General features: G+C 43.1%; 4 protein-coding genes and 1 non-coding gene across 8 annotated transcripts; 2 read left to right on the forward strand and 3 right to left on the reverse strand.

Annotated features, from left to right (window-relative positions):
- Positions 1-7,764: 7,764 nt before the first annotated feature.
- Positions 7,765-79,398, forward strand: URB1 (URB1 ribosome biogenesis homolog). Its single transcript, XM_074970766.1, has 38 exons — positions 7,765-7,947; positions 9,732-9,883; positions 13,101-13,233; positions 15,394-15,490; positions 16,660-16,745; positions 18,681-18,806; positions 20,710-20,840; positions 22,291-22,486; positions 23,923-24,060; positions 24,481-24,654; positions 25,336-25,480; positions 30,196-30,318; positions 34,009-34,121; positions 35,390-35,509; positions 38,234-38,350; positions 38,848-38,986; positions 40,243-40,413; positions 42,339-42,535; positions 43,957-44,181; positions 44,740-44,919; positions 47,109-47,964; positions 51,457-51,661; positions 52,584-52,767; positions 55,678-55,736; positions 56,476-56,669; positions 58,274-58,384; positions 58,466-58,529; positions 60,254-60,425; positions 61,046-61,148; positions 65,138-65,298; positions 65,851-65,962; positions 68,008-68,114; positions 68,695-68,838; positions 70,635-70,744; positions 73,152-73,349; positions 75,044-75,285; positions 76,963-77,568; positions 78,217-79,398. The coding sequence occupies exons 1-38, from the start codon at positions 7,768-7,770 to the stop codon at positions 78,420-78,422; spliced, it is 6,777 nt and encodes a 2,258-aa protein (XP_074826867.1). The 5' UTR covers positions 7,765-7,767; the 3' UTR covers positions 78,423-79,398.
- A 5,187-nt stretch (positions 79,399-84,585) lies between these two features.
- Positions 84,586-99,361, reverse strand: MRAP (melanocortin 2 receptor accessory protein). Its single transcript, XM_074946727.1, has 3 exons — positions 99,256-99,361; positions 94,119-94,218; positions 84,586-85,203 (listed from the first exon to the last, which is right to left on the reverse strand). Exons 1-3 carry the CDS (start codon positions 99,359-99,361, stop codon positions 85,026-85,028), a joined length of 384 nt encoding a protein of 127 aa, XP_074802828.1. The 3' UTR covers positions 84,586-85,025.
- On the reverse strand, positions 91,024-91,096 carry TRNAF-GAA (transfer RNA phenylalanine (anticodon GAA)). The gene has a single exon. It is a non-coding gene; the product is annotated as a tRNA-Phe (tRNA).
- A 1,006-nt stretch (positions 99,362-100,367) lies between the features above and the next one.
- Positions 100,368-106,499, reverse strand: LOC141983677 (endogenous retrovirus group K member 6 Gag polyprotein-like). Of its 4 annotated transcripts, XR_012638478.1 has the most exons (3): positions 105,672-106,499; positions 102,862-102,928; positions 100,368-102,099 (listed from the first exon to the last, which is right to left on the reverse strand). XR_012638478.1 is itself a non-coding variant. In XM_074946728.1 (2 exons), the coding sequence occupies exons 1-2, from the start codon at positions 104,737-104,739 to the stop codon at positions 101,939-101,941; spliced, it is 651 nt and encodes a 216-aa protein (XP_074802829.1). In that variant the 5' UTR covers positions 104,740-105,045; the 3' UTR covers positions 100,368-101,938. The 4 variants fall into 4 exon arrangements, 1 of the variants encoding a protein (XP_074802829.1); XR_012638477.1 differs by lacking the exon at positions 105,672-106,499 and having other exon boundaries at positions 102,862-105,045; XM_074946728.1 differs by lacking the exons at positions 102,862-102,928; positions 105,672-106,499 and adding an exon at positions 104,250-105,045.
- Positions 106,500-114,378: 7,879 nt separating this feature from the next.
- MIS18A (MIS18 kinetochore protein A) lies at positions 114,379-123,775 on the forward strand. The gene is made up of 5 exons (XM_074946732.1): positions 114,379-114,644; positions 114,755-114,821; positions 115,561-115,683; positions 121,841-121,934; positions 122,678-123,775. The coding sequence occupies exons 1-5, from the start codon at positions 114,428-114,430 to the stop codon at positions 122,753-122,755; spliced, it is 579 nt and encodes a 192-aa protein (XP_074802833.1). The 5' UTR covers positions 114,379-114,427; the 3' UTR covers positions 122,756-123,775.
- The last annotated feature ends 19,916 nt before the right edge of the window (positions 123,776-143,691 follow it).

Genomic DNA, 143,691 nt, shown 5'->3' on the forward strand with positions numbered 1-143,691 from the left:
TAAATTTCACTTAAGTAGCTGTTGACATTGCTCTCTTTGTGACCAAATATTTATTTTTATGGGATTATCTAAGGATGACACGACTGGCACAGAAATAAAAAAATATTAGTGCTTTTGTTTTTTATTAGTTACTTTTAAATATAAATCCCCCCATTTTGGACAGAAATGTAACTTAATTTTTGTTTTCGCTACAATCATAATGCAACATCACGTCTTCTATATATCTCACCCTTAGTTTAGCTCCCTATGTTTTATATCGACAGTATATTGAACCAGATCTTTCTGTAAAATGGGAGAGCAAAAGCAATAGCTCTCTCAGCAGAAGAAGTGAGAGCAACTGAGAGGGAGCGTCAATGTAAGAGAAATAGAAATATATCCCTACAAGTGGTATGATCAAAAATAATAAATGCCTAGAACTAGAAAATTAAAAATTACCTAAGAACAAATGTCTTATAAAAAAAGACCAAAGCCATATAGTTATAGTCTAGCATGAATTATGTCACTTATCCCATGCACCAAACTCTCACAATTTTCACCTTCTTTAAGACTGAAGACATAGGAAGCTCTTTCTTTTTTTTTTTTTTTATTGTTTCAATGAAGGGATAATTTTTTTCCCCTACACTGCATCCCAGTATCTATAATAAACCCTTTAGGCCTACTCCTGCAGTCCTTGGACAGTCATAACTCCTACTAAGCCACAGAATCTTCAAACAAAAATATGCTTAACTTTAAGCACTAGAAGTGAGTGAGATTTACTGACATGACTGGAGTTAACCACAAGCCTAAGTATTTGCAGGGTTGGGGCCTTAAACAGGAGTTTTGACTACCTCAGCACTACAAGATCTGGCTCTTAATCGTCACTCAAAAGCCAGAACACTGGAAGAAGGTTACAATTATTTTAGTCAAAATCTTGGCACGTCAAACAGTCATGTGTAACTTGGCACATCAAACAAACAGTCTCTACTTGTGTAAAATGTTGTTTTATCGAAGCCAATGGAGTTATGGCAATTTACACCCATTGAGGATCTCCGTTGCAGTCCTGTACCCATTGAAGACAATGGGACTTCAATCAACCTCAGTGGGAGCAAGGTTGGGATCTATCTGGAACAGAGGAATAAAAATACTGTCATTTTGCTTGAGGTATTCCTGAAGCAAATATATATGGATAACCGAGTCAGCATGGGGAGGGGAAACAGAGTAGAGAAGCAAAGAGTGAGTTGACTCTTATTTATAGATAAGTCCATGGTCTATATTTCTACATTCTAATGTATTGTGGCCATAGTAGGAATTTACAAAGCCTCCCTTTGAAGTAATTTTGTGTTCTGAACACCATGCAGGCATGATAATTTAACCTTTTCAACCTTAATAAATTTCAAAGAAACAGGTTTGCCATTAAAGAGATTAAAATTTGTGCCAAAATGGCAAAAGGCCCTCCTAGATGTATTTCTTAGAGTAATCCATTGCTTTTAATTGTATTTTAGTCCTGCTGATGTACTGTGGAGGGAACTATAAGGGCATGTATTGTGTATATAGCCATGTGTTCTTTACACATGTTAAAATTCTTAATAGAATACTTTAATAATAAAGTTTATCAGAGCATTTCTACCAAGCACACATAACCCATTTTTTAGATTAACTGTAGAAGAAGGAATGTTGAAAGGGGTATTACTAATTGATTCACAATATGAATGAACCAAATAGTCCTTCACAGACTTTTCAGGATTATAAAATCATACCTTTTAGCACAGGTTTCTAAAGTTGGGTGCAATAGCCCAAGTTTTTAATGTGATATGGTGGCTATTTTTAAGCAATGAGCACTTATGGCCTTGCAGTGTTATATTCTGGGAACTGTGTAGTTCTGCCACAGTCTCTGCTTTTATAAAATGCCTAGGACACATGCTGTAAAAATGTTTCTTTGTTTTCTGAGTGGATGTGGATTATTTTAAAAAATTAACATTCCAATTATTACCGTAGTGTCCAGGAGCCCCAGTCATAGGCCAGCACCCCATAGTGTTTGGTGCTGGACAAATATAGAACAAAAAAGTGATCCCTGTCCCAAAGAGTTTACAGTCTCAGTATAAGACCATAGATAACAGATTGATACAGACTGATAGGGGAGTACAAGGAAACAATGAGACGATATTAGTCAACATGATCAGAAGCGGTATCTGAATCTAGAAGACGTCCTGAAATTGTAACAATGTTTTAAGGGAGTATCCTCACCTGTATTTCTTCATAAACAGACAATAGTACATTTTTTGCCATCAGATCTTGTATGTTTCTTGATCCTGGACATATGCTGATGACTCACTGGCATTTTTGTTCTCTCCCCTGCAGAGGTCCCAACCCTAGCAGCTCAAAAATAATCTTTGGGTGATAACCCAGCACTGGAAATTTCAGGTGCTGCCCTTGCACCCCTCCACCCCCTCAAAAAAAGTAGAGCGTAAGGGGAAAGAGGTGGTGTATTGGAATAGAAATAGATCATCCATTTTAATAGGTTGCTCAGTAGCTTTTATATTCCTTAAAGCAGTGGTTCTCAAACTTTTTTTTCCCCCACAGACCACTTGAAATTTGCTGAGGGTCTCAGCAGACCCCTCAATGATCTTTCCAAATGTTGTTTGTACCATTAGCTAACTATTGTAAAGTGCTTTGGATAAAAGCGCTATATAAAAAAAACTTAATAATAAACATTTTTTTGTTCTACAAAAAAAAAAAAAAGCACACAACTCATATTTTAATATCAGTAGTCTTACCTTTCTAATGCGATGGATGTGCCCTCTCTCCCCCACCACAGCAGCCCCTGAGCTGGGACTGGGAAGGAGGAGGGTCTCTCCCCTGCCACAGCAGCCCCTGAGCTGGGACTGGGAAGGAGGAGGGTCTCTCCCTGGCAGCCGCAGCCCTAGAGCTGGGGAAAGTTGCCTCTTTCTCTGGCCAGTGCAGCCCTGCACATCCAAAATTTCTTCTCATCCCACTGCCCCCTCCCACCTACCCTCTATTCCCCTCAAGGCCACCACCTCACCTTACATGTGTGTCTTCTCCAGTGTCCAGGCACCTAATTAGTGGAGCCACGCCTGCACAGCTCCACTAATTAAGTGGGTGGCTCTTCAGTCTCTCATGTGCGGCCTCCCAGGTGCATATCTTAGAGGGAACTATCCATGGATCACCTGAATGGAGCTCGTTGAGAACCTCTGCCTTAAAGTAACAGTTGGTGTATGTATGGATGCAGTGTGTATACGAACAGGTTGTATGAACAGAGCCTGAACAAAAGTTATCTGCAGACAAAAGTGAAGCCCTTACTTATGAGTCAGAAGTCTTTTTTTTTTTTTTTGCCAAGGGCAGCATGCTACCATATACTCTTGTATAGTGTATAACCCTGGGGGGAAATCATTGTTTGGAAGAATCTAATTTGTGCTGCTAATGTTGTTTAACTTAATTATCCTGTAAAGAAGAGAAATGTAAGTATTCTACATTTATCTTGCAAAATTATTATTCCAGACTCACATTCCTTCAGACTGCTCTGATTCATGATGGCATAACCTGTAGTCCCATGTTCTTGATCAGGGGTTCTCAAACTGGGGGTTGGGACCCCTTGGGGGTCATGAGTTTATTACATGGGGGGGGTCGTGAGCTGTCAGCCTCCACCCCAAACCCCACTTTACATCCAACATTTATAATGTTGTTAAATATATTAAAAAGTGTTTTTAATTTATAAGGGGGGGTCACACTCAGAGGCTTGCTAAGTGAAAGGGATCACCAACACAAAAGTTTGAGAACTACCGTTCTTGATGAAACCAAGAAAAACCCTGGTTTCAGTATAATTCTGGGAAACAACGAAATTAAGTCATTCTAATTATGGTGTTTCCCATGTTTGACAGGTTCTAAGAACACAACTGATATAACTGACTTATTATTAGAATAACATCTTACATTTGTAATCATTTTCATTTTTATAATGGCTTCTACGCAGAAAGATCTTAAAGTGTGTTACAGACATTAACAAACTGATATGCATACTATGCAAAGAGATCACTGCAAGCAGCACTGATATGGTTGATCTCTGGGATTGAACGTGGTGACTGACTGACACCAAGCAGTAACTATATACAATAGTCCATGACAGGAAGTAAACAGTATATCTAACTGAGCTGCAGGGGGAATGTTAGTAACAGCAGCAGCATCACCAGTGGTGGACACCTAACTGGGAGGTGGGAGAACGACTCTGAGATGGGGGAATTCCAGGGTGGGGGGAATCCTCAAAAGATAGGAAAGGGGGTTGGAGATCCAGGGATATGGGAAATACAAGGAGAGAGAAGACCAAAGGGATAGAGAATTTGGGAGGAAAGGGAAGTGAGAGTGGCGTTTACAGTGGTTCTCATCCAGTAGTGCGTATCCCTGGGGGTACGCAGAGGTCTTCCAGAGGGTACATCAACTCATCTAGATATTTGCCTAGTTTTACAACAGGCTACTCAAAAAGCACTAGCAAAGTTAGTACAAACTAAAATTTCATACAGACAATGACTTGTTTATACTACTCTATATGCAAATGTACTTACTGAAATGGAAGTACAATATTCATATGCCAGTTGATGTATTATATAATTATATGGTAAAAACAAGAGTAAGCAACTTTTCAGTAACAGTGGGCAGTGACACTTTTGCATTTTTATGTCTGACTTTGTAAGCAAGTAGTTTTTAAGTGAGTGAAACTTGGGGTACATAAGACAAATCAGATTCCTTAAAGGAGTACAGTAGTCTGGAAAGGTTAAGAGCTACTGGTTTAGGAGATCACAGGGAAGAGGGATAATGAAGATGGAGAACCAAAGGTTAGGGGAGACAAGTCCCAGAGAAACAACAGTATAAAAGAGGGAAATCCCAGGAGGGAGGGAGACTAGTAAAGATGCAGATATGTACAATAAATTGGGATGGGGAAAACAGGAGTAGAAGTGCCTACATCCTTCAGGTTTCTTTAGAGGCTCACATACTACAGTGATGAGGGTTATTAAAACAGATAGATATTTACATGCCAGTGAAGTAGTGATGACTGATGGAATATGTCCCCCCCACCCCCCCTCATATGGTTGTACTTAAGAGAAAGAGATGTTCCATCTCCCTGATTTAGGGCCCAATTCTGCTGCCCTTCTCTTGCTGAGCTGTCCAATTGAAATTAGCAGGATTCCTTGAGGAATAAGGCAGTACTCAGTATCAACCCTGCCTTTAGGGATTAAGATTAAAGCAGCCTGTACAAGATGTCTCTCTGATGAAATACCAGACACACATTTTTGTGATAACCTTTCCTGCAAGGATGGCCCTGCACGTCTCACTGAAGAGGAATGAAACAAACAGACACCCACTGGATTCCACTGATATTTTGCTGCTGTTGTTGGATTAGCCAATACCCAGAAAGCAGGATCTTTAGGGGAATTATCCTTGTGTTCTCAGAGGCTTGTGGGGAACGTTTTCTAAAACTTCCTGCAATTGCTTACCCTGGTGGGAGGTGAGCCCTGGCGGGGCCAGCCCGCTGGTGTTTTAACATCATACCAGAGCTGCTCTGACTGCGAGCACGCGTTGGGCTCCTGCTGGAATCATAGAATATCAGGGCTGGAAGGGACCTCAGGAGATCATCTAGTCCAACCCCCTGCTCAAAGCAGGACCGATCCCCAATTTTTGCCCCCATCTCTAAATGGCCCCCTCAAGGATTGAGCTCAGCAACCCTGGGTTTAGCAGGCCAATGCTCAAACCACTGAGCTATCCCTCCCCCCTGTCAGGGGCCTAGGCACTGAAGGCCTAACGCTGCAGTGGGGGCCTAATTCCCTGCCTCCTCCCGGGCCTAGGTAGCTGTGCTTGGACGGGAGGTGGGTGGCCTAGAGGGGGTTTGGGCCTGCAGCAGGGGCATGGGGCTGGATGTCCAAGGGGTGTAGGGAGGGCAGGGGCGCGGGCCCCCCTGGGGCTGGGAGACAGCCTGGGGCTTCGTCAGCCAGCGCTGGGCGGCTCGGGGCCCGGGCGCTGCCGGGCTGCAGTTTCCAGAGGACCGAGCAGGGAAGCGGACGCGGGCCGCTTCCGGGAGAGCACAGGCCGGGCCAGCCCGCCGCGTGTAGCCGCCGTGCGCAGCCTGGAGGCGGCCGCGATGGGCGCCCCCAAGCGAAAGAGCCCCGCGCCCGGCCCGGCCGAGGCCAAGCGAGCCCGCGGCGCGCAGGGGGAATTCACGGGCACCCACTTCAAATCGCTGCTGCGGGACCCCGAGACCGCGATCCAGGGTGAGCCGGGGCGGGAGCGGGGCTTGGGCTTGCACGTGCTTCCCCAGGGGGAGCCTGCCACCGCCGCCGCCCTTGAACTAGCACTGGCTGGGCTCCAGCGTGGGGCGCCCCCAGGCTGCTCTTTGAGTTGTCCCCGGCCATCGCCCCCTCGTGCTGCTGCCTTGGCACTCTGTGCTGAGGTCCTGCTGCGCTCGCCCCCTGCCCCGCGTTATTTCCGGGGCATCGCTACTGTGTCCGCGTACCCTACCCTGCTCCCCGTGCTGCTCCAAGCGCCTTACTGTTCCCATTCATGTTGCTTTTATGCATGATGGCCCATCCCTGCGGGGAGGGGGGATTGAGACCCACACCTAGGAGCTTGTTTAGTGCAGGTGCACCAGTGATACATGAATTATTGTTGTATTTGTACTGTGGATCGCTCGCTGTTATTGTTCACAAAGATTTTGCATTTTCTCTCATATATATTACTTTTTCACTAGGCAGTCTTGGATGTAATTGGGTGCATTATGTGTATTTTCTTTAGTATACAAGTATTCCTGTACTTTATGCAAAAAAAAAAAAAAAAGGAAAAAAAAGGGGGGGCCTTTATTACTCTCTAAAACTATTTTGCAGTTTTTGCATGTTTAAATGAGCTTGAAATGATATGAAGTAATTCAGTGTTCAGGGTAGAAATATTCTTGGATAAATTCTGTCCTTTGTGGGGATTTATTCAGTGAAGTGTAGTTGGTTGCATTGTCTGTTTGTAACTTTCCCATTCTATATTAGTGGATGTATCTTTGGATTGGCAATAATATGCCTAGCACTCAGGTGAATATACAGCAAGAAAGAAAACGTTAACAAGTAGATGATATTGGTCTAAGTTTATTCCCACACTGAATGTCACATACTCCGTATCAGGTTTCAGAGTAACAGCCGTGTTAGTCTGTATTCGCAAAAAGAAAAGGAGTACTTGTGGCACCTTAGAGACTAACCAATTTATTTGAGCATAAGCTTTCGTGAGCTACAGCTCACTTCATCGGATCCATACTGTGGGAAGTGTAGAAGATCTTTTTATACACATAAAGCATGAAAAAATACCTCCCCCCACCCCACTATCCTGCTGGTAATAGCTTATCCAAAGTGATCGCTCTCCTTACAATGTATATGATAATCAAGTTGGGCCATTTCCAGCATAAATCCAGCAGGAGAGTGGGTTTGTGTGTGTGGGGGGGTGAGAAAACCTGGATTTGTGCTGGAAATTGCTCAACTTGATTATCATACACATTGTAAGGAGGTATTTTTTTATGCTTTATGTGTATAAAAAGATCTTCTACACTTTCCACAGTATGCATCCGATGAAGTGAGCTGTAGCTCACGAAAGCTTATGCTCAAATAAATTGGTTAGTCTCTAAGGTGCCACAAGTACTCCTTTTCTTACTCCGTATCAGACACTTCTCCCATGAACCTGGGCAAATTATAATGCAATGTGCAGAGTTTGTGAAGCTGGAATAAAGGTTATATCTGTCATTTGAAAAGCATGCTTTTGATTACAGATGTAAATGCTTATTTTCTTTCAGGTTTAGAAAACTTCATCTCCACAGCTAAGACATTATCATCTACTGAACTATATGATGTAGTAGAGGGATATATAAAAATTTCTGTGGAGTGTGCTGAAATTTTCAGACTTTTGGATGGTGAAAGAAGGCCTGAAAGTGAAGTAAGTTGTCCACATGCATTGCATTTGTAATGGACAGCAGAGTGTGCATTGAATAGAACATTTAATAATTGTAGTATAAACACAGAATAAAAGCATTTATTTGGAGATCTGAGGAGCAGAAAAATCGGTTGTTAAGTTGGCAGTGGCGTTATAACTTTGTCATAAAACGTAAAGGCGTCCTGCAAAGCCTCTTACATGTGCTAAACCTAATGTATTCTGAATAGTCCCATTGAAGTCAAGCTCTGTAGTATTGGGGCCTTTGAATTTTGTTAAGAAAATCTTTTATAAAACTCAAGACCAACAGAAAAGTTTATGCACACTTGCGCACACACAAATCTAATAAAAGTGTTTGGTTTTTAGATAAATAAGCTTTCCTTTGTAGAGTTTGATATCCAGCTATTGCAGCATTAAGAACCAGAAGGTAAAACTTATTGTCTGAGCTGAGAGAAATGCAAAACATAAACAAGAGTGTAAATAGTGACCAATAAACTGGATTTATAGAACTCTCTTTCCACTAATTATCTGAGGCATTATTAGTAATTTAGGTAAAGAAGTGTTTGTTTACAACTGATTAAAGTTGATAGAGCCCCTTTTAACTTTCAATAAACAATCTCTTTAATAAAGTATCCTCTCTGTCTGCATAACAGCAAAACTATGTATACGTCGTATCTTGCTTTGTTAGCTGTTTGCTGTGTAGATATTCTTCCACTTACTAATAAAACACAGAGTTTGAGATTTGTAAGGCCCTGATGCAGCAGTAGGGTTGTGTGTGTGTGTATGTAGGGTTTCACTGTGAGCAGCTCAGTGCAGTATTGGGCTTAGGTATAGTTTTTGAGCTCTGTATATAATGGCATTACAGTAGTACCTCAGAGTTATGAACACCTCGGGAGTCGAGGTTGTTTGTAACTGAACAAAACGTTATGGTTGTTCTTTCAAAAGTTTACAGCTGACCATTGACTTAATATAGCTTTGAAACTTTACTATGTAGAAGAAAAATGCTGCTTGTAACCATCTTAATTTAAATGAAACAAGCCCAGAAAGAGTTTCCTTCCCTTGTCAAATTTTTTTTTTAAACTTTCCCTTTAGTTTTTAGTAGTTTACATTTAACATAGTACTGTGTTGTATGGTATTTGCCTTTTTTTTTGGTCTCTGCTGCCTGATCGTGTACTTCCGATTTCAAATAAGGTGTGTGGTTGACTAGTGAGTTTGTAACTCTGGTGTTCGTAACTCTGAGGTTCTACTGTATATTTGAGTATTATTTTCCATTCTGTCCACGTGTGCATCCTAGTATCTTGTTTCCTTTATTGAATGCTGCTGCACTATGAGCAGATGTTTTAATTGTGCTGTCCATATTGAGGCCTAGGTCTTAATCTTTACTGGTTACAACTACTTTAGAATACAGTAAGTGTGTGAGTAGTTCAAATGATTCTCTCTGATGTACTTTGTCTTGCTGTTGTCAACACTGAATTTCATGACTTTTGCAGCTGGAAACAAGGAGAAGAGTTGGTACCAAGTGACCAGCCACGTCTCTGCTGCTCAGTAGTGAGCCATACACCATAGTATGGAAGCCTCTGTCCAAGCATATTATTTCAGTGTTAACCATCTGGAAGAGAATCAGTGTGTATTACCTTGAGTTTCACATTTGGAAGCATTTCCTCTTGTTGCACAGTTACTTATTATTTATTATGTTTACTGTTCTAATTTTCTAATTTATATTTGCTTGTATAGGGATATTTGAGGAAAGTAATGGCAACAATATTTTAAAATATCTCTGAACTTTGCAGATGCTGTTAATTTTTCAAGCTTTGGAAGCCATCTTGTTGAGAACAGCAAGTGACCTGTCCCATTTTTCTGTTGTGGGGATGAACATAGTAAAGAAGTTGATGAATAGCTACATGAGATTAATCTATGCTGCTTTGTATTCTGAAAGTCACCGGTAAGCCTACTGCATACCAGAGGGAGAACCTGTGTTGGTTGCTCTGACACAGTCGCAATATGCTGCCTTGGGCCACCATCCTGCAAAAAGACCTAAGCATGTGCTGAACTGTTTGTAATGTGCAGAGTCCCACTGACTTTAGGAGGACTGCTCACAGTGTATAAACTTAGGCACATACATATAAGTGTTCGCAGGAATGCTGCAGGGAGTAGTGCTGCACTTGACTTTAGCTGAGTCTGTAATTTTCCATTCTCTTCCTCTGCTTGCTTTGTTTACCCTAACTACGTCATTTGTGGTATGAAACTGCTTTAGGTGCCAGGGAGGCGCAGAGAGAGGTTTCCTTTTCTATTGCTCACCGAAGCTGAGCAGAATACTGTAACTCCTCGCTTAACATTGTAGTTATGTTCCTGAAAAATGCGACTTTAAGCAAAACAATGTTAAGCGAATCCAATTTCCCCATAAGAATTAATGTAAATGGGGGGGTTAGGTTCCAGGGAAATTTTTTTCACCAGACAGAAGGCCTACACACACACACACACACACTATAAGTTTTAAACAAACAATTTAATACTGTATGCAGCAATGATGATTGTGAAGCTTGGTTGAGGTGGTGAAGTCAGAATGTGGAAGAGGGTGGGATATTTCCGAGGGAATGTCTTACTGCTAAATGATGAACTAGAACAGCTGAGCCCTCAAGGGTTAACACATTGTTAATGTAGCCTCACACTCTGCAAGGCAGCACAAATGGAGGGAGGGGAGCCAGCATGGCAGATAGAGACACACACCCTGTTTGTGTGAGAGAGAGATGCACATTGCCCCTTTAAGTACGCTGACTCCACTCTAAGTACATTGCCTTTTTAAGTAGATCAGCAAGTGACCCTGACCCTAACCCTAACCCACAGCCCCTGCTGCCAGCATGCTCCCTCCATCCTGAGCCCTGTCGTGTCCCCCCCCCTCCCCTCCCCTCCCTATGGAAGATGGGGTAAGCGAGGGGCAGGAACGGGGGAGTGGAACACCCTGACATTAGCTCCCCTCTTCCCCAGCCTCTGCACAGCAAGCAGGAGGCTCCTGGGAGCAGCACATGGCAGTGGGGGAGGGACAGCTGAACTGCCAGCAATTGATAGCCTGCTGGGTGGCTGCCGCACAGGGAACTTAGGGGAGCGGGGAGATAATAGGGGGGCTGCCGGTCCACCCTGATTCCAAGCCCCCACCAGCTAGCTCCAACGGGCTGCTCTTTCTGCAAGCAGTGGACAAAGCAGGCAGCTGCCAAACAACATTATAAGGGAGCATTGGGCAACTTTAAACGAGCATGTTCTCTAATTGATCAGCAACATAACAATGAAACAACGTTAACCGGGATGACTTTAAGTGAGGAGTTACTGTACCATGCTGATGGCAAGAAATGTTGAGTTTGATTGTTGCTTCTTTTTCCTAGTCTTTTCACAAAATATTGTCACATTTGTAATAGAATTTCTCCATCAGCCCAACTTTTCTTAGATACCTTTTCCTGTCTCTTAAATGTGACAACTAATTTTTTTGATTGAATTTATTTCTTAATTTATTTATAACCTAAGTCCACAGGAGGTACTTCAACAACCATTTCTTCTGCCTTGTCCCTCCATGGCAGTTGAGGTTTGGAGGGTGGTTCTTGCTTTACATCCCAGTATGTCATTTGGATGAGGGAAGGTGCTTATTGGTTCAGGGACCCTGTCTGTGGCATTCAGAGCTCTTTGTCAGCTCTGTGTAAGCACGAAAGCTTGTCTCTCTCACCAACCCAAGTTGATCCAATAAAAGATATTACCTCACCCTCCTTGTCTCGCTAATATCCTGGGATCAACATGGCTCCAATAACAGTACCAACAAAATAACGTACCCTCATAGTAATGACCCCAAAATACAGCTATTGGAGAAATCCTTCCAGAGCTTGCCTAAGGGAAACTGCTCTGTTGAATTTCAGATAGGGTGTTTTGACTTTTAGTAGCTACATTGGCCAAATGGAAAGGCCCAGGGGTTTGGCAGTCACAAAACAATTATTTTCATGTGCCAGTTGCACCAAACGGGCATAGAATATAATGATTAGAATAATTTGCTGAGAACATGTGTTGTCCAGCTGAAGCATAAAGAGGTCATGTTGTTGTGGCATATGAAGGCAGGATCTCTGCTTCGTATGCATCTCCTCCTCAAAATTTTTTATGAATGATAACGTTTCAATATTGGAACTTTAGGGCTTGATCCTGCAGCCATTAATAATGGCATGTCTTTGCACATCAGTAAGGTCTGCAGAATCAGGCCCTTGTGGCCCCAGTTTTGAAGTTAACAGCAAAATCCCGTTGACATCAGTGGATGCAGGGATTGGAGCCTTCATTTCTTGCGCTCTCCCCCTTGTTCTGGAAAATCAACATCCAGCCTCCCGGTATATTTGTGTGTGTAAGCTGAGTAGATAGGAACAATGTAGATGTAAATTCCTTTGTGCCTACTCCCTCTACATCAGTACCTCTGACTTTTTCCTTTCGTTACTCAGATAGACTTCCACTCAAGTGAGTGAGTAAGGACTGAATATAAAATTTAAATGAAAACTGAGTAAGGACCTCAGGGTTTGATCCAGTGACAGGAACACAGCTCTTTTTCTGTATTCTTTAACAGAAAATAATAATACAAACAATTCTGTAGGAATGAATTAAGGCCCTGATCTTATAAACAGTTACGTTGGTGCTTAACTTTCCTGCCAGGGGTAGTTCCAGTGACATTGCTCCCCAGACTAAAGTTAAGCACATGCATAAGAATTTGCAGGCTCAGGGCCTTGATCTGAGAAACACACATTTTAAAACAGGCAATATGAAAATAAGATTGGCCAGAATTCTGTGTGAATTAGGAAAAAGTCACGTGCATTTTGCCTAAATTAATAACAGTGGTTGCTTTGTAAAGATGCTGGATCCTGCATTCCTTATTGAGCCGCAGCTCCCATGGACTGTGAGAGCTTTGCATGCAGCAGGAATACAGGATCAGGTTCAGTGTGGTTAGAGCTTAGCTTTCCCCACTGTGTTTGCTTATTCACATTGGGACAGACTCAGAGTGCTGCTCTGTGCCTGCATTTCCCACTGACTTTGGTGGAAGTTGTGGCTGGATGATTTGAGAGGTATAAATTCTCACATTATAATGTCTATGTAACCATCATTCCTTCAATAACATGCATTTTCCCCCCTATTTATTCATGTAGGATGACTCGAGTATGCCTCACCTTGCTGTCGGCCATGGTGGCACAGGGGCCAGACTCTGCAAGGGATGTCTATAGCCATTTTGATTTTAATAATAAATTCCTGCCTGGATTAGTGAAGAAAAGAGATAAGAAGGTAAAGTGAGCAAAGTTTCTGCAGGGGTCAGATGATCTGGCATGGAGGTATCTTCGGTTTACTTTTGCGAATTTTTAAAATAAACTTGCAAATGCGACTCCACTGTATTTTCATGCACTACTGCTTCTCCACCTCTTCCTTCCCCTTTTCTGTCTGATTGTTTATAATAGGTACTAGCGCTGATCTCTGAAGAGTTTCCCATTCACTTAAATGGGAAACACCCAGGGCTCATGGATGTTTATAAGTGTCTGTCATTATGGGAGATCTTGTATAACATAGTCCTGGCACCTGGGAGTTGCTCATTTCATTTCCATGCCTGCTTGATCTCTGCTACCCTGATGAAGTGGAGTGCCTGAAGATTATAATGCCATGGGGAAAACAGGTTGAGTTTTGCTGCCATAGTATTGGGTGGCCTAGTTTGTTATGAAACTGCATCATGGCTTATTATGTGGTTTGGTGGCCATAGGACAGAACTGCCATTAGACAAGACCTTTTAAGGCTAGAATGGAATGAAGGCAAAGGCAATGTTTTAATGCTTTTAATTTATGTTTCAGAGGGGTGGAAATTGTCCAGTTCTAAAATTAGCAGGTTAAATCCTGGCTCTGTAGAAGTCAGTGGGAGTTTTGCCATCAGTTTCAGTGGGGCCAGGATTTCACCCAGTATTTATGAAAAAACTACACTATGCTTTGGAAATTGTAACTAATGGTTTTAGGGGAAAATAGGTTGGGTTTTTTTTATGTTAAATTATCAGGAGTGTCAAGTCTGGCGTTCCCTGGTTTTGCTGCCTTTGTGAACTCTCACATCTTAATTGAAGGACTTGGGTGTTAAATCTTTATCCAGGATATTCATTTAACAATGTGTTCATTAGTCATGGGAGTAAATTAGATATTATTAACCAAAACAGAGTTTCAGACATGCCTGAAAATTCCTCCTCGTCTCAGTTGTTCAGATTTCACTCCATTGTGATGTCATCATTTCACTAGTTCTCTAGTTGTAATAGTGTCTCAGCGTAGACCAGACCTGAATTTCTAATGTAAAAATCAGGCAGAAAACCAACAAACTCCCAAAATCTTTCATGTCCCCACTGCTATTTCTTTTCTTTCCCCCTTTTTGCAAATTACTTTTAAAGGGGAAGTTCTTTCACATTGTACTCCAGTAATTATATTTTATTTGGGGATTTTTACATATAGTTTAAATGACATACACTAACGCAGTGGCTCTCAACCTTTCCAGACTACTGTACCCCTCTCAAGTGTCTGATTTGTCTTGTGTACCCCCAAGTTTCACCTCACTTAAAAGCTTACAAAATCAGACATCAAAATACAAAAATGTCACAGCACACTGTTACAGAAAAATTGCTTACTTTCTCCTTTTTTACCATTTAATTATGAAATAAATCAATTGGAATATAAATTTTGTACTTATATTTCAGTGTATAGTATACAGAGCAGTATAAACAAATCATTGTCTATGAAATTTTAGTTTGTACTGACTTCATTAGTGCTTTTTATTTAGCCTGCTGTAAAATTAGGCAAATATCTAGATGAGTTGATGTACCCCCTGGAAGACCTCTGAGTACCCACAGGGGTACACGTACCCCTGGTTGAGAAACACTGCACTAACGGGCTAGGGATTTCATTTTCTAGGTGGAAGTTAAATAATTAATCCTTAAAAACAATCATAATTTACAATCAGATCCTGTGGCCTTTATGGAGACAGATCTCTTGTCGGTTTCAGTAGCATTGCCAATACAAATTGGTCCTGAGCAACAACACCCTATTAGTCTGGTCCTTGGCTTGTCTTATGAGACAGCCAGTTGTCTTGAATAGCGCAACAATCTATGGTGGTTTGGTGATATGCGCAAATGGGGATTAGGGTCTGACCACCAAACCACTTATCATTTGTGACCTAGCTCAGGTATTCAAAATTGAAAAATTAGTGAATCAACCAGCCTTTCTAACTAGATGCTAAGATATGAAAGGTTAATAGACTGTGATTGACAAACTCATGTCGTTTTTCAGATTAATGTACTGCGGATGTGTTTATATAAAACATATCTATACAACTTATTACATATTTTATGATAACCAACTGCTGCTGTAATAATTTTGCAATTGTGTACAAGCTATATGCTAAAAGTGTTTTTTAATTTTCTTTTAGGGGAAACCAGATGTCCGTATGGCATATATTCAGTTTGCTCTCTCCTTTTTAATTGCTGGTGACAACACAATCCTAGTACAAGTGCTAGAGTTAAAAGGTACTTCACAGTTACTGCTTTTGTTAAAGGAGTATCTTTTAAAGGTGATGTTTAAAAATATGAACCAATTACATAGCATTGACAAGACAAAGGAAATTCATTTTTAAAAATTGACTTTAAATAAGCTTATGCTTTCCAAAACACTTGGCTGTACTGGCTGAAAATAATGGTGATGGTATTGCTTATGCTGACTGCAAAGAGACTGCAGGATAAATAGGAAGGCCTAGATGACCCAGTTAATGATAAATAAACTTATACTACCTTCAGAACCACAAAGATCAGAAGACAGAGGAGACTTTATGGCTTTAAAAGTTGTTCATAATGTAATAACATTGGATGTGCTGCCTTCTTTTAAGGTTAAATATTTAAAAATTAGGCAAGATCTAGTTTTTGAACACAGTGAAATTAATTTCTGTGTAGACAGCCTGTGCAAGGCCCATGTAAGCGCTCTGAATGGATTGTTCTTGGGTCAAATGGCCACTGCCGCTGGACCCCTGAAGCCCTTCATTTGGCTTCTGCAGGGAAGTGCCATCAGAGGGTGTTTGTACAACCCCCAGATGTTGAGGAAGGGGTGGTTGTACTAGCCCCACATAGAATAGCTCACAGAACTGCAATAGAGACGGAATCAGGGTTTTTAGCTAATTTAGGGTCTACGTCTGAAAAGACTTATCTATGCACTTGACTTAACATACTAAGAACTTGATCCAATGCTCATTGAAGCTAAAGGGAATACTCCTGTTGATTTCAGTGGGCCTTGGATCAGATCCTATAATTAATCCCATTGACTTCAATGATTGTAGGTCCTTCAGGGCTGGGGCTGTCATTAGCTATATATTTACACAGAGCCTAGCACAGTGGGGCTGTGACCTGGTTGAGGTCTCTAGGCGCTAGCTCAATATAAATATTGAATAATAATAACTGAGCTAACTGGCTAATAATTCTTACAATAAGTATTTCATAAAAGGCAATGTCACAGCAGTTTGTTTATCACTGTATTATCTATTCACCATGCATTCTAATACTGGTATTTTTGTTCATCTTTAAATACAACACAGAGATGAGTGACATGACATTGTAGACAAACAAGTACAAATCCCCTGAAATTAATTTCATATTCAAATGCTGCTTGTCTTCAGATCACGACTCTAACATTTGAAATATGTTCTTAGATTTCATTCCAGATATTCTTAGGACTGGATTAAAGGAAGATAAAGTTTCTGCTATCAATCTTCTGCTTTCCACGCTGGGAACAAAGGTCTGATATGCCCTTGAAATGGCTTTGTCACTTGCTTTCTGTTTCTCTTGCTACTGAAGACAGCTTTACAATGCAATCCCAAAGAATATACACCTATTTATTACTCTGGCACTGTGCTGCAAAGGATCATCAGCATTTCTGTTGCTGAGCTTGTTCATCGGGGGTTTATATGTTGGCCATAAAATTGTCTCAGGGCTAAAGCTTGTAATGTGATATTTTTTAAGTAGAATTTTAAATGAAATAACCAAGCTGCTGGATTTAAAAGCTAATTACTGCTTGTATGTAACGTTTCTCACACATCCCATCTCATTTACCTCCTGGAGAATTGGGGTGGCATATCCACAATAAGTTATTACTCTTACTTTGAAAATCTAGCTATTGAACACACTGCCTCACTTCCAGAAGGAGTAGAGATTTTATGTTGCTTTCATATTGGGAGCTGTTGGGGCAAATGGGGTGCAGAGAATTGTCCTTGTTTGGTGGGTGAAGCACCTTTACCATAGGTTCCAATTAAAGACATAGTCTTGATAGGGTTCTGTAGCATCCCTCATCCTGACCTCCTGACTAGAGATAACTGTTGTGGTCTGGATCTGCTTGCTGTTGACACTGGGAGTCTCCTGATTTGGGGCTAGTGATGTTGTCTGCCAGGCAAAGCTGTTTTTTGATGGAAAGAGGAAAATGGTGGTTTTTATAATGAAGGTTTCCAGTAAAAACCCAGGGCTGCATCCAGGAAAGCTGCTGCAGGGAGGACTACTTTCCATGTGCAACGTAAACCCATTGAAAGAGAAGGGAGAAGTTGGTTCTGTGATGGGGTGTCATGTTGTCTGGTTCTATCATGGGGTGGGGAAAGCAGATTTAAGTTACATCAAGGCTGCTATGGAAGCCTGATAACAGAAGTAATTGAGAATTGCTGTAGAATCAGTTGTCTTCAGCTGCTTTGGCCACATCCCCTTGTGTATCAGCAGTTTCCACGTTTTGAGCTCTGTTGCCCCTTCTGTCCCTTTTCCATATGGAAGAAACCTAACAGGAAAGGGTAACTGACCATATAAATGAAAACTGTGCTTTTGCTTACATTAAATTAAACTTTAAAAAAGCTAGCATCATGATTGCAAAATCAGGACCTTAGAAATCAGGGAGTTCCAGAAATGAATTTTTCTCCTGCGTTGTTAGCTTATCTGTGTTGCATATCTTATTCTGGTATGTATCATGGTTGTGTTAATAACATCATACATGAGGTTTACAATTTAACAAGGAAAACAGGAATAAAAAAATGAAGCTACAAACAAGCCTCAGCTATCCAAATCTTGCTTAATCAAAACTCTTGGTTCTCCAAAAGTCAGACGTGTCCCTGAAGGTGTGATTGAAGCTCAGGTCCTGTAGAGCTGCAGAAGAGTCTGATTCTGCAAAGCTTATGTCTTAGCCTGGAACAAACCAGTCGCCATTGCTAACATCTGCTTGGTGCATTCATTGGATTACTCTGGTAACAACTCTTGCCAGCTTCCCCCAGTGGATTTTGTCAGGTCCTGTATTCAGAGTAGAGCTTCCAACATACACAAACTCCATGTATAGCTAACACTCCCTCCTCTTCAGGTTCCATAGCTAGCAAGCTCTGCCAGTTTTTCTAACAGCTTTCCAGTTCCTTGTCTGGAGCTAATGGGGTTTTGGCATTCCAGAGGTGCAGGCAGCTCCTTAATATGCTCTGTGCTTAAAGTAGATTGTAATAGGAGAGGCTGCTCGCGGTACACTAGCCAAGAAGGAAGAGGAGCAGTGGGAGAGGGCTGCTTCCCCAAGCCAAGGAGAAAAGGGGAAACACTTTTGCTCTAGTAGAGGAGAGGGAGCTGTGCAAAAGCAATACGAGTACAAGGTGTGATGGAGATGATTATTTTCCATTTTGTTGTAATTTGCAATACACGACTTGCTTTTTATTGTTTTCAGGTGGTTCAAAATAAAAGTATCAGTAAGACGCAGAAGGTGCGCTTTTTTACTGTGGAAGTGTTAAGTCACATTGCGTCTCTTTACCGTTGGAATGGGATTACCGATGTCAGGACTGAGGATGTCAAGGTCTGGTAATTTCTTTTGTGAGATGTTTCTCCTAACTCCCTTTCCTGTACCTCTTTCCTCACTCTCCTTGCACGAATCTGTGCAGCTTACAAACAGGAGAAATAGACAGGTGGGGCTAGGGCTCCCCCTATTTATGATCCCAAGAAGAGGAGAGAACCAGGTTATACGCTGCTTTAAAGAAACCAACAAGTGACTTCCCTGGGCTGGAGTACTAGTGCTTCAGTCCTAGGATGAGTGGCAGTAGGGCTGCCCCTTTTTTCTGATTACCTTCATGCTGCTGTGGGGGGGCTCTCTTTTCTGTCTCCCAGTTTCTGGAGCTCCAGAGCAGAAGTGCTGCCTTTGGGGCATGTTGATACTTCAGCATTCCTCTCTGCTTGGCTGTCAGGAAGAATTTGCTCCCTGCATTAGGGCAAGATGGAGTAGGAGAGAGCAAAGGCTAGAATGTGCAGTGCCTCTCTCAATACCCTTTCCATGTACCCAGTCTCCATACATCAGACTGGGCTGACTCTGAAATAATGCCCCAGAATAAAGAGCAGTCTCGTCTCTCGGCCTGACTCTGCTCTTGCTTCCATCAGCAAATGAAGTCACACTTGTATAAAACTGTCTTTAATGAGTTAAGAGTCATTCTTCTCAAACCTAATAGCTGCTAGCACTGCATTGCTGCTGCGTACGTCACTTTGTTTTTACTTTGCATAACAAGAATTGCACGTGTTGTTATCTTTTAGTTCCACTTTTGTGTAATGGAAATATCTGAGATGTGGGGTATCTAAATTGTCTTAGTGCCTTATGGGAAGCTTATGGAATGGAATGAACGACTCCCATTGCTTTTGATGGACTTTGTATCAGGCCTTTAGATCAGTATCCATAGATTTTAAAAGACCAACTCTCTCCATGAAAACTTCTACCATTAATGGGCTGTCGCTTTGTCAGCTCTTATCCTGGTACCTACTGTATATTTAATTCAGGTTATAAGAAGCCTGTAAACTCCTGGCAAGGACCTGTTTCCATTAAGTGTTTAGTACAGAGCCATGCACACATATGACTCTACATGCGTTTCAGCTGTGAATTATTCACACTGTTGCTGTGTGGATCAAACTGCTGCTTTGTCAGTGATTTCCCAACAATAACTTGACAATGAATTTTGCATTTGCAGAAGTCTTAAACTCTGCCATATCAAAAGAGTTACAGTAATCAGTCATTGACCTGGTCTGGTCTCTCATTTTTTTGCTGTATCTGTAATGGAATTCATGCTTTTTTCATCCCTGGAGAGTTAGCATGTGCAGGACATTGGTAGCTATCCATCTTTCATGTGCCGTATTAAAATTGTTCTTGGTGTGGCCAACATCTTGACCCAGAATTGGTCCAAGGAACATGTTGTTTGTTTTGTATGCTTCATGCTGATAGCGTCTGTGATTTCTATGACAGCTTTCTTGCACTGATTCTTAGTAGTAAGGCTGAAAGTAGTCATTTCAAATTAATTTTGAAATCTTAATTTTTATGGTGCCAGCACATTGTTTGGCCATAATCCCTTTATAAAAGTGAGATACTTACATCTCTATTTAGCTTCATTTTTCTCTTTGTTCATCTAGCCTGGTTCTTTTTACTGTCCCTATTTCTTGCCAGAAAGCCCAAGAAATGCCCTGTAATTAATAAAAACATTCCCAAGGTATGCAATTTGAGTCCTATGAATAGAAGGAATCCTATATTATTGAATGTGTTTAATACACGGGTTAAAACTTGCCTTGTTAACTTAACCAAAAAATAAAAAGAATGAAGTAGGAGTTGTCTGTGTATAAATCAAGCTGTATAAAATACAGATAAAAGTAAATTTGTTGTAAGATTTTCTTTTCATTAAACTAACAATTAAAATGTTTGTTTTTCACAATTCTCGTGTACTTTGTAGGTTACTCAAGATCCTGAAGAGGCAGGAAAGGTCGTGGTAAGAGAACTGGTTCATAACTTCTTAATGGACCTGTGTTGTTCTCTGAAACATGGCATTAATTTCTATGATCGAAGCCTTGGCACGTCTGGCAGGTGAATTACCAGTGCTTTTTTCTCTCTATATATATTTGGGGGGTGTGGGTATTGGGTTTCCAGTCTGTATTTCATAGATTTTTAAGGCCAGAAGGGTACCATTCTAGTCATCTAGTCTGACCACATGATAACACAGGCCATAGATTTTCAGTAATTCCTGGATTGAGCTCAATAACGGGGTGGAACTAAGGCATATGTTTTAGAATGACATCCAATTTCAATTAAAAGATTTCAAGTAATGGAGAATCCACCACATCCCTTAGGCATCTGTTCTAATAATTACCCTCCCTGTTTAAAAATGTTTTCCGCTGGAATTTTTTAAGCTTCAATTTCCAGCCATTGGATCTCATTATACTTTTGTCTGCTAAATTAGAGATCCCTCTAGGATCAGGTAAGTGTAGACTGTGATTTATAGACTGCAAGGGTTCTTATAGACTCTGATTAAGTTGCCTCTTAACCATCAGGAATTTGAGAAGCTAAATAGATTAAGGACCTTAAGTCTTTCATTGTAAGGTGTTTTTTCCAGACCTCAGATCATTTATGTTAGCATAAAGTAACAAAGATGAAATTGTTAATGTAGACCTTGCCACGCCGAAGTATCTGTTTTAACTCACTGCTTGTAGAACTACATATACATATCCTTGGTCCCCCGAAATTTAATGTGAGTTTTGCTATAGACTTTGGTGGCACCAGAATTTGGTTCATAACACCTGACCAGGTTTTTCATTTGTCTCACGGTCACTGTTGGCTTACTGGATAAAATACTTATGCATCCAGTTTATGAACAGCAGGGAAAATAATCTAAACTTCTGTGTTTCCATGGAGGGAGGCGGGCACAGTGATGTAGTGCTTCATTGTTAGACAAGCCAGTGGCTGAAGTCCATTTATAACTCTTATATTCACGCAAATTGTTTTCTTGCTTTGGAGGAGCAAAATTTGAAGAGCTGTTCCCTTGGCATTTACAACATTCTCACTTGGCTCGGGGTCATTGAGAAGAAGCCATCTGCAATGCCACGACTGAACAGATTTTAAAATGAAAACCAGATTTTAAAAGAACCTATCTTCATAAGGGGGGGCTACAGAAAAATATTTTCCAGTTTAATATAATGCTATAATTCTATGTTTTCAAGTTTGTGAAATTTGGTTAGAATATTTTTTGGAATGTCTCAGTGATACTGTGTTGATGAGGGTTCTGTTTTAGCTACAGTACATTATGTAAGAGACCTTCAGCTATATTCTATTCTTAGTTACACCAATATAAATCTAGAGTGACTCTATTAATGTCAGTGGAGTCACTTTGGATTTACACCAGCAAAAATGAGAGGAGAGCAGAATATGACCTCTTGCATTTTAACATTATTAATACTGGAGTTACCGAACTAGTGGAGTACTTAAAAATATTAAAATTGTGACTTCCCCTCCCGCCCCCCACCAAAATTTGTCTTTATAGAGGAGGAAATTTGGTGCTTCTGCGCTTTCTGCTGAATTTAAAAACTGCTACAGAGGATGAGATGGTTGCTGATCTTATGGTGAATATTCTTAAAGTGTGCCCAGATTTACTGAATAAATACTTTAAGGAAACCCAGTATTCCTTCGTTCCCAGACTGAAGTCCACCTGGTTAGACAACATCAAATTGCTAAAAAAGGTAAGAGAGAGATGAAAAATGTGTGCTTTCTGTATATGGAAAAGCCTGGTTTTGAGGCTGCTTCTTCTTTTTTTTTTTTAAAGATAAAAATTTTTTTGTTTAAGCAAGTACTATTATTTTGTATGATTATGGAATACAAATGACAGAAAATTCAAACACTCATGGCCTACCAAAAGCCACTTAACAAGGAAATTCAATGCTATATTGGATAATTTGCCCTTAACTCCACCTGTTACAGCTGGGTCTTGCAGCACATTCTAAGTACTGTACTGTTAGTCCGGTGCAAAATTTACTGCTCTTGGAGTGCCATGCAATACATGGGCCCAGTCAGTTATATTGTGGAAATAATTTTTTGTGTATGACTTCAGATTGAAGATCTTGGCCTGAGCTGGTGTAAATTGAAGATGGTCTGTTGACTTCGGTAAAGCTAAACTGATTTGCACCAGCTGAGGATCTAGCCTCTTATTTGAAAGAAACAGTAATTTGGTGTCAGAGGAGAACGTGCCTAAGCTGAGGCTCTAGTGGATGAAGGTGTAGCGTGTTCCCAGCTGTGTACACACCCTGGTTAGTGATGTTCCCTCACCAAAAAGGCAGCAAGGCACTTACCTTAAATAATTCATTTATTTTAAAAATCAAACCAGATCCGAAGGCCCAGCTACAGAGAAGGTAAACTTTTGTGGTTTAAATGACCTAAACAGGAAGGACAGGAGGGTTCTGAAATACCTTCAGAGATTGATGTTCTGAGAGGAAAGAAGAGGCAGGGTGCTGTAAAATAAATGTTGAAGATGGTAAAGAAAAAAGTCACACCCTGTTTTCTGTGAACGCTGAGGAAAGTGAACTGTGGCCCGGAGCCATGGCAGCTCTGAGAGGCGTAGCTGTAAAGTGAGTGAGAAGGTCGTTTGGTAAAAGGCCATTCTGGGAGTAGAAAGAGGTACAAACATTTAGCTAAATTGGGAACGAGAAGGAGTTGGCATTACAGTCTGTGAGAAAAATCCCAGTGAGGATTTTGGTTTTCAAGACACAACAACAAATGGCTAGAGAATCCTTTTGTCCTTGCTGTATACTCCTATGTATTTTTTATTTTAAAATAGCTGAGTGGGGTATACAGTGCCATCTGTTGAATAGAGCAGGGCTTCCAAGGATAATAGGCAAATTTTTTGCAGGTTTCCTGTATAACTGAACATAAAATTGATGTATTCTCTGCAGGATATACTACTACTCCTTAGTAATCCTCATTGCAGAATGACTGTGTTTTAAGTATGTATGCTCTGTGGTTAACTTTCGAGTGCCCTTCTCTTTGTGTGGAACCTGACATTTAGTACTGTTGTTAGTAACCTTTGACAAATAATGTTGTGTTTGTAATGTGTTCTATAGAATTGGCTGCAAATCCGCACGATTACATCAGTCTTGGTTAAACTCTCTCATTTTTATTTCAGATCTATGAGGCTCAACCAGAGATTTCCAACTCTTTTAAAACTGCAGAGTTTATTCCACTCCCTAGATTGCTTTCTATGGTGATGGTAACAACAGTTCCTGTGGTGTGCAATAAAACTATGTTCACCCAAGGATTAAATGTAAGCGTTTTATTGTCTCAGGGTGGCTTTTCCCAAACAACCTCCCTAGGGTTAAGAGTGTGAAAGGTGATCATCCAAGTAACTTAAAATCAAGTAATTATCAGTTTTTATGCCAAATGCTCCAAATAGTGACCCCAATTCAAGAAAGCACTTAAACATGTATTTAAGTCGCACTGATCGTTGCTTCCGTTAACTTCTTGTAAGCTACAGCTGTGCAAATGCTCACTGGCTGTAAGGGCTGGTGTTTTTTCTTCTACCGCATGCAGTGAGAATGCATGCGGTAAAAGAACCCAACCCACGTTTTAAGAAAAAATTATTTTGTTTACAAATTTCAACATATACGCCAAAATAAGTAGTTTGAATACAATGCATAGGGAAGAAGCACTGTAACTTTGTTAATTCAGCTTCTCTTTCTTTTAGTTACCCAGCAAAACAGTGAAACACACCATCTTGTCCCTTATGTCAACTATTTTGAGAAGAGCCCTGAAAAATATTGAGCACTGTTTGAATGAGGAAATATGGCAAAAGTCAGAAATCTACACTCCATTGATGATGCAGGAATTTGTCCAACTGTACAGAGAAGCCCTTAGCAAGGTACAAAATAGAAAGTATTAACAACAAGGGGCCTAGAATTACACATTTGCAGCAGATAACTGTTCCAGTGCACTGGGGCACTCTGCCCCTGATTTATTGTATCCTGGGATCCAAGCACATAAAAGTTCCTAGGTATTTTATAGACATTTTTATTAAGTGTTAATAACCAGTGCTGTAGTACAGCATGGTAGCTAATAAATCTGGTCAGTGGAAATGCCAAAAAAATTCTGTTCTAAAATGAATTAATAATATAGGCAGCTGGTGTGCTAGTACTGAGGAAAACTATTAAAATTAAGAGCAGCTTTTTAATAATTTGGGGCCAAATTCTACACTCCCTTTAAGTAAATTGTAGTCAGTGGAGTTCATCCAGATTTACACCCTGGTGCTCTATAGCAGAAACTGGTCTTTGGTTTGAAAATGTTTATTACATTGAAATCCAGATAGCCAAAAAATGCTAAGCACTTGGTAACTTTTCATATCTGTTTGTAATACAGTGTTCTTCTTTCATATGTATGTTCTGTGCAGAGCTGAAAATAAAAATCTGATTTCAGTCTGTATTCAGATTGAATCGTGTAAGCAATTCTCCTTCTCAGTGTTAGGAATATTTGCAACATTACAGCATTGTGCAGCACTGAAGAGCTTTTGATTTTTTTCTCACATATATATATATATTGCCTTTAGCTTTTACCCGACATGAACAGCATAGTGGCGGTCTGGCAGTCACTTCTAAAACAAGAGAGAGAACAACATGATGGGGAGAGAAGGGAAGACACCATTTCCACTGAGGAGGAAATGACTGAGATCACAGAAACCAATGAACAGCCTGGTAGGAAAATATTTGTAGGCATAACATCCTATATGTATATAAACAGTTGTGAAATCCTGGCCCCACTGAAGTCAATGGAAGTTTTGCCACCATTTCGTTGGAGCCTGGATTTTATCCTTGGTATTTGGTATGCAGTCAGTTGGGTCTTTTCGCAAGGACCTTTGTCTATAGCTGTGTTCCAACATTTTTTAAAACTGAGTCCCTCTACAGGAAAATGAAACCAGTCGTGTCCTCTGTAGCCTAGCCAAATATTGCTAATGGCCTACATGTCTTAATTGATATGTCTTCTGTGCACCCATTCTTACTTTGTGCCCTCCCAGGGTGGCATGTCCCATGATGAGAGAAATGCTTGTGTAGCTCTTCACAATATGAAACTTCCTCTCTTTCCTAGCAGTTTTGTGAGCAGCGAAACAGTTAATAATATTGACACTTAAAGTATCGTGACTGGCCTCTGATTTAGCACCTATCGTAACAAACTGGGCAGTTCACATCAAAAAAGCAGTTGTTTCAGGCTCTCTGCAAACTCAGACAGGCTCTGCTGCATCATAGATTCATAGATTCATAGATATTTAGGTCAGAAGGGACCATTATGATCATCTAGTCTGACCTCCTGCACAATGCAGGCCACAGAATTTCACCCACCACTCCTACAAAAAACCTCACACCTATATCTGTGCTGTTGAAGTCCTCAAATCATAGTTTAAAGACTTCAAGGAGCAGAGAATCCTCCAGTAAGTGACCCGTGCCCCATGCTACAGAGGAAGGCGAAAAACCTCCAGGGCCTTCCAATCTGCCCTGGAGGAAAATTCCTTCCCGACCCCAAATATGGCGATCAGCTAAACCCTGAGCATATGGGCAAGATTCATCAGCCAGATACTACAGAAAATTCTTTCCCGGGTAACTTGGATCTTACCCCATCTAATAACCCATCACAGGCCATTGGGCCTATTTACCATGAATATTTAATTACCAAAACCATGTTATCCCATCATACCATCTCCTCCATAAACTTATCAAGTTTAATCTTAAAGCCAGATAGATCTTTTGCCCCCACTACTTCCCTCGGAAGGCTATTCCAAAACTTCACTCCTCTGATGGTTAGAAACCTTCGTCTAATTTCTAATCTAAATTTCCTAGTGGCCAGTTTATATCCATTTGTTCTTGTGTCCACATTGGTACTGAGTTTAAATAATTCCTCTCCCTCTCTGGTATTTATCCCTCTGATATATTTATAGAGAGCAATCATATCTCCCCTCAACCTTCTTTTAGTTAGGCTAAACAAGCCAAGCTCCCTGAGTCTCCTTTCATAAGACAAGTTTTCCATTCCTCGGATCATCCTAGTATCCCTTCTCTGTACCTGTTCCAGTTTGAATTCATCCTTCTTAAACATGGGAGACCAGAACTGCACACAGTATTCCAGGTGAGGTCTCACCAGTGCCTTGTATAACGGTACTAAAACCTCCTTATCCCTACTGGAAATACCTCTCCTGATGCATCCCAAGACCACATTAGCTTTTTTCACAGCCATATCACATTGGCAGCTCATAGTCATCCTATGATCAACCAATACTCCAAGGTCCTTTTCCTCCTCCGTTACTTCTAATTGATGCATCCCTAGCTTATAACTAAAATTCTTGTTATTAATCCCTAAATGCATGACCTTACACTTCTCACTATTAAATTTCATCCTATTCCTATTACTCCAGTTTACAAGGTCATCCAAATCTTCCTGTATGATTTCCCGGTCCTTCTCTAAATTAGCAATACCTCCCAGCTTTGTATCATCCGCAAACTTTATTAGCACACTCCCACTTTTTGTGCCCAGGTCAGTAATAAAAAGATTAAATAAGATTGGTCCCAAAACTGATCCTTGAGGAACTCCACTGGTAACCTCCCTCCAGCTTGATAGTTCACCTTTCAGTAGGACCCGTTGTAGTCTCCCCTTTAACCAATTCCCTATCCACCTTTCAATTTTCCTATTGTTGCCCATCTTATCCAATTTAACTAATAATTCCCCATGTGGCACGGTATCAAATGCCTTACTAAAATCTAAGTAAATTAGATCCACTGCGTTTCCTTTGTCTAAAAAATCTGTTACTTTCTCAAAGAAGGAGATCAGGTTGGTTTGGCACGATCTACCTTTTGTAAAACCATGTTGTATTTTGTCCCATTTACCATTGACTTCAATGTCCTTAACTACCTTCTCCTTCAAAATTTTTTCCAAGACCTTGCATACTACAGATGTCAAACTAACAGGCCTATAATTACTCGGATCACTTTTTTTCCCTTTCTTAAAAATAGGAACTATGTTAGCAATTGTCCAATCATACGGTACAACCCCTGAGTTTACAGATTCATTAAAAATTCTTGCTAATGGGCTTGCAATTTCTTGTGCCAATTCTTTTAATATTCTTGGATGAAGATTATCTGGGTCCCCCGATTTAGTCCCATTCAGCTGTTTGAGTTTCGCTTCTACCTCAAATATGGTAATGCCTACCTCCATAGCCTCATTCCCATTTGTCATGCTACCATTATCCCTAAGATCTTCTTTAGTCTTATTAAAGACTGAGGCAAAGTATTTGTTTAGATATTGGGCCATGCCTAGATTATCCTTGACCTCCACTCCATCCTCAGTTTTTAGTGGTCCCACTTCTTCTTTCTTTGTTTTCTTCCTATTTATATGACTATAGAACCTTTTACTATTGGTTTTAATTCCCTTTGCAAGGTCCAACTCTACTTGACTTTTAGCCTGTCTCACTTTATCCCTACATGTTCTGACCTCAATAAGGTAGCTTTCCTTGCTGATCCCTCCCTTCTTCCACTCCCTGTATGCTTTCTGCTTTTTCTTAATTACCTCTCTAAGATGCTTGCTCATCCAGCTTGGTCTACAACTCCTACCTATGAATTTTTTCCCCTTTCTTGGGATGCAGGCTTCCGATAGCTTCTGCAGCTTTGATTTAAAATAATCCCAGGCCTCCTCTACCTTTAGATCCATAAATTCTTCAGTCCAATCCACTTCCCTAACTAATTTTCTTAATTTTTGAAAGTCAGCCCTTTTAAAATCAAAAACCCTAGCTGCAGATTTATTTTTATTAATCCTTCCATTCAGTTTGAACTGAATTAGCTCATGATCACTTGAGCCAAGATTATCCCCTACAACCATTTCTTCTATGAGGTCCTCATTACTCACCAAGATCAAATCTAAAATGGAATCCCCTCTAGTCGGTTCAGCAACTACTTGCTGAAGGAATCCATCAGCTATCGCATCTAGGAAAATCTGAGCCCTATTATTATTACTAGCACTCGTCCTCCAGTCTATATCTGGGAAGTTAAAGTCTCCCATGATCACACAGTTTCCATTAGTATTTACTTTATTAAAAACATTAAAAAGGGCTCTATCCATATCCAAATCAGTTACTCGCAGGTCATGTTTTCAAGGTTTTCTTTGCAGCCATTACAGCTAGAGATTTCATTTTTTAAAAACTGTAAACTGAGAGTGTAGATAACAGTGGAGAGATGTGTCCTCATCTTCCCATCTAGTCTTTCACACCTGCTTGGGGGGGGGGGGGGGCGAGGGGATGTTCCACATTTTGGGAAATGCTGGCCGACGGGGAAAAAAATGTTGTAAAGAATTGGTCAGCTATTTTTACTCTGTATTTATTTACTTCCACTAGCAGCTGTACAACAATTTGCCTTTATGCCGCCTCACCTCAATTCAGCTGTCAATAAACCAGAAAAATAGTTTAGGCTGCTGAAATGCCTTTTGCTTTTAAGTGGATGGCTGCTGTATGTGAATGATGGTGTTTGTTATACCTGCTGCACATCTTACAGACACTCAGTGGTCTCCTTCTAAGGCTTCATCTTTGGAGATTATTTTTTAAAAAACAACAGCAGGGGAGAGAGAAACCTTAGCTGAAATAAATAGTGATACATTTCCAGTATATACTGCATATCCAACACCAATGTACCCAATGTCAATGACAAAAAGCATTTATATTGGTTAGCTGGATTCTTTGTTTTCCTATTTCTTTCTGACATTCAACTTTAGAGATTGATGGATGGTATAGAGTGTATGCTTTTTAAGGGAAGAGGTTGTATCTTCGTATATGTGGGGCACTTTACAGGCAGATTTAAAAATCACAGTTCCCCAGGTAAGAATTTGATAAACTAATCCAGATTTAAAAGTATAAATATTTATACAGAAAGAGAGGTATGCCCCTAGTTCTGCTTCTTTTTATTAGTCAGCTGGACAGAGCCTAGCTCCTAGTGGATGCTACTGATAATACAAATAATAATTCACAGTGTGGGTTAGAGCAGTGATACTCGGACCTCTGTGGTTCAGGAGCCAAATTAGCAATCAACGTTACCCGAAAAAGCCACAGTAGTATGAATGACGGGAAATATTTAGTATGTGTGTATATTGAAATATACCATAATAAAATATATTATTCTCACAGCAAATGTTAATAACTTAGCGCAAGTTGATAATTTAATTGGTTGATAACATAGTAAAAACCTCCTGACTGGTTAATAAGTAAATCGCACAGTGTTTTAATATTGTGTGCTGCAAACAGGAGACACATTAAAGAGCCACTTGTGGCTTGAGAGCCTCAGTTGGAGTATCACTGTGTTAAAGCATTGCGAGATTGTGGGTTTCCTTTGTCTGAAGGAAAAATAAAACTAATTCTAAATATATTAATTCTATCTGTGTTCAGGCTCAGATGATGCAGAGACCACTCTTCTGAAAGCTGTGTTACTTCAGGTCATATGCCTTTGTCAGAAGGTTGTTCCCCATTTGGTAGCTCAGAGCAACTTTGATTTCAGCAAACTGCTAAAAGGTATGTTAAGGGTATTTAAATGTTCTTCAGCTGGCTAATGAAAGCATTAAAAGCTTCTAGCAGGAGAGGTTGATTGCTTTTCTACTTAGTAAAAAGGAACAGAAGTGTTCTCAAAAGAGTAACCTGTTTTAGACTCTCCATTACATTACCATTTCGTTTTGCTGTTTATGCAGGGCGTGGCACTTCACAAACAAATGTAAAATGACAAGATCGCTGCTCCAAGGATTTAGCTTTAAAACTATACATATTAAGGGTTACAGGGGTGTCGCTGTCTGGAGTGGTTAACGATTGTAAGTGCCAGCCAGACTATCAGAAAAGCAGGGCAAGCTGGTGCTATGTTCTATAATTAGATTTCTCCAACCCAGTAACAAATGTGAACTCCTGTTTCACTGTAAGAGTGCTACCATGGAGTCACAGGCAGTCCCTTGGGGCACTCCAGTCTATCTTGCCACCCAGGCAAGCTGGATTTAGTGATGGATGGTCACTTACATCAAAAATCAAACCTATTCAGGTTGCTCCCAGTCTCAAGAGACCAGTCACTTACCCCAGATCAGTTTGTACCTTAGATCTAACACCAAAGACAACCCTGGTAGCCAATCCTGTAATAAACTAAGGATTTATTAACTAGGGGGAAAAAAGAGAGGGTTATTTACACGTTAAAGCAGGCAACTTATCAGCACAAATGAGTTACAGTCTGTGGTTCCAGAAGGTGACAGAGATGTAGTAATCTGTCCATTTATGTCTTTTAGGGCTAACCTAGGTTGACTCTGGGGAATCTCTGCTTTTGTTTCTTAGCTCCAGCCCTTGTAAGAGTCCAAACAGCAAAGAACTAACCATTTCCTCTTGAGTAACAGCCGTGTTAGTCTGTATTCGCAAAAAGAAAAGGAGTACTTGTGGCACCTTAGAGACTAACCAATTTATTTGAGCCTAAGCTGTAGCTCACGAAAGCTTATGCTCAAATAAATTGGTTAGTCTCTATGGTGCCACAAGTACTTCATTTCCTCTTGAGAGCATCTTTATGTGCCCTTCCCCCAGAGTTTAAACTGATGGGACAAGAGCTCCTGCATATAACTTCTTCATGGGTGGATTGGGCAATCCACAAAGTTTCTGTCCTACGATGGCCTGGATAATCCTTCTTGGTGGGTGGGGGAACCACTCTTCCTGCTGAGGCTCACAAGTTCATAGCAGGCATTTTTAAAATTATAGAACAAAACTTTCATATTACCTTACAGCATGGTTACAGACATTAGAAGTAAGATCAATGCGCGGAGCAATTTATAAAGATTTTACAGAGTCTAAACAGATTCTTACAAGTCTAACACCTATCTTGAACAATACTAATATATAGGTCTGGTTTCCAGATATGAATTTGTCAGTGCTCAGCTGATGCCTTCAGACTTTGCAAGTGCTGGCACCTGGTCTGCCAGCGTCACAACAGGAAAAAGACATTTTTTTCTTAAATTCCATACATATTTTGTCACATCCATTCCTATTTTTAAATTTTAAAAATAATCTTCTAATCTACTTCTTGATGTTGTTTACAGAAAATTTAATTGCAAAAATCTGGAATTTCTAGGTGCCTAACTCATAAGAACATAACATAAGAATGGCCATAGTGGGTCAGACCAAAGATCCATCTAGCCCAGTATCCTGTCTTCTGACAGTGGCCAATGCGAGGTGCCCCAGAGGGAATGAACAGAACTGGTAATCATCAAGTGATCCATTCCCTGTCGCCCATTCCCAGCTTCTGGCAAACAGAGGCTAGGGACACCATCCTTGTCCACCCTGGCTAATAGCCATTGATAGATTCATTGGACCTATCCTCCATGAATCTATCTATTTCTTTTTTGAAGCCTGTTATAGTCTCAGCCTTCACAACATCCTCTGGCAGAGAGTTCCACAAGTTGACTGTATGTTCTGTGAAGAAATACTTCATTTTGTTTGTTTTAAACTTGCTGTTTATTAATTCCCAGTGACTTTCAATGCGATATGGGCGTCTAACTCCCACAGGCCCCTATGACAATCCCAACCTAAATAAATTATTTTAGAACTCTTCATATTTGCAACAACATTGCAATCTCTTAAAGGGACAGGGTAATTCATTAGAGGTTTAAAAAAATCACTTATCAATGCAGTGGTCAAAAGTAACCCTTTCTTCTTCTACTGCTCTGTTTTTTCAATCATGCTTCCTTAAGTCCAAGGAAAGAGGGATGGAATTCTACATGGTGTTACTTCTGAGGGAAGATCATAATTGGAGAGTTATTAACAGTAATATGAGATGGTTTGAGTTTGTCTCCTATGTAAGAGTTGCCCAAGGAGTGTTTCTTTGTGCAGCAAAACTGAATAGAGAAGTATGTAAATTTTCTGTACCCCACAGAGCTAGAATAATTATCTTTACTATGTACAGTCCCTTGTTAGGTATATAAGAGTAAGAGTTACATAAATTAAAAGTTTGTCAAGAAAAGAAGAGCCAAAAGTCTTTAAAATAAACACACTAATGCATGGGCTTGCCATTCCCCTCTTCCCCCAATCAGAGCGCACTGCAATGGTCAGTGTGTTCTGTGGCTGCCTCACAAAATCAGGTGCCCTGTGTGTCCCAGTATTTTTTGCATCATAATGGATTGATTTTTCCAAAAAAACTAAAGGAGGGACAAGTATCTTGATAAGGCAATGACCCCTTGGTATTGTGTTTAGTTATAATGTGACAGAAGGAATAAAATTTTAGCAACTCACATTTCGTGGCAGCAATGTACATTTAAAAATTAGTCACAAAACTCCCATCTTCCTGCACAGAATTGAGCAGTCTGCCCGTGAGACTGAAGACAGGCAGTCTATTTTTGACTTGTAACAATCTGTATGTTTAACAGCTGATCCCACTTTATTGTTTGGTTTTGCCGCTGGTGGAACTTTGGAGTTTTGTTAGTTCTGCTATCTTTTTTAAATGTGTTGTCCCATATACAAATTACACAATGCAAGAAAAGAGAACACTGAGCTCACCCCATACCAGACTGGAGTTAAAATATGAGGCAGCTACCACAGTGCGGAATGTATCGCCAGTACGTCTGTGCTCAGTGAACCAATGGTAGCATCACTAGTTTTGTGAATTATATGGGTAGAATTTGATCTCTGGTTAATTTAGGAAAATTAAGTATCCTATCTCAGTCTGTTTTTTGCTTTAGGTGAAAAATACACCTTGTTGCAAACACATCTCACCAAAAGTAGCTTTTTATCATTTAAGCCCAAAGTTCACTTGTGGTTACTAAATATGCCACAGCACATTTTGTAACAGTACGGGTATAATTCCTCGGTCAAATTCCATGTCAGAGTCTTCGCTAAATTTCCCACTGCAGTCTGAACTGCACCTGGGTTTTCTTTTTCACTTGCTGTGGAAAACTACTGTTTGCAGTTACTACGTGATAATCCGACGGGCTGTTTTTTCAGAGGTGGGCCTAATGATCCCTATAGTGTGAACTGGGTGAGGTCGTTTGGATTGTGTTACTCAGGAGGTCAGACTAGATATTAATCATGGTCCCTTCTGGCCTTAAAGTCTATGAATTTCTTGCTTGCTCATTTCATAAGAGTGCTTTGAGGCTTAAATAATGGATGTTTGTGAAGCTCTCTGAGGTCCTTGCATGACAGTTCCTCTAGAAATGCGAAATAATATTATTACTAACTGTTTTCCAACCCCAGGTATTGTCACTGAAAAAGGACTCCGAGAGGCGATCCCTCCTGTTCTACAGCACCATATATTGAAGGTGGCCCTGGAACTGCCGGCAAATAAATTTGCCTGGTTCAGAGTACAGGTAGGAGAATTGCAGATGTTTATCTGTTTCTTTTGCCAGTTGCCCTCATGTCTTTGTCTCTGATGCTGCATGTCTTTAGTGCCAGTCCTATCATTTCAGCATCTGTTTCTATTAGGCAAGAGCCCCTTGTTATTGCAAATAGGAATCATTGGCTCAACATCAGATATGCAGAGTCTCAGCCTAGGGCCTTTTGTCCATGGGAATAGAAATTCCCTCCTCTCCTAAGAAGCGTTAAAATGGGCATCCTAAAATCTGCTGCTCCCAGAGGCAAGAGTGAGAATCTTCTGGACACTGAGGATGAAAAGATTGTGGCTGCAAATCAAGGAGATGAGCAGGATGCTAGGGTGCTGCTTCTAAACACCTGCTGAAGAAGAACCTTACCCTAGGTGGCTCCTTGCTTATGCAAGTAGAGGCTTTCACAAACTCCCCTCTCTTCTCATTTACTCCAGGCACATATAGGAAGAGAGCCTCTTACAGCTGGCTGGAGAAAGGATTTGAACCTGCCTTGTGAGAGTTGGCAGTGGGGGAAAGAAGTGACTCAATGCTGCCCTGGTTGGAACCCCCCATGATAACAGAGTCTCCATCATATTCAGCCAGCCATAGAGAATAGGGAAGAGACTTAAGAGGGAGCAGGAAAGATCTTTGAAACTGGCAAAAAAAACCCCAAAACCCTTTACTTCTTGCCAGTTTCAACAGCAGTGTAATTTTTCTGTTTTGCATACTACTAGTGTTTAGGCAAGTGCTTAAAGGAAAAGTTAGAAGGCCCCATTCAACAGTGATGCACAGGGTTTTTGTATTTTTCACATTGGGTTGGTCAGAAAAATAGAATAAGCAGTAAAGTAGTGCACATTTGTAATAATGTGGTACCTGTCAGAACAGAAGCAACTTACACTGATTTCTCTTTCTTCAGGAGCTAAATTCAGCCCTGGGATAAATGGATTTATTTCCCCTTGAGTCAATATTAGTGTGATGTCAGGATTATTGGTGATGAGTGAAAGTTAAAGGGTGTGGTGAAGAGACTGCTCTATTTAGATCCTTTTGTTAGTTGGTTTTCCTATTAGACACACTCTCTCCACTGCTCAAAAGCTATTACACTCCTCTTTCTCACCCACTAGTTGCAGAATTTGTTCAAATCACGCTACTTCCACTTGGCCAGCCCAAAAAAGCTATGGCCTGCAAAGGAGTTTTTGCTATTCTGCTGCCTCAGTGTAACTTATTCCTGTCCGTGTTACCACACAAGGGAGTTTTTAAACCCATTACTCTTTTAGGATGTCTCGGAAGCAGAAAAGGTTCGTGGTGAAAGATCAGTATTTTATTTACTGATGAAAATGTTTGTAACAAGTAACCATTCACAACTGAAAACATCAACAAAACAACTGATCATCAAGGTAAGTGTTTTTTGTTGGCCTCAAGTAATTAAACACATTTATATAGCTTGTGCCAACAGCAGGGTTTTGATGTTGATCACGCTAAGGTTGTTTTTCTAGCACTTTGGTTTTAAAGTGTCTCTAATTTAATTTGACTGTAATTATTCACTCCTTCCTGTGTGGAGCATGGCGCACAGCCAGCCTGTTCTGCTCACATGAAATAGTCCCATTGGCCACAGTCTTTTCTGGGTAGCAGTAAATATTATTTACCCTTTAAAAAACAAATTTTGGCACCTAAATAGAAGATGCCTGATTTTCAGAAGTGCTGAGGGCCCACAAATCCCATTGAAGTCAATGGCAGCTGCAGGAGTTTGGTGCCTCTGAAAATCAGGTCAGTTCTAGTTAGATGCCTCAATATGGATTTAGGAGCCTAAATTAAAATAATCTGTCCTAGGCGTTCCTGACTCTGCAGTCAGGTCCCTGCAGGTGGATCATTGTGACTGTGCATAGCCCCAGCAACTCTCGGTACTTCTGCACAGGTCCAGGAACTTGCCCCAAACCAAAATGATATGGCATGTGATTACTGTTATCAGGTTTAATCAGAGGTTGCATTCTGAAAGCTAGAAACAGCTGCTTTTATCAGAGAAATTACATAAGGAGTTCCGTTGTATAGTTCATGGCAGCCACTGAGATGCGCATGAGTCTGTTACCCACTAGTGTGCTCCTCCTGCCCATGGCACTAGCATTGGCTGCCACTGTCAGCAAAGCAAGGTGCCAGATCACAGATGAATTTTTAAGGACTTAAGCTACAATCCAAAGCCCATTGGAGCTAGTGAGGGTCTTCACACTGAGTTCAGCGGCCTCTGGATTTTAATGCTTGCATGGTAACACCACGTCTGGGGCAGTGGGATTCAGTACAAAGGTTTAAAGACAGTGAACCTGCTCCCAGCGAGGACAGTGACAGAACTCCCACAGATGTTATAGGGTTCAGGATCAGAGCCCGAAATTTGGGACCCAGTAGAATTTCTGTTACAGTTACTCTTGGCAGCTGCATAGGAAAAGCCTGGTTCGAAAACATGCAGTCCTTAATGGTGGTGGGTAAGCTCCTCTTGTGTGAACCTCTGGTGCTTAAACATATTTACATTTAAAAGCAATAGCGTGGGTTTTTTTGGTAGTGTATTTGGTTGATGAGCAGAGATTTGGGCTGCCTGATTCACTTTCTCATTTCAGTTTGTTCTATTTTCTTTGAAAGGGAGACATAAGCAGCGAGGTCAGGACAGTTGTATCAGTTCCAATGGGCTTTTAAAAATTTTTAACTTAAAAAAAAAAGATTTTAATGAGTCTTTTTTGCTTTATTTTTTAACATAATGGAATATAAATTGCAGGAATGTTTTCAAATTTTGCATTCTGTTCCTGCCTCTTTTCATGAGGGCTGAAAGCACTGTTCTTTTTTGAGAATCTGCCAGAAGTAGTTAATTATTTAAGAGTGAATCATTTTTTTGGATGAATTGTCGTGTCAGATTCGTGTAATCAGAGATGCTATTTTTGTATCTGCCGGTATAGCACTCAGAGTGAAAGCTGAACAAAGTGAGCCCTGAAAGAGAACTGTTTTCAGTATATCTTTTGCAAAAGACAAAGCTCATAAAACTGTATAGAAGCTTGTTATTTGATTTTTGGTACAATAGTGTCCTCTCTCTTTCAGTAACCTCAGTTAGTTTAATTATTACATGATTACCTGTGCTACTATTTTAAACAGAAAAGGTCCGATTTTGATTTCACTTAAACTCTGGTTTAACTTTTTTGACTTCAGTGGAGTTAGAACTTGCCTACACAGTTTTTGTACTGCTTTCACTATATTGGCTGGCAACTGATCACCAGCGTGGATGCAGTTGTAAAAAGGACCTCGTCCCTATAGCTTGTTACCCACCATTTCTGGGAATAACCTATACGGCACCTTTTCACTGGTAAAACTATGTCCCCCTTAGGGGTTTACTGATTTAATCATTTTGATAAAAAAAACACCCATAACTGAAATAGTTTAATCAGTACAAAAACTGTGTTTAGATCAGGCCTGAGTTGCTTTTGATTTATACTGGTGTGAGATTGCAGTCAGGCTGTAGTTTAGCCAGATCCTTGCTTCCCCAATGTTACAAACACTTTAGTCCTGCAGACAGTTGCCCTTATGAATAACTTTACATGTACGAGTAGCTTCATGTTGTTCAACTGGATTACTCGTGTGCATGATATTAATTGTGTGTGTAGCTGTTTGCAGAATCAGGGCTTAAAATGCATGGATCCAAGACAGTAAGTGCAAGACTAAGAACAAATTGGAGTTGTATCTGAGTGCTGTATAAAGCTGGGCAAAAAAAAAAAGTATGTGTTGGGAAAAGTTTTGGAGGAGAAGACAGCTGCTTTCAGCAAAGGGGGCAGCATGAATATAGACATGGAGCCTGATTCTCATTTACCTCAAGGCCACTTTGCACAGCTTTGGCAATGTAAAGTGGCAGTAAATAATATTTACATCCACTTCGGGGCCCTTTTGTGGAACTAGGGTGGTCTGAAGCAACACTGGTATATGTAAGAATCAGGCCCCTTCTGTCAGAAGTTAGAGAGGGGGACAGTGTTGGTGTTCAGCAATCTGCTGCTACTCTGTCTTTAGTAAAAGAAACAAAAATGAAAGCTGCTGTACAAAAAGCTATAAATAGACACTATTTCTTTTCTCTTTCATGCTGCTTTTCTGGCTAGGTTTTGCATGACAGTGGAGTATTTGAGCACACGTGGAAGGAACTTGTACTGTGGCTGGAACACTTGGATAATATAATAGAAGACAAAAAGGAAGCCGTGATTCAGTTTTTGGAGAGGGTAATTGTTCAAATTACTTAGATAAACAATGTCAAGAATAACATTAATGGGACGCTAATTACTTTGCTGTTATTGAGGAAAATCCTTTCAAACGCTTGTGAATGAATTCTGAGAAAGGCTGTGACTAAATCCTTTACACAGAACTCATATCTGTTGTCCTTGGTGAAGGGGTGGATGAAAAGGGTTGGGGGGAATTGACTTCCTGTAGGATGCATTGTTACCAGAGCAGTGCTGGCATGAGGAGAAAAGAGGCTAAGGTTATTAGGCATCCCACCCGCTAGGCTCCTTTGAAACTCCCAGATAAAATTAACTAATTCCAATAAAATCTAATCTTTAAAAGAAAACATTTCTTTTCCTGCTCACCTTTTCCAGATGTTAAATTCCCAAGCCCTTCCATTTGTTTCACTTAATATCCCTATAACTAGCATTTTCTGTATAGAATTGCAATGAACATGCTTGTTCATGGGTCTGTGACTGACTTTTATCTTGGTTCGCAGATTTTAATGAAGTTGGTGACAAACCCCTATCCATACACAGATAAAGCCGCTGACCTTGTCCAGGAAGCCAGTATGCTCCAAGTCAACTTATTTAAACAAGACGTGGACAGTGTTAGCATACCCATCTCTCACATTGATGGTATGTGATGATCCCAAAGTGATGTCTGCTCCCTCTAATCTTGCAGTCTTTAATCAGGCAAACCTGCTACTGATACCCGTGGAAATCTTGCCTGAGTAAGGAACTACAGGATTAGGCCTTTTAATTGTATTCAGCTCTGTAAGTAAAAACTAAATGGCCGGGATGTCTCCTCACACCAGAAGGTAATCTGTGACACAGCTTTGCAGTTTTAAAAATGCAAGTAAAATCTTACTTTTGATCTGCTTTCAGTTCAGTGTCCCACAGTACCAGTTTTTAATCAAAGTCAAATCCATTGCATTCATGCTTCCTTTTAAACCACAGGGCCAGCTCCCCCTGCATATATGAGCAAGGGGCAAGGATCGTACCAGAGCCCCTCCCACTTCTTGTGTTCACACACAGTAGGCAGCTGGAATCTTGCTGCTTGCGCTCTTTAGGCCAAATCCTGGTCCCATTGACTGCAGCATCAAAATTCTTATTGACTTATTTCATAGCATGTCAGGGTTGGAAGAGACCTCAGGAGGTCATCTCGTCCAACCCCCTGCTCAAAGCAGGACCAATCCCCAATTTTTGCCCCAGATCCCAAATGGCCCCCTCAAGGATTGAACTCACAACCCTGGGTTTAGCAGGCCAATGCTCAAACCACTGAGCTATCCCTCTCCCTTCAGGGACTAGGATTTGGCTAGCTGAGAATACAGACATGGGAATGTTAGTTCCATTTTGGGAATTCAGGGCTGAGGAGAATGAACATGGCTCACACACATCCCTTTTTTTTTTTTTTTTTGAAAGAGTATAGCAGCTGCTTCCCCTGTATGCGCTCCCGTCTCCTCCAGAGGTGCTCTGACTGCAGATGTTTTGGTGCGATGCCTTCATCCACTTCTGCTTGTGCTATTTCCCCTTTCTCCATACTTCTCTTAATGGGGCATCAGCTTTGAAAGCCACCCACAATGTAAACATGCTATGAGTGCCATCAATTTTACCATCATTAGGAGTCAGATATACCTGTCGTTCACCCTTTGTCTGATTTGTACCGTTAATGTATATTCAAAGAGACATCTTCTTATCCCTGGGTTGTTGGACCCCCAAACTGTATTAAATTGTTCCCTTTCACTTGCATACAGCACTAACATTGGATGCTCCCTTTATTTTCTCCTGAATTACCCATGCCTTTAAATGTCCTTTTATTTCCTGTGTACTTGTATCCTAAAAGTAGTGTCTCCTTGAACTCAGAACCCTAACATTTTTTCCTTGGTAACTAGATGTCCTGGATATGGTTGATGTCCTTGTGGAGGGCAGCGAAGGCCTAGATGAAGAAATTGGATTCAGTTTAAACGAAGACATGATTCTACACACTTTTCCATTCAGTGCTGTTGTCCCTGCTGCGTTAGAAGCCAGGAATAAGTTGTTGCTTCACACTGAAAATGAAATGGGTACTTACTGTGTTTATATATGTCCCTGAGAGTGGCTAAAGAGATTCACACTGTATGTGGAAGGGGGGGAATAGTTTATCATTTTCATGCAGTGGTTACTCTAGTTATTGTGTATGAAAATCAATGAGCCATATTGTACTCTCTGCTTCTACAAGTGGAGAAAAAACAGATCCAAGGAATCCTAGCTCCGAGAAGCATTAAAGGGTGCAAGGTGCCTCTACCCTCTTCTGACCCCAAGGAAGATGCACAGGGTTCAGAACCTGAGCCAAGAGGGCAGTATGAAGGTGATGACTGCTCTTCACAACATTAGTCCCACCGACTCTGTGGTACTCTTGTGGGAAAGCTACATTGGTCATATCAGAATTAAAGAGCCCACCTATCCTCTGATGCTGTGGAACCCACATCAGTGGCTGGGGAGAGAGCCAGGGGAGAGAGCCAGAGAAGGGAGCCCCTGTAAGCACAACTCTGCTGACAAGGGGCTGGGAACCAGGGCAGAGGCAAAGTGTCGCAGCATAGACAGCCCTGTCTTGAGAGGCCCCCAAGATTCTTGCAGCATAAACCTTTACTTCCTGTTTCTTTTGTGAGAGAGGAGTGCATGCCTTCCTCCCTTGCTCCTGAGGTAAGAACATATAAAAAAGTCACCAAAGGAACTTCCTGGAGTTCCTGTCCTTTTATGCAGTGTAGCCATGTAGGAAGCAATATTGCTCACGTTAATGTGTGGCCTTATGGAAAATGTAGAAAACCAAACCTCCCCTCCCCCACCCCCCACATTTCCCTCCTCCATCCCCCACCCTCACCCCCCAAAAAAGCTCATTTGGGGGAAGAATGACGCAAGTTCATATTCTAAAAGCACCCTGTTGATGCTTAGTGACGACTATGTTACAATAGCCATGACTGGGAAAAGGAAGTGCTTAAGTGAAATAGAGCTGAATGGTTTTAAAGGATTGTGTTTGGTTTAACAAATAGTGGGAAACTCTCCCATTGAAACTAGTTAGTTGGGACTGGAGAATTGGACCCATGGGGGAGGGAATTAACTTTTTTTTTTTTTTAAAGAAAACTTCCATTTTAATCCTTGACTGACAGCATTATTTTCTGGGGTTCATTGGGAGCATAAATGACAAAATGGGCTACACTCTGCTCAGACCTGAATTTATTAAGGTTGCACTGGGTATAACTTTAGGACAGATCTTGGCAATATGTGGTTAAATGGTAGACTTAAGGTAGAAGTACTTTTGTTTGTATATAACTTCAAAGAGTTAGAAGTTTTAGGTATAAATTCTTACTGACCCTGCTATATACGTGAGGTAGCCACGATGGGTAGTTATTGGTATAATTGTTGTGCACAGATCAGGATTCTCTCTCCATGCCCCATCCGCAAAGCTGGCATTCTCCAGGTCCTGCACATGGTGAACTGGTGAGTAGCCCGAAGGATGGGGTGTCCAGAGTGATTTACGGGCCAAGATCTGCGTATTTGTGCACAGCTTCCCCTCTGAACTGCACTCCTGTATGTAGATTATGCCTGCTTCTATGTGCAGCTGTGCTGGGGCCTATGATCAGCCAGAACATAGGTATAATATAACACTGCGAAAAGCACTTAGTTTTGTGCCAGGTTAGGGGTTGAACCCAGTAGCAAGCCTGAGTGTAATCTGGCACCATTTACCTTACTAAGAACTACAGTATGTAGGATTTTCACTAGCACCTCAAGAAATTAGGAGCATAAATCCATTTGACATTCAGTGGGATTTGTACTCCTTAGGCATGCACTTGTCAAAATCCCACGCTGTGGTCTCAAAGTGATTGCTATCTAAATACTGCTCAGTTTAGGTGGGTGAGAATGGTGTTGTGGCTAGAGTTACTGTGTATATTTACCCAGATTGTTACCAGTGAGAGAACCTCTGTCTCAAACCTGTTGTTTGCTTTTGTAGGAGGAAGTATAGTGGAGTATCTTGTTGCTGTTTTTACTGATCTCCTGCACACACAGAGAGATCCCCTGGCCCTCTGTCTGATGTTTCAGCTCTTCGATAAAGAACTCCAGTCACTGAATGCATCTCAGTATCCTCAGCTCTACCAGTTTAACCAATACTATAGTCTCTGGATACCACAGCAAGCTAAGGAAATCTTGGTAAGGGATGCATAAAATCATTTGATTACTAGCTTTAGGGTTGCTAAAAGACCAGTAGATTGTAGAAGGCTTTCTTTTCCACTCTGCAGTACATCTAGACTTTTATCTTCCAAACCCAAGTTTAGGCATCCTCGTTTTCTAATGTGTTGCACAACCTTGCTGGATTGAAGGGTATTGGAGACTTTTAAATGAGGTGCAAATACGTTTTAGCTGGTGCAGGGTCGAACTGTTAATTGAATCCTTAATTACTTTTACATTAGCAGCAACTTTTTATCAAATTGCAACAATAATTTATATGCAGAATCATGTTTAGCAAGTGGCAGGAAAGTTACTTACATGCACCAGTGGCCTGAGTGTCAAAAAAAAAGTAGGGAAATTGCTGTAATACCTTGACAATAGCCATCTTATTATCTGTCTATGGCACTTGTGGCCCTCACTGCAGTCGTATCTGAGCATGTCACAATCTTTAATGTATTTATCCTCACAAGGCCCCTGGAAGGAAGGGAACTGTCCATTTTACAGATGGGGAGCTGAGGCACAGAGAAACTAAGGGAGTTGCCAGAGGTCACACAGGAAGTCTTTGGTGGAGCAAGGATGTAAAGTCGGTCTCCAGAGTCCAAGGCTAGTGCCCTAACCATTGGGCAATCTTTCTTCCCCAGTGAGAGCATCACCGCAGCTCCTATCATGGCATGAGCAGATCAGCCAAGACCCTGTGAAGGGAGTGCTAGCAATTCCAGGCAGCCCTGTGGTGCCCGCCAGGAGTGCTAGGCTGCTGCAAGTTCAGATCCTGCTAAAAACAGATTTTTGCATTTTGCTTTTTAAATGGATTTGTTATTTATTTGTTCTGTGTTAGTTAGAACTATTGCAAGTGTCTTACTGGTGTGAATAAGTAATGTTTATAACTCTAATATGTAATTAAGTTTAATTATTTCAGATTCCTTTCGGAGCAGGCAGTAGTAGGTGTGAGTGTCCCTTCCCCAAATAGGGAAGCAGGTGGATGAGGAGCATCCCTGCAAGGGCAAGGAGGAGAATGGAGGAGATGGGAAGCATCTACAACCAAACAGGAGCGGCTGGTGTGACAGTGATTGAGATGCAGGGCTAGATAGGAGCGGGGGTTAGGAGTACGCAGGCCATCCACGATAGAAGCTGCAGCGTTGCTCCCTCAGCCAGCCAGAGAGCATATGAGGGACACTTCGATAGAAGCCTTCGGCTAGCATTGATCTGTATGCTCTGATAACAGTACAGCAGTATTGCACTGTGGTTGCAGGGTTGGGCCCTGAGAGCATGGTTCTCTGCTTGGTTATGTGCCTTATTGCAATGGGAATCGCCCCAGCCTAGATGCAGAGCACAGTTTGGCCCTAAGAGTTTGACATACACATTCTGACTTTTTTTCCTCTCCGTATTACTTCTATTTTCAACAGTTGAAACAAACTGAATGCATAAGCAGGGAGCTCATCCTACCACCAGATTCTTCGTTCTCCTCCTTGCTGAAGAATGCCTTTGAGAGAGGTGGCACTGTCCTGCTGGAAGATGGTGTCCAGGCAAAGCTGAGAGTGGCAGCTTCCCAGCTCCAACTTCAGCAGCTTTTGCTAGCAGTCAAGCACGTGTTGCTATACCTAAAAACCACGGTGGAGAACTTTGGCAGTGTAAGGAATACGTTGGGTTCTAAGTATGGCATGCTGAAGTGGTGCAAATGTACTTTGGTTGAGTAGCCTCTCCATGTGCACGAGCCCCACTGAAGGTAGGGAGCAACTCAGGAATCTGGCCCAGATTGTAAACCATTGTATCCCTTGTTGTTGAGACTGGCTGCCTTTACAATAGGATTCTTTACAAATGTGGTGTGTTGTATATACTGCAAATGAATTGCAGCTTTCTTTCCGTCTCTTGTTGTCTTTATATCAAGACTAGATGCCTGTTTGGAGGATATGCTTTAGTTGTGATTAAATTCTTTGACCTGTATTATGTTGGAAACACACTAGATGGTCTGATGATTCCTTTTTCCCTTAAAATACATGAATATTGTGTTAGCCCCCCGGAGGCTTTGATCAGGATCCGGCCCCTATTGTGAGAGCCATTGTATATGGTCCCTGCCCCAAAGAGTTTACAATTTAAGAAGATATTAATTTAAGCCTGTTGTTCGTGCACAGTTTTCTTCCAGCCTCCTACACTTTTCTCCTCATCCTCCAGTGTGTTTACTTTCACAGCTCAGTAAAAGTTCTGGTCCTCGCCTTCTTGGTCTCTACGTGGACCTGCTGAGCAGCTTGCTGTGCCGATGTGATCAGATGAAGTTGTGCAACCAGCAGACACAAGAAGGGGCCCAAACTGAATTGGATCTCTTTATGGATTTAGAGTCTGTGGCCACAGTGGAGTCTGCAAATGACAAGGTATAAATAGGCTTGGCAGAATTCAATTTTTATTTATTTTTTGTATAATTTTGAGAGATAATATCAATGTTTATTTTTAAGCAATTTTTTTTCAATGTTTATTGATTTAAATTTTCACAAATGTGCAAAATTATGGAGGGGGAGGGTCATACAAGAATTATTTAATGACAGTAGACATTGAGATTAAAAAAATTAAAGCTTTATAACCCTTAAAATACAAATTGTCAACATCATATGCCAAAGTACACAAAGTAAATATTGTCAAACCTCAAGCAGCTCCGTTTTTACTTTGCCTATCTGTAAATTTCAGTTATTATCAATGGAAATATATTTTTTGTCAGTTTCTGTGTGTATGGTGAAATCAACTTTTAGCAGGAATTACCGATAAAAATCTGATCCTTCCAAGTGTAGGTATAAATCCCTTCGTACACTCATAATGAATGCTGCCATATTAGTCAGCACAATTAAATTGGACTCTAGTAAGTCTTTCATCAGTCTTGGAGAACAGTTTACTGAGGCAAAACAGACAAATGGCTCTCGGGTGCAAACTATATTAACTAATTGTCATTGGTAGCTGAAACTTTTAGCATAGAGCTGACCTGTATTCTTAGTGAGACACACAGTGTGATAGAAGCTGAAGAAAGAAAGGGGGCTTCAGTGAATGCTACAGTCTAATGTGGAATGTGAGGGTTTGACTCTTTCTGGTATTTATTCGTGTTAGGTTGTTTAATTAAGATTAAAGGTGATGCCTGTCTGATAGGGAAACATGCAATCACTTGCTGAAGGGCTGTGCAAGATCTGCACACTAAGTGGAAGCACTACTGTAGCTTTCTGCAGGGTGATGGGCGGGATGCAGGTGGGTTGTCGCCACATGAATAGTGGGCTTCATACACAGTGTTCCACAGAAGGGTCTTTGCGTCAGGCACAGATAGATTAATGCAGAGGTGTGCCATTGAAGGAGGTCTGGGAGAGGGACCAGTGGATCTATGAGAACATGCATGCAGTGTCCCTAAACCAGTGGCTCTCAACCGGGGGTATGCAGAGGTCTTTCAGGTGGTACATCAACTCCTCTAGATATTTGCCTAGTTTTACAACAGGCTACATAAAAAGCAAAGTCAGTAGACACTAAAATTTTATTCAAACAATGACTGATTTAGATACATTTTAGTGTATAGTATGTAGAGTAAGTACAATATTTATATTCCAATTGATTTATTTGATAATTATATGGTAAAAATGAGTATTTCAGCAATTTTTCAGTAATAGTGTTCTGTGATGCTTTTGTATTTTTATGTCTGATTTTGTAAGCAAATAGTTTTTTAGTGAGGTGAAACTTGGGTAAAGCAAGACTGATCAGTCTCCTGAAAGGGGTACAGTAGTCTGGAAAGGTTGAGAGCCACTGCTCTAAACTACCATACAGGTGGGTGGCTGGGCAGCAGCCTCTACTATTCTAACCCACAGGCTAGAATAGTGGCTGTGGAAGGGGCTGCACTGCAGATCTACAGCTCACTTGCATATTGAGTGAGTGAATGCTATTTATCCTTTTCTTTTGGACCCTGGCACAAAGTTTTGTTGCCCACATTTTGTGGAGGGAGGGGTGAATTTTCCCCATAGTGTTAGTTTTATCTGATTCCTGGATTTGAGAAGATTAGAATGTTGTGTATCTAGTTGATGGAAACCTGTGATACCTCCCCTGGGAACATAGTTAAACTTATGGAAATGTACAAAGTTATGTTCTGTGATAGGTAAAGTGGTGTCTTTTCCCTCACATGAGAAACTCTTGACTTAGGACTAAGACATTCTGATGTCTGTGTAAAATTTTGCCACAGACTTTGAAAGATTCAATCATGCTTGTCTGAGTGAACAAATGGAGAAGGCATTTGGCTTTATCCCAGAAGCAGCAGAATAGAAATTGAGATGAATAACTTTTTGAGATATTGTTTAATGTTTAAAATCTTTTTTTTTTAACCATAGAACAAAGGCTTTTTTTTTTTTTACCATACCATAAACATTGAGATAAACATAATTGTATGTACCTGTATTTCATTAATTCTTTTGACCAGTAATAGGCAATTAATGTCCAAAACTACAGGTTATTAGGTTTCAGTAAACATGCATTATAAGTAGAAGCAGATAAATTATTTTAAATTATGTTTTTTGTGATCTCTTCATAACTGTGTACGTTGTAGACGCTAGAAGATATGCTCATGTTGATCTTCAAACATCCTATATTGGAGACCTGGTTCTTGGCTTTAGAGCAGCATTCTCTTCCCCAACACAACTTAAACCCTGTCATGGTGAAGCTTCTGTCAGCTCATGTAAATAATGGCATCCTTCAGTTACTGAAGGTGAGTGCTCCAATGTTGCAAAATATGAAGCACATAGACATGCTATCTAAGTATTTTGAAGCCATCACTAAAAGCGTCTTGGAAGAGTTATGGGCCGGAAGAAAAGAAAAGAACAAGGTATCTCCCAAAAAGTCCCAGCAGCTGGAGGCTCTGCAGCAGTTACATGTTTATATGTATGCGGCTCAGTTAAAAGAAGTCACGCTAACCATGCTCCAGCTTCCTGAGACAAGCCTGACCATTCAAAAATCTGAAAATTCCCCTAAAAAAGAGAAACATTTAAGCTTCTATGGGAAGACACTGCTGCAGCTCCTCACAGAAAGCTACCAAAGACAGACCATTCAGGGAGAGCTGCTGTTATCAACAGAGCACATTAAAGGGATGGGGACACTGCTGTCAACGTCAAACAGTGAGGATCTGGAAAAAGTCTTCCTGCAGGCTCTCTCTCGAGAGCCCCTCTTTGCCCATGCGGTTGGTGTAGATGTACACGTTTACTGCCTTAATCACATGACTGAAACTTCCCTTGCCATTGTGGCTTTGCTGATCCGGCATTGTAGGACTCATATGCTGCAGTTTGAGCTGTGGTGTCTGAATTGTGCAACTGGAAAGTACCTAAGGAAAAATATGGACATCTTTCTTCCACTCATCAACGTGTATTTGCAGAGTAGAGAGCAGTATGACTTTACACGGCCATCAAAAGGTAAAACCAACAACTGATCAATATTAATGATGTAAATATTATCTGGGGATTTTTAACTATTCTCATCAGAGTGTTCAGATAAAATGACGTGTCTGTCATTGGGTGCATTGGGAAGAGCATTTTCAGGGAATGAAACTTTCACTGGCCTAAGGTCTGGGTTAGTTCCATGTGGCTCTTTAGAGCACCGCTGTGGCTCTCACTGAATCCAAAGATTTGATTGGCGCACTTCTTGTTCTGCTTGATCTCATGAAGAGCAAGTAAAGTACGGATAAACAGGAGCAGGCCTCTCCCTGGCTGGACACAAGAGGCAGCATAGACATGGTATTCTAATCAGATGACCCAGAGCTCGCTCCCTGTTTCTTCAAGATGACAGGTGGGAGACAGAGAGGAGAAACCTTTCATTGCTCCTATCTCGCAGGAATGGGTGGACAAGAAAGAAGCACTCTCTGTCTAATCAGAGAGTGAGATGGGGAGGAAATACTGTGCTGAATGGAGTAGTAGAATGCTAGAAAGTAATCTTGGTGTAGTGTCATATGCTGGGTGGATAAAAATCAATGACTTTTAAAAAGAAATTTTAAAAAATTACTTATTTTCTTTTAAATTTAAATTAAATGCATTTTTGTTTTTAAAAATAAACCTCCTTAAAATGGAATTTGAAATGGACAGTCTATGTTAAGGTCTAAACTTACTATATCATCTATTAAAAATAATATAAATTAAATTAAAAAAAATAAGCAATGCATGTTTGCTGTCAAAGTTTTAAAGAAAATCAAACCACTGAACTGGTAGAAGCCATTGGCTGAGCACCTGGAACCAGCGGTGTTGAAGAGCTAAACCAGCTTTTGACAGCAGTAGCCTGCGTTGCAGGTGCAGAGAGAATATTTCCTTCATTTCGTTCATCTAGTTCAGTTCAATGACTAGTTCATTCAAAGTTAAAAAACAGATTGGGAGTTGAAAAATATGGAAAGCTTGTTCTCTTCCAATTTATGAATAAAAACTAGGTGTGAGAGGATGAGGTCTGTTAGTTCTAAAATCTTGAATAATATGGCGACCAGAAGCAGTCTCTTCAATTCCCAAACTACAGATAATAGTTTAATATTAAAACTATTCCTTTGTTTAATAAACCAGTTAGTTTTAAATGAAAAACTTGTTTTGATAAACTTTACTTTTTCTCAGTATATCCAGCACAGTTAGGGTAATTTTATTTAACTGATAAAATAAAAATGAGAACTCTGTTTTTGGCATTTATAGAATTCCAGTTTTGTTTCTTGAACAGAGCTTGACAAAAATCGCAAGTAAAAAATTAATCGTCTAGTACCTATGAAATGCATCATTCATCAGGTTCTAATATAATAAATTATAAAAATTAATAATATAATAAATGTATGTTAAGCTATATAGTTGCTTAAATACATGTGTTTTGACCTGGTTAGCAAAAAGTAGTACCAAATTTATTGTAAAAACTAATTTTAGTTGCAAATCAGCATGTATTAATGGTTACTAACTAATGAGAACCAACTTTTCTTTGGGAAAATAACTAAAAAGTGCAAATGCAAAACACACTTAAAATGATTTAAATCAAGGTGTCCTGGTTGCTGATTTAAATAATGATTAAAATCAGTGATTTAAATCACTTTGAATAAATCAGTCCACCCTAGCCATGAGGTTTCATTGTCATTTTTGCATTGTGGTGTTGCTTCAGTATGTGAGAAATTGTGTTTCATGACAAGGCAGAGCAATGACATTGATCACTCTGGTCATTTTGTGGCTTTCTGCTGTTCTTTTTGATGGCAAAGTGGCCCTGCTCCTCTTTGTGTTCTCATCACCTGGCAGAGTTAACCTCGTAACTCTCCATCATATAGTAGCAGTAATTTCCCAAAGGCAACCTAATAAGTTAATTGAAAGCATAGTACAAAAATTAATAGGTATGCTGATGAGTACCATCAATCAGCAGGAATCCCAGCAACAGTTGAGTCATTTACCTACATCCCGAATGCCGTAACATGACCCATAACACTGAATATGCTCTGGCTCCGGGGTTCTCACACTTCATTGCACTGCAACCTCCTTCTGACACAAAAATTACTACATGACCCCAGGAGGGGGGACTGAAGCCTGAGCCCCACTGCCTGGGTGTGGGGGGGCCAAAGCCCAAGCCCCATCGCCCCGGGCGGTGGGGAAGGGGACAAAGCAGAAGCCCAAAGGCCCCCCCACCTGGGGCTGAAGCCTGTAACCTGAGCCCCCGCCACCCAGGGCTGAAGCCCTCAGGCTTTGGCCCCGGGTGGTGGGGCTCAGGCTTCAGTCCTGGGCCCCAACAAGTCTAACGGCAGCCCTGGAGACCCATTGCAGCCCACTTTGGGATGCCAACCCACAGTTTGAGAACCATTGCTCAAGCTCAACCAGAATATGGACTTCATGCAGGAGCTTTTTAGTGACATTCTGTGGTCTGTGTTTATGCAGGACATTGAACTGGGTGATCACAGTGATGCCTTCTGGACTTAAAAATCTATGAATCAGTCTGTCTGCACCATGAATGGAACAGCAGATAATGAAAATCAGAGACATTTTGTGATTATTCTTTAGACTATTATTGCAGTAGTGCTTAAAGGGCCACAACCAGGTTGGGCCACACAGACTCAAATAGAACACTGCTAGTTGCAGTTGCCCCGGGCTCTTCTTGAGCCCTGTATAGCTGTTCAAAGCATAACACATCTTAAAATCTGTCTAGATAATTATCCAGTTTAGAATAAACCCTATCGATCTAGTGGTTGGGTGTGAAATGTTGGAAACTATCCATTTCAGCAGAATTTTATCTGTCATGTTAAAAAAAAAAATTCTAGCCCTGGGGGTGGAAAAATAAATTTCCAAATATAAATCGATACAGTGATGCCTTCCTGAACCTCAGACAGTTCCAGTAGCTCTGCTGCTGCTCTGAGTTTTCCCAATCAGCAGCAGAATTAACTGACACAAATCTGGTCAGTGTCACAGTGGCATTTCAGAAAATTAGGTGCTGCAATTAAACTAACCAGGATCATACCTGTTTCATTCTCCTACTGATAAGGAAGGTTACAGGCAACAGCAGAGGCAGACATGCTGTAGCTGTCGATGGGGAAGGATGCTTGTGTCTGGAAAAGGTATAAAATAGTGGAGAATCCTCAGCAGCAGCCAACAGAGTCTGGGAGGGGTAGAGTAGCAGACCCAGCTTACAGGAGGTTCAAGAGAGGTGTTGCTTGGTGAAGGGCCGGAGGAGGAAGAGAACGCTTTCTCTGGCTAGTGGGTGTTTGAAAGAGATACCAGACACTTTACAGAACATTTGTCTTTCAAACACTTCATAGATCTGTTACTGTCTCACACTGTGTGCGCTTTCTCACAATAGGCCCACAGTCTGTGTTCTATCATTCCGTTGAACACATAAAGCAGTTTGAGTTGAGAGCACTGCCAGAGAGCTTACAATGACATCCCTGTGTCTCTTTGCACTCTTTCTTCCTACAGTCTCCTCAGCTGTTGTACCTGTATTGAGAGTAGCTTTGTGGAAAGAACTGTCAAAAATAATTCTAGATACAGAGCCATCGCAAGAACTCAAAGCCGTGAAGTTGCAAGTTTTTTCTAAGCTGGTACAGTCTTCAGAAATTGAAGCGCTAACTCATCTAATTGACCAGTTACCTGGAACTCTTGAGAGAGCCGAAAATTACGAGAGGTAGGCAAGTTCCATTTCCAGATTTTGCATTTTAAGTAATATAATGCCTGGAATTGTCATTTTGTTGCATAAAACATTGTTATAGATACTGTACATAAACACACACACGTGATCTACAATGATAGTCCCTGCTTCAAAGAACCTACTGTCTAAGTGTGATAGTATTTTTAAGCCTAGGTATCCTTCAATTTATGTAGATCATGTAAAAATATTTTTAAAAATCTCAAAAGTCCCCCAAAACTTTAAATAAAACATTCCTCATTCATGAAGATGTACAATGGTTCAGTGATATTAAATGTGTGTGGGGAAATATCAGGAATTCAAAGCCTGGTGTTTTCTCCATTTAATTGAATTGGTGTGCTTTAGAAATAAACTGTTTATAGCACAGCAGAATAAAGCTACAACAGCCTCACATATCTTGCTGGGAAAGGGAGCCACAGCACAGATACCCATATTAAGTTTTATTTAAACTTTGGGGAACTTTGGAGCCATTTTTAAAGTTAACATTCAATAGCATAATAAACATAGTGACAAAAAATATTGTAAGGACTTATGCGTTAAGGTCTGGTAGTACTTAGCTGGGACCAGTAAAAATACTTTCCTGACCAATACACTTCCACAAGCTATGTTCTTGGGCAAGTGATCGAAACATTTTCTATCCCTGCTTAAGCTGATGGCTGGGTTTATAACAGATGTGACAGTACTCCTCTCTGGGGGAACGTGAGGGAAGAACTGGCCATGTAAATTCCTGGGTGACTAACTTATTACATGGTTATCATGAGCTTTAGAAGAGAGTGATTCTTTGGTCATCTGGGCTTAGGTGTCCCTATGCATAAAATCAAATGATTACAAATATGTGGAGAAAATCAGGGTAAAATTAACACAAACAAAAACATTCTTCTAACATTTGGATTTTCTGCAGTTGGATTGTGGCAGATTCCATATCGAGAGTGCTGGAGAACTCTGCTGAGGAGTTGCACTCCTGGAAGAAAAGCCTCTTGGCAGCCTGTATAAAGTGGTTAATCACCACATATAACATCAGTAAAGAACAAGAAAACAACCAAGGAACAGAGAGTTCCATGCTGTTGAGGCTAGAAGAGTTATTGGTGAGACTCCTTTCCATTTGCTTTAATCTAAACCTTGATTGTATGGACTTTTCTTACTGCAGTAGAACATTTATTGTGCTTTTATATTTTATATTATGTAAATGAAGTTGTTGCACTTGTCTTGGTTTCTTTGGTATTTTGTGTGCCGCTTGTACAGTATGTAACTGGCCTTGCAAGACCCTAATGCAAAAGAATTTTGGGTCTTGTTGGGAGAAGTGCTGGACACTTGCAATTACCATTGAAGTTAGAGGGATTTTGAGATGCTCAGTACCTCTCAAGATCAGTGCCTGATGGTATTTAAAAAGAGAGAGAGAGAGAGAGAGAAAATGCTGTAAAAGTAGAAGTGTTCTTACAAAATGCATGAATCTGCTCCCACTGAAGTCAACGACAATCATCCAGTTGACTTCGGTGGCAGCCTGGTAAGTTCCTAATTATGTATTCCCTGTGCACCTCAGATTTTCTTTAGGTGTGTAAGGAATACAGGATCAGGTCCTAAATAGTAAAAGGAAAGGATGCTTTTACAGATACTGGGCTAACTGCCCCTTTTATCCCTTTGGTCTCTTTGTGTGCACTTCCTCTCAGGCCATCACCTGTCTCTTGAGGTGTAAATACACAATTCTCCCACTCTCAGACAGGGCCCTGGTACTAACGATGATTACCTCAGCAGGTCTGACTTGTGGTCGGCACCTGCAGTGCACTTCTCTCTAGGAGCTATGACCCATGCTACCTTGTGATTGGACAGCTTTATAAAGCAAAGTATTGTTTATTTAGAACTACAGCATTTCAGAGAAAAAGATCTTAAAACATGCATATCTAGCGTACCAGATGTCAATCCAACTTCCACTTGGGATCCTGGTAGGCCTAAGCTTCCTACAGACACCCCCAGAGCCCTCGGGGCAAGTGGCATAATCTGTTCTCTTAACCCCCAAACTAGTTCTTCTCTCTACTTCAGGGACAAAGTCTTGAAATCCTGTTACATTTTTGTCCTCCTCCCCTTTGCAGGCAACATGTAACTTTTTAACTGTTAGCTACCAGCACTGGCAAAACAAGACTTGCAACTTAGTTGAATGTAGCCTCCGGGAAACTAATAGCTTTCCCCATTGTCTTTCAAGTGTGTGCTGGAATGTTCTTATCCAGGAGCTATTGTCTTCTTCCTGGAGACAGCTCCCATTGACTTAAAGCAATACAGGCATATAATAAACATTCCACTAACCCAGCATAGTTCTAAACTGTATCTGTATGACTGTCACACATGGTATTCATTAAAATTATTACATAGCTGCTCCATGTCCACTGTAGATCCCACCTAAAGGTTTCCACAACTGATCTACAGATAAACTCAAATGTACTGTATCTTTGTAATGTTCTGTTACCTAAATTGACTAAAGATCCCTCCTCCCCCTGCAAAATGAAGTGTTAGTTCATAACAGTAGTAAATATGGGTACTACATGACAGTGGTGGGCTACATTAACACAAGCTAGAAACTTCTGTTCTAAGGAAGTCAGAATTGCTGCTGTCTCATATTAGCCGATGTGATTTGGATTATGCTTCTGTTTGTAGGGCCCAGTTATATTGCACGTATGGTAACATCTCACCTATTCCTTCTTGCTGAGCTGTAAAAAAATAAGGGTCCAGTTCTAAGAGGTGATGAACACCCTCAAATCCCACCATCAGCGGGAAAGGAGAGCACCTGGCACCTCACAGCATCAGCCCTTTATTCTTTTGGGTCCCAGGGAGAAGGAATAGGTGAGAGGAGGTTCTGATACTTGCAGTGTAATTAGGCAAGGGAACATATAACTTAAAAGAAAGGTGTGATTAATATTTGAAGTGCTGTGGTATGAAAAATTCCTTTGCAGCTGAAGATGGAATACCCTGTAGTCTTCCCCCTCCACCCCTGACACGGAGTTTCTTTCTGGAAGAAGTTGGCTGCAGATGCCATGTTGTCCCAACTTCATATCTGTAATTTTGCTCTAAAAATGTTTTGCTTTTACATTATTGCATTTCTCAGGGAAATAGTTCTGAGTCTTTGAAATTTTGTGTTTATCTAAAGCAGGGATCGGCAACTTTTGGCACGTGGCCCATCAGGGAAATCCACTGGTGGGCCAAGACGGTTTGTTTACCTGCAGCGTCCGCAGGTTTGGCCCATCGCAGCTCCCACTTGCTGCTGTTCACTGTTCCAGGCCAGTGGGGGCTGCGGGAAGCAGCAGCCAGCACATCCCTTGGCCCACGCAGCTTCCCGTAGCCCCCATTGGCCTGGAACGGCGAACCACGGCCAATGGGAGCTACGATCGGCCGAACCTGCGGACGCTGCAGGTAAACAACCCGTCCCAGCCCACCAGCGGGTTTCCCTGATGGGCCGCGTGCCAAAGGTTGCCGATCCCTGATCTAAAGTAACAGCATAGGCTGTGTCTACACTAGCACTTGTGTCGGTAAAACTTTTGTTGGTCAAGGATGTGAAAAAAAACCCACCCCTGTGCTGGTGTGGACAGCACTATGTTGGCAGGAAACGCTCTCCTGCTGACATAGCTACCGCCACTCCTTAGGAGTGGTTTAATTATGCCAGCAGTAGAGCTCTCTCCCACCGGCACAGAGCGGCTACATGGGAGACCTTACAGTGGCTCAGCTGTGCCGCTGTAAGGTCCGTAGTGTAGACGTAGCCTTAGACCATTGCTTGAGAAACATGGGAAGACTAGCGAGTACCAGGTAGTAAAAAAGGCATTAAGGCTTGACATAAGCAGAACAGTTGTATTTTGCTTTTGGTACTTTTTAAACCCTTGAAACTGGTTGGACTCTGCTATCATGGCTCCAAAGTGTTCAACAGAAAATTGAGGTCTTGATGTTCTATGGAAACTTTGCTCTGCTTCATATTGAATGTTAATATCACTACTTGTTGTTTACTGCCCACACAGCATTTTGTGAATGAAGTGGTTCCGGCTGACTGGCACAGTCTTGTGAAAATGGGACTTAAGTAAGTAATTTTGTATTGCTGTTGAGATGGAGCAAAGATGGAATAGGCACTCTGTAATGTTTGCTGGGCCACATCCTATCAGTTAAGGCCTAATCCTACAGTGTACTAAGCACGTCCTAAAAAGTACTAAGTGCCCTCAACTTCTACAGAAATCAGTGGGACTTGAGGATGACAGTCACTTTTTAGGATTAGCCCCATTGATAGGCACAATCTCCATTCACTTCAGTACAACTCCATTGACTTCATGTACAACTGAGGCCAGACTTGGCCTTCAGTTAGTGTGGGGTAGCAAATTACTGGAACTGCTCCTACTTTCTTAGTTAAACTAGTGTAACCCATGATTTTTAATTTAAAATATTCCTTGTTTACTCTGGTATGAAGTCAAGATTAGGCACTTTCCCTTTACCAATGAAAAAGAGAGGTGAGAAGAAATAAATATTTGGGGGAGTCTTCTTACCTTATGTGGAGATAGAAATGTAGGGCTGAGGGATTACTATCAAATGAAGATTTTAATATAAAATTTGTGAAATGCTAACCTGTAGTATAGCCTGTACAGCAGATTGCTGTTCTGACTGTAAATAGTCCTTTCTTCTGAAGTTTAAGATGTGGCTAGTTCACAAACTGAATGAAATATTGGGCTATGTTTTTTTATTTGCTTTCTATGCTGTGTTTCACTATTTTGAATAGTAAATTTGCCTTTGGTTGAAATCTGAGTCTCCTCTGATCGTTGTTTTTGAAGGTATCGCTACAGAGATCATGGATTTCTGAAAACTCTTAATGCTGCTGTGCAATTGTTGTACACAAAAGAGAGCCCGCTTAGTCAGAGATTAGTCAAGCTCTCCAGGCTTTACATGATGATCACGCAGCACTCTTTATTTTTGTCAATCATGCTGAGGTCAAGAGAAGAAGATAACATGAAGATTCAGACAAGAGGTATCTCTCTTTCTTTTCTTCAGCTATATATAGTAATAGTGTCTTGTCAGTGTTGTTTTCCATCCATCCAGTTACCTACTCATCTACATATTTACCAAGCTACTAAAATAACTCCCAAATTGTTATTAGCATTTCATTTCAAAGCCTGCCTGCTCTCCTCTGCTTGAATTTAAATGTTGTATTTTTCCTCATGAATGCCAGTTTTAAACATTAATATCTTTTAAAAGCATTCTTCGGTGTTATTTCTTACTGATCAAGACTTGGGGTGAAATCCTGGCTTCACTGGAGTCACTGGAAGTTTGCCATTGATTTCAGTAGGACCAGAATTTTGACCTTGATGTAGATTAGATCAAGGAGGTAGAAATATTATTTGGCTAAGTATTTATTTAAGCAATTGCTTACATAAGAGACATTAATTTTAAAATAGATATCTGTGTTGATATAGAGGATTTAATATTGCTCTTTGCTGGTTGTATTTCAATTTTTAATTTCTTAGCTTGTGTATTTGATAGAACAATCCTCCTATGAGGAATCTAGTTCGGTCCTAACCTAAAAGAGGTAGCAAGGTCTAATGGATAGAGTATTGGGCTGGGAGTCGGGAGTCAGGAGTCCTGGGTTCTATTCTTGGCATTGCAGCTGAGTTGCTCTGTGACCTTGGGCAAATCACTTACCTGCTCTGCCCTTCAGTTTCTCCAACTGTAAAATGGGAATAAAATTTAGCTGCCCTTTATAAAGAACTTTGAGATAAATTGATAAAAATTGCTATGTATGAGATGATGATGACATTCTAAGTAGAACAGGTTGATGACAAATGTGTACTGCCAACACTGATAGTCATGAGCAAAATCTAGACAAACTTTAAGGCTTTTAAATGCCTGACAAGATGAGAAAGCTCCAGTGATGCAGTAGGAGGAAGGGATTGCCTATATTTTTCATGAAAGTATATCCGTTATTCCATGCATTTGTCAGTTGGACAGTATTTCCATAGGACAAGGAGACTGGCTCTTTCAAAAAAGCTAGCCTCAATAATTCAGAAGTTTACTGTCATGAGTTCATTCATCTATACCTCTATCTTTCTCTAACTCTCATGAAGAGGTTGTTACTGTTTTGCTTTGATTTATGATGTGGATGGCAGGTAGGGGAGAAAGGATGGGCTTTTGGCTCAGGCAATGGACTGCAACTCAAAACATGTGGGTCCAATTCTCAGCTTTGCCTCTGACTTCCTGTTTGTCCTTGGGCAAGTTTGTCCTTAATTTATTTGGGCATTAGCTCCTCATCTGTAAAACATGGATGGTAACACTTCTGTATGTCACAGGATAAATTCACTAAAATTTGTTATCCAATCAGATCTTGCAGTGATGGAGTCTGTGTAAATACCTAGATAGGATGGTAAATACCAGGCTGGCTTCTACAGAGATTGTTCAAGTTAAAGCTACTGTATCCTATGTGGCCTACAGCACTGATAGAGAAATGTTTTGCCTATGTTGTGTCACAAGTGTAAATATTAATGCAAAGTCTTAAGGTGTTTGTTTAAATGTTCTCTCTCTGGCTACCATCTGATAGAGAATGCAAAAACTAAAAATAAAATTTTGTATTTGTTTCAGAGGCATTAGTGGATGTATTGTCAACTATAGTGAAACTCGATCCCTCAGTCTGTGAGAGCAGCCACTTTGCTGTGTTACTAGGATCCTATGGTGCAACACTGAGTGGTGTCGGTAAGTGTATTGGACTGTTAAAGATATTTTCATTGGATCTATTTTTAAAATTCTTAATGTATGTCTTACTGATTTTTTTAGATCAGAAAATATTACTGCTTCTTCAGTTATATGAGAAGAATGATCTAAGTCTTATCAACTTTAGGTAAGTTGATTGCCGCCTTTTATTTTGCTAGCATATGTGCTATATAAGCAATCTGAAAGTTAATATACACTTGACACCTTTTTTTTGAATTGAGGACCAAAACTCAGGATGGGAATAAATTTGATGTTGGTGCACGGTGCTGGATTAATAGAACCTGGGCACTATTCACAGAGCAAGTGCAGAACAGCATTTCAGCTCCCCCTCGTGCCACTACACTGGTGTAGAGAGGACCACATTGGGGGGGAAAGGATTGCTTCGTCTCCCAGTTCTTTTAGTCCTTGGTCTGCTGCTCAGCCAGCCCACTTTGCAGTTATAATGGCTCTGCTGCCTTTAGCATTTTGCTGCTTATTCATTCTGTTTATTTTAAATGCACCTTTCCATCATTTCCCCTGCATAAGCATTGCTAACAAAGTGCATACAAAGTACAGATTCAGCCTATGTCCAGCCCCCTCGCCTCCCATCTCCAGCAAACTAAGGGCTTGTCTATACTTGAAATGCTACAGCTGCACAGCTGCAACACTTCAGTGTAGACGCTACCTATGCTGACAGGAAGGGCTCTCCTGTCGCTGTGGCTACTCCGCCTCCCTGAGAGGGGTGGTAGCTACATCGATGGGAAGAATTCTTCTGTCAACCTAGCACTGTCTACACAGAGGGGTTAGGTTGGTTTAACTACGTCGCTCACATTTGTGGATTTTTCACACCCCTGAGCAATGTATCTGGGTCAGCCTAACATTTTAGTGTAGACCAAGTCAAAGACTCTCCTTTTTCTCACCCACTCTACCCCATCCCACCCATGGAAAAGCCTGTGGGAACAGATAAGCCTTGTCGCCTGTTCTGAGGGTCAGCATATTTGAACTCAGGTGAAGTAAGGACAGAAGTTAATTCCAGAGTCAAGGACCCTGCCACTAGTCTCCTGCCTGTCAGCTGCTGTGTTATCACAGGGGCAAAGAGTGGCCTCTGAGGTACCTAGTACTGTAAACCATCTAGATCTTTATAGGTGAGAAACAACACTTTAACATTGTACTCTGAAGTAAATTGGTAGTCAGACACTTAGATAGACATGGTCCCTGCCCCGGCATGCAGGGAATACAGACCAATGCAAGGAACATGCTTGAGAGTGGGACTCAGCAGAGTCACAGTCAGTCATTGATGGGAGCCTGAATAGCTTGTAAGCGATTAGTGGCATTGTCTTTGTCGTCTTATGACTTCATAAAGTGCCTAGCACATTGTAGGCCCTATCTAAATAATAAACAATAAGCCATAGCACAATAAGTGGATTTCTAAGGAGAGGGTGGAAGGGCTTGGTTAAGGGGGTCATGGAGGCATTTTGGTGCTGGCTTGAAAAAACTAATTGAACTCCAAGACGTTCTGGGGTTTGTATAGTTTGATCAAGTCTCGGTCAGTGTGTGAGGAGGTGGTGGTGGTAGGCACTGACACAGTCAATAAATCAGTCTCCTGAGGCATGTACAGACTTTGATGTGTAGGCTGGGAAGTGGCTAAAGGGACACCATCAGGCTGAATTTCGAAAGCCTTTGGATGGATGAGAAAGGTGTTGCCAGGGAAACAGATTCTAGTTTCAAGTTTCCACAGGATAATAAGTACAAGTGAGGGGAAAATTTAAATACTAAGTTATATCCTTTATAAATTGAATCCATCTCCATAATTGCCTTTCTCTCCATGCTAATTATCTGTTAACTAAGGGCTTACTTTTAACAATATTTAAGGATACTGTTGTGGGGACCGGCAGCTGTGGAACATCACAAGACTTGCAAGAGTCTGGGGAAGTCACTATGGCAGCAGCCAAGCATGGAGGAAATTTTGTGTCTCCTAGATAAAGAGAAGATGATGAAGACTATCTTACATTTCCCTCAACATCGCCGTCTCCTGCCACCAGAGGTGCTTTGGATCAACTATTAATTATTCTCTTTTGATGTGGAAAAGCCCCTTTCCTTTTAGTAATTTATTAATCATGCTGATGTTAATGTGATGTGGTCCATTGTTTGCACTGAGAAATACGTAACAAGGTGGCTAAGATTAATTAGGTGGTATCATTTCACAGAACATGTTTTTACTGTTCTATTTCCAACTGAGCCAGTATTTTTTTTTTTTTTTCAGATTAATTTCAGTGTAGGACCACATCTTGCCTGTAATTAAAGCTGTGCAACACCACTGAATTTAATGAGGCTGCCAAAGTATAACCGAGATCAGAATTTGGCATCTAGTGTCTCACCACATTTGACTGTCTAAACCACATCTGTGCATCGGCACAGTTGCACTGGGTTTTCTCGTTTAGTCTCTCGCATAGTTTGCTAGCTCTGCTCATATTGGTCAAGGACAAACATACTGGAACCGTGGCAGCAATAGCCATATTTAAACACAGCAGTGGTTAAGCATGATTCCATGCCTAGTATTTGCAGGGCTTTAATGTGAGCTGCCATGATGATATTGTCAGGGCAGTTTGAAAGCAAGCTGGTTTAAATTCAAGTAGTAGCTCTCTATTTTGGATTTTGTTTCAGGAAGGACAAGTGCCATTGTATAGAGATAAAAGTGAGAAGGATCTTGATGATTTCTACGACCCCTGTTTTCTACTTCAGCTCTTCAGTGAATTGACCAGACCAGGTAAAGTATATATTCATCTCACATTTTAGGCCTAACTGTCAGGAACTGCAAACATACATCTGAAGGAAGAATTCAATATTATTACAAAGAAAGAGTTTGCACCATATTTGAGAGGAGAGAGATTATGATATTTGCACTTGCTCAATATTGCTTTTCTAATTTAATATGACACAATTTCCCTGTACACCCAACTGCTATACTGCAGAAGGGGCTTTGTGTCTGTTTATAAAATGTTTAAAGATCAAAGTGAGACATTTATCACAGTGAATTTACCAACCACTTCTCTCCCATGTCCATCATGATGTTCTTTTCTGGGTAAACTTTGGATTGCTATAACTGGCTTTTGTTTGCTGTAGCAATAACATCTTCTCAAACAAAAGGCAATCTGATAATATAATTGCTTTGAAAGGTAGAATAAAAAGTGCAGATGAAGAGAGAGGAAATATAAACCTGAGTAGTACAGTACCTGTGTAGGTGGAAACGAGGGGGAGGGGGTGCTGTTTTAAGTTGGTGTTGCAAATTGACCAATATGTTTTTGACAGTAATAAAAACATAGTCTGTCATCCTGTGTATATTTAAAAAAAAAAAATTAAGCTATAGAAGTTCAGGATGCCCCTTGTGTTGTAACAGGATCAGTGTTAGATGGCCTCGTATTTTTGGCTGTTATTGACTAACAGGCGGGATTTGAAAAATGCCTGTGTGACTTAGGATCCCAAGTCCCAATATATTCCTAAATCACTTGAGCCATTTTTGAAAATATCACCCCTACTGTTTTGTGCTTGCTCCCTGCACTTGCTGTACAGCATCATGTGCACAGATGTTATGTAGTGTATCCGTACATATTTATAAACCTACAAATGATTACTGCTTGCTGAGTAAAGGCCTTGAATTGTGCAAGTACCCAGTTCTCTCTAACTTTAGATCTGATAAACATCTTATCAAAAGCTTTCCGACTGTGGTTCCCAAGGTTCTTTAAACAAACTGGATGTCAAACATACATTTAACTTTTTTTTTTCAATAGCTTGTTATTTCACATCAATTTGTTGATTGCCTTTTCCAAGGGCAGCTTGGTTGAAAATATTTCCATGCCATTGGAAGTGGAAGAGGAGTTTCCACTGCAGTGGAAGAGGAGTTTCTAGATAAATCCTTATATGAGTTACATAGATTATACCCTTGAAATAAGGTTTTATTATGGGACATGAACATGGGAAATTATCATTTGTTGTTCGTATATGACAGAAGTGCCCAGAGACTCCACTCTGAATTGGGGCCCCATTGTGCTAGGCTATGCACAGGCATATAGTGAGGCACAGTCCCTACTCTAAAGAGCTTCTGGCCTCGCATTTGCACTTCAGGCAAGAACTCTGGATCAGCCGCTGCTAAGGGGTGGATAGAGAACCCTTCACAGACTGGTTGGCTTCAGATCATTCTTCTGAAGTGTGTGTTAAACGCACCAGGAAAAGTTCCTTTCCTTGGGCTCTACAGGCACCCTGCAACCCAGCCCAAGTAAGCACAGCACATAGCCACTGTACCCCAGGAAGAGGGCAGAGAACAGACTGTGAGTGAGAATCGAGCAGGGAAGGAAGTGCTGCCAGCTATCTTCTGGTGCTGAGGGAGGGGGGGAAGAGCCAAAGGTCCTCCAATTTCCTCCAAACCTCTGTGAGAGCAACCTGGCCGCAGCTGCTGTTCCTGCCCTGCACAGACTCTGACGATGTGGACATCCCATGTGGAGGAGTTGGGAGCATGAAGAGCCCCCTCTGCACAGCTGTGCATCCAGGCTCATGACTGAGCCCCTTATGAGGGGGAAGACTGAGGCATTTTGAGTACTGCCAGTTCAATATGATGGATCTAACTTAGCCAGGAGGCTCGTGGGGAAATGTACAGGAATCGTTAGTGCTGAGAACAGCTGTTGACTCTCTCCAGCAGATGGTTTTGAAATGCGTTTCCAGTGGTGCTGTTGCACAGGTTGTTACCCTGTCACGTGGAATAGAGCTGGCCAGGGTGCAGAGTGGGGAGGGGAAGATTCTCCCATTGGCTGTCCCACCTTCCGCAGAGCTGTGTGTGGAACATGCCAGCCGAGAGACAGAGATAGGGTGTTCTGGCAGCTGAGGAGGGAATGAGCACAGCTGTTGGGATGGGGACATAGATAACCTGTGATTTTGGGGGGCGAGGAGGAGGAATTGCCATGGCAAATATAAACCTTTAGTGATCAAAGGGCTAGGAACGTACTTAGACATCTTGGTTTAGAGGGAGTGCAGAGCTGGTAAACATTCACAAAAGGTTTCATAGGGGTTATAACCTATGTGGATGTTGTCACTAAGTAAAAAAAACATTTGTTATTCAGCTGGGAAAAAAATACTCCTATGCCTCTGTTTCTCCTGGAAGATTAGCATAGACAACAAGCCTGGAGTGTTTACATCAAGTTGGTGTGGAGTTATGAGTGGATAGAAATGCCACCACTTTTTCAAAACCTCATTAAAAATGTCTTGATTAACCTCAAAAATCCCTTAAAAAAATTCAGCCCCAGGTGGGGCGGAACTACACAAGAGAAATTTTATGCAGAAGGTAGGTTTATTCAGAAAGTTAAAGGGGGCGTAAATTGGGTTTAAATTAGAAAGTGCCCTACATGTTAAAATCACTAATGGGCCTATATTATAATTCAAACTAGTAAACTAGATTCTGTGCCCACGGCTAGTAGCTTAAGAGGGAGGATCCATGTCTTATTCTGGTATCCCTTTCAGTAAAAGGATGCTTTTCTTGGAGGTGCTTTTACTCACCCCACTGTTTCTTCATTCAGACGCAGGATACGGGGTGTGCCCAAGAGGTTTGTTTTTTCCCTACAGTTAACATTAATCAAACATTGAGCTCCATAGAGTCTTCCCAGAACTTACTCATAACTTTACATGGTCTTCCACTTACAGCAATGTCTTTCCCAAATAATGAGCACTGGATTGTGTCCTGCTGCTCTAAGTGTGCAAGAGGGGCTGGGCACAAGGAGCCCCCATCTCCTTGTGCAGCCTTGGGGCACAGATTGTGTCCCTGCATGTAGGAACTGCTGGACTGCTCTCTCTGCACGCTCTGAGGTACATGACACTCCGAAATGAGCAGGGCTATGGCCCAAACTGCCCCCTTTCCCCCCCCCCGCCCCCCCATGTCAGAACAGCTTCCTGAAACTCCCCCTTGAGCAAGGCAGCTCCGGGCTAACTCTAACTCGAAGCTGTGCCATAAAGGGACAACTGCCCTGAACTTGCTACGGTGAGTACATCATTCCAAAAATGACAAAATCTACAGAGGTACAGCAGATTGCAAGAAATGAAATCCAAATAAGGCAATTTGAAACTGTAATACCTCTTGATTTTGGGGGTGCCCTCTTATGGATAGGTGCCCATAAACACTGAAACACTGTTATATACTTGTTGCACAAGGCTACAATTCTTAGCTACAGAGTTGAAGCCCAGTTCAAGACCTACTGAAATCAATGGTGATCAAGAGAAGAGAAAAGATAGCAAGAGATAGAAAAGGGGTGGGCAAGAGTTGGTTTATTAGTTAAATTCTGCCCCTGTTCTTTGAATTATTCTATAGCCTGGTCTTCCTTACAGTTGCTGTTTGGCAAGCTAAGAGCGTGAGCTGAACAAGCCACTCTACCTGATCCCAGGCTCGGCCAGTTTCATGCACCAGGCAGAATTCTTTGAGTTGTCTTTGAAGATGAGCTCTGGTGCATCACAGCACACCAGGAACTGGCCAACATGACTTCAGGGGAACTAAAATGTTCCTGTTTAGATGTGTGTGTGTGTGTGTGTGCAGAGTGCCCCTTCCTAACTTGGGGAGTGGATTGTTCACCATGCATTGCTACAGTCAATTAAATTTACAGTTTCTAGTTCATCTTTCAGAAATTATGTTTTTAAATGAAGTTAATGTGAAGAATTGCACTGCCACGTGTCCTTTGTAGCTGTTGCTTTTACAAATGTTAACTTACTTCCTTTCCACAGAGTGTGTAGTGGCATGCCGTACATTTGTGGAGGTGAATGCTTTGGGCCTAACAGTAGCTGCCCTTAGCAGCTATGATTCCAATATGCGAGCAGCAGCGTATTATATCCTGAGTTCCTTTCGTTCTCACCTGGAAGGAGCTCGCTTTCGAGAACAGAGACAGGTATGAATGTTCTAGATTTAACTTATCCATGATATTAGAACCTGCCGTGGTAGGCACACTAGGGCAAATTCATTCCTCGAAGGGACCCATTCACCAGCCTCTAGTTTCCACTTGCCCTTGGGTGGGGGAGCAAACTGGTTTCTCAAGCCCTGATTCAGTGTGTAGTATTATTATTAGTCTGTCCTCAAAGATGGGATTGTGTTTCTCGCACGCTTTCATTTGTCCCAGAGTTAGCAATTCCCATCTATAGAAATGTATACTTCAGAGTTGATTGAATTCATATAATGGTTTTTTAAAAGATCTGTTATCCGCTTTCCTATTCTGTTTTCTTCGTTCTGTGTTTATTATGATTATAATTAGTGAGCTTTAAAAAAAACCAAAAACCATTTGGAATTCTTAGGACAGTCATTCTGCTGGGATTGTGGCTCGATTTTTTTACTTGTAAAATACAGTTAAGGCCTGTTTTCTCTCACTCCCATTGAGGAACGTCCTGCTGTATTAGCTGGTGATGAGTAATACTAGAGCTTTCTTTTCCTTGTTCTTGTGCTACAGCTGCTGTATGCAATGGATGTTGTGCAAAATGGAATCAGACAACCGAATCTCAGGTTTACTTTCTCTTTGACCCTCTTCGTTGCTAGAGTGGTGCAGCAAATACTGAAGCCAGGTACTGTAGATTAAATTGTGTGTTCTGTGGTTTAGCTTCTGGGGCTAAAGCAGGGAAAACAACACTGCATAGAACGATTAGCTTCAGTGATACTGTAGAATCATAGCATATTGATAAACATAGAAACCATGAGACATGCGATAGCACAGTTGCCACTCCAGCATTTCCCCTGGAAGCCAGATGTAGTGATGCTGCAACTCTACCTCGGTTTCCTCCACTGTCCTTTTGCCTGCTCCAGCTGTGGGTGCGGCCTGGCCCGACCACTTTACAGAGTTCAGCTCCTTGCCGGGCCTTAGAGACTCTTACAGAAATGCCAACACAACTATATAGCCCAGCCAAGCTCAACAGGCCACCTCTTCCTCACAGGCACACCTCAGCTGCTATGGATTTTGAGGGACAGGCTCCTGAGTCCCAAACAACCCCACTGTCCAGGGGCTGGCGCTCTTCTCGCCTCACTCAGGGACAGAGTTGGTGCTAGGCATTTGCAAGCCCTAAGCAGGAATATTCTCCTCTCCCCAACACATACTAAAAAAGCGTATGGGGGTCCCCTTGAGCTGCTTGGGGCCCTAATCAATTGCTTAGTCTGCTAATGCCTAGCACCGGCTCTGCTCAGGGGTTCAAGCATGCAGGTCATCACAGTTCCTGTCTTCAGTCAGGCTCCTTGTCATCCACAGGACAGCCTGTCTGCTGTACTCCCTCCACACCAGCCTCCAGCTGCTGGACTTCCCTCTTTAAATTTCCCTTTCAGGCTTAACAGCCAACCCTGATGTAGCAGAGTTTGACTAATTAAGCCTCAAATTGCTGCTTAACCCTTTCCAGTCAGGGACAGAGTTTATGCACCCTATCATGCAGGCCTTCAAATGTTTTGAGGAAAAACCTTCATTAGAATCTAAATCTCATGCACTGACTTACTGGAGGTGTGGAAAGTGTCTTGCCTTGTGTGCAAGTGGTTGCCAGTTCAGCTCCCATCTAATCTGTTGCAGAGGAGATGGATATTCTCTTCACAAATTTTGGGCTCAATTCAGGAATAACAGGGTGAAAATGAATGGCTTATGTTATACAGGAGATTAGACAAGATGATCTAATGGTCCTTTCGGGATTTAGAATCTATGTGTGCATGCCTGACTTAGTCATGTGAATAGCCTGATCTCTGTGCAAGCCATGTAGGATATTTGCATGCTTAAATCCAGGCATTAACACGTGCATCTCCAGATTTGGCCATAATACAAAAGTTAAAAAATGTGGTCTGTGGAGACCTGGTAATTTGCACGGTGCTGGCTCTCCTCTGTGTTTACATCTAAAAATATAGGAAAATACTTTCCTTGTTTTACTTTTCCATTTGGTTAGTTACTGTAATTGCCACAAGAATGTTTATAGGATCATATATGGGAGGAGAGGTGGTCTATAGTATTGCAAGTAGGATCAGAGGTGTCCACTAGACAATCTCTTCTAAGCTGTGGTTCACACTATGGAAAATGTTGCAGAATCCCTGCCCTAAATGGCTATTTTTATCAAATATATAAAATGTGGAATAGCTGAATAATGTTTCAGTGATGTGTTTCTTCGGTACCGATGTTTTCCTGTAAGCTAAAACCAGTGATTGCATGGTCTGGAATTTGTCCATGATTCTGAGTTTGCTTTTCCTTTAACACTCTTCACTGTGCTTGGAATCCTGTATTTTTTATGAGATTCCGTGGGGCTTCTCTGTGAATATCACTGAGGGGTTTGCTTTTAACTCTGTAGTAGATTTTTATTTCTGAGTGAAGGCTAACTTTGGAAGTATTGAGAATTGACCAACGTTAAATATTCATGTGATCATCTGCTTGGGGCATTCTCTGGTTGTGTATTTTTGTTTTAAGGAAAATTAAGGGTGATCAACAATACCTTTACTGTTACAGTATGAGAACATCATACTTGCCACAAGTGAAATGTTTCTGACATCTACGGAGGCAATATAAAGTGTAGATCCCACTTCATCAGTGAGATTGTGAATGTGCACGCTTAACTTTCCCTCCTCAGCAATAACCACTGAAATCTGTTCACAGAGGAGCACATGTACACAAAGATAAATAAATTCCTTCTGTCGCATCAGTATTTGGACTTGAAGAAAGTACCGGGATTTTATCAGCTTTTCTACAGCTTTGATTTTGAGGTAATGTGAGATTCATGTCCTGTATGTTTCATAAACCTTCGGAGAGCAATATGTTGCCTGGCCTACCTAGTATTATGACTTGAGGGTGTTAATGTCTAGCAATCAACCAAAAAATCCCAGAAATTTTCTACTCAACATTTGTAATTATTTACTGGCATTTTTGTTTCATTTTTATTTCATATAAATATTTATTATCTCTATTGTGGTAGTGCCTAGTGGGCCCAATTAGGAATCAAGGCTCCATGATGCCAGGCACTGTGCAAACACAGAATGAAGATCTAGTCCCTGCCCTGAAGAGCCTACAGTGATAGTCTAACCTAGTTATTAATGCTGAATTCAGTGAAGATATTTTAGAAATAGCAACCTTGTAAGTTTTGTGTCTGATCACATTTGCCCCGTTGACCCATTATTCCTGCAGAAATCTGTCTGTTGGTTACATTTTGTGGTGGTAAAAACTGAAAAGAGGAAGTCAGGAAAAGTTGATGTTGCCACTTGTAGGAAACCATATTGTTTGTGCTGAGGCTTTTCCCAGCATGCTTTAAAATCGGTGACTATGGTACTTCTTCTGTGTGGTTTCCAGCACAAAACGGAACGTGAGTGGGTTCTTGGGCTTCTTGGAGAAGGACTGCGAGACAAGCACTGCTATGAGCTGTATGACTATCAGAGGATTTTCCATGTCATTTTGTGCTTCTTCAACAGTCCACTGTGTGATGAAGCCTCCCAGGTAATTAAAAGAAGAAAAATGTAAAACTTCAAGCAAATTAAGAAGGGACATGTAGATGCTCTTCTTTCAAACTTACTATTATTCAATTCTATGGGGGGAAATACCCACTTACATCAAGACTATGTGCCACAGTCTCATCATGGACCTGCAGCATTTTTCACCAGCTGACAGTAATGGTCAATGGCCTCATCTACACCAGTGACACTAACATTCAAAACTCTAATTTGTGCACTTTCAGTTGCGTAGTTGGGCCTTTGTCCTTTTTAGGATGGTTCATAATCATCAATTCCACCTTCACTGTACCCTAAAGTTATAATATTAATAGCTTGCTTTGTTGTTATTGAGTCATTATACCTGAAATGCAACCTGTTTATAAGTTTGTCAGAAATGAAGGGCTCAGTCCTATAGGTGATTGAATTATTCCTCCAAGACGTGGGTAGATACGGAGTGGCCTGCTGACACAGTGAGCTAATGCACTAGTTTTATATCCTGGGGAAGCAGCCAAACAGAATTTAATGAGGTCAGTCTGATTCCTTCATTAATTTTACCTATCTCCAAATAGAAGCATATTGGGGACATACTTTCTGTGATGAGCATCTTGTCCAATAACATAGGGGCCATCCTTACAATGGAGAAAAGTGGAGGCTTATGTCAGTATTTTTAAAACTGAGTGATTCTGTTTCCTCAATTTTTGGACACCCAACTTGAGTCATCTTAAAGAAGCCTAACTTTCAGAAAATATAGAGCATCCACCCTTGAAAAATCAGGTCCTTTATGGTGTCTGAAGTTGGGTGCTCAGAAATGGAGGTATCCAAAATCACTAGTTGCCTTTGAAAATCTTGACTTAAAAATAAAAAAGTATGTTGTTGCCTGGGCACTGCTTCTCTTTAATGATTCTAATATATCTGCCTAAAAATTAGAAAGTCTGCTGTCCTTTGGCCGTTCTGAAGAACTTGAAATGGTTTGTTACAGTGTTTGCCTTTATTAGATTAGATACTGTCCACCAATTTTTCTAAATAGTTCACTTTTTTATTTCAGTATTATATTTACTTCTGGATGAGTGGATATTTTAATAGCTGCCTCTATTAGCTATCCCTCTAAAAATACATTTTACAAACATTTTTGTTTACTTATATCACAAAATGTATAACAATTGGCGGTCCAAGTAGAGGAATGTCATAAGTGATGCAATAATAACAAATACCTTGTACTCCTAATAACACTGCAATCCAGGCACTTTACAAAATCTCAAAACACTATACAAAAATTAACTCATTATGCCTCACAACACTCCTGGAAGGTAGGTATCATTATTGCCATTTTATAGATGGGGAAACGTGAGATGTACTGAAATTAAATAGCTTGCCTCTGGTTACATAGCAAAAGCTAAACATAAAAGCCATGTCTCCTGACTACCAGTTCTGTGCTTTAACTTCTAGACAGACTTCCTTTCTGTGGCCCTATTCAGCAAAGTACTTAAGCATGTACCTAGCCTTCAGTAGTCAGTAGTAGCCTTCAGTAGTCAGTAGTAGTTTGCTTTGATGCTGCTTATCTGTTTAAGTTCAGTGAGGAACGGGTGCCTACGTCTCTGCGATATATCATCAAAACTAGTGTCTGTGTGGAAGGTTATAGGGTGCAGTCTGGCATTCTCCCTGTCTTGTCGTTGTTTTCCTTTGAATAAAAGCTTACCAAACAATTAGATGCCTATTCTATCATTCCTAAATGTTTATACTAGTGAACTAGCCCACAGCTATAGTTTATTGAAATAAAAGTATATTTTTTGTTTTCCGTTTCAGAGTCACATTCTGGAAATACTGCAAAATGCTGCATGTATCACTAAAGCTGCCTATCAACTGATACGAGACCATAGCCTCTTAACCTGGATATTATATATTCTGGAGAAAAGGTACGTAAAAGGGGGATGTTGTTGTAATGAGAAATAATTGTACTCTTTGTGGAGTATTTGTGTAATTGAAAATGAATATAAGGGATTATTCACCCATCTGTATGTCTGAAAGAGACTTACATAGAGGTATCCCGTGAGTACTCATGGTACTTCCACACATAAATGCCATCCTTAGGGTGAAAGAACTTGTTGAACCCTAAAATGTTATCTCGTGTTGTTTAAATTTTGGGGGTTGTTTTTTAGGAGTTTCTCACAAAGGTACTATCAAGATGACATATTAGGATAGCGCATTAGCCATTCACTCCTTCAAATGTTGCCTTAGGCACCCAATCCTGCAATGACCTCTGCATGGCTGTTAATTTGATCCTCTATCCTGAACTGGCTGTAATCTCAATCTCAATCTCTCTCTCTCTCTCTTTCTCTCACACAATTTTTACCAGCTACAGGATCAGGAGAATCTGTGCTAAAAACAGACTGAGCATGCTCCCAGCCCCCACCTCCTGATAGATTTGCAGAGCATAAACCCTGTAGGTTTTTCAAGTGCCCAGAGCAGGGCACAACTATTTATATCCCTTTTAGGCACCTTTCTTCACACCTGTCTGGAAGTGGAAGCCTGGATTTGGCCCAATATGCACAATACTTATTTTGTGATTAGATTAGAAAGCATCTTGCTTGCCTATGATCAAGCAACAGGGGTATTGTTTCTAATTATGTGGGATGGGTCACTGACCTCCAAGGTAATGAGTAATTGACATAAGAATAGCTTTTGTTGTGTTAATAAAATGCGGACAATCGATTGATGATCAACGTGCAGACACCTATAATAGATCTTTTAATGGAAAAAGAAAGATTGATTGACCTGTCCTCCTAAAGCAGTGGTGGGCAACCCATGGCCTTCAGGCCGCATGCGGCCTGTCAGGGTAATCCGCTGGCTGGCTGCGAGACAGTTCGTTTACATTGACCGACGGCAGGCATGGCCGCCCGCAGCTCCCAGTGGCCGTGGTTCACCGTTCCTGGCCAATGGGAACTGCGGGAAGCGGCTTGAGCCAATTTGTCCAATTTGTTTTTAAAAGCTTCCAAGGATGGTGACTTTACTCCCTCCCCTGGAAGCCTATTCCAGAGCTTAACTATCTTTATAGTTAGGAAGTTTTTCCTACCATCCAACCTAAAACTCCCTTGCTGCAGATTAAGCCCATTGCTTCTTGTCCTGCCTTCAGTGGACATGGAGAGCATTGATTACAGTCCTTTTTATAACAGCCCTTAACGTATTGAAAGAGTATTATGTTTTTCAAGACTAAACATGCGCAATTGTTGTTTAACTTTTCCTGATAGGTCAGGTTTTCTAAACCTTTTATCATTTTTGTTGCTCTCCTCTGAACTCTCTCCTAATTTGTGGCACCCAGAACTGGACATAGTACTCCAGCTCAGGCCTCACCAGTATGGGAAAATTATCTCCTGTGTCTTACATACAACATTCCTGTTAATACACCCCAGCATCATATTAGCCTTTTTGCAGTTGCATCACGTTGACGACTCATATTTAGTTTGTGGTCCACTGTAACACCCAGATCCTTTTTCAGCAGTACTACTGCCTAGACAGTTATTCCCCATTTTGTAGTTGCGCATTTGATTTTTCCATTCCTAAGTGAAGTACTTTGCACTTGTCTTTATTGAATTTCATCTTGTTGAATTCAGACCAATTCTCCAATTTGTCAAGGTCATTCGGAATTCTAATCCTGTCCTCCAAAGTGCTTGCAACCCCTCCCAGTTTGGTGTAATCTGCAAATGAAAAATCCTTAATACAAACCATAAGAGAAACTCTTGTTTTAAACACTAATTGATTTAAAACAGATGGTGGCCGTTGCGTAGTTTTCAGTTTTATGGATTGCTTTGGAAAATTATTCAGATTTAATGAAAGATATAGTTGAGTCAAAAATCACTAGTTCTATTTATGGACCTTTGCCAGAAAGCTCTGTCAATTCCTCATAATAATAATAATTTAATATGTAGCTCTTATAAAGCGTTACAAAAGAGGTGACTTGTCTGAGGTCACTCAGTAGGCCAGTGGCAGAGTGGGCAATAGAACCTAGGTCTCCAGAATTCCAGAGCAATGCTGTATCCACTAGGCTACACTGCCACCCATAGAAGTGTTTTTTATTATATGCCATCCAAACAGGAAATGTTGGGCATTCTCAATGTATGGGTGAAGCCTGGCAACCAAGGCCTCAATCCTGCAATGAGTTCTACCTGGGTAGAATCCTCAGCCCACTTGGAGCTCCATTGAATCTAGGTCTGCCTGCATGTTCAGGGCCCCAAATGCCAACATGTGGCTCCTTCTAGGAGATGGATTGGATGGTGATCGGGTCAGTTTCTGCCTTCCACAAAAGCATTTTTGTTTGTCTTTCAGGTTTCTGGAAAACAAGTTGCTAACCAGTGTAATCTCCTTAGTCCACACTCTGTGGATAACAAATTTAGGAAACAAAGGAAGGGCGATGCCACTTCAAACTCCTTGCAAAAAAAAGCCGCAGGAGAAACAGAAGTTCCTTCCTCTTCAGTTTATAAATGAGTTTCTGTATGTTTTGATCATGCTTGTTAAACACATTCGGTAAGTCTTTTCCAATCAGGTTTCCAGGCTTATGTGATCACGTTGTTATTCAGTTTGACATATATTAGGCCAACATGAATTCACTTAATCTCTGATAAATTAGCCCTTTTCCCCTTAATTTTAAATGGTGATAAATGAACCTGGGGGGAGAAACTTCTGCAGAAAGATTTTGCTTTTAAAAATATTAACAATGAAGTGGTGACTGTGAGGTGACTCATGTTCTAAGTACTGGATATGTAGTTTTTAAAAGGGCAGCATTATGTAATTTGTCCTTTTCCTGCTAGATCAGAGCCTAAATCCAGCACTTCAACTCCCTGAAAAGCTTCAAGCTCACTCTGCCTGAGCAGTGGCCACAGTCTGGACAGTGAGTGGCGCAGTCTCCGTGGATGAGTTCTGCTGGGCCCCTACTTGATGTTTGGGCAACATCCTCAAAGATATTTAGACTACGAACTCCCACTGAAATCAATGAGAGCTAGGTGCCTAAATACCCCTGAGGAACTGAGGGTTGGTCTATACCTTCTGAAGACCCCACTGACTGGGTTTGCATGCATTACCTGATGCAGCCTTGGTTAGCGAGTGGTCTGTGTGGGAGAATCAGGCTCAGGCAAAGTGGTATAGGGAGGTATAGGCTAACAATGCAAAATTTTCAAAAATGACAGAGTGTTTCAGGTGCCTGAGTCACTTTTGAAAATGTTACCCAGAAAAATTTTTCTCCAGCTCTGGCAGTTCTTCCCCTGGGGGAGCCTGTCTGTGTGCTGGCAGCTGGAAGGGGGTTGGGTGCAAATTTCCTTGGATCTGGACTGACTACCAGCTGCCCGACTGACAGAGGAAGAGGATTTATTACTATTATTTATCATTTGTCTTCTCTGTTTAGATCATAAGCCCTTGGGGCAGGGAGTGTGTCTGTTTGTACAGCATCTAACACAGTGGGGCACTGAGCTTAGCCTCTAGTTGCTACCATACAAATAATAAATAGTTATAGTCATCGTTAAGCTTTTTAAAGCTGACACTAGGGAGTTAGCTCCATACTCGTGAGTATGTGGCTGACTCACATAGTTGGCTTTGAAAAATCTTAGCCAATAATAGTAATTGTGCGAGGTATAGAATACAGATGTAATAAAAAGACAGTCCCTTTCTCAAAGGGTTTACAGTCTTCCCCTGATGCCTTTTGACATTTATGCTGAGAGAACAGACAAACCAGGTCACGGTGAGCAAGGAGAGATGACAAGGAAACTGGTGATGTTTGGAACAATAAGCAGGGGTGTAATTCCACCATAGCCATTCATTCAGATGGGTGTTTGTCACATCATGAAAAATAAATTTTTTGTTCTTCCCTCTTGAAGTTTGAAAACTAATGTAAAATAAATACTTTCAGATGAAGCACCAGAGCATTTCCCACACTACTGTGTGCTCTTTGGCTTCTACTGTTACCTTTTCCAGGCTGCAGGTAATCTGTAGAGCAGATTTTTGGTGTATGTGGGGTTTTTTGTCTGTCTGACCCATCAGACGCGAATGGGGAGAAGCAGCAGACATTCAGTCAGAGTGAGATTAAATGTCTCTTGCATCCTAAGAAACTAATTTAAAAAATCAGAGGACTTTAAATAGCCGTGTATTTAGCTTTTTTCTTTTGGTTAACATGTAGAAAAATATATTTTGTGAATTTTTTTAAAATCTCCGTTTTCTTTTTGAAATAGGACCAACTTGGATTTTGCCACGCTCACTCAGTTTTTCAGTACGTTCAGTTCTGTGCTAGGATACCGAGCTACCGTTGTTGAGGCCTTCAGACAAATGGGCAGATTTACTGTAAATGAGAGTGTCCTTTCAAACAAAGATGTCCTCATGCTCTTGCATAAGTGGAGCATCATTGAAAGAAATCTGCAGCTCCAAGAAGATGTGCAAACAACTGCTCAAAAATATCAAGTCAAAGAGCTGCTTAGTAAGTATTAAAAATGTTGGTTTAAAAGCGCATCGGTTGCAGTGATTTTTAACATTGTTTAAACAAATAAAAGCTCTCAGAATCCACTTTTAGGAACCCAGATTTCCAAAGGAAACCACTTTTAAAGTAAGAAAAAAATCAGTAATAAATCAAGTATTGTGGTTTTAAAAATATATTGTATTATATTTTCACATGAAAGTAAATGCCGTTTTTAAAAAATTGTGTGGAGACTTAGTCATCAGCTTGCCATAATAAACTCAGTGTTCAAAATATTCTGTCTGACAAAATGACATAATGACTGTGGCAGATTGTGTGGACAATATTTTCTGGAGTTTTGGCAGCCTGTTTGTATCTGTTGTTTGTTCTGTTAGTGAGTATAAGCCTTGCAACAGAAATATCTGATCAAGAAGCCAACTGGTTAATCAGCTGGAATGATGAAATTCTGACCCAAACAGTTTTACTGGGTGGTCTCCTCCATTTAATAAAGTTGCAGCATTTGCAGCCAAAGCCTTGCAGTGTTCTGAGAGTGCATGAGAACCTAAAAACGAAATTAATTTGAAACTGGGTATAAGGAAATTGACTAGTCTATTTTCATTGTCCATGCTGAGAGAAATACAAAAAGTAAAGGAACAGCACAATGAGTGAAAGGCAAATTAAACTTTTTACCGCTCTTTCCATTTCAATAATATATAAGGATATTGGGGCGAGAGGGGGAAGAGGTGTATATTTTTTTTAATCCAGTACAGCAGGATCAGCGATACTGTAGTTTTTACAGAATGTGTTCTCACTTAACAAAGTGTATACAATATATTAAAAGCCCATCAAATTTGAAAAGATGTCAAAAATATTTTTTTTAGGTATTTCTAGGGATTCTGTATATTTGCCTGTGCCATATTATTAACATATATATATATATTATATATATATATATAAAATTTTAGTTTAGTGAATTATGTTTGCATTTGTTACCATTTCTATAGTTAAAGATCAATTATTGTGTCCAGTTTCATTCTCCAGCCCTCAGCAGTTTATAAGACAGTCACAAAAGTTCCCTTTGACATGAAATGTTGCTGTTAAAATCACCTGCTGGGGTTGATATTAATTTTTTTTAGTAATCAAAATTGGTTTAAATCCATTTCATTTATTGTAAAATAGCGATTTCTGATGACTTTCCAGATTTTTCAGAATTAGGATCTCTGACAATACCCCATTCAATACTGATGCAGTAGAATAAATGCATTGCTGCTGTTTACAAGCTTTACTGCTTTGATAATATAACTAGCAATTAATTGAACTGAAAGTCTCACATAACCTTACATGAAAGTCTAAGCTTTCGCGAGATCAGGGCCAAACTACATCCTGTGGACGTGGGGCCCAGTGAAGTCAATGGAAAGACACCCATTGGCTTCATTGAGCTTTGAATCAGGGCCCTAGTGAAATAATTTCACCCTTTGCCATTAGAGGCTTTAATTCAGCAAGGTACCTAAGCATGTAACTTAACTTTTTAAGTACACAAATACTTCCATTCACTTAGGTCGGGTTGTTGAATCAGACCAGAAGCATGTACCTTGCAACCTCCCAGCAGCTGTAATGACACAAGGCCATCCTCCCTGCATTATAGTGACAAGAGAGGTTTTTGGAGGGTTTGAGACTTGTTTTTATTTTTTCCATTTACAGAAAATATTAAAGAAAAGAACAAAGGTCAAGTCCCATTTCGCCCTTCATCTCGCCATGTTCGGAAAATGGATGTGGTAGAAATAGAGGAAGAAACTGACTCAGAGCTGAAGGTCTCAAACTTAGAGAAATGTAGAGACCATCTGGAGTCCATATTGGTTCATTGGGAGCCTGTTTATCCAGCCCCAGTTGCTAAACTTCCAGAGGAACGGCTTGAATCTACTGATCCAGAGAATGAAACTATCAGTCTTACATGTGCAATTGCTTACATAGTAACCAAATGGCTAGTGAAGTCCATGGTGGATCATAGCCTCAATATACAAAATGTATTTTTCACTCTGAAGTGGCTAAACAGTAGCATTTTGCCACACCCTCCGGCAGTGCGGGAGATTCTTAGGGATGCCACACTGAAAAGTAGTATCTTTAAGCTTTACAACAGAATCTGTGAAGCCAACAAAGAGAAGTCATCAAACATTGAAGAGCTCTGTTTGTTTAGTACAATCATGCTTCACTTTCTGGATACTCAGGGGTTGACTAACGCCAGTTGTCATAAGGTGGTGAAAATGTTCTGCCTGTCAGCAATGAAAGAGAAGGACGAGATCAAGAAAGGTAACTTGTCCTTTTTTTGTTTACACCCAGTAACAAGGCAGAGGAGTAGATAACAGTAGTTGTGAACTTAAGTATTTTTCATTCATCAAATGTTTTTGAAATCTGTCTTCGCTAAGATGGAGGATCATCACTTCAGAAAGCCAAGTCTTTCCCAAAAAGATAGCCTATTGGTCATCAATTAATATAGAATATGGTCTTCACCTCACAAGAATATTTGATATAACATTAGTCCCGGTCCCCAAAAGAAGCTGTTGTCTTGGATTAAATTTGCCTTGCTGCATTATGTATATGAATATCTGAAGTTGTATTGGGAAAATATTCTTGCACCAAGAGTCACATTAGACATGTTTGCATGACACCAGTTCTGTCCATTTGTTGACAAAAGTGGTTGCTAAGGGTATAATTAGCTATATTCAAAGATGTCCGAGGCTTCCACTAAAAAGAGGGTATTTTCTATTAGAGGTGGGAAGCGGATGGTCCAAGATGAGCACAAAAAATTAATATCACTTTAAAGGAAAGGATTAGCGAACTCTAGCTTTAAAAACTGTTTTGAAAGGGAAATTTTGGTAAAATAGATTTTCCATGTTACTGTTTTGAAACTGAAGAGTATCTATTCTGATTCCTTTTTTCCTCACTTTTGTTTCACAGCTTCTTGTGTATTCCTGGCTTCTGTTTACATTGGGGACATTTGGCTTGGAGCACAGGAACCAGATATGTTTATAAGCCATGTCAAATTGATCTGTGGTGGTACAGATGGTAAATTAAATGGTGATGACAAGAAAATGCACAGACAAGCGGAAGAAGCCATGGTATCTCTTTGCAAAGACATTTATTTAGCTATTTTGGGGCATTAATTCTCTATACTGACTCGTACTCAAAATGTCAAACCTATGTCATCACTGCTGGTAACCATGAAATCCTCTTTGAATTGTACTGTGTACAAATCTAACTTGTTTTCCATACACTTCCACAAGCCCAGAAAAAGAGAGCAAGACTTAAAAGAATTCTGTACACGGAGAATCTAGCAGTAGAATATTCAAGCAGTGTTTGCTCTTTCTTTTGCAGACAAGGGCAAGGTGGGATGCTGGAGCTATGATGTAACTTATACTGCAAACATTTTTTACTTTCTAAAATACTAAAAAGAAAAATTGCTGATTACTGCAGTGCCTCCAAACTCATTTTCATTTCCCCACTGGCCAGAGAACACAAGTCCTAGCCATCAGAACCAAGGAGGAGACATTACTATGGCAAAGACCTATGTTCTCACACTTCTGAAGAGATGAGGGATGGTCTTCTATGTGCTTATCTGTGTCCTAACCACTGCTTTTCCAGAGAGTGGGGATGAGTGTTTCTGAAGCAGACCCAACTTCTGCATCATAGAGAGAGAAAAATGTGAACCTGAGTCTCCTGTGTAACAGTGACATGCACTAGGTTACTCCTGACTAGGACAGTCTAAAGACTCAGATTTCAATCGGATAATGATTGGTCCTTCTGCCTGTTTTCTCAGTAAAAGCATAAGGCTTTGGTACTGCTTCACTTATGTTAAATCCAAGTGTTGCTTTCTTCAAATTAAGACAAAAAAAATAGTATAATTGACCAAAACAAGACCTAAATGAATTGTTCCTCATCAATTCAAATTGTATTCTGCTGCACATTGTTCATGAAATCTAATTAAAGATTTCTTGAACAAGACCTGGAAGGGGCAATTTAATGTACCATTTCAGATATGCAAACATGGAGATACTGCATTTCAAGCTTTGAAATGTAAAACAGGGTTTTTTATAATGCCTCATATGTGCTATGCATAGGTACAGATTTCTAACTCAAAGTGAAATCAGATATACACACTCCATTTAATGTTTATAGAATCTGTTTTTAATACAAGTGTAACATTTCACGTTCACATCATAGTATGGAATTATATTTTATATGTTAATATATTCTGAAATATAATTTATTTTCTTGTAGTTTTTATTCATAGTATCAGTCTATTTGAAGATGATTTTTAAAAAATATAAAACCATTCTCTTTGCTTGTTCAGTGAAAATATATTTTATTCCAAAGGGCCCATCAGGGGTTGTACAGTCATACAACTTAGGCCTAAAATTTGACAACCATTTAAAATGATGGGAATGTTCTTTTCAATTAAAAAAAAAAGCATTTTATTTTATTTTTTTTAAAAAGAAAGTTCACTGTTGCCAAGAAGTAGGATATTAAAGCCATAGCTGCCATTTTGGTGTGACATACGAAAAATAACATGTGAGCTGCACCCAGCAACCAAGAGAGAACTTTATTCTCAGACCTTTATGTAGTGCTAACACAGGGATCAGCAACCTTTGGTATGTGGCCCGTCAGGGAAATCTGCTGGCAGGCCGGGATGGTTTGTTTACCTGCCACACCCGCAGGTTTGGCCGATGACAGCTCCCACTGGCCGCAGTTTGCCGTTCCAGGCCAATGGGGGCTGCGGGAATCGGCGAGGGCTGAGGTCTGTGCTGGCCGCTGCTTCCCGCAGCCCCCATTGGCCTGGAACGGCAAACCGCGGCCAGTGGGAGGTGAAATCAGCGGAACCTGCGGATGCGGCCGGTAAACAAACCGTCCTGGCCCGCCAGCGGATTTCCCTGACGGGCCGTGTGCCAAAGGTTGCCAATCCCTGTGCTAACACATTGCTGTTGCTTATGCTGGTACAGAGACACATTTCTTTTTTAAATGGTACTTTCAAAAACATTAACCAGAAGGAAACTCCTTATCATGTAAATGAGCTGACAAGTTAAAACTATTACAGTTTGGCCTGTGAAGGACATACAGTTCACATAGACTTTTATCAGTGGGGCTTATCTAAATCTTCATTTGGGCACTTTTAAAAATAAGGATTGATTTCCAACTGGTGAGCTGCAATCTGTTCTACAAATGTGGTAATTAGGTACTTTTAAAAATACTGGGTAAGTGGCCAAACATCTTTAAAAGTTCATATGATCTATTGAATGATTTGTTTTACTGCCCCACTATAAATGCTTTCTAAGTAAACTGTTTATGTGGGCACTTAATTTAACATTTAAAAATATATTAAAAAGATAAAAACAATGAGGAGTCCGGTGGCACCGTAACAAGACTAACAAATTTTTTTGGGCATAAACTTTCATGGGTAAAAACCCCCACTTCTTCAGATGTGGAGTTTTTACCCACAAAAGCTTATGCCTAAATAAATCTAAAGGAGTACTTGTGGCACCTTAGAGACTAACCAATTTATGCCATAAGTACTCCTTTTCTTTTTGCGAATACAGACTAACACGGCTGCTACTCTGAAACCTAAATAAATCTGTTAGTCTTTAAGGTGCCACCAGACTCCTCGTTGTTTTTGTGGATGCAGACTAACATGGCTACCCTCTGATATTAAAAAGATATAACAGCAATGTCAATAAAAAACAAATGCAATGAATATACCCAAGAAAACTAATCTACATTTTGAACCAAGGAGCTGCACTACTTTAAATAAAGTAAGTTGCCAATTTTGGCCCTGGTCCTACAGTGAGAACTGTGTCGACGGATCACCACTGAAGTCAATGGGGCTTTTCATGAGAGGGTCACCCTTAGTTCTCATTGTAGGGGTCAAAGCCTTTAAAGTTCAGTAAAGATGTGATCCCATTGTCCATTGATGGATTCTGTGGACTTTGAATTGGGTCTAAACGTACTTCCCTTTGTGTACCGCGTGTGAAATGGATTTCTAGTTTTTAGCAGCAGTTGGTATTTCTCAGGATTTAAAGTAGACCAGGAAAGATGTGGCTCAATGGTAGTACTACAGCCCTGGGGCATTCTGACTGGTTCAGCAAGGGGTTGCTGAACTAACAAGAGAAAAGAATTTTAGGCCTCTAGAGTGGAGGTTTCTTAATAGGCTGATTCAGTAGAAATTAGGATCCTTTGAGAGTCATTTGGCATTAAGATTTTTTTTTTTAAGGAGCTCAGCTTGATTTTGAAGCATATATTGGGACAGGACTTGAGTCCTACTGCTGTGGAGTTTGTAGCCTACAGAAGGGGGTAGAACTCTAGCAAACCATGAAACCTGGCAAACCATGAGGAGGAGCATTCACCTTCAGAAAGTATGTGAAGAAAAGTCCACACTGAGAGGATTGGTAAACTTGAGATGCCCAGAAATTGGTGTAGGTAGGAATGTCACCAGAAGGGAAGCTATTCTTCCCCAGAAGTATTTAGCATTTTTTAAGGGGTGGACTGCATTTTAGTATATTTAATATTAGTTTGTTTTCCAGGTTAGGTTTATTCTGTATATAATGCTATTGTTTTCTTAAAGTAATTTAAAAACATATTTTATTTCCTTGTTCTTTGGACTTTGTATAAAAAATAATAATCCATCTTAAGTTTCCATATCACGCTGAACTGTTACATACAATGTCAAGGAAATAATAGAGTATAAGTAACTTAAGTGGGTCTGTGCTTGAATCATGCCACATTGTAACTAAAAAAGAGAACCCCAGTTGATTGAGTGATTTAACATACTTCAGCAATCCCCTTAGAATCCATCCATTGCGAATAGTTCTTGATACCAAGTAGATCTCTGTCACAGGCTATCATTAGTCAATGAGGAGGATGTCCACCAGTTCAGACTGAAGGCCTGAGCAGGTCAATTGGTGCAGTGATCTGTTAGCACCACTTAAGCAGAAAAACATCCAGGGTGAAATCTTGGCCCTATTGAAGACAATGGAATTTTGCCAGGATTTCACCCCAAATATTTATTTATTATGTCAGCCATGAACCCTGCCAAGTATCTCATGCAGTACTCTCCAATCTAATAAAAGAGGAGCACATTTGAGGAAAAAAGGGGGAAGGCTGCGGTGGCCATATCTATTTGCCTGTTAGAAAGTGAGGTGCTTCGACATTTCCTTGCTAATAACCTGCCTACAATTCCTGCAATCATTTCCACAGTCACCCACCTGGTCCATGACTCAGTGTGACTCAAGCCACTTTAACCCCTGGTATTTCTAAGTCTATTGCTGATAGATAGACGTGCTTTAAAAAATATTCTACAGTACTATTTGCAGTATCACCAACCCCCAACATTAAATCATGACGATATTTTTTTTAAAGGTTATGTTGCCTGGTCTCTCTGATTTTTGAACTGCCCTTGTCCATCCTCAGTGTGTGTGAGACAATTAGAATTGCCAGTTCCCAGATTTGTAGCATATGGTGATTCCATGGCCTGCTTGATGGTACGGAGCTTCCAGCTTCTCTCCAAACCCCACAGTTCTAATTAATTAATTCTGTGTCCCACCCAGCCCAGCAATTATTTATGCAACCCTCACATCAGTACTGCTCCCTAGCCCCCACATCATCTTGTCCTTGCCAGAATCGCCTCTGCTCATCCTACAGCCTTAAGAGTTCTTCACCCCTCTCTCCCCGGCCCTTCCCCCTTCTCCTTCCTAGGCCTGGGGGTGGGGAAGCTCCAGTGGTCTTCACCCACCTTTTCCTTCCCAGGGCTGGTGTTGTAGGGATGGAATGGGAGGAGGAGGGGCCAAGACTAGACTGACCCATTGTTCACAGGAGGAAAGAGGAAATTCCCTCCTCCTTAATCCTGTCCTGTAAGAATGGTGTCGGCTGCTCCCTCTCACTCCTACCTGACCCAAAAACCTATCTGGTTCCTAAGAGCAGGAGGAGTGAAAGTTATGCCTATCTTCTGCATCAGATCTGATTGGCTGCTCTTCCCCAGGAAGCAGAAAAGTTGGAGGGGGTTTTACTTTTCCTCCAGACAGAGGGTTGGAGTTTCTCATGTCATCACCAGACTGGCTCCAGCCCTGGCCAAAATCACGTTGATTGTGAAGAAATCCCAAGAGTTGGTAACACTGCAAGTTGTTGCGCTGATAATAAAACAGTCAGAAGTAAAAGACTACAAAGTTTTCATCTGACACCAAGGTAGCAATCAAATAATGGCAGAGTTTCAGTGTTAACATTTTCCTTCTGGTTATTACTTTGGTATTAAAGCAGACTAGAAATTGGTTTATACAGTCTTTCAGAGGGCTACTGGGTCATGATTAGCATCACTTGCCAGCTTTATTTACAAATACACTTCAGTTTGTTTATGGTAAGAAATGCTGCTTTTGACCATTTATTCTAAAAAGAGCAGGTAAACTTTTTTTAAAGTAACCAGATATTTTTAAATATAAAACAAAGTAAATAAAACACATTCTGTTATACTTAAAAGAATAGCTGAATTTGAAGCTGGTGGAGCCAGGTGCAATTCTCTGCTCTGCAGTCACAAGGCTTTTAAATTTGATATTGCTCTAAAAGTGGCCAGATAATGCAATATGCTAAGATGAGGTTGGCAATGAGAAGATGAGCTGAGGACAGGCGCCTGAGGAAATAAGATTGATGACTATGGTCATGATGCAGTTCATAAGGAATAAGTATTGCAGGAAAAATATTTAAATCTAAGATGCCCAATACCATCAAAGGGTTCTCTTCAAATTAATAAAACGTTTGATCCTGCAAAAATTTACTCTTATCTCCATGTACGTGAACAGCTTAGCTGAAGATGATATCTAGTGCATAAAGGCAAGCCCAATACATAACAGTTTGCAGGACTGGAATCTACTTTGGTATTCTACACCAGTGGTTCTAAACCAGGGTATGTGAACCCCAGGGGGTAGGCAGAGGTCTTCCGGGGGTACATCAACTCATCTAAACATTTGCCTCATTTTACAACATGCTACATGAAAAGCACTAGTGAAGTCAGTACAAACTGAAATTTCATACAAACAATGACTTGTTTACACTGCTCTATATACTATGCAGTGAAGTACAATATTTATATTCCAATCAATTTATTTTATTTGGTAAAAATGAGAAAGTAAGCAATTTTTCAGTAATGGAGTGTTGTGACACTTTTGTATTTTTATGTCTGATTTTTGTAAGCAAATAGTTTTTAAGTGAGGTGAGACTTGGGGTACACAAGACAAATCAGACTCCTGAAAGGGGTACAGTAGGCTGGAAAGGTTGAAAACCACTTTTATATACCTCTACTTGCCGAAACAGCCCCTGCTCACAGCCTCACTGGAGTAAATCAGAGTAATATACTTGACAACACGAGAGTTGCTTCAGATTTACAACCATGTAACTGAGAGCAGAATCTGTCCCTGATTATTTTTTTAAGTTTTTCTTACATCTAGTACATTAGTAACTTGACAATGGTCAACATTTGCAAGATCTGGGATTATTCAGCACCTCTAATAATCAGCAAGTCTAGCTAAGTGCCTAAAGGGCTTGAGAAGCCTAACTCATTAGGCATCGAGGTTTGAATATTTTGAATTTTAGCCTTAGTTTTTAAAATTATTTTTGTTCTCTTTTTCAGGGCTAATTTAGTTTAATTTTACACAGCTACTAATAGGTATCAAGAGCATTCTTCTGTCTTCCCACTCTGATTGGTTTTTAAGGAATCCATTTCCAGCTGTCACTCAAGCCGAGATACTTCCATGAATTTCCATGATACTTCCAATTTCATCTGAAAAAGAATTACGTAGTTCAGTAGCGATCAAGTCTGAGTTCGGGCTGCTGAGATGATCACAATGCAGCCGCTCAACATTGGAGCTACTTTCTTCCAGATGTTCTATCCGGTTCCCTACAAGCACTTGTCTGTAATGTGTGGAAAGGGAAAAAAAGCGTTGTTAGAGAGGACTTCAATTTTGGAGACATGCTGCAGATCTCATGTAAATATAATTAGAGTTTATAAACATTATAGATTATTATATTCTAACACAAAAGGTATTGCATCCAACATGAGATAACTGTTTTGGACCTCATGATGATGGATAAAGATGAGTTAATTACTGGACTGGAAGCTAGTTGGTTGTCTAGCCGCTTACGATCATGACCTGATTACATTCAATATGGGTGCACAGAGCACAGTCCCAACCACTAATCTATACTCTTGGTGCTTCAAAAGGGCTAATTTCCCCAAACGGAGGGAAATTATGAGCAAAATTGATTGGGAGGAAAATTTTAGACAAATGTGTTTGAAAACTGGGAGCTCTTTAAGAAGAGTTTATTAGATGACCAAAAGACATGATTCCACAATCAAGAGGACGACTTTGGCTAAAAGATCCTCTGAGTTCAGTGGCAAAGCAAAGGCAGCAATAAGAAATAAAAAAAGAACATATAACAAATGTAAAAAGGGAAAATTGATATCAATCTATATAAGTTAGAAGTTATGACGTGTAAAAAAAACAATAAGAAGTTAAAGACAGCAGGGAAAAGTCCATGGCAGTCAGAGCTAAGTAAATTAGTTAGGAACAATTGTTAGGAACAAAAGAAATTTGAGCAATGGCATAGGCCCATTACTAGGTAAATATAGTGCGATAGTTAATGATGATTCAGAAAAGGCAGAAGTTTTCAATAAATATTTCGGTTCTATATTTGGAAAGAAGCAGGATGATGTATTCATATCACATGAGGTTGATGAAGTATTTTCCAATCTATTAGTGACTAAGGATGATGTTAAACAACATCTAGTAGGGATAAACATTTTTAAATCAGCAGTCTAGATAACTTGCACCCAAGAGTCCTAAAAGAATTGGCTAAAGAGAACTACGGCTTGCTGATGTTAAATAAATCTTGGAATATTGGGGAAATTCCAGAAGACTGGCAGAGTGCTGATCTGCCAGTATTCAAAAAGGAACAAACTTGATTTCATTATTTCATGAGATTTATGAATGTGGCCGAAAAAGGTAACTGTGCAGATGTAATATACTTTGATTTTTACCACACAACATTTTGATTAAAAAATTAGCATTAGACAATAAAGCATACATTAAATGGATTAAAACCTAGCTAATTGCTAGCTCTCAAAAAGTAGTTGTCAATGGGGAATCCTCATGGAATGGCAGTGTTTCTACTGGGGTTCCACAGAGAAAGGCACTGGGCCTTCTATTAAACATTTTCATCAATGATCTGGAAGTAAATATAAAACCATTACTGGTAGAATCTGTGGATGACACAAAGAGTGGAAGAATGGTAAATCATGAGGGCAAGGCAGTCATACAGTGCAATCTGCTTACTTAGTAAACTGGGTCCATTCAAACAAAATGCTTTTTTAATACAAGTAAATGCAAAGCTATACAGTTTAGGAACAAAGAACGCAGACTACACTTACAGAACAGGAGACTATAGCAGTGCCTGTGAAACAGGTTTAGGGGGCATAGTGGGAAAGTAACTCAACATGAGCTCTCACTGTGATGCTGTGGCAAAAAGGGCTAATGTGATCCTTAGGTGTCTAAACGGGGGTAGTGAATAGGGGGGAGAGAGAGAGTGTAGATGATTTTACCTCTGTATATGGCATTGATAAGTCTGATACTGAAATAGTGCATACAGTGCCGGTATCCACATACAAAAGAATGTTGAAAAATTGGAAAGGGTGCAAAAAAGAGAGACAAAACATTATTCAAGTGCTGGAAAAAATGCTTTACAGTGAGAGACTTAAAGAATATCAGCTCCATCTGCTTATCAACAAGAAGATTGAGAGGTGACTTAATTACAGTGTAAAGATATCTTTACAGGGAGAAAATACCACTACTACTAAAGGACGTTTTAATCTAGCAGAGAAAGGCATAACAAGAAGCTGGCTGGAAGCTGAAGCCAGACACATTCAAATTAGCAATTTTTAAATTTAAATAAATTCTTAATGGTGAGGTGATCACCCATTGGAACAAACTACCAAGGGAAGTGATACATTGTCCTTCTTTTGATGTCTTCAAATCAAGACTAATGCCTTTCCGGAAGATACACTTTGGGCCAAATACTAATTATGCTTTAGTCAAACAAATCTTATTGTACTCAAAACAGGGCTAGCTGGATGAGATGTAATGGCTATGGCTGTGAGTTTGTCACGGAGGTCATGGATTCTGTGACTTTCCATGACTTCTGCAGGGGCCACTACGGCTGGCCTGGGGGCAGCCTGAGCAGCTCAGGCAGCCCCCAGGCCAGCCACACCAGCCACTGGTAGGGAAGGCTTGGGCGACCCCCTTTTCCCCCCCCAGCAGCAGCAGGAGTTTCGGTGTGGGAGGGGGGTGAGCGTACTGAGTGGTGCTTACGTCGGGGGGGCTCCCTGGAAGTGGCAACATGTCCCTCCCTCAGCTCCTAGCAGATGGCTCCGCGCATTGCCTCCCCTGCAGCTCCCATTGACTGCAGTTCGCAGCCAATGGGAGCTGTGGAGCCGGTGCTCGGGGTGGAGGCAGTGCACGGAGCCCTCTGGCCGCACCTTCACCTGGGGGGAGCCGCAAGGAGCCAGGTAGGGAGCCTGCCAGCCCTACCAACTGCCCCCTCCAGCAACAGCAGGGGTCCTGGGCCGCACACTGCCCCCTCCCCAGAGAACCTGCGGTGCTCCGTGGGCTGTTTTCCGCAGAGCACCAGCGGCGTCTCTCAGGCCACCCTAAGATTCGGTCAGGGGTATATAATACAAGTCATCGACTAGTCATGGGCCATGAATTTTTGTTTACTGCCTGTGACCTGTCCATGACTTTTACTAAAAATACCTGTGACTAAAACATAGCCTTAGTAATGGCCTGTAATATACAGGAGGTCAGACTAGATTATCTAATAGTCCCTTCTGGCCACAAACTCTATGAAACCCTGGGCTGGTATGCCTGGCTATGGGATTTCAGTGTTACTGGATATATTATGCATAATTCTACAGAAACATTTTTCTCAGCCTGCCTTCCCTGTGAAAAAAATAAAACAGAAAAAATTAAAGAAAGGGATCCGGATTCAAAGTATGTTTCTACCCAGAAGAATATTCATATTTTAGTTACCATTGCTGTCTTGTTCTGAAAGATGGTGAGGAAAGGACTGAAAATATTAGAAACCAAGTATTATATCCTTATTAGGCCTTGAAACTTAGTGCACTTCCCTAGGAAATCCAAACCCTTCCTTTCTACCCTCTATACCTTGTTGCAAAGTCTGAAGCACTGATTACACACTAATAAGTTTTAACAATATCTCGAAATACCAGGGAAGGAAAATGCATTGGTTTAGAGGAAGAAGGGGAAGTAGTATAGTGAGAGCTGTATTTTTATTTTCGTAGATTTTGGGGGAACCTTTATATGAATCCTGGCAAGAGTTTTCAAAAGTCTTTGCAGGCTGCGATCCCAAAACTGACAACCAAGGGCCTGCTGCTGCACCTGCTGAATCCAACTGAAGTCAGACTGCACACGGGCTGGCAATTGCAGCATCAGGCCCTTAATATTTAAAAACAGTGAAATTGTTCACGACACTTTAGTAATAAAATCAATGATGTTTTGTGGTTAATATTAATGGAACATTATGTCACCTTTTGATGTTCCCCAGTACCACTTTCCTCCTACACAAGTCCCTTTCAGGACTGCACCACTCTTTAAAAACATTGTTATTGCAGGTAGCACTGTCTTATAAGACTGTTTTCCTTAGTGTGCAAGTAAACCTTTGGTCTCGGGAAGACATGCTGTGTTGCTGTTAACTTTTGTTCTGGGTAGAGGGAGCTGTGCAAGTAACACAAGAATTTCCCTTCATCTCCGATTACAGTAAATTCTTGAGGCAGGGTTGCCCCCTGGGAACTTGGCTTTGGTGTTGGGCTGAGATTCCTGAAAGAAGGGATTGCCCTGAAAACTGTCTGACCACCTCTGTTCCAGGACTGATGTATATGTGCAAATAAAACAAGTTACTCTTAATGCATACTGAGGTGCCATATCACTGATTTCATCTCCACTAAGAAACCAGCCTGCAAGGCCCTGGATATCTGCTTTTGCTCACAGAGAGAGAACATTTCTGTATTAATTAGAAGCTTTAGGCCCTGATCTTGCAACTGACAGCATGCAGGCAAACCCTACACCTATGTGGAGATATCTGCTGACTTCAACAGAGCCCCACTCAGGCAAAGGGGTATGTCACACCCATCCAATTGCTGGACTTGGGCCCTAAAGAATGTTTTCTGCTACCTTTTCTCCTACCTAGTGGCTATTTTTTTAACCTTACCCTAATGATCTAGCAGCGGCAGCAGGAGGATCTTTGTCCTTAGCGTTACCAACTCTTGTGATAGTTGGAAAGAACTGGAGTATATGGTGAAACAGAATGAAAACAGGTAGAAAGTAAATCAAAAAAGGGCAGGTGTGTTGGGCTGGATAGCCTCTCCTGTTCCTAAAATTTCTTACAGTATGTTCTAACATCTAGAAAAACAATACACAAGATGAACTTCAAACTCTAAATAAACAATCCATCATCCAGTGTTCCTTTCAGTTATTGACACCTATAGTTTGTATAAAATGCCCCTAGGGTTTAATTGGTTACCATAGCACTTTCAATGGGTTACATCGGAAATACTAGTTACACTAGAGATTAATATGGCAATATTGTAATACTACACAATACATGTCCTACGTGTTCTCTCTCAATGGCACAGTATAAAAGCTCACCTAATGTTTAGTCTTTTCTGTGTAAGTCTTGCAAGTACTCTGTTTACAACGAGGAATCTCTCTTTCCTGGGAGAATATTACTTGTGTACAATTTCTCCCGCCAGTTCTTTAGGCACAGTAAATTAAAGGGAATTTGCCTCTGTAACCATGTAATTTTATGTTGGATGTGTTTCTTGTATTATGTATGTCTTATTTGGAAACTAGTTTGCCTCCTGCTTTGCAGTTTCTTTGGGAAAGCTGCCTTTTTGTATTGTTGTTACCTTTTGTTAATGTCCCAAAGGCCTTAGCGTGCTGATATATTAGACTGTATTATTACTCCCTTTTACTATTATATTATACTATTGTTTGTGTCTGCTTGTTTGTGATCTAATCTGGAACTTCTCTCTGCCTAACGGCTGGGCTAAATTTTTTGCCTCCTGATCAGCTTATGAACAGCAGTGGGCACAGCCTTCCAGATTCATCCATGTTTACACAAAGTTGTTTGCTCAAAGAAACCAGCAGCAAGCAAAGTAAACTAAACATGGACTGCATCAAATAAAAACCTTACTTAAGCAAAGTTCAAAATCTCCAGTAATGTTAGGTCTACAACCCCACTAAACAAATCAGTGCTATGTGTCAATGGGCATCGCTTTCGTTTGGTCTGTGTCACAGTCACAGAGGTTAGAGATGGAAATGAATGGCTAGATCACCTAGTCCTCCTACTTTTCCTGGAGAGTTCATAAAATCATAGAATATCAGGGTTGGAAGGGACCTCAGGAGGTCATCTAGTCCAACCCCCTGCTCAAAGCAGGACCAATCCCCAACTAAATCATCCCAGCCAGGGCTTTGTCAAACCTGACCTTAAAAACCTCGAAGGAAGGAGATTCCACCACCTCCCTAGGTAACGCATTCCAGTGCTTCACCACCCTCCTACAGAATTTTTTTCCCTAATATCCAACCTAAACCTCCCCCACTAAAGGAACCACTACACTCCCAGAAAACAAGCCACCACTGCACAAAGAGGGATGAAAGGGCATGTCAAAGCCTAGGATTGAACCAGGGACCTTTAGATCTTCAGTCTAATGCTCTCCCAACTGAGCTACCTTAGCAACTACAGAAAGGTAAGGTGACTTGCCCAAGGTCACACAACAGGTTAGTGACACAGCTGGGAATACAACCCAGGTTTTCTGAATCTGAGTCCAGTACCCCGTCCACTAAAACTTATGTTTTTTTGATGTAAAGTCACTTTTCACTGACTGGGAACTGAACCCAGGCTGTGGCAGCGCCAAATCCTAACCACTAGACCACCAGGGAGGCAATTGTCCCCTACTTTGTCAAGTCTAGCTTTAAATTACTCAAATGATGAACTGCATAATGCGAACATGAGTCCATTTGTGATCTCTCTCAGTGTATCCTGGTATGTCACACAGGCCCATGACGCTGAGAAAGCTATTATGCTCTGCTGTGTCACTGACTCAGAACCTGACTCTAACACCAAGTAGTACCTTGTTCTGCAAGCAGTCCCTTTGAAATGAGACATCTCATACATAAGGAGTTACCCAAAGTGAGTACGGGTGACAAAATCAGGCCTTTGAGCATCAGAGGCTACTAATGAGTAAACCCAATTTAAAATGCAGCCTTTCGCTTCCAGGCTGACCAGGACTGTGAATACCACAGAGGCAACATAGCTCCAGTTATAAGAACATGAGAGCGGCCATACTGGGTCAGGCCAAAGGCCCATCTAGCCCAGTATCCTGTCTTCCGACAGTGGCCAGTGCCAGGTGCCCCAGAGGGAATGAACAGAACAGGTAACCATCAAGTGATCCATCCCCTGTCGCCCACTCCCAGCTTCTGGAAAACAAAGGTTATGGTGGGCAAGTGATTCAAGTAATTTCACAGCAACCTGTCGAACTGATTACGGACCATCCAGCTGGTCACCGACCACGCGCCACTTCGATGGCTTCACGGTATGAAGGACACCAGAGCCATGAGGTGGTACCTTTCACTCCAGCCATATGACTTTCAGGTCATTCACCAACCCCGAAAGGCCCACGCAAATGCAGACTTCTTTTCCCGGGTAGGAGGGGAAAATGAGGAAGAGGGGCCACCACCAGACACCCTCTTAAAAGGGGGTGTGTGTGATGGGGTGTGCATACCCCACACTGGGACTGCGGGGGTTAACCCCACACTGTGGGCTGAGGAAGCCATGTCCCATGGCCCTACTGGGCATGCTCAAAGTGCAACACCAGGATAAGAGGGAGCAGCCTGGCTCAGTCTGGGTGGACTGTTGTAGGGGAAGGAGGTGTGTTGCTGGCTCCTGCTGAAGGGCTGCGGGCACTTCATGACGCAGAGGCCGGCTAGCTGACAGCAACCCTCAACCCCCCAGGGTCTGGACATGACTGAGGGAGAGGGAACTGGCGGAACTATGAAGCCACGAGATGCAGAGAAGTGGGTAGGAAGTAACCCAGGGAGTCTTTGTGTGGAGTTGGTTGGACAACTGGAGGCTAGCGTGGTGTGTTTCAGCCAGATCCCTGCTGAGCTGGTGGCAGGCAACCCTGCCTCTGATGGGGCCCTAGGTTGGGACTTGGAGGAGAGGGAGGGCCTGGGTCCTGCTGTCCTGGCTGCTGCCCACCATGAGGTGGTGGTCCATCCTGACGGTGACTGACTCTGGCTGGTAGGTCGCATAGCCCTGAGCCTGGGGGCAGTGATTGATTCCAACCACTAGACTGTGCAGCCATGGCTGGGGGTGCGCAGGTGTGACCGTGGGCTCAACCTGCAACATGGTCTAAGAAATGCTGTATGCAGAGGTAATATCACCCTCATATTCCTACTCAATATTTCCCTGTTTATCCACTCTGTTATCACAAACTCTTAACCACAGCATCACACTGGGAACCCTTGTTTAGTTGCTTGTTCACCATGACTCCTAACTCCTTCTCAGATGCTGCTTTTCCAGATATAGTCCTCCACCCTGTACATATGACCTACATTCTTTGTTCGCATGATATAAGACTTTGCATTTGGCTTTATTAAAATGCAAATTATACGATTGCACCAGCTCACCAAGCAATCCAGATGGCTCAGAACAAGTGGCCTATTCTCTTCATTATTTCCCAATCTTTGTCTCGTCTGCAAACTATTGGTTGTGCTTTTATATTTTCTTCCAGACCATTGATAAAAATATTGAATAACATTGGGCTGAGAACTGATCCCTTCCGTAGGCCAGCTAATAGAAAAAATGTCATGCTTTATGCACTGATATATATAAAATTAAGAATGTAGTCATTCTGTCATTTCAAGGTGAGTCAGGTTTGTGACAGATATTGCAACCCATGCAGTATCTTTGGGGACCATTTGATTACATTTATGAATGGTTTAGTATGATAGTGTTCTGCTCTATGGTGGAGGGTTACCACAGGTCTCCAGTGGGGAGTGATTTAGGTGAGCCACTTAAACTGTAAACAGCCCCCGATGTACCATCCCCTAGGGGTGGTTCTTGCATATACTGTCTCAAAGTGGGTTTTCAGAGACTAAGAATATATAAAGGCTGAGGTTAAATGGAATCACTGTCTTCCTTCTGATTCAGCAAATGGACAGGACCTTTGGTCCTAAGCAGACCCCAAACCTTGCTGAAGGGTTGGAAGGGATGTTGGCCTACCAGTCTCACCGTGTGGAAGGTGGGTGATTTCTGGTATGTTTAGTAAGCATGTAGAACTTGTGGTTTTTTTTTTATATTCATTGTGTTGTCTCTGTAATGGTTTTGCCGTGTGAATAAATGTATTTTGCTTTGGAAGATCTGCATGGTACTTGTAACTGCTGGTACACACTGGGCATTGTTCTCCAAGAGAGAGCACAGACCAGGTGCTGGCATTTAGGTAGACTGACTTGCTGAGGATACCACAGAGTATGTCAGGGGGCTGTACAGTCTTTACATCCCAGTCTGAAGGAAGCGGGACAAGGGTCCCTGCTTAGAGACTAGTGACAGCTGGAAACCTGAGACCTCATTGGGCACCCCTGGAGTGCGACAGAGGTGGGATACAAGTGCAGTTACTCTGATACTGTGAACAAGTGTTACATGCTGATTATAACGTGAATTAAACATATCATCTGCAGTATAACAGCCTTACTTACTTGACTGGTGTTGACCCAGATCGGGACATGTAGAGCAATATAAGGAACAGAAACCCCACAAATGCAGCAAGCCCAACCCAAAAGGCTATGACAATTGAATCTGTTAAAAAAGAAAAAAGAAGCATGCAGCATCAACGATAGAGTATCAAATAAAAAATGTGCAGATAAAACTGATCTCAAAGCATTTTATACCATTTAATTAATTAAATTTTTACTTTACCACTGAATGGTATTATTCTCGCTATTCATGATGGGGGAAATTGAGGCACAACTTGATTAAGTGACTGTCCAAAGTCATATTGCAAGCCACTGTATAGTGTATCTGGGAATGAAATAAAGCAGGGATCGGCAACCTTTGGCACACAGCTCGCCAGGGTAAGCCCCCTAGCGGGCTGGGCCGGTTTGTTTACCTGCCACATCCGCAGGTTTGGCCAATCACAGCTCCCACTGGCCACGGTTCGCCGCTTCAGGCCAATGGGGGCTGCGGGAAGCAGTGACCAGCACATGCCTCAGCCCGTGCCGCTTCCCGCAGCCCCCATTGGCCTGGAGCGGTGAACTGCAGCCAGTGGGAGCTGCGAATGGCCGAATCCGCGGACGCGGCAGGTAAACAAACTGGCCCAGCCCGCTAGGGGGCTTACCCTGGTGGGCCGTGGGCCAAAGGTTGCTGATCCCTGAAATAAAGCAATCCTAATTCTAGTCCCCTGCTCTAATCACTAATGTGACCTGCACTACATATATCTTTGGAAAAGCAATATATTACACATAAGAAGGTTTTGAGAATTTTATCCATTTGCAGATTACACAACTCAGTTCCTACCACAGAATCTCGGAACTCCAGTGTATGCACCTGTTATTTTAAAGGAAAACTGCACCCATATTGCTCAGCCTAACAGTCTATGAAGCAAATTCTGCCCTTAGATGCATGAGTTCCTATTGAACTCAATAGGAGCTCTGTGAATGCATTCAAAGGATGGAATGTGATCCTTAAGAAACTCTTGCCAGCCAGGAATTTTAAAATTGACCTTTCAGAGTCTAAGGATGGAGGGAACAGCTTGTTGAAAAGTGCTAGGCTCACAAGCAACATCAATGTGTCAGTCCAATGGAAAATTCTGTACCGTAGCTTTAGCACGTGCTTGACTGTCAGAAGTGTGTGTTTAATATTTAGATAGCATTTCTAGGACTGGCTGCTCTCTTCTGGGGTCAGTGTGGAACTGTGCTACCCAGCCTTAATATCATGAGGTGCCGGGGCAGAACATCTGTGAAGTGTAATGAATTTATAAGCAGACGTTAACTTCTGTTGAGGTGAAAAGCAAGGGTCATTGACTCAACAGGCAAATGTTTACTAAGATAAAATAAATATTTATCTCAAAGAACAAAAAACTGACGTTCATTGAAATAAACTCAATGTGTAGGATTACGTGCTTCTACTGAAAGCACCTGGAATGTATCAGCAATTAGAGCCATAAATTAATTTTACATGGGGTACCCATTTTATTCCCTATTAAACTATCTAAAGTTAGAACTCACCTATTTAGGATTCTTATCAGGCAGTTGAGATTTGGCCACACTAACTAGATTTGGGTCACTGACTAACAGGATGGTGCAAAATGATGGCAAGAAAATTCCAAGCCTACTAGAGTTTCAACTCATTTTGGTTTGAATTTTGAAAACAAAATTCAATCCAGGTTTAAAGAAGGAATTGCCAAGTGGAGTCAAGGCTCAGAGTTTTGACTCGGATTCAGGATGCTGTACAGCTCCTTCAAAAGACCCTTGCCAGGCTCTGAGGAGGTATAGAACACCTATAATGCAGCCCCCTGAAGACTAAAGTTGGGGAAGCAGCCATCTACAGCACCTGAAGATGCCAGACATGTGATAAACAAGCCAGACAGTGCCCCAGAAATATTAGACTGCAAAGCGGGGATTGTAGAGCACTGGCCTGGCCCCTCTCCCCAGTAAGTCTTTAAAGTAAGGAGGGAGGCTCTTGTATTGGGAGAGTCAGTGTTCATACTCCAAGCAAACCTCAAGGGCTTGAAATGATGAAAAACAGTGTGAACTGCATCTGGCGGTTTGGAGTCATAAAACTCAACACAAACCAGAACTAGAGGGGATTGTCCAGCTTTAATAAGAAATAGTGTTATTCATGGAGCTCACTGGAACCAATCAAGGTACAACTATTTACATATGTAATGGAGGATAACATCACTCTAGCTCTCAGGGTGGTATTTGAACTTGGGAGATAAACAGTAGACGTTTCCTGTTTTCAGCCTTTCACCAATTGGGATTTTCTTCTTTTCTTTAATAGATTTTATTCTAACAGTTGATAAAAGATTTTTACATGACTATATTTTTTCACCTGCCTTTTTATAACTCGATTACAGGGTCCGCTTAATTTATTATTTTAGTAAAAAAAAGGGTAAAACTGCCCAATGCTATTAATAGAAAGAAAAATCTTTGAGTAATTCTCTGAAGTGATGCATCATTCCTCTTGTCCTCATGGCTGGCTTCAGATTCATCAGCAAGAGAAACTCAGCCCTGTAATGTTCATATTGGACCAAAGGAACAAAAGTTTGCATTAAAATTGACCTGCAGAGGAGGAGAAAATTGCTTATTTCCTTTTTTGCTTTGTTTGAAGTTGAAAATTCAGGTTTAGTCCACTCTAGAACATTGGCGAATAGAAAACTAGTGATATTATGACATCTCACAAGAGACTGAAGCTCAGATGCAGCAATGCACTTAAGCCTGTGCTTAATATAATCCTGCATACAAGGCCCCTTGGGTGCTCTACTGTCCCATTTTTGCTGATCCAGCTGTGCAAAGGGGACTTACAGCTGGTTTATGGCAGCAGTTGAGGGTTCCTTTAGTCTAAGGTAATCCTCAACTTTGCCCATCCCTCCAGCACGAGCAGAGTGACCTTTCCAAGGCAGGGCCAGAGCACAATGGGGCCTTGAGGACCATTATCTGCCAACAAGTTAGTAGCTGTGTCAGACCAGGGCAACTGCCCCGGTGGTCCAGCAAGGGCATCCACTCTCAGGCTTTCAGCTCCCAAGCTCTTGCCTCTCTAGTGGATACATGCATCCCTGCCTTCACTGTGTTATTCCCAGCACAGAGTTGCTCACACACTTGTTTTCTTTCTCTTTATAGATTGTTAATAGGTGTAATTGCTACACTTATAAGTTACCCCACAGCACTTCCTATGCAAGCTTACTTTATTCTTAAGGTAAAAAGCATTTCAGAGAAAATATTAAAAACCATAAAAGACCCTACATACATGCTAATATGTTTACCACAGCTCACTCTAACAGGGATTCTGGCAGGAGCACTCCTTTAGTTTCCTCACCCAAGGAGATTCCTTGTGGTTACAAGTTCATCACAGCTCCAGCTCAGAACAAGCACCCAGACCATCCAACCCTACCCTAAGGATTGGGGTCCTTTGTGGACCAGGGGTCTTGTCCATTTGCTAGAGCAGGATGAAAGGCCTGAGCCAGTTTAAAACTAGGCTATTTATCCAAAAAGCCTTTCTTTGTCTGTTAGCCCCTGGAGGTCTACGCAAACCTCTCCAGAGGGGTGGCTTCAAAGGGCTGATAACAGAGGAAATGCATTGGCATCCCCCTTCCTACTAGAGAAGGTACCATAAAATTCCACAAGAATCTTACACTATTGCATTTTTAATACAATGTACACAAAGGTATTAAACCTAATTCATTAAGGTTTAAATTAATCCAATACAGTTTACTTAGGATATAGCAAGATACTGGCAGTCTGTCACAGCAGTTCTCTATCCTGTGCAAGGGTGGTTCAGCCTCCAGCAGTCCCTAAAGTCTTCAGAAGAGGCTGAAAACAGATGTAAAGACACCTATTCCCCAGCCCTTCCCAGGTGCACCAAGCATTGTTCTGCTCCACCTGGAGGTTAACCCCAGGATTTTTCAGATGTTACAGTTTCAATATTATCAATTACGTTGCACTACAGAGAATGTTTCTTGTATGGCTGTTATACAAATAAGCAAAAGTCTTTCAAGACTATAATTTATTCTTTGTAGACTAGATCATTGATGACAATGTGAAGTTTTTTGAACCTTTAATATAGCACTTGTATATATTCTAACATTTCTTTGGTAATAGTAAGTTGAACAGGAACCAATAATGCAATATAATATTTGTCTTTTGTCACTTAACCATAAATTCCACCTGTCTGATACATATTGGTTTTTAATTCATCTCTGGTGAATTTATCCTTTTGGCTTCCACAGGATGAAAACATGGAGTTACACTAGGAATGAATTTGACCTATCATGTTAAGTAATAATTTAAGATTTCATTAATATTTATTACACTCAAAATGGAAATTCTAATTTTCTCTAAGTGGAGTTATTATAATTGGATGGAATGACTGACATCTTATTTCTTCATCAATTGAAAATAAATATCAAAGGCTAAAGGAATCTACTTCCATGGCCATACTGTATATATGATTCATACAAGCACTTGGTCTTAGGTTTGCACAGCACCCAATGATGCCCATTATAATGCATTATTTTTGTTATAGTAATAAACATCAATATGATTAGTTAGAGATGAATGTCAGATAAAGTGTGTGTGTTCAGCTTCTTGTTACTGATTAACCAAAATTTAACTTGTTTCTCCATTAAGATCTAAAAACTTATATAAATTTTAATGCAAGCCTGGCATTCCATGAAGAAAACCACTATTACTGACAAAAAAAATCTATATAGAGTAACAAAAGATTATTTTGTTACTCTATTATGCAAACAGTTAAGAGTACAACAAACTACTGATTAACATCTCAGAATAGGCTTCCATTTAGTAAATAGTTTTTAAAAAAATCTCTTTCCAATTAGATGGGTTAATATCAAAATCTTTCTCAAATATATATACTGTACAGTAAATGAAATAATATTGCAATATTAGTATCAACTACCATTAGAACCTAATAAGTGTTGTGAGCGTTTGGAAATACAGAGGGTCATCTATACAAATTATGCATATATATAATCCACTATAGTCTACGTTACAAAGAGAAACATGATAGTGAAGATATTAAGGGAGCTTATTCAACATATTTTGTTCTTATCTAACTCTTAACATACTAGATCAGCAGCTGTTACTATGCAATACTTACATTTATTAGCCTTCAACTTCCTTTCATCTACAGGAACTGGATCCAAATAGTCCCAGTAATATTCATAAGACCAATAATACTCAGATGAGTTTGTTCTGATAGCCATTTCAGTAGCGCATTTCAATCAGCTCAGAACTCCAATCTAATACTCTTTTTATTTTCCACCACACTTCAGTGTCCTCATATAGAGATTGCATAACTGATGCCTGTGTAAATCATTCTGGAAGTCCTCAGATCCTGCAACTCAAGGACTGCTTAGATACCATTTAGTAGAAATGAACGTCAGACTATGACAGACACCTAATAGCAACATCTGGGGCTGGTGGGCAATTATGTGCTAGCTATTTTGCACCCTGCTTTGTATTGACATGGATGTCCATTAAACAGTAATAGAATGGACAAAAGCCAAAATGACTTATAAACTATTCCCAATGAATAACTAGCATCGGTGAAGCCTTCAGCATGAAACAGATTCTTGACCCCTGAAAAGAGCTTTCCTAAAAATTAATCATGACTCTATGACACATATACCCTAGAGGGCCTGATAAATTACTCCTTAAATAAAAGCCAGTATTGGAACAGCTGGACATCTTGTATCAAATATTTTAAATGATTTGCCTTAACACCAGCCACCCCCAACAAATGATGTAAAAATAGGCCCCCGGCAGGATGCAAGTACAAGAGATTCAGTGCTTTCAACAGTAATCTTTGAAATGCCTACACAAACACGTATGTGCATATGCAAAACATTTTATTAGAAGAGAAATTACCAACATTAACAGGAAGACAGATCCTCCATCAGTTTTTAAATGTATTCCTGAGAACTACACCATACATCATGGTTATCCTAATCAGAGATGGCTATTTATTCAGGCTAAGGTCCCAGAAAACTTCATCTCAAAAGACACAATATTTGGTGATAGGAGTTTGATAGAGACTAAATGTGATTTCTGAATAGTGCCAGATTTCTCCTTTTGATATCTGTGTAGCATAGGGTCTCTACCATTATCTCTAAAACAGACTGACTGCAGAGCAGCATTTGTTGTCAGCCTGAAGCAGGAATCACAAATACAGCAGTAGGAGGCAGATTAGTTCAAATTAAATCTGTCAGTTTCAAAAGTACTACAGCTACTTGTTTATCTTATGTACTTATATAGTCCCATCACCACAGTAGTTGAGCACCTCACAATCTTTAATGCATTCATCTTCACAACACACCCTAAGAGGTAAAGAAATAACATTATCTGCATATTGCAGATGGATAACTGAAGCCCAGATTCATAAAGATATTTAGGTTCCTAACTTCAATTGAAATCAATGGGCGTTAGATGCCTAAATACCTTTGAGGATCTGGGCTAGAAAGTCTAAGGCCTGGTCTATACTTAGATCAACCTAGCTAAGTTGCTCGGGGCTGTGAAAAATTTCATGCCTTGTGCACTCCTAGTTTGGTCAGCATAAACCCTGATGACAGGAGTAGGTCGCGGGAGAAATTCTTCCATTGACCTTGCTACCACATCTTGGAGAGTTGGATTAATTACATTGATGGAAAACCTCCTTCTCTTGATGTAGGAAGAGTCGACACTACAGTGTCACAACCACAGTGCCTCAGCTGTGTGCTGTAGCGTAGGCATACCGTGTGTGTCTTGCCCAGAGTCACACAGGAAGTCTGTGGCTGTGGCGGTTCAATGACAAGACAGAACACAGCTTTTAGCAAGCAAGGAGGCTGGTCTCTGCTAACGGGCTTCTGCCTGTCAGCTTTCCACCTTCCCCTTTATTCTCTCTCTCTCCCCCCGCGCATTACATTCTCCAACAGATAAAAGGAATACATTGGCTTTGTTTAACATTCTTATTTACCAACTTCTATCTACCGCATTCCTTGCTCTCGGGCCTTGAGCCCAGTCCTGGGAGGCTTCCCATGGTTCATATCATCTTGGCGAGATTCCAAGGTTGATGCCCTTGAAAGGAGCTGTGTGTGCACTACTCCTACACAACACTCCGGGTGTGCCCTGAATGTTGCCAAGCGCATAAACCTTTATGAATCCTACATCCCCTCCTTTTTTGTTTATTTGTGCTCGGCCATCTCATGGTAGCCATCAATTTGCATTTGCAAGCCAATTAACTCCCGGACAGACAAGGTCATAACTCGTGGAGCCTGCCAGGGCGGGTCTCGACAAAGCCTTAACAAAAAGGAATACATTGTACACAGCAGCAGCAAAAAATAAGCTTAAGAAGGTAAAGTGTGATTGGCCGGGCCCCAATTAGCCATGCTAGAGTACTGGGAAGAGAGGTTCGAGTAAGCGGCGAGCATCATCTCATTCCCAATTTCCTCAGGGTGATGACATACTGGAATAAGGCACATACCTAACAATTCTTCAGCTGCTACAAAATCAAATAAACAAAAGTGGGTAACATTTGCTATTGAAGCCAATCTTTCCCATAGGTTATATGTCATTCGGGCCCATAACGGAGGAAGCGCTCCGAGTCAACCCCTCCAGGAAATAGCAGGCACAAAAGGCGTACAATCAGTACAGAATTAGCAATAATTTGGGCGAGAATCGCCACAAACAAAGTCTCAGGAGTCTCTGGCTGTTGGTTTGCTGCCAGTCTTCGTTGAGCCGCGGCGACCAATGCTTTTACTGCTCCCCATGTCACGGGCTGGCTTGTCACGGCCTAGCTTGGGATGCTACGTCTCCTCCGTCTCCGTCTTGCCGTTGTCGACCTGGGAGGCACCGCGTTCTCCTCCAAGGTCAGCTGAAACTCCGGTATGGGGTTCGACAGCCCCTGGTGCCACGCCATGCTGTTTCAGTGCCGGTCGCACACACCGGGCTGGAACCCACAACGGTCCTGCAGGGAGAGACACAGCAGCATATCCCCGACCCCAAGTGATTAGAGGTACTGGGCCCAGCCACTGCGGATCAGGCAGCTGACGGTAATAGACACGCGGTCTTTCCATTTGTGAAAATGCCAATCCGCGGGGGTCTGCTGATCTGCGTTCAGCGTTAAATTATTTAAAGTAAACAAAAGGATATGCAGTTGTTGCTGAATGTCTCCTAAAATTCGGAGACGCAGCTCCCCTTGTTTTAATTGTTTGTCAAGCAAGGTTTTTAGCGTGCGATTTGCACGTTCAACAATGGCTTGGCCTGTGGAATTATAAGGGATCCCGTGTTTGAGACGGACGTCCCATTGGGCACAAAAGATGAAAAGTGCTGTGGAGCAATAGGCTGGGGCATTATCCATTTTTATCTGGCTCGGGTGACCCATAACAGCAAAACAGGCTAGCAAATGGTGAATAACTTTGGGAGTGGCTTCCCCATGCTGTGGGGTCGCCCAAAGGAATCCCAAATAGGTATCAATGAAAACATGTAAAAACGAATAGGGGTGGAATTGTGGCACGTGAGTGACGTCCATTTGCCACAGCTGATTCGCTGCGGTACCTCTAGGGTTAACGGCATAAAAAAAGGTAGGGGCAGCAGCGGCACAGTGGGGGCAGGAATGAACAATAGAACGTGCATGATCAGCAGGAATATGAAACTGTCGGGCCAAAACAGAGGCAGACTGATGAAAAAAGGAATGGCTTTCAGTGGGGTCAGAAAAAAGGGAATTTACCTGACCACGTAACGCGCGATCGGCGCGCGCATTGCCTTCAATGAGTAGCCCAGGCAGAGGGGTATGACTGCAAATATGAGCAACAAAATAAGGGAAATTACGAGTGGTGATGAAATACTGTAAGGACAAAAACAGGCGAAGGAGGTCCGCATCGACCTGAGGGGTAATGAGGGCAAGGGGTAAATAATCAATTACCTGATAAACATAATGCGTGTCCACGATCAAATTAAAGGGACAATCAGCAAAAAGTTGAAAGGCCAAAATAACAGCAGGTAGTTCCAAGGACTAGTAAAGCTCTCCAAGCGCTGTGCATGCAAATATTGTTGTACAAGTAAATGAAGCGCTTTCAGCTTTTCTAGAGGGAGGGGCCACTAGTCAATCCATACGGGCTCTAAGGATTGCCATACCAATGGTAATGCTGATGGCAAGGTGTGTGAGGGAGGATTTTGGGCCATTATATATTAATATCGAGGGTGGTGTCCAGCTTTGTAAGTAAATCACGGCCCCAAATATTGAGGTGGACAGGGAGTACAAAAGGGCGGATTGTAGCAAGGGCACAGCCTCCTGGTTTAGAGACCGTGACCCAAGACAAACTTTGGCGCCCGGGTTTGCTACCCCCGATCCCCCACAACTCTTTAGAAGGAACTGTTGGCCAACCGACTGGCCACTCCGGATCACGAATCACCGTAACGTCAGCTCCAGTGTCCACCAACCCTGTAAAAGGAACATTATTTAAGAGAAGTGTTAACTGAGGTTTTGAGGGGCAGACCGACATTGTCAGAGCAACAAGTGGAGAGGACGTATTGTGAGACGGCGACTGAGACAGCGTCGATCCAAAGCCGTTCCCGCCCCGGGTTCGATCCTCTGCGGCTGGCACCTGATAGGGGACTAAAATCAATTGTGCAATTGACCGTCCACGCGGGAGCGATTGCGGAAGATGGGTCCACACCTGAACCTTAATAACACCGGTGTAATCAGCATCGATGACTCCTGGGATGACAAAAAAACCCTGTTTCCCAGCGTGTGAGCGAGGGAGAACCAGACCCACAAATCCGGCAGGGAGAGGTCCCGTCACCTGTGTAGGTATGGCGCAAACCTCCCCTGGCAACTGAAAATCAGCGTCCTCCTGCATAATCAAATCAAGCCCTGCACTTCCGGCAGTCGCCGCCCTCATGGAATCTATGGATTGTAAGGCAGAGGAACAATTGTCTGAGTGGGAAACACCCCCGTTTGGCCCTGGGTTCGGGGGGGACCCGTCGTGCGGTTTCCCGACCCGCTACGACACTGATTAGCCCAGTGATAGCCCTTCCGACACTTGGGGCACTTCTTTGAGGGGCGGGCGGGCGCCGTCGATGAGCGGCATTCCCGCTGAAAGTGACCCTCCTTACCACAGCGGTAACAACGCTTCCCCTCCTTCCCGGTTTTTCGCAGGGCGGCAGCCAGAACTCCAGCCTTATGTGCTTGGGTTCCGATGTTTTGGCACACCCGCAGCATGTCCGACAGCTCTAGAATTCCAGAGGCTTGTGCCGCCTGGAGAGCACGGCGGCAATCCTCGTTCGCATTTTCAACCGCCATTTTTAACAGGATCTCCTGAGCTGCCGCAGGGTTATCCACCTGTCGGAGGATAGCCTCCTGCAATCTGTTGGTAAAATCCATAAAGGACTCTGATGCACCCTGACGGATACTGGCAAAGCTTTTGGTAGGCCTGCCTGAATCCGGGACCTTCCGGAAAGCATGCTGGGCGCAGGTGGAAATAATGGGGAAGACGGCCTGAGGGAGTTGAGACTGCAGCTGCACGGTAGCAAACTGGCCCTCCCCTGCCAACTGCTCATAAATGATACCTTGCTGTCTATATACCTGGGCTTGGCGTTCCGTCATCTACCGATACTCACTAAGCCAAATAACATACTGACTGGGTGTCAGCATCATGCGCAACAGCGCCTTCCAATCTTCAGGGATCAGGGAGTACCCACTACCTATCCCTTCAATGAGACCACGCACACACGTGCTAGTCAGGCCGAACTCGCGAATTGCTTTCTTTACCTCTCTGATCACCGAGTAAGGCAAACTGACCCAGTCTGCAACCTGGTTGCCCTGGCCATCATCCTGCCAGGTCACAGGACAAACTGAGACCAGATCAGCCAGCTCCTCTGCTGTAAGATCTGAGCGAGTCTTCGCTGCGTGAACCATTTGTTGCACCAGCGAAAGCCTCTGAGCAGACGCAGACGACCCCCCCGGGGGGCCCCGGAGCATGGGGCCCCACGGGCGGAGGGTGATCACACACCGGCTCTGGTGGGGAAGGCCAGGGAGGCGGTGGTAATAGAGGCACTGGGCGCGAAGCAGGGGGAGGGATGGTTGCAGGAGCGGACGGGGGTGGTGGGATTGGCAGCCCCTCTATTGGCGCGGGAGAGGGTCTTTCTGAGGTGACACACTGTTTCGCATTGTCAGGAGGGGGGACGGCTGCAGGAGCGGACGGGCGTGGCGAGATCACCAGCCTCGCGAGGGAGGGCCTGTCCGGGGCGACACGCTGTATCGCGTTGCGGCAGAGGTGCCAGGCATGTAAAGCCTGCACGGACGCCCGAGGCTCTTTGTGCAATGTCTGGCCCAACCGCTCCCAGTCCGCTAGCTTAAGGGTTCCGGCTTCAGGGTACCATGGGCATTGGGCACTCACCTCCTGTAGCAGGAGAGTGAGTTCTCGAGTGGGGCAGTCATGCTGAGCCTTACGCAGCAAATACTGTAGCTCATTGCGGTGTTGCACTTGCAAAGCAGAGAGGGAGCTTCCCATACTTACCACAACGAAAAATACTCACCGGGATCCACGAAGCGGATGAGTGACGCGTCTGAAACCCTTGCCGGGCAAGGTGAGTGCTGAGGGCCCCACGTTTGGGCGCCAGTTGTGGCGGTTCAATGACAAGACAGAACACAGCTTTTAGCAAGCAAGGAGGCTGGTCTCTGCTAACGGGCTTCTGCCTGTCAGCTTTCCACCTTCCCCTTTATTCTCTCTCTCCCCCCGCGCATTACATTCTCCAACAGATAAAAGGAATACACTGGCTTTGTTTAACATTCTTATTTACCAATTTCTATCTACCGCATTCCTTGCTCTCGGGCCTTGAGCCCAGTCCTGGGAGGCTTCCCATGGTTCATATCATCTTGGCGAGATTCCAAGGTTGATGCCCTTGAAAGGAGCTGTGTGTGCACTACTCCTACACAACACTCCGGGTGTGCACTGAATGTTGCCAAGCGCATAAACCTTTATGAATCCTACATGTGGCAGAGCAAGAATTGAATGCACACCTCCCACAGCCCAAGCTAGAACTCTAACCACTGATCCATTCTTCCTCCCTGAGACTCTCCCTACCAGTTTTTGTGAGTTTACAGTCATAACTGTCCTATCTTTAAGATGTTTTCTCTCTCCTGCTGCTTTGTGAAAGACCCACATAAACAGTGGGAACTGACTGAGGAGAAGTAGTGAAAGTGACTTTCAACAAAGTTGTATCAAATGCTTGAAGTATGCAAAAAAGAAAAACAGAATTATTTTCCCGCTAACATCTTTAGTTACAGTAAAGTAGTTCGTACAAGAGAAGGCAAAATCAAAATTCAAAAGTTTGATTCTGCAGTTGTGTGTTCCTTTTAACTTGGTTTTCTTCTGTCAGGCCTGTTTTTCCCCACCCAATAGTAAGGCTCTTGCCCCACTAAGCAGTTACGACCATGCGAAAGTGTGCACGGACCATTCTTCAAATAAGTCAGAGGTCACCATTTCTATGTGCATTCTAGTGCATGTTAGCTTACACTCTGCTTAGAAGGGAAAATAGAGAAAATAACCTAAAATTTACATTGCATCATCAGTCCCCAAATGCCAGCTTATTTGGAGGAAAAACTTGAAAAATGTTTCCCTCCCCAAACCCTCCCAATGGCTTGCTCACAGCTCCTTCACGGCTCCCTGCTTTCCTCCAGTGGCTCCCATTCTGCTCCTGGACCCACTTAAGGAATGGCTACAACCTTATGGCTTGTCTTCACTGCAAGTTTTGTCGCCAAAAACTGTCTTTTGGTGACAAAACAGCGATAGCATACACACTGCAATGGGATTTTTGGAAAAAAAAAAAAAAAAAAAAAAGCCCAGTTTTGGCAACAAAAAACTTCCATTCCTGCGAGAGACTTTTGTCTTTTCCCCTCCCTTTATTGTCGACAAACAGCCACGGTAGACACCACGCCTTTTTTCCCCGATTTTATTGGCCTTCAGAAAGTGTCCCACAATTCCCATGCTGCTGCTCTGGTCAGTGGTTTGAACTCTGCTGCCCTGCAGCCAACCCACCCCTTCCCTTTGCAAGCTGCGGGAATTTTAAATCTCATTTCCCGCTTGCTGGCTTCCCAGGTGAGCATGGCTGGCTATCACACCAAATGGGCTCCCACTTGGACCACCGCTCAGCTGTTGGATCTGATCAGTATATGGGGATAGGAGTCTGTTCAGTCACAGCTGCGATTGAACCACAGGAATCGGGACACATATGGGCAAATTTCTCGAGGCTTGTGCGAAAAGGGCTATGATCAGGACACGCAGCAGTGCAGAGTGAAGATAAAGGAGCTGAGGCAGGCGTACCATAAGGCAAGGGAGGCAAACCATCACTCCGGTGGTGCACCTAAGACCTGCTGCTTCTATAATGAGCTGAATACTATCCTCGGTGGTGACCCCACCTCCATCGCCGATAGCCCCGTGGATACTTTGGAGGCAGCAGAAAGGGTGGGTAACCCAGAGGCTGAAATTCTGGATGAAGAAGTGGAGGTAGAAGAGGATGTGGAGCTCCCAGTGGGGTCGCTCGGTGGGGCAGGCAGCCAGGAACTTTTCTCCACTCCAGAAGTGCTCAACGGGGAGCAGGAATCAGATGAGATGTTGGGTAAGTTGCTGTGGCTTGTGTAGGGAATCGAAAAGTGGAACGTAGGTAGTGTTTTATGTGAGCTGGACATTGCCCTGTGCAGCTAATCTGCATGGCCACGCAGGGTGTCGATGGACATCGAGACCTGCAGGGAATCCTCCAGAGAGAGACTCTGGAAAGTTTCCAAGAGATACTTGTTAATCCTCCGCCGCAGATTCCAAGGGATTGCAGCCTTGTTAGTTTCCCCCATTGTAGGAAACGGTACCATGCCATTCAGCAATCACTGGAGCTGGGACCAAAGCGGCACACAGCTGAGCTGCATATAGACGGGGGTGAAAGCATGCCGTAGTTGTGCCCTGGTTTCCCTGCTCACCCGCAGCAGTGAAATGTCAGCAAGCAGGTTGGCTGCCTGTGGAAAAAGTGTGTGATAATTTTAGAATGAGTTCCTTGCAAAGCTGCCCTGCAAGCCATGACCGTTTTGTCCATATGCACAACCGCCTTCCCCCCACTCCCGACACTCACTATGATTGGGTTGCTCGCGGAGCTGTGTGCCTAGAGTCAGTGAGAAAGTGATTGCTAAGTTCCAAAAGGCCCTTGTTACTGAAATGTTTCAATCATTTGTTGGAATGTAACAATCCCTCTTCTGTGCATTGCCCTCAGCAGCCGAGACCTTAAGGAACACACCATGCACCCCTGCCGACTGGCTCTGGCAGATAAGGAAGAAGCCGAGATGCAGCAAAGAAGACCTGTTCAGGGAGGTGCTGCAGTGCGATGACAGACACACCAGGGAACGCAGACTGCTGGGAAGCCAATGCAGCATTTGCTAGGCAAGCGACAGAGCGGGTGATAAAAGTGATGGAGGATCAGACAGAGCTGCTCAAGTCTTTGATACAGCTGCAGACTGAGCAGATCCGTGGTCGACCTCCACTGCAGCACATGCACATGTACAATTCTTTGCCAACCCGCCCCCCCATGCCCACACGTTCCTTTTCACTTCACAGCCCTCCTGAGTTTCCCCATCACTCTACCCCCTCTCACAGCTTGGACAACGATAGCTGGAGCGACACACCGTTGTGACATTTTACCCTTTTTAACAATAAATAAAGGTTAAGGTATTTAATGGTACAGCGTTTTTATTCTGTGTTCTACAAAAGCGTATAGCAATTAATTCACTCTCAGGAACAGGCTTCTAAAGCATTTTGTTGCATGGATCTAGGGCCCTAAAATTGTACATGGATGCACCAGGGAAGCAACTCCAAAGCAGACGTGTTACTGCCCCTCATTGTCAAAGTGGTTCCTCAAAGCCTCTCTGATGTTAATAGCAGCCCTCTGGGCTCCTCTGACAGCCCTAGGATCTGGCTGTTCAAACTGCGCAGCCAAGCGCTCTGCCTCAGTGCTCCACACCTGTGTAAACACTTCACCCTTAGATTCACACAGATTATGCAAAGTGCAGCATGTGGCTATGACCATGGAAATATTACCCGTTGTGAGGTCTAGCCTGCCACGGAGACACCTCCAGCGACCTTTCAAATGGCCAAAGGCACATTCGACTTCCATGCGGCACCTGCTCAGCCTGTTGTTAAAACCCTCCTTGCTGCTGTCCAGGTGCCCTGTGTAAGGTTTCATGAGCCAGGGCTTTAAGGGGTAAGCTGGGGTCTCCCAGGATTACTATGGGCATTTCCACATCCGCCCCCCCTGTGATCTTGTGGTCTGGAAAGAAAGTCCCCGCCTGCAGCTTTCTGTACAGGCCACTGTTCCTGAAGATGCATGTGTCATGCACCATTCCAGACCAGCCTGCACTGATGTCCGTGAAATGCCCCAGGTGATCCACAAGCACCTGCAACACCATGGAGAAGTATGTCTTCCTACTGATGTATTCTGAGGCAAGGTGGTCTGGCGCTAAAATTGGAATGTGTGTGCCATCAGTCACCCCAACAATTAGGGAAACCCATCTCTGCAAAGCCATCCACTATTTCATCATGCACATTTCCCAGAGGCACAGTCCTCCACAGCAGGATGTGATTTATTGCCCTGCACACTTGGTATAATACAGCTCCAACAGTGGACTTCCCCACTCCAAATTTATTTGCAACTGACCGGTAGAACTCTGGATTTGCCAGCTTCCATACAGTGAATCATAGAATATCAGGGTTGGAAGGGACCTCAGGAGGTCATCTAGTCCAACCCCCTGCTCAAAGCAGGACCAATCCCCAACTAAATCATCCCAGCCAGGGCTTTGTCAAACCTGACCTTAAAAACTTCCAAGGAAGGAGATTCCACCACCTCCCTAGGTAACGCTTTCCAGTGCTTCACCAGCCTCCTAGTTAAGTTTTTCCTAATATCCAACCTAAACCTCCCCCACTACAACTTGAGACCATTACTCCATGTTCTGTCATCTGCTACCACTGAGAACAGTCTAGATCCATCCTCTTTTGAACCCCCTTTCAGGTAGTTGAAAGCAGCTATCAAATCCCCCCTCAATCTTCTCTTCTACAGACTAAACAATCCCAGTTCCCTCAGCCTCGCCTCATAAGTCATGTGTTCCAGTCCCCTATTCATTTTTGTTCCCCCGCGCTGGATGTTTTCCAATTTTTTCACATCCTTCTTGTAGTGTGGGGCCCAAAACTGGACACAGTACTGCAGATGAGGCCTCACCAATTTCAAATAGAGGGGAACGATCACATCCCTCGATCTGCTGGCAATGCCCCTACTTATACATCCCAAAATGCCACTGGCCTCCTTGGCAACAAGGGCACACTGTTGACTCATATCCAGCTTCTCGTCCACTGTAACCCCTAGGTCCTTTTCTGCAGAACTGCTGCCAAGCCATTCGGTCCCTATTCTGTAGCGGTCCATGGGATTTTTCTGTCCTAAGTGCAGGATTCTGCACTTGTCCTTGCTGAACCTCATCAGATTTCTTTTGGCCCAATCCTCCAATTTGTCTAGGGCCCTCTGTATCCTATCCCTACCCTCCAGCTTATCTACCACTCCTCCCAGTTTAGTGTCATCTGCAAACTTGCTGAGGGTGCAATCCACACCATCCTCCAGATCATTAATGAAGATATTGAACAAAACTGGCCCCAGGACCGACCCTTGAGGCACTCCACTTGATACCAGCTGCCAACTAGACATGAAGCCATTGATCACTACCTGTTGAGCCTGACAATCTAGCCAGCTTTCTATCCACCTTATAGTCTATTAATCCAGCCCATACTTCTTCAACTTGCTGGCAAGAATACTGTGGGAGACAGTGTTAAAAGCTTTGCTAAAGTCAAGGAATAACACGTCCACTACTTTCCCCTCATCAACAAAGCCAGTTATCTCGTCATTGAAGGCAATTAGATTAGTCAGGCATGACTTGCCCTTGATGAATCCATGCTGACTGTTCCTGATCACTTTCCTCTCCTCTAAGTGCTTCAGAATTGATTCCTTGAGGACCTACTCCATGGTTTTTCCAGGGACTGAGGTGAGGCTGACTGGCTTGTAGTTCCCAGGATCCTCCTTCTTCCCTTTTTTAAAGATGGGCACTACATTAGCCTTTTTCCAGTCATCCGGGACTTCCCCCGATCACCATGAGTTTTCAAAGATAATGGCCAATGGCTCTGCAATCACATCCGCCAACTCCTTTTGCACTCTCGGATGCAGCGCATCCGGCCCCATGGACTTGTGCTCGTCCAGCTTTTCTAAATAGTCCCGAACCACTTCTTTCTCCACAGAGGGCTGGTCACCTCCTCCTCATGCTGTGCTGCCCAGTGCAGTAGTCTAGGAATTGATCTTGTTCTTGAAGACAGAGGCAAAAAAGCATTGAGTACATAGCTTTTTCCACATCCTCTGTCACTAGGCTGCCTCCCTCATTCAGTAAGGGCTCACACTTTCCTTGACTTTCTTCTTGTTGCTAACATACCTGAAGAAACCCTTCTTGTTATTCTTAACATCTCTTGCTAGCTGCAACTCCAGGTGTGATTTGGCCTTCCTGATTTCACTCATGCATGGCTGAGCAATATTTTTATACTCTTCCCTGGTCATTTGTCCAATCTTCCACTTCTTGTAAGCTTCTTTTTTGTGTTTAAGATCAGCAAGGATTTCCCTGTGAAGCCAAGCTGGTCGCCTGCCATATTTACTGTTCTTTCTACACATCGGGATGGTTTGTCCCTGTAACCTCAATCAGGATTCTTTAAAATACGGCCAGCTCTCCTGGACTCCTTTCCCCTTCATGTTATTCTCCCAGGGAATCCTGCCCATCAGTTCCCTGAGGGAATCAAAGTCTGCTTTTCTGAAGTCCAGGGTCCGTATTCTGCTGCTCTCCTTTATTCCTTGTGTCAGGATCCTGAACTCGACCATCTCATGGTTACTGCCTCCCAGGTTCCCATCCACTTTTGCTTCCCCTACTAATTCTTCCCAGTTTGTGAGCAGCAGATCAAGAAGAGCTCTGCCCCTAGTTGGTTCCTCCAGACTTGCACCAGGAAATTGACCCCTACACTTTCCAAAAACTTCCTGGATTGTCTGTGCACTGCTGTATTGCTCTCCCAGCAGATATCAGGGTGATTGAAGTCTCCCATGAGAACCAGTGCCTGCGATCTAATAACTTCCATTAGTTGCTGGAAGAAAGCCTTGCCCACCTCATCCCCCTGGTGATTGCAACATGCTTCTCTACCGAAAGGGCAGCTCTCATTCTAGTGTCCTTGCGCCGCACGTCGGGGGCCAGCTCAGCACATAGCTCCATGAAGGTTGCTTTACGCATCCTAAAGTTCTGTACCCACTGGTCGTCATCCCACACCTGTATGACAATACTATCCCTCCAATCAGTGCTTGTTTCCCTAGCCCAAAAACGACACGGTCTATCGTATGCAGCTGCCCTGTGAATGCCAAAAGCACTAATAAGTTGCTCCTGTTCTTATCACATTTGGGTGCCTGTGATTCATCCTCTGCCAGTAACGTTGTGAGTAACTCTGCTGCCATGCACGATGTCCTCATGACAGTTAACAAGGCATAGGAGAGAAGTGTGGGATCCATCCTCTCTCGCTGCAGATGCTAGTGTGCAGAACTGACTGAGAGATGGAAAAACAGCATGAAAGGAAAGCCAGAATGGTGCGAAAGGAAGCCAGAAACCATTGGAGGGCTGGGACACAAAGCAGTACAGGGCGGGACATTTTGCACATCCCAGGATACACTGCACTCCGTTTCCGCCTTCCCACAACACTTAGCAACAGATGGTGTCGCCAGGTACTGTGGGATACATACCCACAGTGCATTGCTCACGTTGTCGACAATGGTGCCCCGAACGTGGACACGATCTGTTAACAGACAGAGCAAATGTAGACTCACTTTTGCAACTTTGCTTTTGTAGTTTTTTTCATGTCGACATTAGTTCCATCGACAAAACTTACCAGTGTAGAGAAGCCCTTAGATTCTTCCTACCTTTTTCACACAAAATTCACCTTCCACCCTGGGAGATTGACTTCCTCCCTGAAGGCTGCTGCTGAGCACAGCTGAGAAGCAAATGTAGTGGAAAGAGCTAGGAGCCTTATATCTGAAGGTGGCAGGATTGGGAAAGATGCTGCTGTAACAGGATTACTGCTGTCTGTCCAGTGCAGTTAATATTTGACAAGAAACAAATTACCTGGGTGAAACAACATCCCTCCTAAAAAACCTCATCACCATCCCACACACTGCTTCTTCCCAAATCCATCAATCATTCCAACCCACACTATCTCTCCTTCAGCAATGCTTTCCCCTTCTCCAGCACTACATGAAGCCTCTTCACAATAGCTCCCATAGCTGCCAGTTGATAGTGGCAGAAGGTGGGGTGGGCTGCAGCCTCTGCTAGCAGCAGTATATTACATGCCTGAATGTCTTGCTGGCTAATCTGGCCGGATGGGGGTCAAGTCCCTCTGGCCATGCTCTGGCTATTTAGCTGGGTGATAGGGCCTTTTCGGCTCTTGAAGTGGGCAGAGCTCCCCTAGTTCAGGTGGGGCACAGTCTCCTTAGGCTGGCTGAGGAGGAAGGAGGCCCGTGCTCCATCCCAGTAGCAACTCTTCAGCCCGCAGGCCGGCAGAAACCAGCCCAGAGGGAGGGAGGCAGGGCGGCTACCGCGCCCACAGCTTTCCCGCTGGCTGCGCTAGGGGTTTCAATTGCTAAGCCACACAGAGCAGATGCAGACCCCCGCCCCGGTGGCAGACGTGAGGGTGGGAAAGGTAAGGCCTGCCGCCCCAGCCAGCCCCCGGCGCTGCGCCCACACGGGGTGGGACTCGGGAGAGCCACCGCCAGCGCCCCGAGCAGACTGGAAGCAGGTGCGGGAGGCGAGCAGCAGCTGGGAGCAGCAGCCCTGGCAGCGCAATCCGTGCTGGGCACCCCCTGCAGCCTCCCCGCGCCCCGCACTGCAGAGACTGGCTGCTCCCAGCCTACGCCCGAGCTGCCCCGCTGACAGGGGGCGCGCTGTTACTCCCGCCCGGGGCACAGCGGCAGCCCCGCCCCCACACCACGCGCTGGAGCCGGGAAAGAGCGGGGCTCTTCTCCATCCCCGCCCTTCGGAGACAGGAAAAGGGGGCGGGGCTTTCCTGGCGGGGCTTCCTCTTTGTCCTCTCCCTTCGCGGGAGGGCGGGGCTTTGCCCGGGGCAGGGCTCCGCGCGTGCGCGTCGCTTCCGGTTCCGGTTCCGGCGCTGGGAGCGAGCGGGCGGGCCGTTTGAAGGCGGGGGATGGCGGGCGCGCAGTACGTGCCGCCGGGCGCGGGGCTGAACGCGTCGCTGTCGCTGCTGGAGGCGGAGAGCAGCCAGGGGCCGGCGGCGGCGGCGGGCCTGGAGGAGCCGGAGGAGCTGCCCATGGTGTTCCTGTGCGCCGGCTGCAAGCGGCCTGTGGGGGACACGCTGGGCTGGGTGGCCAACGACGAGGAGACCGGCTGCGTCCTGCTGCGCAGTGAGTCCCCCGGAGCGTGCCCGGCTCCAACCCCTGCCCCGCCGCTGCCCGAGCCTGTTCCCGCGGCCGGCGGCCGTTAGTGACGGTTGGTCCCCGTCTGTCTGTTGCAGGCGCCTCCCCCAACGTCTCGGTGGAGAAGGAGCAGAAACTCTCCAGCCGGCCCGGCGAGTGCGGATGGTGAGTGACCGCGGGGCGGGGTCCGGCAGCCGGGGGCGCCCCAGGGAGACGGGCACCCCCGAGTCAGGGCTGGGGTACGCCCGGAGCAGCCCCGCCCCGCCCCGGCCCCCGCCTGATCCCTCGGCCGGGTCAGCCTGCACGGGCGCCGCTTAAGCCGGCGCCAAGCTGAACCCCCCGCCCCGCCCCGCCCCGGGGTCCGCTGAGGGCTGGTTTCGAAACCGCCGGTAAAGGTGCGGCGTTGGCCTTGCTGCGAAGAGACTCTCCCAATCCGAAAGGTTTGTGGCTCGGTGACTTCAAAATTGCCCGCTGCAAAGCATCTTAGCCCGGGAACAAAAGTGGAAGAAATTTTGTTCAGTTAGTTCATAATCAAAAAGGCCCAACAAATCTCAGCTGATTAATAGGCAGACTCGCCTGTAAAAACCCATATAGGGCAAGTGCAAAGGATCTTGCCGAATATGACATGAAACGTAGATACTGCTTGGGAGGGAGGCAGGGAGTTAGGAATAACCTAAACCAGACCACCCGTTTGGAAGTCAGTCTTATCTAGGATAGTCCAATGTGCTCTGCTATAGAGATGAGGAATGTTCCTTGCTAAAATCATGGATAGGGTTCAAAGGTTGTATATTTGGAATACAAATGAAACAAAGATATATATGAATCTAGTCTAAGACTGGGAGTGAATGAATTAGAATCAATTTAAATGTTTTTTCTAAAGAAGTGGTTATATATTTGCTTACAGTATGATTGAAACTTTGTTCTGCTCTGGCTGTTCAATGACCCTTGGGAACATCTACAGATGCACCCCAAAACATCTTGACTACAAGCGAGACTTATTTTGCTTCAATGTTGACTCTATTGAAAGGTAAGGATGAGACCTAAAGGTCCAAGTTGTCAGATAAATATGCTAATTGGTTTTTGCCTTTTAGATTGAGACAAATAGTTTGGGATCATTACTAACACTTTTAGCAATCAGATAATTGTGGAAAACTTGTGTTAGGGTGAGGATGGGGGTGGGTATTTGGAGAAGGTTATGGATTACCTCTCTAAATTCCTTTTGTTCAAGTGCAGTGTTCTCTGTTAATGTCTCCTATACCACAGCACCTAAGTTGTGAAAACATTCCATGTACAGTATAATATTGCCTAAGACCTGATATTTACATATCTTGGGTGTTCTTTTATATAATACAACTCACAAGTGCATAAAATTACACTAGGTACCCAACACAAAAGCCAGAAGGTACCTCTACTTCCAATCTCATTCCAGAGACACTGCACACAGATACCACAGTGACTGGTCACTAAGTGCGAATGGATTCAGATCGATCTTAAATAAAATTTGTTCCATTTAACCTCAAGGACAAAGTGAGCAGGATGACAACATGGTGGTGAAATGTAGGTGTGCTGATGCATTGGCCTTATGCTTAAAGCCAGAAGTTCAGGTGCTGATATAGCTACAATATTTGAAACACGTTTTTCATTGTGCTAAATAGTTGATTTAAAACATTCTTCAGTATCTAAATCCTGGATTAAGTTGTTGTTTAACAGTGTGAACTGATTTTAAATCTCTCTTAATCTTGTTTTGCATTTGTACTTTTAATTCTTTTCCTAAGGCACGGTTCATTCTCATTGGTTGCTAACCATTAAAACAGGTTGATTTGCAACTAAATATAGCCTTTATGCTAAATTTTGTGCATTTTGCTAACTAGGAGAATACGCTATCTATATGTTTAACCAGTTATAGCTGAATATTAATTTATTGAGAGTTCATTTTTTACTTGTGATTTAAGCATTATTTCTGTGGAAATTCAAATTCAGTTAAGGTGCACAAAATAGATTTTTGAATTCTTTTAGTTAAATAAAACTACCTTAAATGTGCTGGATACGTAAGAAATTTTTATTAAAAGAGTTTTGCATTTACAACTAACCTAGTAAACAAAGGAAGTACTAGCTTTAGTTAGTGAATTGAACTGATTTGTTCTGGTCACCATGTTCTTCATGAGTTTAGAACCAGCAGTTCTTTTTTGAGTGCTTATAAGTGTCCATTCCCACATAGGTGTGTGTGTTTTCCCCGAGCACTGTTGCTGGAAACTTTACCCCTAGCAGTATCCATCAAGTTGGGTCTAGACCCCTCTGGTGCTGCGTGCACATGATGCTGGTATAAAGGGCCCTGCCGACCCCATTTCCCTTCTGTTCCTTCTTACTGCCTGTGACGGTTGGCTGGAATCCTTCATTGCTCTTAAACCAATAGGAGAAAATTGCCTTTTGTGCCTCTCTTAGTGTAAATAGTTGTTGTAGTTTTAGATAGCTCGGATGCGTCCGCACTTAACTTGCAGGATTGTCTGCCTTGCTAGTGTCGGGGCATCCCGGGTTTCAAGCCCTGCACTTAGAGCTGTCTTAAGTGCCAGTGGGAAGTTCATAGGAAAGACCGCTGCCAAATCTGCAAACGCTTCAGTCCACAGACCAAGAAGGACCAAGTGGCCCAACTGAAGGTCCTCATAGATGCAGCCTTAAAGACTGGCTTCGGAGCTGCACTTGGACCCAGCACCAAGCACCTCCGCTTCAGTGTGGAACATTTCTCCATTGACCTGGGACTCTTGGCACCTATTGCCCTCCCCCTGTGCCTAAGAAGAAATACCGCAAGGACCAAGAGAAGACCAGGTCTCCGGTGTCAAAATCGAAGGGAGGCAGGGAGAGAGCAAGATCCGCTCTGGACTGCTTGTCTCCCCTGGCACCACAGCATCAGGTGTTGGCAAGTCCGATGCCACAGCAAGCTGCTCTGACACCTACAAAGGAGCAATGTCAGAGTAGACAACATACTAGCCAGTTTGCGGAGCCGTCAACTCCTGAGGCGTTCACAGCAGCCAGGGACCATCTCACCCTACTGGTACTGGGATCCCCGGAGGATCAAGACTCTGTACGACCAGTTCCACAAAGAGGCAGGGAGCCACCCCCTGAATCTCACCTGGTGCTGTGACCACTGTCTAGGCGGAAGCCTCTGTTATCAGCCACAAGATTGCCTCCTCGACTGTCTCTGGCTTCAAGCAGCATGACATTGCTCTGGTCTCCGTACTACAGCTCAGAGCTTTGGTCAGGCTTGAAGGTCAGATCCTATTCCCCTCCGTGACATAGTTGACATTGCGGCTCTCTGGGCTGTTAGTACTATACCGCGGCCCCATGTTCCACAGTACCACAAGGAGCATGGCCATAGGGCCATGACGATACAGTGGCCCTTTTGGAACCCTTGAGGATTTTCCTTCCTCATGGCACCCCTTCAAGGCACTCATACTCCATTATTTCGGAGGTGAGAGCACCCCCGGCATCGTGCAGGGAGACTCCAGTACCGAGCCTTGGGAGGAAGCCCACTGGGCCTTGGCGGACACTGAGGAAACTACGGAGGCTATGCAGTCGTCCTGCACCTCTCCAGACAAGGCATTAGTGACACCAGGGGCCTCCCATCCACAAGACAACAACAAATCCTCGTACTCCTTGTGAAAGCGGGTAGCCTCCAACTTGAGTGTCCAAGTAGAGGTGGTCAAGGAGGTTGCGCATAGACTCCTGGACATCTTATCACCAGTGGGACCCTCTAGGATGGCCCTACCTCTACATGATGCCATCATGAAACTGATCAAGGCACTGTGGCAAACTCCTGCCTCTCTGCCTCTGACAGCGAAGTGCACAGAGCACAAGTATTTTGCACTGGACAAGAGGTCTGAATTCCCTTTTTTCTCACCCTCACTGGGATCCCTGGTGGTTGTGGCTGCCAATAAGAAGGACCACCAGGGAAAGACTGCTCCTATGCCTAAAGCAAGGGAACCAAAGAAACTGGACTTGTTTGAATGGAAAGCATATTCCACAGGGGGTCTTCAACTTTGCATAGCGAACCAGCAAGCCTTGCTGGGTTGCTACGATTTTAATATGTGGGAGTCCATGATTAAACTCAAGGACCTTCTCCCACAGGACTCCATGCAGGAGTTTTCCTCCCTTGTCAAGGAAGGGAAAACTGGCTCGTGCCTTTCTGCATGCTGCTGATTCTGCAGCCAGATCAATGGCTACTGTGGTGACAAAGCAGAGCAGTTCATGGTTGCAGTCCTCAGGGCTACCTAAAAAGGTGAAAGAAACAATTCAGGACCTCCCATTTGAGGGAACATCAGTCTTTTTGGAGCAAATGGATCACAGGCTGCACGGCCTCAAGGACTCAAAAGCAACCTTGAAATCCTTGGGACTTTACGTGCCAGCAGGGTCGAGAAAGCAGTAAAGGCTACAAGACAGGCCGCTACTTCTGTCAGCCTCCTACGCAGGGCCAACATAGGAGGAAAAATATGGTGTTTAGACGCAGGCCTCACTCAATCCAGACCCAGGCACTCAGGATCTCTTTTGAGGAGATGTTCCAGGTTGGCACTGCTATCCCCCCCTGCATCGGATCCAGCTACCCCCCCTTATTTTCCAACCGCCTTTCCTACTTCTCAGATGCCTGGACTGAGCTCACGTTGGACCGCTGGGTCCTTAACAATAGAACTGGGTTACACCATCCAATTTCTATCTTCCCCTCCACTCCGTCCTTCTTCAGGGACTCTTCTCATGAGCATCTGTTGCAACAGAAAGTCCAGTCCCTCCTTTGCATGGGAGCCCTAGCAGAGGTTCAGGCTCACATGAGAAGGAAGGGGTCTTACTCCATTACTTCCTAATCCCAAAGCCACAGGTCGGCTCAGACACATTTTAGACTAATACCTCAAGAACTTAATGTTCTGCATGGTCTCCTTGGCCTCCATCATCCCCTCGCTGGATCCAGGGGACTGGTATGCCGTCCTCGATCTAAAGAACACTTACTTCCACATTTCAATCTTTCACTGCCACAGATGCTTCCTAAGTTTTGTAGCGAATCAAGCCTATTACCAGTTCCCGTGCTCCCGTTAGGCCTGTTGGCTGCCCCGTGAGTCTTCACCAAATGTGTGGCAGTGGTAGCAGCTTTTAAAAAAAAAAAAAAGAGGTGGGGGGGAGTCAACATCTTTCTGTATCTCTACAACCGGTTAATCAAGGCCTGCTCCAGAGATCCCATCCTGCCTGGGGCTTGAGCCTCATCCTATCAAAGCTCACTGGGCCCCTGTTTGAACTATTAGCGTCATGCTCATTGTTACACCTTTCCTGGAAAGTGGCCTTCCTGGTGGCCATCACTTTGGCCAGAAGAGTTGTGGAGATCTGGGCCCTCATACTGCAGTCCCCATACACATTCTTTGTTAAGGACAAGGTACAGCTGTGGCCACACCAGTTGTTCCTTCCAAAAGTTGCTTGACTACAGTGGAACTGTGAGACAATCACTGGTATTCTACCCTAAACTGCATGCAAATAGAGAAGAACAGCGTCTCTACTCGCTGGACGCCTGGAGGGTCTTAGCTTTCTATGTGTAAAGGAGCAAGCCGTTCTGCATGTCTTCTCAACTATTCATAATGATAGCAGAAAGAAAGAAAGGTCTCTCCATCCCTGCACAGAGACTCTCTTCGTGGATTACCTTGTGTATCCAGGAATTTTACAAGCTCACAGACATCCCGCCCCCGGCTATCCTTATAGCTCACTCTACAAGATCTCAAGCTGCCTCCGTGGCTTTCCGAGTGCAAGTTCTGATTTAGGTCATCTGCAGGGCAGCGACCTGGTCGTCCAGTCATGCAGTAACGATGCACTATGCCATTATTCAACAGGCTACAGAGGATGCTGGCTTTGGCCAGGCAGTTCTGCAGTCAGCCTGTCCTTAAACTCCAAATCCGCCTCCTGTATAACTGCTTTTGAGTCACCTATGTGGGAATGGACATGTGCAAGCATGCAAAGAAGAAAAAACAGTTACTTAACTTTCCGTAAGTTGTTTTTCAAGATGTTGCACATGCCCATTGCAAGACCCATCCTCTGTCCCCTCTTTGGAAGCGGTCATCAAGAAGAACCCGAAAGGGAGCGAGGTAGGCAGTGCCCTTTATACCAGTGCCCTATGCATGCAGTACCAGAGGGCACTAGATCTGACCTGATACCAGTAGGGGAGAAATTTCCAGCAACTGTGCTCAGGGTGCGCATGTACCTACATGGGAATGACACGTGCAACACATCTCGAAGAACAACAGTTACAGAAAGGTTAGTAACCATTTTCTCATTCTCTTATACCTAGTTTTTTATTCATAGGTTGGAAGAGGAAACTGTGTCCTTGTGTTTTTTGTTTTTTTTTTTTCAACTCCCAACTAGTTTCTTAACTTTGAACGAGTCAGTCATTGAACTGAATGAGATTGATAAACTGAAATGAAGAAAATGTTCTCTGCACCTGCAGAAGAGGCTACAGCTGTTAAAGGTGGTTTAGCACTTCAGCAGACTGTTCCAATATAAAGAACAGGAGTACTTGTGGCACCAATTTGTTAGTCTCTCTAAGGTGCCACAAGAACTCCTGTTCTTTTTGCGGATACAGACTAATACGGCTGCTACTCTGAAACCTGTTCCAATATACTTATCCAGTGACTTCCACTAGTTCAGTGGTTTGAAATTCTTTAAAACTTCACAGCTTACTATTACTTTAATAGATCATAGTAAGTTGAGGCCTTAACATAAGTTAAGACAGGGACAGAGGGAGGGAGGGAGAGATGGCTCAGTGGTTTGAGCATTGCCCTGCTAAACCAGGGTTGTAAGTTCAATCCTTGAAAGGGCCATTTAGGGATCTGGGGCAAAAATTGGGGATTGGCCCTGCTTTGAGCAGGGGGGTGAACTAGATGACCCTTCCAACCCTGATATTCTATGATTTTAAGTTGTCATAATTAAACATTTTAATTTTTTTAGTTAAAATAAACCAGTATGACTTAATTCTGTTTTTATTTTAAAAAATCAATATTTTACTCTCAGTGATTAATAGCATGAATTTTTTTGATCAGTGCAGCACTTCACTCTGTCACTGTCATAGAGAGCTACTTTTATTGCTAAATGGTCCTTTAAGTTGGCTTCCTTGTTTTGCATTATGACTGACAATCATGTGAACTGTAACTCTACTATATTAGTTACATCCTAGGATCGTCAGAAAAACAAGCTGTAACTGATGATGAACCTTTAACTCTTGAAAGTCGAGCTGGCTTAGAAGAGGCAATAGAAAGGGTAAGATTTCATTTTAAGTAATTCAGGGTTAACTACAATTGAGGAAGATTTACAGCCAAATCAATAATAATCCCACTTAATCACCTATGAGTTCAGCCAGAGTGATCTTCATTTTTATGCATATTATCGTGTTTCATTTTTAGACAGTTAACTATAGCCTATTGTGTGTATGTAGTTCAGAATTTCCCTCTAGATACAGTTTTTACAAACAAAAAACTTTTCACTGATGCATTTTTGGATTTCTGACCAGCTTGGTTTGAAGCCATAGAGTAAAATAATTGTACTTGAAATATTTTTCCAATGTTATACAACAGAGATACAAAATATTTTTAACTATGGAAATGCCTTCTTTTGAGCCTGTAGTCTGGGCTCCTATCATTCCATAATCGTGCAGCCAGGACAGTACTGAAGAGAACACATGAACAAAACTTCTGAGAGAAGCTAAACTTGTGTTACAAAAGATGAACACAGTGAAACTTTCAGCCAAGTGTCAGATAACTCTAGGATAGTTGTGGTGGCTACATTGCTATAGTAGTTGTCAGAATTAACTGAAGCTCCAAACATTATGTATCCTCTTACTTTTAGTGAGGATGGTGAGTAAAGATTGAAAACAGAAATGTAATGGATCTTCTGTGGTCAATACTAGTTATGTAGCTATCATTGAGCTAGCATTATGGTGTTGATTTGTTTTGTCTTGTAAATTCATATTTCTGGGAAACTATTTTTTCCAATTTATTTAACAGGCAGAAACTATACTGAAAGCACTGGAGGCAAGACTGTCTGTAGTTGAATCAAGTTTTGCATTACGTCATAACAGCTGAAGGAAACTTCATGTATGTAGCTTATTAGTGGGAACACTTCATGGAAAGCTTGCTTTTATAAGCTCCAGAATCTGTTGGAGTGCTGCAAAAGCATTCCAGTGAATAGCGCAAAAACTGCATCGCTGACTTGTGGGATGATGTATGGAACAAAAACACTGACTTGTGGGATGATGTATGTGAAATTGAAATATTCCCTTCTGCTGACATCCATGCTACCTTTATATATGGGTTTTTTTCCTATCTCCCGGCCCATGCTCTGGGCAACTTCTACCTAAAAGGGTAGTTAAATAGATTCTCCTGAAGCAGACTAGTGCTGTTTGGATTTCAGCTGGCATGACTCGTATCATGGTATAATTTGGGTAGGCCTTTTGCCAGTATCTGAGAGAGTCATCCAGAATTATCTGCTGAACTGACATCTATTCAATTTCCTAAAACTAAAGTAACAAGCTAACCCTGAACTTTCTTAAATGATGATTGAATTGTTCATCATTTTGTTTTATTTTTACAGCCTTCCCTTGACCTGTGCTGCTAGGCATTGAGCAGTAGGATTTAAATGTAGCAGGTTCTGCATGCTAGCCTTGGGCTGGCCAGAATTTATTAACTTTCTTTACTGGAGACTTTAAAAACAAAACAACTTTGCATAGAACATCTTGGGGGGAAAAATGCAGTTATTGTGGAGCTTAAAAAAATATTGTGAATAGCCCTTCAACCTTGTTTGAGATAAAGAACAAGTTTAAAATGTATGCTTAAATATAAGCTAAACTCAGTACATATAGTTAAGTGCTCTAGTCTGAGTGTTAACTGGTTCTGATATCAATTTTGTAATTGTTTGATTTTATTTAAAGGGTTGTGTTCTAATATCTTGCAAAACTTAGAATTAGTTTATAAATTTGTTTATGAAACAGATACTTGGACAATCAATGTAAAATGTTTAAAGTCTTGTAAATAAATTTCTAATAAAAATAAAGAAACTAGCTCAATGATTTGCTGGCTTTCTTACTTCAAGACTAGATGCACTTTCTGTCCCTTGAAACTTTGTGCAAATTGTCAAACTACAACATTTTTGTTCCAAGTATAACCTAAGCTGTGGTAGTTAACACAGATTTGTCAGCAGGCAGCGACACACTCTATTCATAACCAATCAGTGAAAGCAAATCATGCTGTTTATCTCTATTTTTCTGTTTCTCTTTCAAATAAACGATGAACACCAATTTATCTGCAAAAGGCTCTCTGATAAATTGAGTATATAGATTATAATTAGGCTATAACTAATTTGTGGCTGCATTGTGTAATGTACAACTGAAATTATTTCCTAGTAGGAATTGCTGTACAACTTCTCCAAACTCGAGTGAAATTATTTTCCTTCAGCATTAGCCATGTAAGAGTCTTTTTCTTTATCTTCTGACCACAACAGTTTTATTTTTCCCATACCCTTTTAAATACTCTTCTTGAGTTATCAACTGTCATGGCCCCATAGTGATTATTTTTGTCCCTCCTCAGTGTTACTTTACTGAAGTTGAACTTGTGTCTTGTGATCAGATAATCTTTTAGATGCTGCTTCAACTGCTTTTCTGTTTGTTACGCTGTTGGAGGGCATGTGCCCAATGCACTCTGGATTCTTTAGGCCACGCCTGTGGCCTGAGTGTCTTTTTCCCTCCTACCTGATGGCATAAAAAGCTGGGCCACCCCAGCTGCCCCTCAGTTCCTTCTCACTGCCAGTGGTTATGAGTCAGAACTTGCAGTGTATGAGTGTTCTCTCTCTCTCTCTCTCTCTCTCTCTCTCTCTCGTCTATTCATTGTATTGTAAATAGTTTTAAACCTAAATACCTAACATTAATGATTAACTAACTGCTAGCTTTTGATATTTCAAGTGTTTACTTTCCACTTTTAAGAAGAAACTTTTTCTCTTTGCCTGTGAGACTTCACAAATCTCTAGGCTTCAAAAATTGTCCTTCATGCAAGGCAGCAATGCCTCTTAATGATGGACATACCAGCTGCTTGTGAGGGGCCTACACACTTTTTAGCTTCTGTAGGCTGAGTTTATTATACACCAGGGGCTCCTTGCATTCCTCAATTCCACCCCACAAATGCCCTGTGTACCACCCTCCGGTTGTCCTCCTGCCAAGGGTTCTGTGTACTTATTCCCCATATAACGGGGACCAGCATTTTCGCCCTATGCCCTCCCCACAATTTTTTATGTGGGAGATTAGTATGGTGACACCCTCACAAACTTAATTATTGAGAGGATGAGCAGAGGTGAGATGGAGTATTGTTATGCTGGAAGGCATTAATGGGTGCCATCAGTCAGTTTGATCTATAGACAGTTGCAGAGGTGCTTGAAGCTATAGGTGTGCTAAATACACAGCAGGAGCTTCAGGTGTCCCCCATTTTTCTACTGGTTTTCTGATCTCCCCCCCCCCCCCCCAAATCATCAAGATTCCAGCCATTGATGCCTAGACTAGTACATTCCCTAAAATGTTGGAATTAACCGGATTTGGCCATTCAAGGTTTATCACATTATATACAGACAGAAGAAATACGACAAGTTGAATGTAAGGCCTTCAGAAGTTTAGCCAGTTTTTGTTTTGGTGAGGGACACTTCTGTAAAGTGTCCTCAAAAGGAACCCAAAAGGCTAGAGAATTTCACCTAGATTCATAGATACTAAGGTCAGAAGGGACCATTATGATCATGTAGTCTGACCTCCTGCACAACGCAGGCCACAGAATTTCACCCACCCACTCCTGTGAAAAACCTCTCACCTATGTCTGAGCTATTGAAGTCCTCAAATTGTGGTTTAAAGACTTCAAGGAGCAGAGAGTCCTCCAGTAAGTGACCCGTGCCCCATGTTACAGAGGAAGGCAAAAAACCTCCAGGGCCTCTTCCAATCTGTCCTGGAGGAAAATTCCTTCCCGACCCCAAAAATTCCTTCCCTGAAGTTACTCCTAGAAAGGTCAATGTGTCCTTCAGACCCTGGAGTGGCTGGACTGAAAATCCAGAACACCCATCCTCAAAAAGTGCTCCCTTTGGCCTTTTATGCTTGCGCTTCTCAGGCAACTGCTTCTAAAGATTCTTCCTTGGCAAACCACTAAAATTTCAGGGCTTACTGGGGAAGAATGAGCACAGACTCAAAAGGCAAGAGATCCAGACCCACTAACTTAATCAGACTTTGAGGTAGCGTTTTCCAGTCAGTCAGTGTTGCCAGCTGCTGTTCTGCTGAAGTGTACAACTAACAACCTAGATTCAGACTTGCATATGGATGAGTATGTATACTATCCCGTGTAGTTGAAATTACATATTTTATCAGTGATCAACTAGTAAACTCCATCTTCAGTTAATTAGTAGTCAATGCAACAACCAGGTTAAAGGTAATGACTAAAGAAATTTTTCTGTTTAGGTGTAAAACAACTGTTTTAGTACATATGAACACTCAAAATCTTAAATATTGTAGTTGTGAGTTAAGATCCACGTATGTCTCTATTTAAAACTTACAGTTATCATTTTCAGTATACTGTGAACAATGCTATGTAGTCTCTCTGAAGTTATGGTATTGCTCATTGCTTGATAGGCAGTATGTGGTGTTGGGCAATTGTTCCTGCATTGTTTTAGTTCTCTCCTGCCTCCTCTGTTTCTCTCCCTGAACCCAGGGTAAACAGTAAGCTCAGCTTTATGAAGTGGGTCATATTCAAAATTTACTACTCTAAATTTCTTGCACTTGTCCTATGTGCTCATGAGAACATGTCAGGGATGGCCTAGGTATACTTGGTCCTGTCTCTCCAGTGGACTGGACTTGATGATCTCCTGAGGTCCTTCCAGACTTACATTTCTATGATTGTCATTTATGCTTGATCAGCCCAGAAAACAGTGTGCAGTTGACACAGCCGTGATTCAGCTTAGGCATGTTTTATTTTGTAGTTCATCTTGAGTATATGCATCTAAACAGATATGTCAATAGAAAAACTTCTTTACAGGATCTAAGGATTACATATTGAGATCTCAGTCTCAGAAAGTGATCTGGTCTGGAATACAGGTAGTGAATGATATATTCTGGGGAGGAAAAGTGATAAAAGTAGTAATCAATAATAGACACTTAAGGTATCAGTGATGCGGCCCTCAGGCCAATGTACTAGTCCTCATGTGGCCCTCGTGATGATTTGAGTTTGAGATCCCTGGTTTAAAGACTTCAAGTTACAGAGAACTCACCATTTACGGTAGTTCAAACCTGCAAGTGACCTGTGCCCCATGCTGCAAAGGAAGGGAAAAGACTCCCATGGTCTCAGCTAATCTGACCAGGGGGAAAATTCCTACCCAACCCCACATATGGCAATCAGTTAGACCAGGGGTTCTCAAACTGGGGGTTGGATCCCTCAGGGACGCATGAGATTATTACATGGGGGGGTCATGAGCTGTCAGCCTCAAACCCAAACCCCACTTTGCCTCCAGCCTTTATAATAGTGTTGAATATATTAAAATATGTTTTTAATTTATAAGGAGCGGTCGCACTCAGAGGCTTGCTGTGTGAAAGGGGTCATCAGTACGAAAGTTTGAGAACCACTGAGTTAGACGCCGAACACATGGGCAAGACCCACCAGGCAGTTACCTGGGAAAGAGTTCTCTGTAGTAACTGAGAGCACTCCCTATCTAGTGTCCCATCTCCAGCAGTAGGGGATTCTTGCTAGAGGCAGTCGCAGATAGGCCACTTGCCATCATACCATCCCCTTCAAAAACTTCAAGCTCAGTTTTGAAGCCAGTTAAATTTTTTTGCTCCCCCTTGGAAGGCTGTTCCAGAACTTCACTCCTCTGATGATTAGAAACCTTTGTCTAATTTCAAGCCTAAACTTGAGGTTTATAGCCACAGTGGACAGCAGCAGCAGGGGCTCCCCGGCTAAACCAGCCCATCCCCCGGCAGCCCCAAGTAATGCACAGCCCATCACAGACACGGGAGCACCCGCCACTCCAGCCACAGAGGAGATAGCCAGCAAGCCAGAGGAACTGGCTTCAGCATGTGCAAGATGTGTTGTGTCTGTGTGTACGGATACTTAGACACATGTCGCTGGGTCAGCCCCTCGATCACCTTTTGCATTTCTTGTTCCCACAGGGACACACAAATACATGCACATGCATTAGACACACACACACAGTTCCACTCCCGCCTGTCTTGGCCTAGCAAGTTGCACCCATGTGACCAAAAGGGAACAGAGGCTGAGCCCTCAGGGTCCCTGTGCAAGATCCCAACAAACTTTGGGACAGGCGCCTGGCTCCGTAGGCTAGCGATGACTCCACAGCAGGCCCAGCACTGCAAGCCTCAGACAGGCACCAAATTTGAACCCCACACGTGGCCCCATTGGCCTGGCTGGAGCTGCCCTCCCAAATATAGAAGTCACACTATACCTCTGGTCAAGAGCTTCCCCTAGCCTCATTTCTTGCCCATGTGTTCAGCGTCTAACTCAGTGGTTCTCAAACTTTCATATTGGTGACCCCTTTCACATAGCAAGCCTTTGAGTGCGGCGACTCCTTATAAATTAAAAACATATTTTAATATATTCAACACTATTATAAAGGCTGGAGGCAAAGTGGAGTTTGGGTTGGAGGCTGACAGCTCCTGACCCCCCATGTAATAATCTCATGAGTCCCTGAGGGGTTCCGACCCCCAGTTTGAGAACCCCTGGTCTAACTGATTGCCATATGTGGAGTTGGGTAGGAATTTTCCCCCTGGTCAGATTAGCTAAGACCATGGGAGTCTTTTCCCTTCCTTTGCAGCATGGGGCACAGGTCACTTGCAAGTTTAAACTACCATAAATGGTGAGTTCTCTGTAACTTGAAGTCTTTAAACCAGGGATCTCAAACTCAAATCACCACAAGGGCCACATGAGGACTAGTACATTGGCCTGAGGGCCACATCGCTGATACCTTTTCATACAAAGATACAAAGCCATCCCCCTCTGCCTCTGGCCCTGGCCGTGGCCTTGCCCCTGCCCCTGCTCCTTCCCCACCTCTTCCCACCCCTTCCCCAAAGTTCCCACCCCAACTCTGCCCCCTCCCTTCCCCAAATCCCCGCCTCCTCCCCTAAGCACGCGGCTTCCCCACTCCTCCCGCCTCCCTCCTGGAAAGCTCTAAGTGCCACCCAACAGGCAGCACCCCAAGCTGCTGGGGGGAAAAGAGGAGGAAGTTGGGGGTCAGGTGGGCTCCTGGCAGGAGCCTGTCCTGGTGCATTAAGATAAGTGCACTGAGCCTCGCCTCCCTGACCACAGCACCCACCCATAAGGTTAGCCCTGTCGGGGGGCAGGGGGGAACACCTCCCACACACTTTCCCCCCAAACTATACCAATGATGTTAACTGCATAAAGAAGATAAGTAAGGGTAGATTACACATCTTCATTGTTTTTGAATAAATAGAGCTTTGAATATTCACTAGGAAATAGTGACAGATGCGTAGCATGATATCACCTGCTTAAAAGTCCTTAATGCGCTTACACAAGAAAGAGAAGCATACATTAACTTAGATGAGGTTGATGCTCTAGTCTAAACACCTTGGAGGAGGGTGGGGAATAGAATGGCGAATTTGTATTTCAATAAAAAGTGCAATTACCAAGCAGATGACTCCTGAAGCAGATCTTGAACATTTTCTTATCACCATACTTTAACAAATTTTGGAGCAGCAGTTTTGTGGTAAAGAAATACTGATTTGCCCAGATCCATAGCAAATGCTATTTTACTCTGAGGTTCTCAGGTTTGTCCTATCATTCCCTTCCTGACTTGTTCCTTATTCGATTAGCTGCCACTATTCCCCAAGTGTTGACTGCAGTGTTGGTATCTTTAAAGCTCTGGTTGGTTGGTTGGTTGGTTTTTTTAATTCTCACTATTACCCTGCCCCCATTACGACTCCAATGGTGGTGTGCCAATAGGAGAATTAGTATGGAGTGCCTGCTGGCATATTAACCACCACGGTATTTATTTCTGTGCAGAGAAGTTCTGGAGGATGGCTCTGGCTAAGCTGTCTAATTGGCCTACCACCATGAAGAAATTTTTAGAAAAACACTAGTGTAGACAAAGTCAAGGTAACCATTGGAGCAGTGTTTTTAAAATGAATGATTAACCTTCCTGTAACCCATGTAGTACTTTGACCTAAGTGCCTGTATGAATCTCGCTTCAAAAGGCATTAGGACAAATTCAAACTATCTGCCAAGTATAGCTAAATATCCTGAAGAATAGTAGCAACAGCTGGTAGCTTTGACTGTGATGTTGCTGGGGTCATAATTAATTGTCATGGAACACACAATTAGGGCTGAATCTTTTTGTTCGCATAAAAATTTCAGGGTCACCCTAATGGGGCCCCTGCAGATTGACCTCACTGTCAAACTCATTGTTTTTTAAACTGCCAAAGTTATTTTTGCTACAGCCTCATAACCTGCCCTTTGAAGGTCTGTCCAAAATAGGCAGTACCCAAAAAAGTGGTTCTTGGCTAATAATTGAAATAGTTTTAGCTCTTGGCTTCAGGCATGAAAGATTTAAAAGTTGACCTTCTCAACATTAGATGTAAACTCTCCTGTCTGGAATAGACCTTTTTCAGCATATTAACAGCAAGAAAGAGATTGAGCTGGATACAAGCAAGTAACAAGCATTCGTGGATATGTGTTCTGATGTGAATAGGATCAGAAAGAACACAGTCACAGCTGGTTGTGCAATAAGAGCTCTAGAATTAGCAGGTAGTTGAGATGCCCCAGAATAGAACTCCAGGAGCCAGCAATAGTAGTGGCCCTACCAGTGTAACTGTTGATGCCAAGATTAAGGGTGGGGGGCAGGAATCCTGGGTTCAAGGAAATAAATTGAGGGGACAGGAGAGGAATAAAATAAGAAAAGAGGCAGGGTGAATCCTGGCCCCCTTGAAGTCAATGGCACAACTCCCACTGACTTCAGTGGGACTAGGACTACACCCAGAGAGAGTAGGAAAAAAGAGGGGCGAGGTGAAAATTGGGATAAAAAAGGGGCACCTCTAAGGCTGCATTTACACTAAGGAAGTTCGGAGAAAAAATTCCCACTGATGCCCAGCAGTTTCGCTGAACCCTTGGTGACATTAGCCTAGAGGGTCCCAAGGGGTGGGCATTGTTTTTCTAACAAGACTTATATAGCCTGTCGTGAAAGGGAAAGGCCTGCACTGCAAGAAGTTTGCCAGAACAGAGGGGACAAAGCAGCATAAAGGAAAGGAAAGGAAATTAGTAAACAGTATACGAAAAGAGAAGAACAAGAGGGGAAAAACACTGTGGGAACAATAGGAGAAAATACAGGCTGGAATTCTGAAAGACGTGTAAAGGAGGTAGGCACCTAAATCCTTTTGAATTCCAATGAGAGTTGAGCAAGTAACGCCCTACGGTAGTGGTCCCCAAACTTTTCAGGGTTGTGTGTGCCCCCTTTACCTCTGTCCGCACCTCCCCTCAAAGCCAGGCCAGGAGTGGGCCCAGAGCTCCAGGGGGTGGGTGGGAGACACAGACAGTGGTAAGAGGGCCAAGGCAGGGGCAGGTTTGGGCCTGGGACCAGGAATGGAGCTGGGGCTGTGGCTGGAAGCGGGGCCGGAGCAGGCCTGGGAGCGGAGCAGGTCTGAGTGGCACACCCTCTTTGCCCCCGCTGGCCTGGGCCCTGCTGTCTTTCTCCCCCACGCCCCCCGAATGTTCCTCCATGCTCCCCCTAGGGGGGCGCGCCCCACAGTTTGGGGACCTCTGCCCTAAGGCCTTGTCTACACAGGGAAAATGACTGGTGCAGTTATTGCTGAATAAGCTCAAAAAGTGGAGTAAAAAGAAAAGGAGTACTTGTGGCACCTTAGAGACTAACAAATTTATTTGAGCATAAGCTTTCGTGAGCTACAGCTCACTTCATCGGATACATTGAGCTGTAGCTCACGAAAGCTTATGCTCAAATAAATTTGTTAGTCTCTAAGGTGCCACAGTACTCCTTTTCTTTTTGCGAATACAGACCAACGGCTGCTACTCTGAAAGTGGAGTAGTTATTCTTGAATAAAAGTGACTTTTATTCTGCAATAGAATGTCCACATGGGGAGCTATTCTGGAATACTGTAGCTACTGCATAATAGCTTATACCGCAATAGCTATGCCAGTAAATTTCCCCATGTAGACAAGGTTTTATGTTCCTTTGAAAATCTCAGCCAACAGATTTAAGAGAAAAACAGAATCACAGGAGAATAAATTCTATAGCTGAGAAGAAATGAGAAAGATAAAATAAAATGAAACAACTGGAAAAATTCATACTGAAGAGATCATCAGTGTGACGGGTTAGATCACAGAAACCACCCTGGGGCTGCCAACTGATGTGCATATCTCACTACCCGAGGCTGGCCAGGCCTGGGTGTAACGTAAGAAGAAGAGGAGGAAGGGTGGACAGGAGTTCTGTCCTGTGCACACAGGTCGTCCAGGGTCCGCTGTTGATCTCCGAATTGCTCCAGCTCTTAGGAGGGTTTTAAGTCCTGGGCTTCTTTGGGGGTGTTCCATTTCACGACCTCTGTTCCTGGTGCTCTTTTCAAACCGGCTTTTTGTGGTCTTCTCCGCTTTCCCAAAACACAACAGCTCCAGGGACGCAAAGCTCTGCTCCCCCTGCTCATTGTTTCGCCAGTGTTTTTTATTTCTGCAGCCCTGGTTCAGTGTACTTTTTTTTTTTTTTTTTATGGCTGGCTGTGGCTGGGTAAGAAATAAACACGGCTTCAGACTTTTTGTTTAGCACCGTGACCTTGGACTGAGGCCAGCGTTTTATCGTTGGACTGAGCTTGCTAGCTGCAGTGTTGAGTTAACCCATTCTCTGCTCTCTTTCTCCTTCCCCCTTTGGCCTCTCGCAGCCTGCAAAAAAATCTTCCACTCCCACCTTTGACCCTTCCCAAATTGCCTTGCAATGCAATATACAGTGCTGATTTGCCTCCCCCAGGGGACCCCCTGAGGGGGGGGGCCCTTGAGATGTAACAGCTTCTGCCTGAGAGAGCCTGTCAGGGAGGCAGTGGCAGCCTGCTACCTGCCCAGGCTTGGCTGCAGGGGGCAGGGGCCAAGCATGCCAAGGGATGGAGGAGGGGCTCCAGCTTGCTTGTCCCCGGCAGCAGGTCCTGGGCGGAGAGCTGCCTGCTGCTGCCCCAGCTGCCAGGGACAGGGGCTGATCGAGCTGGAGCCCCGTCTCTCCCTTCTCCCTCCCCCCAGCATATTTCTGGCTCACTCAGCCCCTGTCCCCGGCAGCTGGTGCAGCAGCGGGCTGCACCCCGCCTGGGTCCTGCTGGCAGGGACAGGGGCCAAGCAAGCCAGAGCGCTCTCTCCCCTGGCATGCTTGGCCCCTCTCCCCTGCAGCCAAGTCCGAGCAGGGAGCAGGCCTCCGTTGCCTCCCAGCCAGGCTCTCTCAGGCAGAAGTGGTTCTGCCCTGTCCCCGCCCAGCTGCCAGGGAGAGTGACAAACATGCAGGGAGAGGAGCAGGGAGAGAAGGACAGAGCCCCTGTCCCTCCCCAACTCTGGCAGGCCAATCTGGAGGGGGATGGGGCACTTGACCCTCCATTCCCCCCAACGTGTCACCTGTGAAAGAGACAGTTAAGAGAGAGACTTGATCACCGTTCAGAAGTACCTATATGGGGAACAAAAATTTGATAATAGAGGACTCTTCACTTTAGCAGACAAAGGTATAACAAGATCCAATGGCTGGAAGATGAAGATAAGCAAATACAGACTAAAAATAGGTGAATTTTTTAACAGGGCAATTAACGTTTGAAACAACTTACCAAGGACTGTGGAATCTCCATCACTGGAAATTTTACAATCAAAATTGTATGTTTCTCTAAAAGATATTCTCTAGTTCAACCACAGCTATTCGATTTCAAGAGGGAACTAATTCAGGGAAGTCTTATGGTCTGTGTTATACAGAAGGTCAGACAAGATGATCACAATGGTCCTTTCCGGCCTTAAAATCTATGTATGTTCTGTGCTCAGATATTGTGGATGTTTAAGTTCTTGGTGCATTGATGATTTTCTAATCTAGATACTATCTTTGGCTGTAGAGTTATAGGGACCTTCCCCCCTCCCCTTTTTTTTTCTTTTTGAACTCTAAATAATCCTTTCCAGGTTTCTTCTCTGAGGCCATGATTTTCAATAATGGCTGCTTAAAGTTAGGCTCTGAAATCCATATTTAGGCACCTGAATATAGAGCCTGATTTTCAGAGGTGCTGAGAACTCAGCAACTCCAAATTAAGTCCAGGGGAGTTGCTATGTGCTCAACACTTCTGAAAATGAGGTCACTTATATAGGTGCCTAAATATTCATTTTAGAACCTAACTTTAGGCAATTGTTTTTAAAAATTTTGACCCTAATGTTTTAACTTGTTAATAGTGTGACCCCCTCAATATCTATCTGATTGGCTAATGTACCTGTGGTTTTCCAGACTTCTTGAGACCAGTACCTCTGATCTGAAAAGGGCTCTAACCTGCCCTTAACTGGGCAGTGACTTCAAGATCTCTCATGTAATGTCAGGTTTCAGAGTAACAGCCGTGTTAGTCTGTATTCGTAAAAAGAAAAAAGAAAAGGAGTACTTGTGGCACCTTAGAGACTAACCAGTTTATTTGAGCATGAGCTTTCGTGAGCTACAGCTCACTTCATCGGATGCATAGCATATCGTGGAAACTGCAGAAGACATTATATACACACAGAGACCATGAAACAAAACTTCCTCCCACCCCACTCTCCTGCTGGTAACAGCTTATCTAAAGTGATCATCAAGTAGGGCCATTTCCAGCACAAATCCTGGTTTTCTCACCCTTCTCCCCCCCACCCCCCCACACACATACAAACTCACTCTCCTGCTGGTAATAGCCATGTAATGTAATGTAAATTTCCTTCTTGACAATTCTTACCAGTTCTGTTATTTCTTAGTTGGAACACAAGGGGGCATATTCCACCATCTAATTATTCCCTTTACGGTCTCACAACCTTCCTGTCGCCATTCCCTGAAGTAGATCGTACAGTTGACCTGTTTTTGACTGGAGGTATTAGCTCGTCAGACTTGCAGCCAAATCCAAACTGATAACAGTATGAGTTATTTAACATTTATTTCCAGAGCTGTTTTCATTTCAACTTCAAAAATTCCTTAAGAGATTTCTTCTTAGCAGAGTTAATGAGGATTTCTTTTTTTCTCAGTAAATTATTCTGTTTGTTCATGACTCAGGTTCATTCTATACAGCACTGCTTTTCTTGCCTTCTTTTCTCTTTTTGCTCAATGATGATTTGCTGGGCTTATTTGGGGATTGCCAGCTGCCCGGCTTTGTTACTAACTAGGTAGGAGATGCAAGGTTTGTTGAATGAATACCATTTAGATTCCAATACTATTATGACTGAGCCACAAAGGAGAATCCCCTGGAATCTCATCTAATATTAACCCTAGGAGTTCTTTATGCAGGGTGGACTATTATTCCTTTGATGGCTTCTCTAAAGAACATTAATAGGCATAATAAAGATTTTTCTAATCTTTAAAGTAAAATGAGACTCACCACTATATTTTGCTGCAAATGTGTCAGATGTTACAGAAGCAACAAAATGTACTAAGTACACATTAAATCTGTGTGTCAAAGAAAAAATGTCTATGGTCTGACAAACAAAAATGATTTACCCCTTTTTACAGAGAGAAATAGGCTGAGGTAGGAATCATGAACACTTGCCTGTTAAGGCTTTTACAGATAGCCTGTAATCTGGTATTCTCTGACAGAATTAGTCTGCCATTTAGAAAATGAAGCTCACAACCGAATTTTTGAATGACTACACTGTACACCATTAACCACTGAATAATTAACATTTCTGGTTGGATGGCAAATCTTGAATAGTTCTCTGAATGAATATATTCCTCACAGAACTAAAATATCGGCCCACAAAATGTGTATTTAAAAATATCTTGGGATACAGTGACTTCAGACAATTAAGTATCGGAGTGTAGGACTAACAATAGGCTCCTCATTGCTCACACTTAAATTGTTTTCTTCATTTTTCAAACCACCAGTTTCTGAGACTTGCTTTAGTCTTCTTCCCAGCTATGAGTAACATGCACCCATGTAAAGGCCCTCAATTTAAGCCAGAATCCTTGCAAATCCATGTCTCCCTAAAACTTTTGATTACTGCCCTATAGGCCATACATAAGTAAATATCTGAGTTATGTCAGGACAGCATAGCATTACAATACTGATCCGAAAGAGGGGCTAAGCTTATGAAGTGTCAGAGTTGAAAAGGAATTAGCAAACTTTGGAGGAGGTTTATTTAATATTTACTTGCTTAGATTTGTGTGCTATCAGAATTCATCTTTTTTAAAGTCTGTGTAAACCTCACCCAAAATACATAGGATTTTGGACCCGTAGCTACATAAATTCCCTATCATAATGAAGCTGCTAAATTCCAGGAGCAATAGCTGTTGCTTTATCTATTACAGAGACCTGTTAGAAGCAAGTGGGTCCCTATTCAAGTACTAACCAAGTCCTTTGGGTAATTGTAAAGGCTGGGTAACTGGAGCTGCCTTTAGAATCAGAACTTGCAGTCAACATTCCAGCCTAATCAGATGCGTTGCTTGACTTCGAAGTTAGTAAACCCATAGGAAAGGAAGCAAAGTTCTTTCCAAAGGCTCTATTCAGCAGAAGTGATCCACATTGAGTCATCTTGTCGAAGATAGTTGGACCATATTCCTCCTGGGCTGCTAGCCACTCTCCTTGGCAGAAATGTGGCTGGGTGTGTTCACATTTGTAATTGTCTGTCTTTGCTGCTTTGGGTCGCAGATAGCCACATGAGGGTGGAGAGCTCTTGCAAAACATTTCTCTAGCTCTTGTGTTAATTGAGGTCTGGTGCAAAGGAATGAAAACACACATGCAGACCCATGCACAAATAAACTTGTGTGGTCACATCAATTCGTTGGAAAGATTTGAAAAAAGAAAACACCCAAAGGTGCTCTTGCATCATCCTGAAAAATCCATGAACATGCTTTTTCATGATGTCCAGGTTTCTAAAGTAGTGGTAGAGTGGGTTGATTTTCACCTCTCTAACTGAGAGTTCCTGAGCGTTGGTCCAGCTTTTGATTGTTTTGGGTCATGTTTTGTGCCTTGCAGCCTCATTCTTCCTCAAATCTGTCCTGAAAATCCACATTTTCTTCTTCGAGTACTTGCTCATATCGATTCCAGTTAGGTGTGTGCATGCCACATGCACAGTTGTTGGAAAGGTTTTCCCCTAGCAGCACCTGTCGGGTTGGCTGTGGAACCCCCTGGAGTGGCACCTTCATGGCGCTCAATATATGACCCTGCCGACCTGGCGCCTCCTCAGTTCTTTCTTACCGCCAGTGATGGTCATTGAAGGTGGCTTGCTTGGCAAGTTCTCCTCATTTTTCCTAGCCTTTCAGTTTAGTGTAGTTTAGCATTAGTTTTAGTTTAGTTTTAGTTTTATTGTAGTCACTACTGTTAGCTGTTGGGAGTGGGGGTTTCCCCTCCATCCCGACCACATATTCCCCCTTGAGGACTCGGGGCTTGCCTAAATCTCAAGGGTTCAAACCCTACAAGTCCTGCAATAAGCCCATGCCAACAGGCGACGCCCACAACGTTTGTCTAAAGTGTCTGGGGGAGGCACACCAAGCAGACAAGTGCAGGATTTGTAAAGGTTTTAGCTGTAGAACAAAAAAGGAACAGGACTTCCATTTAAAGCAGCTCCTTAGGGAGGTGGCTTTGAGACCGCAACCCACCTCGGCATGGCAAGACCCGGCACCGAGTTCACTGGTGTGCAGCGCTCCAGCATCTATAGCAGAAACTGCATCTCAGAAGGACTCTGGGCACAGAGACCCACGGGCCGAAACTGGTGGGAATGGCCCAGCACCCGTCCCATTCCCCAGCGCCACAGAAGTGGCACCTGAAGAAGGGGAGGAGCGGAGCGAATCTCCAACTCCAAGACCCACCCCTTTGGAGCCAGCCAGTGGGGCGTGTCCCAGGGAGGAGCACCCAGCACTGAGAACTTTGGAGCTGGCACCATCGACTTCGGCCCTATGGGGGGGCCATCAAGTCCAGTGCCGTTGGACTCCCCGAGCCAGGTGGTCGAGGATGTGGAACCGCCATCCACCCTGGACACCTTAGAGGCCGTGAGGGACTTGATCACCATGACGGCGCCATGGTCCCCGGTGCTCTGAGACAAGCCTCTGGCGCCACAACATGCATTGTCCTTCGGCACCGCCAACAGAGGCAAGATACCACTCGGAGTCCTGACACTGCTGGGGCTTGCAACACCGCTCCCACTCGCAGCACTGCTCCCAATTGCAGCACCGATCTTCGCAGCACCGGTCCCCGTCACGCAGCAGGTCCCGCTCCCGGCACCGGTCATCTTGACACCAGTCGTCTTGATATCGGTCAGCGTCTCCGCGTGGACCCTACTCCCAGCACTGCTCCAGGTCACGGCACTGATTCCCAGCCCAGCTCCACTCAGCACCGCCCTGGCCATCACAGTCCTGGTCCTCATCTTTGGACTTGGAGGTGGTGTCTAGATACTCAGAGTGGAGATGGCACTGTTTGGCCCATAGAAGACCCGATGTCAGTGCAGGTCTATGGCCTGCGCAGTGGCAGAGACCAATGCAGTGCCCATTTTGGACCCTGTGGGCATACCACCAAGTCCAGGGCACCCAATCCAAGGGTTCCCGTTTGGTGGTATCCAAAGCAAGGGTGCCAGAGGCATCAGCCAGTCATCCCACCCCTAGGGGTGCCGAGGTTGCACTGGTGACACTACCTCCCCTGGAGCCAACCCCCGTTCCCGGGCCAGACCCCAGGGTAGTTGGTCCAGAAGAGAAGGCTGGGCAGGAGGCCCCTAGGGACTAGAAGGCTGTGGAGGACCCATTCCCCCGTTAGCCTCCTTGTCGTCCTGCCCGGATGAGGTAGTTGCGGGGACCTCCACCTCAGAGCCACTCTCCCCCCAGACAGCCGTGCCCACCAGGACCTGTTACGCAAGGTGGCACGAAATATGGGTCTGCAGACCGAGGAGGTGGTAGAGTCAGAGGACCCTATGGTGGACATCCTAGCCCTGGAAGGCCCATCAAGGGTGGCTCTACCTCTCATTAAAACTATCCAGGCCAACACAAAGACCCTTTCGCAGACCCCAGCCTCCATCCCTCTGACTGCAAAGGGTGTGTAGAGGAAATATTTTGTTCCCTCTAAGGGGTACAAATACCACTACACCGACCTGCAACCCTGCTCATAGGTGGTGGCAGCGGTGAACAAGAGGGAGAGGCAGGGGCAGCAAGGTCCCACACCTAAGTCGACGGACTCCAAGCGCCTGGATCTATTCAGGCGCACGGTGTTCTCCACTGGGGGTTTGCAACTCAGGATTGCCAACCAGCAGGCAATTCTGAGTAGATACAGCTTCAGTTCCTAGAACTCTACACTAAAATGTAGGGAGCTGGTGCCAGCGGAGTCCAGGGAGGAGTTTGGAGCTATTGTTGAGGAGGGCAAGGCAGTGGCACGGACCTCTTTACAGGCCTCACTGGATGCTGTGAACTCGGCAGGGCGCATCTTGTCCTCTGGAATTGACATGAGGCATAGCTCATGGCTGCAAGCCTCGGGGCTTCCACCCGAAGTCCAACACACCCTGCAGGACCTGCCTTTTGATGGGACAGGCCTGTTTGTGGAGCAAACGGACTCCAGGCTGCACAGCCTAAAAGACTCCCGGGCTCCCATGAAATCATTGGGCATGCACACCCCAGCAACCCATCGCAAAGATTTTAAGCTACAACAGCAGCAATGCTCCTATCCTCCTTGGCCAAGGCAGGATTTCTATACGAGGAGGGATAGGAATGGCAGGCACAAGCCTTCCCATCCCCTGCCGGGCAGGGCCAAGGCCGACCAAACCATCATCAGGCTCAAAGCAGGCCTGAGGACAGCGCACCTGAGGACGGCGCACTAGCCATGACACCGGATCCTTCCCTTTGTTTCTTGAATCGTCTGTCCCACTTCTGCCGTGCTTGATGCCAAATAACATCAGACCACTGGGTTCTTCTCATGGTAGAGTGGGATATTCTCTCCAATTCTGCTCCTCCCCTTCCACCCCTCTTCCGCGTCCCTCTTCAGGGATCCTTCTCATGAGCAACTCCTTATCCAGGAGGTGCAGTCACTCCTCGCCGCAGGGGCAGTGAAGGAGGTTCCTCAGGAGCTAAGAGGCAAGGGGTTCTGAACCCGATATTTCCTAATCCCCAAAGCCAAAGGGGTCTCAGATCCATTCTCAACCTGCGAGGCCTCAATCACTTCATGAAACTGAAGTTTCTCATGGTCTCCCTGAACACCATCATTCCGTCTCTGGATCCAGGAGACTGGTATGCCGCCCTTGACCTCAAGGACACTTCCTTCCACATATCCATATGTCCAGCGCACAGATGGCTCCTCCTGTTTGTGGTCAACTGCAACCATTACCAATTTACAGTCCTCCCCTTCGGCCTGTCAACAGCCCCCCGAGTATTCACCAAGGGCATGTCGGTCGTAGTGGCCTTCCTTCGTCGAAGGCAAGTGCAGGTATACCTCTACCTCGATGACTGGCTGCTTTGGGGGCACTCCAGGGACCAGGTGGAACAGCAGATTTGACTAGTGAAATTCACCTTCGATGAGCTAGGTCTCCTCCTCAACGAGAGCAAGTCGACCCTGATACCAATTCAAAAATAGAATTGATCGGGGCAGTGCTAGACTCAACTCAGGCTATGGTGTTCCTGCCGGAGGCCTGGTTTCAGGCAATCTCGGACATCATATGCAGTCTCAGACAGTACCCCACCACCACAGCAAGGGGCTGCATGAGGCTACTCGGCCACATGGCATCTTGTACGTACGTGGTGCATCACGCCAGGATGCTACTCAGACATCTCCAGGTGTGGTTCGCGTCAACTTTTCACCCAGGACGCAACAGACTGGATTCAGTGGTCACCCTAGCAGTGCAGGTTCTCCAGGCCCTTGACTGGTGGCTCAATCAGCAGGAGGTGTGCAAAAAGGCCCCCTTTCACAGGCCCCAGCCTTCCCTGTCCCTGGTAACAGACATGTCAGCGCTGGGTTGGGGCGCTCACCCAGGTGACCTGCAGACACAGGGCCTCTGGTCCCAGGATGAGCTCTCGCTCCATATCAATGTCAAGGAGTTGAGAGTGGTGTGGCTAGCGTGCCAGACCTTCCAGGAGCACTTGCAGGGTCAGTGCGTGGGAGTCATGACAGATAACACAACTGCAATGTTTTATATAAACAAGCAGGGTGGGGCCCGTTCCTCTCCCCTATGTCAGGAAGCCCTCTAGATGTGAGAGTTCTGCATAGCCCACTCCATTCACCTGGAAGCAACATATCTCCCAGGATCTCAGAACGAGCTGGCAGACTACCTCAGCAGGTCCTTCCGCAACCATGAGTGATCCATCCGGCTGACATCTTCCAGAGGTGGGGAACTCCCCACATCGATCTCTTTGCCACTTGAAGCAACAGGAAGTGCCAACGGTTATGCTCCTTCTGGAACCACATCCAAGGTTCCATTGCGGACGCCTTCCTCCTGTCATGGTCGGACCATCTGCTGTATGCATTCTCGCCGTTTCCGCTCACACATAAAGTCCTGCTCAAGAGCTGCAATGACAAGGCAGCCATCATACTAGTAGCGCTGGTGTGGCCACACCAGCACTGGTACACCACACTCATGGAGCTGTCGATGGACGCCCTGGTCACGTTACCACTGTTCCTGGACCTGATCATCCAGGATGACAGTCACCTTCGTCACCCTGACCTCCAGTCTCTCCACCTCACAGCCTGGAAGCTTCATGGCTAAACCCCCTGGAGCTCACATGCTCGCAGCCGGTCAGGGAAGTTCTGCTCAGTATCAGGAATCCCTCTACTATGGCCACCGGTCTGGCAAAGTGGAAGAGGTTTGCGATCTGGTGCTCCCAGGGCGACACTCCACCATTGAAGGTCCCCATTCCTCTCATCCTGGAATACCTGTTACACCTCAAGCAGCAAGGTCTTTCTGCTTCTTCCATCAAGGTACACCTTGCAGCTATCACTGCATTTCACCCGGGAGCAGCCAGGTGCTCCGTCTTTGCCAACCCCATGGTTGCCCCCTTTCTCAAGGGCCTGGAGCATCTGTACCCACAGGTTCGTCAGCCAATCCCTCCATGGGACCTCAATCTGGTTCTTTCCAAACTGATGGGACCTCCCTTTGAACCGTTGGCAACTTGCTCACTCCTGTATCTATCATGGAAGGTAGAATCATAGAATACCAGGGTTGGAAGGGACGTCAGGAGGTCATCTAGTCCAACCCCCTGCTCAAAGCAGGACCAATCCCCAATTTTTGCCCCAGATCTCTAAATGGCCCCCTCAAAGATTGAACTCACAACCCTGGGTTTAGCAGGCCAATGCTCAAACCACTGAGCTATCCCTCCCCAAAAGAAATGTAGCCTTTCTAATTACCATTACTTTGGCAAGGAGGATCTTGGAGTTCAAAGCCCTCACTTCTGACCCTCTATACACAGTATTCTTCAAAGACAAGGTGCAGCTCAGGCCTCATCCGGATTTCCTTTCAAAGGTCATGTCCCAGTTTCACTCCAACCAGGACATCTTTCTGCCTGTGTTTTGTCCCAAACCTCATGCGAGCAGCCAGGAGCAGAGGCTCCAGTCTCTGGATGTTTGATGGGCATTCGTCTTTTACATCAAATGCATGAGGCTGTTCTGAAAGTCAAACCAGCTATTCGTGGTGGTGGCAGACCGTATGAAAGATCTCCCGGTATCATCGCAGAGGATCTTTGTGGATCACCTCATGCATCCGCACCTGCTACGAATTAGCCAACATTCCAGCCCCAGCTCTCATGGCTCATTCCATAAGAGCACAGGCCTCATCGATGGTGTTCCTTTGCCCAGGTGCCGATTCAAGAGATCTGCAGGACGGCAACATGGTCCTCGGTGCACACTTTCACTGCTCACTACTCCATCACCCAGCATGCTACAGATGATGCAGCCTTCAGCAGAGCAGTGCTCCAGTCTGTTGTACCATAGTTCCGACCCCACCTCCGAGGTAGGGCTTAGGAGTCACCTAACTGGCTACTGGAGCCTACTGATAGCTGCCTTGTTTATGTATAGATACTATATCTCTATATTTTTTTAGGCAGGGATCCTTTTTGACTTGGAACCATCAAGTCATGCATATTGCTCCTTGTGTAACCACACATTCCTATCCCTGTCATCCCTCCTGCATTCCCTCCTTTTGTTTGTTACACCCACTTCCATTAGACTGTAAGCTCTTTGTATGTTTGTACAGCTCCTAGCAAAATAGAGCCCTGATTCTGACTGGAGTCACTTGGTGCCACTGGACCATAGATATAACAACATCAGCAACAACAAACATGACTATGTTATTTGACATGGCCATACCAACAGTCAGAAACATCAAAAAGAAACAGGAAGAGAAGATTTCAGAGTAACAGCCGTGTTAATCTGTATTCGCAAAAAGAAAAGGAGGACTTGTGGCACTTTAGAGACTAACCAATTTATTTGAGCATGAGCTTTCGTGAGCTACAGCTCACTTCATAAATTGGTTAGTCTCTAAGGTGCCACAAGTACTCCTTTTCTTTTTAGGAAGAGAAGAGGGTGACATATGAAGAACTCTGCCACGAAGTGGAATGATTGTGGAAAACTAGAACAAAGACAATCCCAGTCATTATTGGAGCACTTGGAATGATCCCTACGGGTATGGATGAGCAGCTCAAGAACATGTTAGGAGTGCAAGATATCATGATCAGTGACCTCCAGAAGACAGCAGTGCTCTTAGGTACTGTGAGAAATTTAAGAAAAGTCAAAGGAGAATGAGTGCATTTGAGCACCTAAAAATGCAGGAATTTTGTGGAGGGTTTAACAAAACTCCTGGCTACCCAAATCTACAGACAGTTTGTGGTCGGGGTTTTTTGGTGATTT

This window comes from Natator depressus, chromosome 1, assembly GCF_965152275.1.
Source record: "Natator depressus isolate rNatDep1 chromosome 1, rNatDep2.hap1, whole genome shotgun sequence".
NCBI classification, from domain to species: Eukaryota; Metazoa; Chordata; order Testudines; family Cheloniidae; genus Natator; species Natator depressus.

Bases quoted from the DNA above. Each gene is read 5' to 3' on its own strand.
- URB1 (XM_074970766.1), top strand. From the start codon at position 7,768: ATGCTTTTGATTACAGATGTAAATGCTTATTTTCTTTCAGGTTTAGAA. The intron at 58,385-58,465 runs GTAAGTGTATTG...TGATTTTTTTAG, and splicing joins TGCAACACTGAGTGGTGTCG to ATCAGAAAATATTACTGCTT. The intron at 58,530-60,253 runs GTAAGTTGATTG...ACAATATTTAAG, and splicing joins CTAAGTCTTATCAACTTTAG to GATACTGTTGTGGGGACCGG.
- MRAP (XM_074946727.1), bottom strand. From the start codon at position 99,361: ATGGCTATCAGAACAAACTCATCTGAGTATTATTGGTCTTATGAATAT. The intron at 94,219-99,255 runs GTAAGTATTGCA...CTTTTTTAACAG, and splicing joins GAAGTTGAAGGCTAATAAAT to ATTCAATTGTCATAGCCTTT. The intron at 85,204-94,118 runs GTAAGTAAGGCT...CACACATTACAG, and splicing joins TCTGGGTCAACACCAGTCAA to ACAAGTGCTTGTAGGGAACC.
- LOC141983677 (XM_074946728.1), bottom strand. From the start codon at position 104,739: ATGACGGAACGCCAAGCCCAGGTATATAGACAGCAAGGTATCATTTAT. The intron at 102,100-104,249 runs GTAAGGAGGGTC...CTCTCCCTGCAG, and splicing joins GAAGCGTTGTTACCGCTGTG to GACCGTTGTGGGTTCCAGCC.
- MIS18A (XM_074946732.1), top strand. From the start codon at position 114,428: ATGGCGGGCGCGCAGTACGTGCCGCCGGGCGCGGGGCTGAACGCGTCG. The intron at 114,822-115,560 runs GTGAGTGACCGC...ATTTGCTTACAG, and splicing joins CGGCCCGGCGAGTGCGGATG to TATGATTGAAACTTTGTTCT. The intron at 115,684-121,840 runs GTAAGGATGAGA...CTACTATATTAG, and splicing joins AATGTTGACTCTATTGAAAG to TTACATCCTAGGATCGTCAG.